Source organism: Dasypus novemcinctus, chromosome 4, assembly GCF_030445035.2.
Source record: "Dasypus novemcinctus isolate mDasNov1 chromosome 4, mDasNov1.1.hap2, whole genome shotgun sequence".
Taxonomy (NCBI): Eukaryota; Metazoa; Chordata; class Mammalia; order Cingulata; family Dasypodidae; genus Dasypus; species Dasypus novemcinctus.
The window spans coordinates 164,612,260-164,738,156 of record NC_080676.1 but is presented as its reverse complement, the minus strand read 5'-3'; the positions used below and the strand labels follow the sequence as shown (position 1 = coordinate 164,738,156).

General features: G+C 51.5%; 1 protein-coding gene across 2 annotated transcripts; it reads right to left on the bottom strand.

The window, feature by feature from the left end:
- Window positions 1-34,326: 34,326 nt before the first annotated feature.
- Window positions 34,327-115,397, bottom strand: PKNOX1 (PBX/knotted 1 homeobox 1). Of its 2 annotated transcripts, XM_058296293.2 has the most exons (11): window positions 115,204-115,397; window positions 80,640-80,749; window positions 75,356-75,483; window positions 68,346-68,517; window positions 64,007-64,177; window positions 62,680-62,779; window positions 53,780-53,877; window positions 48,126-48,254; window positions 45,086-45,162; window positions 41,969-42,141; window positions 34,327-37,496 (listed from the first exon to the last, which is right to left on the bottom strand). In XM_058296293.2, the coding sequence occupies exons 2-11, from the start codon at window positions 80,688-80,690 to the stop codon at window positions 37,285-37,287; spliced, it is 1,311 nt and encodes a 436-aa protein (XP_058152276.1). In that variant the 5' UTR covers window positions 80,691-80,749; window positions 115,204-115,397; the 3' UTR covers window positions 34,327-37,284. The 2 variants fall into 2 exon arrangements, with proteins under 2 accessions (XP_058152276.1, XP_058152277.1); XM_058296294.2 differs by lacking the exon at window positions 80,640-80,749 and having other exon boundaries at window positions 115,204-115,318.
- Window positions 115,398-125,897: the final 10,500 nt, after the last annotated feature.

The following is a 125,897-nucleotide window of genomic DNA, read 5'->3' as shown; positions in this document are numbered from 1 at the left end:
GTCCGCAGCCTGGACCAGGCTGGGGGCATCCAGGAAGTGGGGGGCCCTCTGGACCCAGGCTCTGCGGTCAAGGAAAGATGATGAAATAAATCCAGCAGGGGCCGCCTGACCTCCCACAGCAGCTCCTTACGTGAAGTTTAGGGCACGGCCGAGTCGCCCCTGTTCGCTCCTGCTGGTGGGCACAACCCCCCAAAAGCCATGTTCCTTCCCCTTGCAGGTCCTCGCTCCTTCCCAGCGTCCCCTCCCCCCTGTGCCCGTCTGCGCTCCCCGAGAAGGAACTGGGGGCAACGGGAATCTGTCAAGGCGTGGCACGAGTCAGTGGGGGGGCTCAGGCTGGGGCTGCTCCTGGGGCCTCCAGGCGCTTGGAGGGGTCCCCCTCGGGAGGGGCACCCCTGTGCGGAGAGGCGCTGCAGCTGCTAAGCCCGGGAAGCCCCCGCCCCGCAGCCCCGGGTGGAGTGGGTTGAGGTGACGGGGAGCGGCGGCTGACCACAACGGGCCAGACCGGCCCCCTCCGGGAGGGCTTCTCTGGAGGGAACTTCCGGAGCTGCCCCCACCTGCCCCCGGGGCAGCTCTGCTGGGGACGGTGTGTGCCTACTGGAAGCTTCTGGGCTTTCCACACACCCGCGCCCCGAGGCTGGGACCCTGGAGGCAGAGGGTCCCCAGGGGAAAGGCTGGGTCAGGGAGCGAGGAAGGCGGGGAGGTAGGGGGCTGCGCTTCCATCAACCACCACGTGGAGCCCAGGGGCAAACGCTCAAGAACCAGCGGGGGAAGTGGACTTGGCCCAGTGGTTAGGGCGTCCGTCTACCACATGGGAGGTCCACGGTTCAAACCCCGGGCCTCCTTGACCCATGTGGAGCTGGCCCACGTGCAGTGCTGATGTGCACAAGGAGTGCCCTGCCACGCAGGGGTGTCCCCCGCGTAGGGGAGCCCCACGCGCAAGGAGTGCGCCCCGTAAGGAGAGCCGCCCAGCGCAAAAGAAAGAGCAGCCTGCCCAGGAATGGCGCCGCCCACACGGAGAGCTGACACAGCAAGATGATGCAACAAAAAGAAACAGATTCCTGTGCTGCTGACAACAACAGAAGCAAATAAAGAAGACACAGCAAATAGACACAGAGAACAGACAACTGGGGCTGGGGGGTAGGGTAAGAGAAATAAATAATAAATCTTTAAAAAAACCAAAACAAACTCCAGCGGGTCGCCGCCCAGGACACTGGGAAGCCGCATCCTGCCTCTCCTTCCTCCAGCTCCTCATAAGGACTCACCTGCATGCTGCTGCCCCTCACCCACCTGCCCACTCACGCCTGGTGCTCCCATGACTCCCACACACCCAGCGCCGTCTTGGGGAACCCTGGAAGGTCTGCACTGACCACAGCTGGCCCCTGACTCAGCTTCCAAAACAGGCCCCCGCCTGCCTCTCCCCCGCAGCAACCCGGGCTCCACGCCGGGCACGGCTCTCGCCGGGCGCGACAGCCGCCTGCTGGGAGGGCTGTTCACAAGCAGAATCTGTCCACAGAAGGGCGTCCAGGAGCACCAAGCTCCCGGAAACCTGGCCAGGACGCGGAGCCTAGAGAGGACGGGGCTGTGAACGCTGCCACCGGACATCCGATGGGGAAGCAGATCATTCCAGAAGCCGGGGCTGGAGAGCACAGGGTGGCTCAGGGACCGCAGCGGCCCCTGGTCAAGGCGATGGAACGCCATGTGAGAGTGGACACGGGCTTTCCAAAGCCGTCAGATGCAAGTAACAGAAAACCCGCTCGAGTTAGATTAGACCATGGAAGGGGATTCTTCGGCTTGTGAGACCGTTTGCCCATGGCCTTCGGGTTCAGTCCAGGCGGTCCTCTAGCTCCAGCTGCGTGATTCTCCCTGGTTTGTCCCCTGCATGTGTCTCAGTCATCCTCTGCTGTGTAACAAATGATCCCAACTGCAGTGCCTTGAAACAATACCCACCCTTTTTCTGCTTGTTTGTCTTTCCCTTGATCTGGGCTGGGCAGGAGGGGCCTGTCCCCGCTCTGGGTGACATTAGAAGGGCTCTCCGATGCCGCACTTTCAGGTGGTACTGAGCTTGTCAGCGTGGCGCTCGCTCCCAGGAGAGCCAAAGCAGAAGCTGCTGGCCCTTCAGGGCTGCCGCGGCGGCCTTCCTCCACCTTCTGTTAGCCAGTGCACGTCCAAGGCCAGCCCGGACACAGGGGCTGGGGGCTTGGGGAAGGCCTCCCCCTCTGCGCTGGGGAGCCCCCCAGCATGCAGGTAGAGGGGGCGCTGGCGGCCATCCCCGGGAACATCAGTGAGCACCGTGCAGCCTCACGCCCTCAGAATGGCTGCCTGCAACCACCAGGCCAACGTTGGAACTGGAACCGGAACTGGACGTGGGTCCCTCTCTAGCTGCTGCACTGTGAGAATGAGTGTCCCAGAGGGAAGCAACAAACCCGGGTGCAGGGCGGGTAGGAGGGGAAGTGGGTGCTGGTAGCGATTGAGCGGGAGCTGGGCAATCGCCGCTCAGGGTGTGGGGACTCCCACCTTTGGGGGGTTGCCCTGTAGAGGCCGCAGCCCCCTGGCACCCACCCGCGTCACCTGCAGACCACCGCGCCTGGTGAGGGGCCAGCAGAGACCGCTGGGGGCGCTGGCTTTCCACCACGCTCTGTCTCATCCGACGCAGAAACGTTTCTATCGGTATGGGAGCAGGCAGGAGAGGCACGAGGCTGCGGGCAGCGAGGGCCAGGCACGCGCTCGGGGGGACGGTGGCCCTGGCCGTGGCGGTGCTGGGACACGTGACTGCTAAGGTTGGGGTGAGGAAGCTCCAGGGCCGGACAGCAGGCAGGTGGCCTTCGCGTGCTGCGGGCGCGGCTCCGAGGGACGGTGCTCCGCTGCCCAGTGTCCCCGCGCTCAGCGCGCTGCCCGCCAAGGGGCTCCCTCCCGCCCGCTGGCAGTTACCTCTCACAAGGCTGTTAGGACAGTGGAGGGTGGAGTGGGTGGGCTGAGGAGTGCGAGGAGCCAATCAGTGAACGGGGCTCGGTCAAAGCCAGTCGTGGGAAGTGGACTTGGCCCAGTGGTTAGGGCGTCCGTCTACCACATGGGAGGTCTGCGGTTCAAACCCTGGGCCTCCTTGACCCGTGTGGAGCTGGCCCATGCGCAGTGCTGATGCGCGCAAGGAGTGCCGTGCCACGCAGGGGTGTCCCCCGCGTAGCGGAGCCCCACGCACAAGGAGTGCGCCCCGTAAGGAGAGCCACCCAGTGCGAAAGAAAGTGCAGCCTGCCCAGGAATGGTGCTGCACACACAGAGAGCTGACACAGCAAGATGACTTAGCAAAAAAAGAAACACAGATTCCCGTGCCACTGACGACAACAGAAGCGGACAAAGAAGAACACACAGCAAATAGACACAGAGAACAGACAACTGAGGTGGGGGGGAAGGGGAGAGAAATAAATAAATAAATAAAAATCTTTTTTTAAAAAAACCAATCGTGGCTCTGATTAAACCAAATGTGACGACAGAGGTTTCCTTCTGAAATGCCACTAAAATGCTAGGAAAGGCTTTTTTAATGCCGTAAATCCACAAGGACAAAGACAAAAGGAGAAGCGGTAACAGCACAGGTATCTTAGAAGCAGGGAAACAGATGAACAGTGAGTAATTTTTTAGTATAAGTATGTCCCATGCACGATTTGGAACATACTTATACTAAAAAGTGTATTTGTTGTTTATCTGAAATTCAAAGTTCACTGGGAAGCCTGTATTTTTATCTGGCAATGCCACCGAGAGGGACTCTGTCCTCTGAGACATGACCTCTGAGACATGACCTCTGACCTCTGAGACCCCACGACCCTGACAAAGGAGCACCATAGAGCAAAGGTGGGGATTGACCTCATGTCTACCCTAACACCCCCAGAGGAACCCTCTCCCGGGAAATTCTCCTACCGAGAAAATAGACCTGCCTGGAATGAGACCGTGGGGATTCCCCGGAAACGGCCCTCCAGGCCAGCCTCCGCTGACGTCACACGACAGCCACACCACACCGACGCGGCATCCAGTCAGCTTGCTGCATCACTGCCGCCTCCTGGAAAAGGTCTGGGGACCCCGGGCACTGGAGCACATTCTGTCGTGTGAGAGACCAAGGGCAAAACAAAGAAAAAGACAGTAGTAGCCCTAGTCCATGCAGGGAGCAGATTGGAAACTAAGGAAAAAGAAACTGGAATTGGCATTCTCAAAAAGTAAGATTTCACATCCAAGAGGGAAGCAAACAAAAACGCTGTTTCCTTCTAAAAGCAGCATACTTAGAATGCAAAAGAGGTGTTAGAAATAAAGAATTATTGTAGCCGATGTTGGGGACGGAAATGTATCCGCCATTTAGATGTGTTAGAATCCTCAACCCTGGTTCTATGGGTGTGGACTCGTTTATAAACAGGACCTGTTTGAGTTTGCTAGGCTGCGCAAAGCAGATACCATGAAGTGGGTTGGCTTTTTTTTTTATATTTATTTTTAAAAGATACGTAGATCACAAAAAATGTTACACTAAAAAAAATATAGGGGGGGAAGCAGATTTGGCTCAACAGATAGAGCATCCGCCTACCACATGGGAGGTCCAGGGTTTAAACCCCAGGCCTTCTGATCTGTGTGGTGAGCTGGCCCATGCGCAGTACTAATGCGCACAAGGAGTGCCGTGCCATACGGGGGTGCCCCCCATGTAGGCCCCACGCGCAAGGAGTGCACCCCGTAAGGAGCGCCGCCCCATGCGAAAAAAGTGCAGCCTGCCCAGGAGTGGCCCCGCACACACGGAGAGCTGACTCAGCAAGATGACACAACAGAAAGAGACGCAGATTCCAGTGCCACTGACAAGAATACAAGCAGACACAGAAGAACACACAGCAAATGGACACAGAGAGCAGGCAACGGGGTAGGCTGGGGGGGAGGGGGAGAGTAATAAATAAAAAATAAAGCTTTAAAAAATATATATATATATAGGGGATTCCCATACGCCCCACTCACCACACCCCCCACTCCTCCCGCATCAACCACCTCTTTCATCAGTGTGGCACATTCTTTGCACTTGATGAATACATTCTGGAGCACTGCTGCACCGCATGGATTGTAGTTTACACTGTAGTTTACACTTTCTCCCAGGCCTTTTGGTAGGTTATGGCAGGATATATAATGTCCTGTATCTGTCTTGCAACATCATTCAGGACAACTCCAAGTCCTGAAAATTCCCCCATATCACACCTCCTTTTCCCTCTCCCTGCCTTCAGCAACTCTCGTGGCCACTGTCTCCACATCAATGATATAATTCCTTCCATTGCAAGAATCACAATATTTCTGTAGTAGAATACCTAGAGTAAGCCCACTCTAGTCCATATTTTATGAGCCTTCTGGGACGGTGATGCTCATCCCACCTCTTAATTGAGGAGGCAGTGTTGACTTTTAACAACGGGAATTCACTTGCTTACAGTTTGAGGCCATGAGAATGTTCAAATCAAAGCGTCAGAGGTGATGCTTTCTCCCTGAAGACTGGCTGCTGGCGATCCTGGGCGCCTCCGTCACACGGCCAGGCACATGGCGGCCCCTGCTGGGTTCTCCCTTCTCTTCCAGGTTTTGTTGCTTTTAGCTTCTTGCTTCTGTGGCTTTCTCTATCTTTGTCTGAATTTCACTCTCTGATAAAGGACTGCAGTAAGAGAATTAAGACCCACCCTGGGGCAGATGTGATCTTTGTCCACAAGCCTCTCCTGTTACTTTTACAGGAACTGTAGTTGGTGCTAGGGTTTAGTGTATACCCAGGGGACCTGAATCTCTGGACTGTCCATGTGACAGCCAGGCCCTCAGCCTCAGCAGACTTCAGCTCCTACACTCTGGTTTTTTGGACTTACCCCACTCAGCTAACATGGAGGTGAAGAAGGTCAACCACCACACCATGGAGCCAAGAGTGCCTACAACTGAAAGCAGGAGAATTGCATCCAGCATCCATGTGGAATCTAAGCCCCCTCTTGATATAGATGTGGAGTGGACACAACCATTCTAAGGTCCACAGGATGGAGGAATAGAGTATGGATTAGAGTGGACTTACTGATATTCTACATGAACTATTGTGATTAGTAATCGAAGAAAATGTGGCATTGGTGTGGAGAAAGTGGCCATGGTGGCTGCTGGGGGTAGGGAGTGGGAGGAAGAGATGCGATGTGGGGGCGTTTTCGGGGGTTGGAGTTGTCCTGGGTGGTGCTGCAGGGACAGTTACTGGACATTGTATGCCCTCCCATGGCCCACTGGGTGGAACATGGTAGAGTGTGGGCTATGGTGTGGACCATTGACCATGAGGTGCAGCAGTGCTCAGAGATGCATTCACCAAGTGCAATGAATGTCTCATGATGATGGAGGAGGTTGTTGTTATGGGGGGAGGAGTGGGGTGAGGGGGGTGGGGGGTATATGGGGACCTCATAGTTTTTTAATGTAACATTAAAAAAATAAATACAGACAGAAAGAAAGAAAGACGGAGAGGAGAGGAGGGGAGAGAAGGGGAGGGGAGGGGAGGGGAAGACCCACCCCGGGCCGCGTCTTAACTGGAGTAGCCTAATCGAAAGGCTCTGCTTAACGGTAGTTCACACCCACAGGAATGGATTAGCTTTCAGGATGATTCTTTTTCTGGGGTGCATACAGTTTCAAACCACCCAGGGTGTTATTAGTTAAGGTGCGGGGTCATTTGTCAATGGGATCTTTGAAGACCCTATTTGGGTGAGACCAAATGGGATCCAGGTGGGCCTGAATCCATGTGCCTGGAGTCCTCACGAGGCAGAGGAGATTTGGATGCAGTTTTCATTTAGGAGATGCCAGAGGAGGACAAAGAGATCGCCTTGCGATGGGGCAGAAATGTATCTACAAGCCAAAGGATCCCGAGAATCGTGGCGAGCCAGCGCAGAATGCCGTGGACTCTGGGAGACATCGCGGCTTGTCCAGACCTTGACCTTGGACTTCTGGCCTCCAAACTGTGAGCCAGTAAATCCCTGTGGCTTTGGCCAACCAGTGGGTAATATTTGTCCTGGCAGCCTTTGGAAACTAAGACAGGAGGCATGAAAAAGCCCATAGTTGGAAGACAAAATTGAGCAAATATTTCAGGAAATAGAACAATAAATGAAGATATGAATACAAAGAAAAGAAAAAAAATTAGTGAGTCTAGCCTTTAAAATTTGACTCCAAGAGCTCTGGAGAGAAGAGAGGAAATAGAGGGAGGGGATTTCAGGGATATAATTTAAAAACTGAACCAGATATTAATTCCAGGTGAATGGATTTTTCTTTTCTTACCTTAAAGACGTGGCTCCCTTGTCTTCTGACTGGCATTGTTTCTGATGAGGAAACAGCTGCCACCTCATCTTTATTCCTCTTTATATAATGCCTTTAGTCTCTGGCTGCTTAAAGATATTCTCTGACATTGGCTCAACATATCTAGTTATGACAAATCTTGATATAACTTTCTTCATATTTCTTGTGCTTAGAATTCTTTGAGTTTCTTAGGTTGCGACATTTCATTAGTAAGAGTTACAGAGAGCAAATAGAAAACAAAGGGAAGGAAATAATCAAAGAAATAACTCAAGAAACTCCCCCAGAGCTGAAAGACATAGTTTTGTAATTTAGTGCACTGAGGGTGGATGGGAAAAGATGATTACTAGGGGACATGATCATGAAATTGTAGATTGCTTGTGACAAGAAGATCCTAAAAACTCCCAGGTGGGGTGGGGGAAACCAGTTCACATTGAAAGGATCAGGGATGAGAAAGAGACTGGACTTCTCAACCTCTAACAGGTGTGGGAACTGGAAGACAAGGTAGCAAGGCCTAAAAAAATCTGAGAAATTCTATATCCGAGAGCACTCTTGCTAACAGCAGGGTGGAATACAGGCATTCCCAACAAGGCAAGGCTGCTCTCTTGCTCAAGAAAGCACTGGGGGATGCCGTGGCAGTTTGATATTGTTTATGAATTCCAAAAATAAATATTGGACTATGCTTTTAAACTGGTCTGTCCCTCCAGGCCTTTTAGATTATATTGGATGCAGAGGTTTCACTTTCATTTGATTAAATAATGATTAAGGCTTTGATTGAGCCATATCGGTAGGACATTGCACCCCTGCCCCCTTGGTGGGTGGAGACTCACAGACAAACCACACCACAGTGAAGGGAGGTTGGAGTTTTTGTGCTGGAGCCTGGAAAGTAAGCACACAGGAGAAGAACACGGAGGAGTAGAGACTGCTCCTTAGACAGGGCAGAGGCCCTGGGAAGAGAGACGAGCCACTCACCTGATAGTTCACAGCTGGCCTTGTAGAGGGAGCCAAGCAGTTGAGCCCAGAGAGCACTGAACCCAGGAGAGAGAGCCTAGAGAATCTCATGGTCTACAGCTGACCCTGCAGAGAAAACAGAGCAATTGAGCCTGGAGAGAAGTGAGCCCCAGGAAAGAGATGGGACTTGTCCCGGCCTACAGCTGATATTGGAAGAAGCTGGGACCATGGAGCCTTAGGAGGAAGGGGAAGGCTGGACCTTGCAGACATCGGCAGCCATCGTGCTCCAACACGTGGCAACAGACTCTGGTGAGGAAAGTAACTTATGCTTTATGGCCTGGTAACTGTAAGCTTCTACCTCAAATAAATATCCTTTATAAAAGCCAACAGATTTCTGGCATTTTGCATCAGCGCCCCTTTGGCTGACTAATACAGATACACATTGTCAAAACAAGGTGTAAAACAAGGAAGAGGGAATGGGCTCCAGCACTGGCTGGATAGGAAGGCCCCACCCTGGATACTGGAGTGGGGGGGTGTCCAAGGACAACAGCCTACAGTCACAGACTGCTACAGAAGGACAGAAGGCTCCAGGAGTGATGCCTGAAGGAGGCAGGAAGGACAAAGTGACAGAGGGAATCAGAGGTCTCTGAACATATGGAGAGGTTCACACACCTGGTGGACAATGGGGGTGGGGTGGTGAACTGGTACCTAGAAAACAACACGAACAAAAAACAGAGACACAACTTGGAGTAATATTTTAAAAGGCAATGCAAGGTGGGAGAGATAAATCCTCATCTTCCATAGAGGGTGTTTTTTGTTTTTAAGATTTATTTTTATTTATTTCTCTCCCCTCTCCCCCCTCGTTGTGTGCTCTCGTGTCCATTCTCTGTGTGTTTTTCTGTGTCCACTTGCATTCTCATCAGGTGGCATGTGAATCTGTGTCTTTTTTTTTGTTGGGTCATCTTGCTGCGTCAGCTCTCCATGTGTGCGGCGCCACTCCTGAGTGGGCTGCGCTTTCCACGCAGGGTGGCTCTCCTTGCGGGGCACATTCCTTGCATGTGGGGTTCCCCAATGTGGGGGATACCCCTGCGTGGCACAGCACTCCTTGCGCACATCAGCACTGTGTGTGGGCCAGCTCACCACATGGGTCAGGAGGCCCGGGGTTTGAACCCTGGACCTCCCATGTGGTAGGTGGATGCTCTGTCAATTTAGCCACATCTGCTTCCCAGAAGGGTGTTAACAGAAATATCTAAACCTGAAAAAAGAAAGGAAGAACAGGAGGGAGGGAGAAAGGAAGGAAGAGAATGGAGGGGGGGAGGGGAGAGAGAGAGAGAAGGAAGGAAAGGAATTATAGCACAAGCAAGTTTTCGGAAATTCAGCTACAATTACCAAAAATTGGCTGAAAGAATTGAGAGCAGTTGCCTCTGGGGAAGCAAAATCCAGGGTGTGCAGAGGCGGGACAGGGTCTGCTTATTGTCATTTTAAGTCATATAGAACCTATATATGGGTATAACCTGTATAAAATCAATATGTTTAAATGCAATTGGGACAGCCAAAGTAGATACAACTCTAGGTACTGGTGCTCCTGAGGGCTACAGAGACCCACAGGTTCTACGGTCATGGCAGATGGCTCTGGAGTTCAGGGCCATGTCAGCTGGCCCTCTTTGGAGTTTGTGTTCCTGAGTGTGATAGAGTTGGACTCAGATGTGACCTCTCTACACACACCTCTTCTGTCACTTTTACTGAACCTGTGGGTGGCACTAGGGTTGGTGTATGCCCGGGAGACTTGAATCTCTGGACTGTCCATGTGCCAGCTGGGCCCTGAGCCTCAGCAGAGTTGCAACACCTACTTTCCAGTTCATTGGACATACCCAGGTCAGCTAACAGGGAGGTGAAGATGGTCAACCACCACACCAGGGAACCAAGAGAGTCTACAACTGCAAGCAGGAGACTCCCATCCACCAGCCATGTGGGATCTAAGCCCCCTCTTGATAAAGAGGTGGAGTGGACATCACCATCCCAGGGTCCACAGGATGGAGGAATAAAATATGGATTAGAGTGGACTTACTGGTATTCTACTATAGAATTAGTAATGGAAGAAATTGCATCATTGATGTGGAGACAGTGACCACGGGAGTTGCTGAGGGCAGGGAGAGGGAAGAAGAGGTATGATACGGGGCATTTTCAGGACTTGAAGTTGTCCTGAATGATATTGCAGGGACAGAGGCAGGGCATTATATATCCTACCATAACCCACTGAATGGACTGGGGGAGAGTGTAAACTACGATGTAAACTATTATCCATGTGGTGCAGCAGTGCTCCAAAAAGTATTCACCAAATGCAGTGAATGTGTCACACTGATGAAAGAGGTTGTTGATGAGGAAGGAGTGGGGTGTGGGAGGATGGGGGGTATTTGGGAACCTCTTACATTTTTTGAAAGTAATATTTTTTGCGATCTATGTATCTTCAAAAAAATGCAATTAAAATTGATGGAGGTGGGGGAGTGGGGAGCAGGGTATATGGGAACCTCTTATGTTTTTCTCTTTTTTTCTTAAGATTTTTTTTTTAATTTCTTGCCCCACCCCCGCCCACAGTTGTCTGCTCTCTGTGTCCATTCACTGTGTGTTCTGTGTCCGCTTGTATTCTTGTCAGTGGCACTGGAATCTTTGTCTCTTTTTGTTGCGTCATCTTGCTGTGTCAGCTCTCCATGTGTGCAGCGCCATTCCTGGGCAGTCTGCACTTTCTTTCACACTGGGCGGCTCTCCTTGCGGGGCACACTCCTTGCGCATGGGGCTCCCCTGGCAGGGGACACCCCTGTGTGGCACAGCACTGCTTGCGCGCATGAGCACTGCGCATGGGCCAGCTCCACACGGGTCAGGAGGCCCGGGGTTTGAACTGCGGACCTCCCATGTGGTAGGCGGGTGCTCTATCCATTGATCCAAATCTGCTTCCCTCTTATATTTTCCAATGTAACATTTTGTGTGATCTATTAACTTTAAAAAAAGATAAGTAGAATTATAAATCAAAAATACACTCGACTGTCATGTATATTTACCCCTGTAATTACCGCCAGTGGAGAGGTTTGTTTCTTCATGCGGCTCCACTCTGTTGTCTCGTGTCCTTCCTTTTCACCCTGCAGAACTCTCTTCAGCATCTCTTGTAAGGCTGGTCTAGTGGTGATGAATTCCCTTCACTTTTGCTTATTTGAGGATGTCTACATCTCCCTTCATTTTTTAAAAAAGATTTATTTTATTTATTTATACCCCCACCTTGCCACTTGCTTGCTGTCTGCTCTCTGTGTCCATTTGCTGCATGTTCTTCTGTGTCTGCTTCTCTGCCTTTGTTGCATCATCTGGCTGCACCAACTCTCCTGGGCAGGGGCCATCAGCTCTCCACAGGCACAGGCCAGCCTGCCTTCACAGGAGGCCCCGGGAAGTTAGCCCAGGGCCTCCCACATGGTAGACGGGAGCCCAATCAGTTCAGCCACATCCACTTCCCCTCCCTTCATTTTTGAAAGACAGTTTGGCAAAATAAAGAATAGTGGTTGGCAGTATTTTTTTTCCCTGACTGTGTCATCATCTTCGGTACGTCGCTTCACTGCGCAGGGGCCTGCACCTCTCCACACTACGGCGGCCTGCGCCTCAATGAACAGGTCTGGGACGCCTTTTTTCTTTTTTTACCAGAAGATTCTGGGGATCAAACCTGGGTCCTCCATATGGTAAAGGGGAGCTCAATTGCTTGAGCACAGTCGCTTCCCAATTGGCAGTTTTTTGACATTTAAATATGTCATCTGTGCTTTCTGATGAGAAGTCAGCACTTAATTTTATTGAGGCTCCCTTGTCCATGATGTTGATTCTATCCTGTGGCTTTCAAAATTCTCTTTTTATCTTGGGCATTTAACACTTTGATTATAATATGTTGCAGTGTGGGTCGGTTTGGGTTTATCTTCTTTGGAGTCTGTTGAGCATCTTGGTTGTGCATATTCATGTCTTCCATTAAATTTGGGATGTTTCCACCCTATTTCTTGGAATATTCTCTTTTTCTTCTCCATCTAGGATTCCTACAGTGTGTTTACGGGCATGCTTGATGGTGCCCCACAGTTTCCTCAGGCTCTGTCCACTCTCCTTCATTCTTCCTTCTTTCTGCTCCTCAGACTGGATGATTTCAGTGATCATATCTTCCAGTTCTCTGATTCTTTCGACAGCTCCAAACAGCTGTTTAACCCATCTAGGGAACTTTTAATTTCTCTTACTATGGTCTTCAGTTCTATTCAGTTCCTTTACCTAATTTCCACCTCTCTATTGATATTCTCTTTGCACTCATCTATTCGTTTTCCTGATTTCCTTTAGTTCTTTGTCCATGTTTTCCTTTCGCTCTTTGAGCATATTTAGGGACATTCCGCCCCACCTCAAGATGGCTCCCTCATCTGTCTGCTTGTTTTCTGCTCGTTGTCAGTGTGTTGTCTCTGTTCATTGTCTGTTCATTGTGTCCACTTGTTGTCTGCTTATCTTTTTTAGGAGGCATTGGGAGCTGAACCCAGGACCTCCCAAGTGAGAGGCAAGCACCCAGCTGCTTGAGCCACAGCTGTTCCCCAGGAACATTTTTTTTTTAAGATTTATTTTTATTTATTTCTCTCCCCTTCCCTCCTATTGTCTGCTCTCTGTGTCCATTCTCTGCATTCTTCTGTGTCTGCTTGTGTTGTCAGGTGGCACCGGGAAACTGTCTCTTTCTTGTTGCGTCGTCTTGCTGCGTCTGCTCTCCGTGTGTGCCGCACCACTCCTGCGTGGGCTGCGCTTTTTTTTTTCATGCGGGGTGGCTCTCCTTGTGGGGCACTCTCCTTGTGCGTGGGGCTCCCCTATGCAGGGACACCCCTGTTGTGGCACAGCACTCCTTGTGCACAGCAGCACTGCGCGTGGGCCAGCTCATCACACGGGTCAGGAGGCCCTGGGTGTTGAACCCTGGACCCTCCACATGGCAGGCAGACGCTCTATCAAGTGAACCATGTCTGCTTCCCCAGGAACATTCTTTAAAGTTTTGTCTGGTGTGTCCCAGGTCTGGTCCTCTCTGGTGATGGTTTCCAATACTTAAATCTTCTCCTTTGCCTGGGTCACTGCTTCCTGTGTCTTTATATATTTTGCAATATTTTTGCTGAAACCTGGACATTTTGATATTTTAAAGTGTTACTGACATGCAAAGGACAAATATTGTATGATCTTACTGTCATGAAATAATTAGAATAAGCAAATTCACAGAGAAAGAAAGTAGAATACCAGGGGCCAGGGTAGGGGTGGAGAATGGGGAGTTAATGCTTAAATTGCTCAGCGTTTCTATTTGAGGTGATGGAAAAATTTTGATAATGAATGGTGGTGATAGTAGCATAACATTGTGAATGTAATTAATACCACTGAATTATATATTTGAATGTGGTTAAAGGGAAATTTTAGGTTGCATATAAATTACTAGAATAAAAATTAAAAAACAAAAACAAAAACCATAGGTCTGTACAACACAATTACAACACAAACAGGAAACCCTAAGGGAAATCATGGAGTATAGTTAGCACAATTATAATATTCATTCATCAATTGTAACAAAGGGACCTGACTAATGCAAAGTGTGAATATTCGGCAGAACTGCCTATGTGGGAGCATATAGGAACTTTATATTTTCTGCATGAATTGTCTGTAAACCTACAACTTCTCTAACTAAAAACAAGTGTTATTGAAGGCATTTAGACTCGAAGTATCTGTTCGTTAGGCTTTTATCCAGACAGTGTTATGAGAGAGGTTTCCTTGGAAGCCAGGAATAATTAAAAAAAAGAAAACACGTTACCCAGGCTTTGCAGATTGGTCTGTGCAAGTGCTCTCCTTCAGGGCTCATCCATACAATGAGCTTAAGGGCTAGCCTGAGGTCAAAGCGCAGGGCCTCTGTGATCCTTCTGAACAGGTGCCTTGTCTTGGGCATGCGCCTGCGGCCCTAGGAATTCCCCTTCCCAGCCGATGTGAAGGTCGGTCTCCCCTAGGAACCAGTTCCCCGTGGCCCCAGGCACTGCCCTCTGTTCTACAGACAGCACGGACTGCTCGCTCAGCCGTCTGCAGGAGAGCTCTGTGAACCGTCTCCGCTACTGGGGCAAGTTCTGAGTGGCAGGTCCCTCAGGCCACCACAGACATTGAGCCAGACGTGCACGACATGTCCACGTCTGCTCTCTCCAGGACGGGACGGGGGTCTGCAGTGGGAGTCAGGGGCGGCGCTGCGCCGAGCCAGTCAGGGCCAGCCAGGAGATCCTATGCCTTCAAGCAGAACTTTTCTCGATTTGGTGCTCACGATGCTACCACAATCCTTGGACTGTTTCTAAAGCTTTGAAGAAGAAGTTGCTGCCAGTTCTTGCAGGTTCTAAGAGGACAGAGACCTGAAGCACCCTGCTCTGCCACCTTGAACCCACTGCAAGGCTTTGTGTGCAAACGGCTAGAATGGCAATGGCTGGAAATGGAGTTCCCTTGGAGCAGGGAGAGCCCAGTGATTGAGCGCCTGCTGATTGCTGACAAGGATTTCTGATATCACAGTTTCATCGCATGGCCCCTGGGTGCCCCTTAGCACACAGTGTGACAGCGATGAAGTCACTCTCCGAGGTTGGAGATGTGGGCATTCTGGAGTCCTGGAGCTGGGATGTGGCATAGCGCTTTGTACCCCACCTCCACCTGTCCCCCTCCCAGGACCCCACCTTCTTAGGGACCCACCTGCCCCCAAGCAAAACAAACCCATGACCTGATCCGACTGCCAGCACTGGTTGCAGAATAAGCCAAAGGGCCCAAAGAGCTCTGTCCTTTTTAGTCCATGTCATCCATGTCTCCTCCAAGGTCACTCTGTCCTTGGGGACAGGGGCTATGATCTGACTCTTCTCTGGTAGCCAGAGCTGGAAAATTGCCTTGGGAGTGGACTCAACACCATCTTATTTTATTTGCTTTTCTAAATTCTCCAGTTTCCGGCTGGGTTCAACAGAGTTTGAGGAGTCGGTGCCCTGGGGCCACCAATTGCTTTGAATGGCTTTCTTGGGATATTCTCCTTGGGATGCTGCTTCGTGAGAGCAACAGGCCCTCTGGGGGAAGTCTCTTATTGAAACCTACCAGCTTCCTCCTGTTCTTAGTGGCATCCCAGCCAGGTAGAGCACCCTGGCCATGGTGAAATGTTTCTTTTGCAAACAATGGGCTCCTTAGTCATCTCTTAACCGTACTTCTGTAAGTGAGAAGACTTTACCACGTGTCCTGGCACAGGCTGCTGTCCACCAAGGAGGGTGCCATCTTGGTTGTTGGAAATACAGTCCTCAGTGCCTTTGAATCTAATCGGATTAGAGAATCAATTCCAAAAACCTCAGAACCGATTCGGAAATCTCATCCTTAAGACTGTTTCTCAAGAACAACTCCTGTTACCACAGTCTGTATTAGTCAGGGTTCTCTGGGGAAACAGAATTAACAGACGACATATATGTAAATATCATAAAATTTATTATGGGAATTGGCTCATCCAACCAATGGATTGGCAAGTCCAAATTCCATATGGCAGGCCTCAAGTTGGGATTTCCAGTGAAGGTCTTGATGAATTCCCTGGGAGAAGCTGGCTGGCTGAAATAGAGATGGAAATTTTCTCTTCTGACTGCTGAAATCATCACTTTTTCTTTTAAAGCCTTCAACTGATTAGATGAGATGTCTCTCATTGTCGAAGGTCATCTCCTCAGTTGATAGTTGACGCTACCTGCCAGAGATGCAATCAACTAACTCATAAAAATACACAAAATGTCCTCCCAGAAGCAACTGGACTGGTGCTTGCTTGACCAAACAACTGGACACTATCACCTGGCCAGCTGTCACAAGGACTTAATCATTCCTGGCAGCCTCAGGAAGCTAATCAATTTCACGGAAGTGGAATCATCAGTACTATATTTGACATTTTTCGCTCAACATATTGATGTCTTATTGAAATATTTTGGACACATAAAAAGGTGTAGGGAATGATATATGTAACCACCGTTTAAGAAATAAAAGCTCACAAAGGCCGCTGGGGCCTGTGCGTGGCTCTCTGCGAAGCCACTCACCTGGATTCGTGGCGTCCATCTCTTCCTTTCCCTTCACCTGTATCTGTCCCTCAACATGCACTGCTGTTTTGCTGTAACGAGTGTTGGATCACACATCTTTTTCTCGGGGTAACACACATCTAACAAAATTTATCCTTTGAACCATTTTTAAGTGTACAATTGAATGGCATTAATTACTTATCAATGTTGTGCTACCATCACCACCTTCCGTTTATTAAAACGTTCATTCCCCGAAATAGAAGCTCTCCACCTCCTAAGCCGTAACTCCCCATCTCCCTCCCCCGCCCCCGGAACCTCTAATCTGCTGTCTCTACAACTTTGCTTAGCCTAATTCGTTTAAGTGTAATTACACAATATTTGTCCTTTTGTGTCCGGCTTCTTCCACTCGGCCTAGTGTTTTCAAGTTTCCTCCATACTGCAGCATGCTCCAGGACTTCGCTTCTTTTCACGGCTGGATAATAGCCCATGCTCGGGATAGTCCACCTTGCTTTGCGCCATTCGTCGGTTAGTAGACACTTGGGCTGCTCCCACCTTTTGGCCGTAGTGAGTTGGGCTACTATGAGCATTGCTGGACAAGCCGCTTTGAGACCCTGGCTTCAGTTATTTGGGATATACACCTAGGAGAATTTCTGGGTGATATAATAAATTCTTTATTTAACTTTGAGGAACCGTTGAACTGTTCCCACAGCCCCCGCCCCAGGGCCCTTGCACTAGCTGCTCTAAGTCCTTCCTGCGGATGTGTCAGCACAGCTTTCTCTCTTCACTGCCCCAGTTCTCTGCTTTAGTGTCTCCTTATGAGAGAGGCTGATCATGAGTTTCCATCTAATAATCGTAAATACATATGAATGCACATTATATATAAATATATGTAATCGCCTGCTTGTTTTCTATTTCTGTCTACCAGAGTACAAGTACATGGAGGCGGACTTTGCTTTTGGTTCACTGCTCTATTCCCAGTTCCTAGAATACACATTTGGTACTTAATAAATATTTGTTAAATGAATCAATGAATAAAAATTATCATGGCCATTAAAATTCTCTGGTCAGGGCGCGTGAGTCCCCCGCGCCCTGGCCGGGGCCCCAGCTCTGGGTGTGGGAAGAGCTGGAGGACGGGGCAGGAGGGGGGCCTGGCCCGCCAGCAGCTCTCCCGCGCGCTCTTGCCTTCGTCACCGCGCCCGCTGGCAGGTGTCGGTCCTCCCGGCGACGCGGCGGCTCTGGACCCAGGTCAACCCAGATTCAAATCTGGATCCTGCCGCTTCTCGGCAGGCTGCGCAGGGCAAGCTGCCTCCCTTCCATGCTATGAAGGGGCGTGTCACAGCCGCCCTCACAGATGTTTAGTGTCGGAAGAGCTAGATCGGATGCAACCAAGGCAGGTCTCAGGAACCGGTATCTTTGTTATCACACTTCTCCCCCTCTGCCTGCGCCCTCCCGGCAGGCACCGTTCGCGTCTTCTGGAAGTTTTCAGAGTTAAATAGGGTAGAGCACATGCATGCACACGTGCAAACACACACACACACGTGCACACACGTGCACACACACGCAAGGCTGCTTGCTCCCTGGGACCTCCACCCTTGGACTTGTATCACACTGCTTCTGCAATTGGGCTAAACCCCGCTCCTGGGGGGAGCAGTTCCAAAAGCTCGTTCCTTGAGGAGAGATTCTTTTGAGAAACTGGGGAGCCCTGGAGACCACTGAGAGCGCAGTCAGCCAGGGCGGGGCAGGGGGCAGGGAAAGCAGTGCCCGAGGAGCGGGAAGCTGGTGCGGGCGCCGCAGCGATACGGCGGTGATTAACCCCCGAGTGGCCTGCTGGGGAGGGGCTGGGGGGGGACGTTCATGCTGCACATACGTCCCCACAATTAAAAAAGAGAGCAACTAAAGAGACAGCGACAAAAAAATGCAACACCTGATGCTGGATGGGCTCAAGGAGGGGAGGAGAAAAGGCTCCAAGGGACATTATCGGGACATAAGAAAAACCGGGACTATGGACTGTAACTTCACATCAGTGTTCAAGTTCTTGAACTTGATCGCTGCCCTTAGGGTGGCCACGTGGGGAAGTTCCTTGCTCTGAGGAAATGTCCATGGAGCACGTGTACCGCCTACTCACAAGGGTCCAGAAAATGGGCCGATGGGGAAGCGGACTTTGGCCCAGTGGTTAGGGCGTCCGCCTACCACATGGGAGGTCCGCGGTTCAAACCCCGGGCCTCCTTGACCCGTGTGGAGCTGGCCCATGCGCAGTGCTGATGCGCGCAAGGAGTGCCCTGCCACGCAGGGGTGTCCCCCGTGTAGGGGAGCCCCACGCGCAAGGAGTGCGCCCCGTAAGGAGAGCTGCCCAGCGTGAAAGAAAGAGCAGCCTGCCCAGGAATGGCGCCGCCCACACTTCCCGTGCCGCTGACGACAACAGAAGCGGACAAAGAAACAAGACGCAGCAAAAAGACACAGAGAACAGACAACCGGGGGAGGGGGGTAATTAAATAAATAAATAAATCTTTAAAAAAAAAAAAAGAAAAAGAAAAGGGGCCGATAGGCAGCTCGATCGCTGGACACGCAGAGAGGTGGATAGTTGGGATAGATGATAAATGGAGTTTCTGGGGGTGGGTGGGCAACGTGTGCTCTGGACAGGGTTTGTTTTATTTTTGTAACTGTCCTGTCAGTTTGAAAGTATCTCAAAATAAGTCAAAAATTTTTTGAGAAACATGAAAAAACAAAGAGATTTCACAGTATCTGTCCCCAAGACTGCTTAATGTGTTTGTCTCTCCCCCTCATTAAGAAATGGGAACCCAGGAGCCCAGAATGTCCCAACCCAGGCATTCCAGATTAAGTTCTTTGGAAAATCTGCTTTGAAATGGAGTAATTACGAACAGGAACAATCTCCCCTTGTGTGGAGCTGCCTGCGCCCTCCCAACAAGGCCGCCCGTGGGGAAACAGCTGCTGGCAGGAGGAATTCTTCAGCCGATTCGGCTCGGCAGCACTGGGTGAAGCCAGGTTAATGCGTTTCTTCTCACAGGGCTTCGCGGGGTCTTCCACGCGATAACGAGCGCCCGACGCTCCGGATCAGTTCTAATTTCATTCTGTTGCAAGTGACATAAAACCCTAGATGACAACTTGACACTAGAGAGGCTGTAGCAGTTTGATACGGTTATGAATTCCAAAAATAAATTTTGGATTATGTTTGCAAACTGGTCTGTACTTAGGTGTGATTAAGTGATGATCAGGGCTTTGCTTGGGTCATGTTGGTAGGGTGCTGAGTGCCCACCCCTTGGTGGGTGGGATTCACAGATAAAGGACAGAGGTGGAGTTTTGATGTTGGAGACTTGGTGCTGGAGTTTTGAGCTGGAGCCCGGGAAGGAAGCACGCAGAGGAGTAGAGCAGCTGAGCCCGGAGAGAATTGGCCCGGGAGAGAGACAGAGCTGGTTGCCTGAGAGTCTACAGCTGGCCTTGTGGGGAAAGAAGAGGGGCTGAGCCAGGAGAGAACCGAGCCCTGGGAAGAGAGGAACCCAGGAAGCCTGAGCCCTCGCAAACGTTGGCAGCCATCTTGCTCCAAATAGACTTTGGGGAGGGAAGTAACTTATGCTTCATGGCCTGGTATCTGTAAGCTCCTACCCCAAATAAATACCTTAATAAAAACCAACTGATTTCTGGTATTTTGCTCCAGCACTCCTTTGGCTAATACAGAGGCTTATATGTCTTTCTGGGTCACAGTCCAGAGGTCAACAGGCCAAAACCAATATGGCAGTTCCATCACCCTCAGGGACCCAGGACCTTTCCACCTTGCTGCTCCTCCATCCTCATGACCTAAGATGGCTGCTTGAGCACCAGCCATTATGTCGACATTCCAGCCAGCAGGAAGAAAAGGGAGTAAAGAGTGTGCATCCTCTCGTGACGGACGCTTCCTGAAGTCGCACACAATATTTTCATTTATGCCCTATTGGTTGAGCTGGCGGGCAGCACACAGGTTGCTTTTGGGTGAATTTGGAAAAGGCAACTCCTCTGGCAGATGCAGCCCTGAGGGGGTGTGGCTTCCCCAGGCAGAGGCAGGACGCAGCCCCAGCGGGGACACGTGTGGGCTTGGGGCTAAGACCCCTCTCTGCTCTGCGCCAGCACGGCGGCCGCCAGCGCCTGCTCTTAGCGCCGTGGCCTCACCCGGCTGCGAGGGCAGCAGGACAGCAGCCTCGGTCGGGCAGCCACGCCAGCGGAACGTGGGGAGGGGGCTCCGACCTGGCGCAGAGGAGACAGCTGGGGGTCGAGACCAGGTGCGGGGACAGTCCAGGGTGCCCCCACGTCTCCCCAGACACGCCAGAAATCTTCCCAGGAGACGAGCCTCGCTCGTGCTCGCGGTCGGGTTTTTTGGTTGTTGTTTTTTGACTTTTACAAGGATTTATCAGCTTAAAAGCTTGCGGTTCCAAGGCTGAGCAAAGTGTCCACGTCAAGGTACCACCAGGCGACGCTCTGTGCCCGGAGCCCTGCTGCTGACGTCAGCCCCGTGGCCCAGCCCCCCGCCGCCCGCCAGGCAGGGGTCTCCTTCTCCCCCCCCAGGGGGCCCTTGTCAAGTTGGGCGAGGCCCCCCCCGGGACAGGGGGTGGCATGTGGAAGGCGGCGGCGGCCGTGGAGGGCGGGGTGCCAGCCCTGGGTCACGGGGCCTTCACCCGCACGGAGGGAGTCGGCGCAGCTCTTGGGAAGGCGGCGGGCCCCAGCACCTCGTCCATTCAAGGACGCGTCTCAAGCCCCTGTCGCCAGGCCTGGGACTGCGGCCGTGAGAGGCACGCGCCCGCCCGCTGCTGGGCCAGCACCCCAAGGGGAGGCACTGCCCCCCGTCCTGGAGGCCAGGAGGCCAAGCCAAGGCTCCCTCCCGCCCTCGTGGCTGGGCCGTGGCTCCGTGGCGGGTGGTGGCCTCCGCCACGTGGCCCCCTGGCTGTCCCCGACCAGCGGGGCCCACTCTCCCTCCCTCCTCGGAGGTCCCACGGGGCCCACCCACTCCAGCTTGGCCGCATCTCGGCTGCTCACTCCCCCAAAGGCCCCCTCTCCTGGGAGGCCACAACACCCACGACACCCGGCTCAGGGCTCGGTTCGACCCAAGCCGAGCGAGCAGTTGTGGAGGACTCAAGGGTGGGAAGTGGCACCAAGGAGAGGCAGACAGGGGTGGTGAGGGCCGGAGGGGACGACGAGGGACTGGGGGGGAAGCGCTGCCCGGCGGGTGCCACGGGGGGCGGGCAGAGCAGCGCAAAGTCCCCGAGGCACGAGTGCACCGGGTATGTCGAGGACCGGAGGGGAGCGCCGGGGGGCACGTGTGCAGCAAAGCCGGGCGGTGGGGGCCAGCAGGGCCCGGGGGCCGGGTCGGGACCGCAGCGGAGGCGGGCGGGGGCGCTGAGGGAGCAGGGCGGATCTGATGCGCGAAGCGCTGCTCGGGGCTGCTGTGCGCGCAGGTTGAGGGGAGGGAGCTGGCAGGAGCCCTGCGGTGCCAGGAAGGACGCGGGGCCGAGGGCCTCTGCACGTGACGTCCGCGGGGCTGACCCGGGCAGGCCGGGGACGTGGAGGCTGGAGGGAAGCTGAGACACGTGGGCGCACACCGTGGGGACTGGCGGGCACGGTGACCTGGAGTTGCGCAGTCTGCAGCCCGCACGTCCGTCCATGGCAGCCCTGACTCCAGGGAGGGGCGAGTGGGGGCACAGGACAGGCTGTCCCCCCCAACCTCTGCCATTGCTGACGGAGCACCTCCGGTCGTAGCTTATTGGGGAGCAGTCCCGCCCCGCCTCGAAGGACGCAGGCGCCCCAGCGAGCCTTGGAATGGAGCCACGACGGGTGCGGGCAGGTGAGCCTTTCCCACACGCCCGCGCGTGGCCAGCTCTGGGCCCTGGGCAGCTCGGGCGCTGCGGAAGCTGCACCCTGGCGGCGGCTGCGCCTGCGAGGGGCAGGCCCTGCTTCCCGTGAGGACAAGCGGGGGGTTTCTCTGCGGGCTGGGGCGGGGCCGCGGCGCAGGGCTCCCCCGGCACCCAGGCTCCCCGTTGCTGCGAGGACTCAGGCGCCGCTGCGCCTCCCGCGCTGCCCTGGGCAGGCAGCGGCGGGTGTCCTCAGCCCGGAAAGGTGGGGTGCAGGCAGGGGCGGGACAGAGGGGCCGGGCTCCCCGCATACCCAGGCCCTGGGCCCGGCAGCGCCGGCGTCAGCGCAGGAGGGCGCGGGTGGCGGAGAGGCCCCCAGCAGCAAGGGGCGCTCCTCGAGGGGGACCTGGAGCCGCCCCCGCCCCCCGCGCCCGGTGCTCCCCGCCACATCCGCCAGGAGTGACCCGCGCGGCCGGTGGTGGCAGCTCGGCACGGTGGCCCCCAGCCACCCCGGGGCCCTGGAGAGGGCACAGTGACGACCCGAGGCTCGGGGAGCTGGAATCGAGGCAGCGGTGCGCGCGCCCCCGGGCCCAGCATCCCCGCGTGGAAATCGCCCCGCGGCAAAGGGGCTCTGCAGGCGGCCCCTGGGGAACCCGGAACCCGTGTGCCCCCAGGAGCGGGCGGTCCCTGGTTGGGAGGGGCGGGGCCATGGGGGACCGCTCTCCAGGGGCGCCAGGGGCCGCATTTGGTTGTTTTCCGCTCGGGCGCGCACGGGCCGGGACACGTGCTGCCGTCGGGGCTGTCCCCCGCAGCCCGCTTGGGCCACCTCCCTCGGGGCCACGAGCCCACGGCCGCCCCTCCGCCGCCCTCGCCCTGCGCTGACTCAGGTGCGCGGTTTTGTGCTGCGCGCTCGGCCTGGGGTCCCGCGCCGTGGGCGCTGTGGCTGTGGGGGGCTGCTGAGTGCCGGGGCCGAGGCCGGCGCGAGGGCGAAGGCCCCAGGAGGCAGCTGTGGGCTCGGGCCTGGCTGCGCCGGCCACCAAGGCGGTCCCTCGAAAGGTGCCTGGCCTGAGAGCAAGCTAGGAAGCTACAATGTCTGAGCGCCTTCTGTTAGCATTTCCCAAGCTCTCAGTCCTGATTACAAGCAATAGGAGGGAAACGGACTTGGCCCAGTGGTTAGGGCGTCCGTCTACCACATGGGAGGTCCGCAGTTCAAACCCCAGGCCTCCTTGACCCGTGTGGAGCTGGCCCATGCGCAGTGCTGATGCACGCAAGGAGTGCCCTGCCACGCAGGGGTGTCCCCTGCGTAGGGGAGCCCCACGCGCAAGGAGTGCGCCCCGTAAGGAGAGCCGCCCTGTGCGATAAAAGCGCAGCCTACCCAGGAGTGTCGCAGCACACACGGAAAAAATGACTCAGTGAGATGACACAACAAAAAAGAGACTTAGTTTCCTAGTGCCACCAAGGGTGCAAGCGGCACAGAAGAACACACAGTGAATGGACACAGAGGGCAGACAATGGTGCGGGGGTGGGGAGAGATAAATAAAAATAAAATCTTTTTTTAAAAAAAAGAAAGCAATAGGAAAGTGAGTTTTTTAAATAAAAGGGCACTGGAGGAAACAGCCCCGTAAACCGGGCCGAGCTGGAACTCTCCCGTCAGCTCCGGGGCGGCGCCTGGGCTGCGCTGGGGCCGTGGCGAGGGCCTGCAGGGCACGGCCCGGGGCGTCCCCTCAGGGCTGGGCCCTGCGGCGCCCCCCGCCCGGCGCCCGCATGCAGCCCCGGCGCCCTGTGCACGCTGCGGCTGAATGCAAGCGCGGCGGGGCGGCCAAGGGGGCAGGTCCCAGCAACCGGGGTGGGCGCGGCGCGGGGAGCCCCCGGGAGGGCACGTCGCCCTTGCAGGGGCCGAGGAGGCCGCAGGGGATGCGGACCAGGAGGGAAGGCGGGAGCCGGGGCAGGGTCACAGTCGGCCAGCAGGGCGGGGGGCAGGAGAGTCCCGGGGTCCCGTCACCCCTGGGGGTCCCCACCCATGCTCAGCGCAGAGGAGCACGGGCGGCCCAGCGCCAGCGCCGCGGGCTCTCGGGGGGCACACCTGGGGTGGCGATTCCACCTGCTGACAGCCCCTGCCCAAGCCCCCCAAGGTAGCTTCAAAAGCGACTCCAAATGGCAGTGGCTCCGCCCCACCCCGGGAGCTGGTCGCCCTCCCCGAGGAGCTCGGAACCTGCGCTCGTCACACAGCACCTGCCCTCCGGGCCGCCCGCCTCCCGGGGCGTTCCATGGCTCTGCCTGCCACACGCCGAGGGTCTCCTGCCCTGGGAGTGGCCCAGGGCCCAGGTTTCCTGCAGGGGTGCAGGGAGCATCCGGGGTCTCTGTTCCCGACACACTTGGCGGGCACTGAGGAACGTTCCAGAAAGAGTGAGATCAACACGGCGAGTTGGGCCGTTAGATGCCACGTGGACACCTGCTGAGTAGCCACGCTCATCAGCGACACAGACGAGGCCGCGCCTTCCGTGGCCCGTGGGGCGCGAGGCTCTCTGCCCGGGCGCCACTGGCCTCGCGGGTTGGCCAGCCCTGCACGTTGGTGGGTCGAGGCCCGCGGCTCTCATGCTCGGTGCGCGCTGGCCGCGTCCCGGCGGCTGTCCCCAGGGTGCACTGACCATGCGTAGACGCCGCAGAGCCCCGGGGAGGGCGCTCCGGGCCAGGGCCCCGCAGGGCACGTGGGGTGGCGGGGGCGGCAAGAGGGGCAGGAGCGGGCGGCGGCGGCTGGGGCAGCGAGGGCAGCGCGCCCGGTGTCTGGGTGCGGGGAGAGCCTGCGGGCGACGGCGCCACAGCCGGGAAGGGCATCGTCGTCTTCTCGTGGTGACACATGCGCTTTCACCAGCTTACGGCCAAGCCCGTGGCGCTAAGCAACACACTGGGCCACCGTCAACCTCCAGGACGGCGCGTTCTCGTCGCCCCCGCTCCGAGCCCTGCCGTGGCGGGACAGGCGCACCCGGGGGGTGGGACCAACATGGCGGGAGCCCGGGCAGGACCCTTTTCCAGGAGGAACAGTCCAGAGCCCTGCGGAGAGCGGAAGCAGGCGCCCAAGGGTTGAGGCTGGGGTCGCAGACGGATGGCCCCCGGAGAGAGGTGGCCGCGGCCGGCCATCGCCAGCCGCCCGAGGGGAGCTCCACCAAGCGCAGGGCGCACAGGAAGCTCCTCGGGCCAAACCCAGCTCCACACTTGTGCTGTTTAAGGGGTGGGGGGGGGGCTTGCCTGGTCAGTTCTGGCAAGGATGGTAGCTTGGGAGCTGTCCGGCCACCCGGGGGGCCGGTGGCATGGGGCCTCGCGCTGCCCGCCGGGCGCGCTGCTGGCCGAGCTGGCGCCACTGGTCCAGGGCTGCTGCGTCCAGTCCCGAGGCCTCCGCTCCCAGCCCTGGCATGCGGGGGTCTGCTTCCGGGGTGCGGGGCCAGCTGGCCCGCATGGGCTCCAGGGCTCAGGCTCGGTGCCCACCCGGCTTCCGGGCTTTGACTGACCACGGCCCCTCTGCCCAGCTCAGGGCGCCCTGCGGCAGGTGGCTGGTGGTGGCCGCCTTCCCGTATCCGGTGGGGAGGCCCGCGGCAGGCCAGACCGGTGCGGGCCAGACCAGTGCAGACACAAGCTGCCCGCCTGGCCCTGGCAGCTCCCAAGTGGGGGGGTGCTGCGGCCCCTGGAAGCAGCCGGTCCCCCCACGGGCCACCCTCTCTGCAGGGAGTGGACCCGGGGAGCATGGAGGGGAGGGGCCGCAGCGGAGGGGAGGGAGTGGGCGGGCAGCCCCGGATCCACCCACGTCCCTGCCACCTGGTGGCGCCCCCAAGACTGCTCTGGGTGCCGCCGGGCACCCCCTCAGGGTGGGCTGCGGGGAAGAGGAGGGTCTGCGAGTGTCCCCCCCGCCCTGGAGTAGGTGCAGCCGCCAAGGGGCTGGGCAGAGGCTGTGGGGAGTGCGGGCTGCACCGCGGGGACCGACGAGCCTCCGCCCCATGCTGTTGGGGGTAGGTGGGGGTGGCCCCAGAGGCCAGCTACTACCCATCGGACGTGGGCCAAACCCCACTGGAGGCGCCTAAGTGTTTTCTTCTGAACCCGTAATTGAGGCACAGAGCTGCCCTGAACTAACTTCCAAAGATTTCTATCGAGATTTTGCTTGAATGGATTTGGCCTAATAAGCTGTACTTTTTCTTTTTTAAGGATTTATTTATTTCTCTCCCTTTCCCCCCTACCCCATTGTCTGCTCTCTGTGCCCATTCGCTGTGTGTTCTGTGTCTGCTTGCACCCTCGGAGACACCGGGAATCTGTGTCTCTTTTTTGTGTGTCATCTTGCTGCGTCAGCTCTCCGTGTGTGCGGCGCCATTCCTGGGCAGGCTGCTCCCTCCTTCGCGCTGGGCGGCTCTCCTTACGGGGCGCACTCCTTGCGCGTGGGGCTCCCCTACGCCGGGGACACCCCTGCATGGCACAGCACTCCTTGCGTGCATCAGCACTGCGCTCGGGCCAGCTCCACACGGGTCAAGGAGGCCCGGGGTTTGAACCCTGGACCTCTCATGTGGTAGACGGATGCTCTATCCATTGAGTCAAATCCGCTTCCCTAAACTGTACTATTTAAAACTGCAAAGAGGTATTGATTTTTCCTCCAATTTCATTAACAATCGAGGGTTGTACGTTTGCCCCAGAAGAGCTCACGGGAAAGGTGCGGGGGTGCTGGAGGGGGAGAGCCAACTGCAAGACCCAGAAAGCTGGGTGGAGGCCGCGCCCCCCTCCCAAGATGCCCTGAGGCCGACAGCCCCTGCGCAGCGCCCGGCAGCAGGGTGACCCGGGAACCCTCGCCCGTCCCCGAGGAGCCGCGCTCTCCGCCCCGCTCCACCTGCTGCGAGGAGAGGGCACGCTCCGCCCACCTGCGCAGGTGTCTGCTGGGGCAGCTGCTGCCCTGGCGGCACGGCCCCTCTGCCTCCCCCTCCACCTGGGCGCAGCCCCGGCCAGGCAGACGGGGTGACGCCAGCCGCTGGGGTGCACGCCGGGGCCGAAGCAGGCCCGCGAGCCCAATGCGCATCCAGGACACCGGACGTGTCTGCTCCCAGTGCTCAGCTCCGAGGGCGGCTCGACAGCTTGTGCCCGCCCCGCTGGTGGCCAGAGCAGTGCAGCGCTGGGGCTCAGTGTGCCTGGAAGCCCGCCCATGCGCACACCTGGCAGGTGATGCTGGCCACTGCTGGAACCACGGCCAGCTAGGGCCCGGGGCAGCCGTCGCCTCCCAACTTTGCCCTCACGCCACCACGTCCCCCCACCACAAGCTGTTTGTCAAGTTGCCACGGGGTCTCACCGGTTTCAAAAGAAGGGGACCCCCTCGCCAAGTTCTAGGAGGGCTCCTGAGACTGGACACGCCGCTGTCGGAGCTCGCACGCTGCCGGAGAGGGTAGATATGTGCGCACGAGCACCCGCACGGCTTCGGCTTCCCCGCGGGCGCGGAGGGGACAGTGCTGTGTCCCCTCCAGTCCTGGGGAGGGTCCCCCCAGTGGAGTCCTGTGGCCGCTGGGCCTGTAAGGGCAGTTGGGGCCCTGGGCGCAAGGCTTCAGGCTGCTGCCCTCGCTGTCTCCTCTGGAAGGTCCTAAGGTGACCTCAGCAGTGGGAGCGGCCAGGAGGAGGGCGTGCAGCTCCTGCGCCGAGGCCCCTGTGCGGATGCTGGGCACTGGGACGAGGGACGAGGAGGGCGCGGGGCAGGCGCAGACGCGGGCCGAGACATCTCCGAGAGCGCATGTGGGCAGGGCGTGGGGACAGGCCGGGCCTCCGCGGCTTTGCAGTGGGCGATGCCACCCAGCCGAGCTTGCATGACCTGGAGGCGAGGAGCAGAGGACCCGGCCGAGGGGTTTCAGGACGGCCTGGCGAGGAGGCAGCGGAGAAGGGCCGTGGGCCGCCTCCTGGGCCGACCATCTGGGAGCGGGCGGCCACAACCCTGGGCCCAGAGTAGGGATGGAGCTTGGCCGGCCCCGTGGCCCCTGGGGGCCTGCGCGGCGGCTGGCCGGGGGCTCTCCCGTGGCCACGTGGGCTCCTCCATCCCCTTCCGCCGTGGCTCGGGCGTCCAGAGACCACAGTGGGGGGCCCGGCCTGTCGCGGCCCCTCGGGCGCCGGCGTCCCTCTGACGCGCTCCCTGCCCACGCTGCCACAGACCGCAGCCCCCGGCCTGGGCCCCGCGCTCCCCGCCGCGTGGGACGCTGCCCCGGATGTGGCCAGCAGGGCCTCTCTGCAGGACATGGCGCTTCCCGCGTGCTGCCAGCGCTCCCGCCCCGCGGGGGGCTCTGAGTGCGTGGGGTGCTCTGGGCGCCCCTCGTTTCCCACATGGGCGGGCCCGCCTCGGGCCCTGTTTCTCCCCCACGGGAACCCGCTGCACGGCTTTGGTCGGCTTCTGCTCAGGACGCGGATGGCACAAGGTCACCAAGTGCCCTGCTCCCGGGCTCAGCAGAGCCGAGGCTGCGAGGTGACCGGCGCGCTGGGTGCAGAGGGCCGAGCCCTGCTGGGGCTTCCGCCTTGGGCAGAGCAAGGGGCCGGGCAGCTGCCCTGCCGCGGCGAGGAGCGGGCACCTGGCGTGCCCACGCGCCCTTGGCTCCCGGGGTGGCCGTGCAGTCGACGGGGAGCCTGGATGCGGGGGGCAGGGCCCCCGCTGGGAGCCGGCGAGGAAGGTGCACAGGCCCTGGTGGGGCGACGGCCCTGGCCGGAGAGCAGGGAGGGCTCCACGCCCGGGGAGGGCACAGCAGACATCATCTGGCCCTGGGGAGGGGGGGGACCTTCTGGCCGCAGGACCCTGCGCCAAGATCACGCCCGTGCCCCCTCGAGGCCTTCCACCGATAAAAGGCCGAGTCTGGCGGCGGCTGCAGGGAGTCGGGGCTGCCGAGGGCTGAGGGATGCGACCAGGAACCAGCCGCCGCTGCCGCTGCCTACTGCAGGACAGGAGGACACGCTCCAGCCCACGGCCGGCCGGGCGAGGTGGGGCCAGGGCAGCGACAGGCCTGAAGCCAGTGTCCACTGCGCACACGGCTTGGGGCAGAACCACGGGCTTGGAACATACAACGGCCAGTCTCCCCAGGGACAGCCGCGTTAAGGTCCTACACATGGCTCTTCTGGCCTTTCACGAGAGCCTGTAGCCAGCACTGTGCCTGTTCACTGTGGGTCCCAGAGACCTCACTCTCCGGCAGGTTCATGTGCCGGGTGACCTGAACCCCAGCAGGGCAGCGGCACCTGCTCTCCAGTCCATCACTCGCCCAGGACAGCTAACAGGCAGGTGAGGCCCCCACCACCCAAAGGACAGGCAGCACCTACGCCTGCCAGCACGGCCGTGCCTTCCACCCGCCCCAGGGATCCACGCCCCGCTCAGTCCCAGGCAGAGCGGGCATCGCCACCCCCAAATCCTCCAGCGGGGAATGCAGCCAAGGACAGAGGAAACTTACACCATCATAGTAACAGAAGAACAAATGACATGGTTCTAAAGACAGTGGCCGCCAGAGGGGCGGAGGGGCGGAGGGGAGGAGGTGGAACAGGGGGCATTTTCAGGGCTTTGGAGCTAAGTGTAAGCCACAATGTACACGAGGCCTTGGTCAGGGTGTTCATCAGCTGTCACAAATGTAGCACACAATTGTAAGACGTGATTAACAGGGGAAGACGTGGGGGACGGGGGAGGGAGTATACAGGAATCCCTTATACGTTTCTTTTCCCTTTATCTTTTTTTTCTACTATATTTTTTAATTATATTAAAAAATACTTAGGTTACAGAAGATGTTACATCAGTGTCTTGTCAGTGGGCCCTACTTTGGAATTTGTGCTCCTGAGTGTGATGGAGTTGGCCTCAGATGTGTATTTTCTACACAGGCCTCTTCTGTCACTTTTACTCAACCTGTGGTTGGTGCTGGGGTTGGTGTATGCTCAGGAGACTTGAATCTCTGGGCTGTCCATGTGCCAGCTGGGCCCTGAGCCTCAGCAGAGTTGCAATACCTATTCTCTGGTTCGCTGGACTTCCCTGGGCCAGCTAACAGGGAGGTGAGGATGGTCAACCACCACACCAGGGAACTGAGAGAGTCTACAACTGCAAGCAGGAAAATCACATCCATCAGCCATGTGGGATCAAAGCCCCCTCTAGATTCAGAGGTGGAGTGGACATCGCTATCCCAGGGTCCTCAGGATGGAGGAATAAAATATGGATTAGAGTGGACTTACTGGTATTCTACTATAGAACTGATGTGACTCTAGCAATGGAAGAAGTTGTATCATTGATGTGGAGACAGTGGCCACGGGAGTCGCTGACGGCAGGGAGAGGTGCGATACTGGTGACGTTTTTGGGACTTGGAGTTGTCCTGCAGGATAGATATTGCAGGGACAGAGGCAGGACGTTATATATCCTACCATATCCCACTGAATGGACTGGGGGAGAGTGTAAACTACAAAGTAAACTATAAGTGCTGTGTACCAGTGCCCCAAAACATATTCATCAAATGCAGTGAATGTGCCACACTGATGAAAGAGGTTGTTGATGTGGGAGGAGTGGGGGTATATGGGAACCCCTTATGTTTTTTAATGTAACCTTTTTTGTGATCTATTTATCTTAAAAAAAAAAAGACAATCATAGAAAAGAGAATAAAAAATATAAAGAATTCCCATATGCTCCGCTCGCCATACCTCCCACCCTTCCCCACATTAACAACAACTTTCATTCGTGAGGTATGTTCATTGCAGTTGATGCATTTTAGAGCACGGTCACTAAGCATGGATTATAGTTTACATTGTAGTTTACACTCTCTCCCACTCAATTCTGTGGGTTATGGCAGGATATATAATGGCCTGTATCTGTTGTTGTAATGCCTTATACGTTCAATGTAACTTCTCTGTACTCTAAAATCTCTTTAAAAATAAAGATCATATTTTAAAAAAGTAAAAGGACTATATAAAACACTGTTAATAACAGAGTGGTAGATGGGAAAAAATACACCTAGTGAAAACTATGGATGTTAATAGAACTATTTTAATAATATTTCATCAATTGTAACAAAGGTAAATATTGTTAAAAAATAGTGCAATTACAAAAAAAAAAAATTCTATCATCAATTGTAACAAATGTCCCACACCAAAGCAAGGTATCTGTGGTGGGGTGATGAATGGGAATCCTGTATTTTATGCATGATTGTTCTGTAAACCCAAAACTTCTCTAATTAAAAAAAAAATTTTTTTTTTAATGTATGGGACACAGCAAAGCAGTACTCAGAGGGAAATATCTAACTGCGCATGGCTCTATTAGTAAAAGATCCCAGAAAAATGGGGAGAAAAAACCCTTCTGGACCCATTTCTGGGCATAAACACTATTTACCTTAGTCTCTACTGTTCCTCTACAAACGATATCTGGCATTCAACCAAAAACTACAAGACACGCTACAAAGAAAAACCCATTCACGAAGTGAGGCGCCCGCCGCATTTCCATGCTTAGGCTCCTTCGCGAGGCCCTGCCTGGCTCCACCAGCAGGCTGCAAGGAGCAGCTCTGTGCGGGGCCCCCCCGGACCTGCGGGAGATTTTAGGGCCACACGGTGGGTGCGCACTTGGCTTTTCCGCGTTCTGGTAGACATGCTCCAGGACGGCCGCGCCAGCTACAAGCCCTCCAGCGGCCCTCCTCCCTGGCCTGAGAGGCAGGTGGCCTCTCGCTGCGGCGCTCATCTCCATGCCTCTGATGAGAGAGAGGCTGGGCACCTCTCGCCATGCCTGTTGATCCCGGGCTTTTCCTTTTAGTGAGCTGCCTATAATCCTGGGATTCCCGTCTTTTTCTTGCTGACTTGCAGGGATCCTCCCTTACTCCTTTTAGACATCTGATAACAAACCTAACCGTTAACAGTCCACAGCTGTCCTGTGCGGAACCTGTGATTTGGTCAAGTCCACCAATCTGTCCTGATTTGTGCTCTGAGGTCTTAGGAGGCTCTCCTTGCCCCAAGGCAACAGAGAAGGGCTCCTGCATCACCTCCACCAGCTCCACACTGTCGCGTGACACCTGGCTTCTGCCCTTCCTGCTCTGACACTGCTCTTATCGAGGCGCCAGTTCCCCACTGGGTGCCCAGTCTGCCACCCCCTCATTTGACCCTTCCGCAGCAACCCACTGTTCTTGTTGCTCCAGGCTGCTGGGAGCAGCCTGCCAGAAGCAGGTTGGCTCGTACACGGGAGCTCACCGGTTAGCAGCTTAGAGCCCAGAGGCACCGAGGCGGAGTCACGGATGCGCTCCAAGCCCGGCTGTGGGCCCCCGGGCACACGGATCGGCGCCCCCTCTCCTCCGGCCTCCTCTCTGCGCCTCCCGGGGCCCCCGTGTCCGCGGGGTCCAGTCTCCAGCCTCGGGGGCCTCTCTCGGCCTCTAGGCCTTCTCCACCTCGGCCTCCCTCTCTCCTCTCAGTCCTCCGTTTATAAAGGTCTCCAGCGAGGGGCCTGACCCGCCCTGGGTCCCGCCTCCTTGAGGCCATCTGCTCAAAGGCCCCAGCTGGAGCCAATCAAAGGGCCCCACGCCCACAGGAATGGATTAGCTCCCTTTTCTGGGGTCCACAACAAGTTTCAAAGTGTCACACCCCACACCCAACTCTCCCCTTTTCCTAGGAACTTGTCCTTGGCTTCTCAGTGCGACTCGGCTGAGCGCCTCCTCCCCTCACTGCTGGTCTCCGCGCGCAGAGCTCTAAAGCTCCTAGGAGCGCAGACCCGAGCGCGGCCGGCTCTTCCCCCCGCAATCTCGCCCGCGCCCCGGATTCCATTGTGCGGGTCGTTCTCGCAGCATTTCCGGCCTGCCTCTCTTTCCTGGGAAGTCTCACCATTCAACACCTGCTGGACTTCTCCACTCGGAGGTCTCAGCTCTAGCCTGCTCAAAAGATCCTCTTACTTTTTTCCTTCCAAACCTGCTCCCCACCCAAGCCTCTCCCCAGTCACCCCACATCTGCTCATGACATGCGACCCATGCCATGGTCACGCCAGAGCCTGGGGACATCCTTGAGCCCACACTTCCCCATGTCCAATCAATCAGGAAGTCCTGACCATCCAACTAGAGTTATTTTATTAAAACACTTCACATTTACCTTTTAATCTAAAGTGATAATTCCACTTGCAAAATATGAAAGCAGAAGTACTAAGGACTACTATCTCAATACCGCCAAGCTAAAACCGCGTCCTTAAAACGCAGCCCTCTTAAAAGGTGGGTTAGGTGGGTTTCCAGCACGAGGACTAATGTTTATGGAACTGCCGCCTTGCTGACAAAGCAGATGAAACTCTCTTTGGAAACAGAACAAGCAGTGCGGGACTGTGACCCCAGGGGAAGGGGACGGCTCCAGGGCTTGGCTCGCCGCCTAGGGCGCCTCCAGGCTGCAGAGGGAGCCCGCTTGGCTCACTGAGCTGAGGGGAGAGAGAGCGGCATTCCAGAAGCCTGGCCGGCCTACGATGGGGCTCTGGGGAGCTCGAGGAGGGAGATGGACGGAGCACGCTCGGGCGCTCTGCAGAGGTGCCCAGTGCTCATCCGTGCAAGCAGCGCAAACTCCCCGGGGTTGGGCAGAAGCACCAGAAAGCAGGAGGCCAAGCAGTGCGCAGAGCTCCCCCAGGGCTGGGGACAGCTCAGTCTCGGGAAGCGGCTGCACAATTTCAGTGCCTTTTAAAAAAAGACTTTAGTCTGGGAGCAACAGCTCAGTGGGTATGAGGTCTGGCTATGCGGTGGAGGAGGAGTTAGGGGATTCCACGTCCATCCTTAAAAAGCCCTGAGGTGTGCTAGCCGAGTGCAGCCTGCGAGCTGCGGTGCCACGGGCCTCTCCACGCGCCCCGCAAGCGCCGGGCAGGCACCGCCACGAGGAGACGGGAACGGCAGCACGTCGCCTACTGGTGAACCGAGCTCTTCGCGGGACTCCCCAGAGACTTAGATTTATGGAAGACTACAACGAAAAGCAAAAAACCAGTTTCCAACTTTTTCTTGAAAACCAATGAAGTGAAGCAAGCAATTTAAACTAAGAAATGATTCTTGAAAACACCGATGGATCTGAGTCTTCTAATGCCAGGGCACTCCTGATTTTTAAAGCATACAGGACAAAGCCACCATGCCGCCAGCAAACAAGTCAGCAGTCTGAATGTTCTACTTACAATGGAAAAGAAGGAAGTGCTTTCAGTGACAGGAGTTCTATGAAAGAAAACATCCATAAAGCATGTTTCTGTTTTTAATTTTTTTGCTTCGATAAATCAATTGCTTCACAAAAATCCCTTTTAAAGACAACAATCCAAGAAAACATATTGTTACAGTATTCACATTTTAAAGATTGTCAGTTTCATAGACCAAACATAACTAAAAGGAAGGAAGATTGTTGAATTTTTTCTGTCACTAACTGCCAGAGATGGGCCTTTGACAACTTGGGTAAATACCTCCTGGGTACATCTGAGTTTGTTAAAGAAAAAACCGCTGTGCATTCCCCCACAAGCAAGACACGGAGCGCTTAAAAGATTAGGCAAAAGGCCCCGCAGGGCCCTCAGGGGTACTGATTTTTAGCAACACTGCTCCGTAGCCATGAGCTCCCGGCTGCCACTACTTTAACTGCTTACTGGGTAACTACTTCTTTTTCTACCTGGAATTTAAAGAATTTAAAAGCTGAGTTAGCCGGTCAGCTGGCGCTGGTCTGGGGTAGCGAGGCGGCTAGCGTTCGCGCAACAGTCAGACGGGAATAACCACCACGAGCTCAATTCGGGTCTCCAAACACATTCAACAGGGTCCTTCATGAGGAAAGAATTTAACAAGAACCAAGTTGGATTTAATTTGATCGTTGAAAAATGAAAGCTCAATGCAAATGTGCTTTCAGATCCTCTTGACTGGAAAAGAAATGTTTTAAAGGCGCAAACCTGACAACAAACAGGCTGGGAGGTGGTTTGGCGACTCAGAACGGCTTGCCCTGGAAAGCTTGGGGCAAAGTTCCTTAGTCTTTCCTGGGGAGCGGTGACAGGGACCTCAAGCTCTGCCCCACGTGTCCCCTTTCTAAATGACCTTTCTCCTGTCCCTGTGAATGTGGGACGTTAGAATCGGGGGCTGAGAAACCGCTTGCGGCTGTCCAGCGGGCGCCCACACCCCCAGCGTGCCCAGGGCTTGGCTGCGGCTGGCACGGCCCGGGCAGCCTCGGCCTGGCATGGTTGCTGGGGGGTGGGGGCAGAACCTACACACGCGCGCCCTCTTCTCACACGCCCGCAGAGCTAAACCAAAGGGGGCAGGCAGGACAAGGGCACGGGGGAGGACGGAAGGAGAGGAGGAGGAAGGGCTGGCTATCAGTCCTAGTTTTAACGAGTCCAACAAAGCTGGAATCTAAGTAAAGATAAAATGAAAAATGATCTTTTAGACTCTTGTAAACCTGACTCAAAACATTAAAAACTGTTTATAAATAAGGAATGCAATAGTTGCTTAAAAATGTTATTCTCTTGCCAAGAGTTAATAGCCAGGAACTTCTTTTCAAATTCCTGCAATATTTTAAAACAAATTTAAATTTATTTTTTGCTGCCTTCTAAGTTATCTATGAAGTACTGCCCTATCATGAACTTTAATTAACATGTTGGGGACAGAAGGGATCAGTTCCAGGAAAAAAATCGGCACTCGTTCAAAGTGTTCCTCGAGGAAGCCTTGGTCCAGGAGCAGTTGCTGCCGTTGAATCTCACACCTGATGACCCTCCCAGGCAGCACTGCCACGGAGCAACAAGATGTCGTTGGGCATTCTGTTCAAGTTTACAGAAAGAAATTCTCAATGAAATAAGGTGGTCTGTTTGTTCTCTCTTGAGCAAAAGCCCCACTCTCAAGTGAACAAATCAAAACAAATCAAAACCAAAGAAAACAAAACCCAATATATTCTTTTGGTTTGCCCTGTCCCTGTGATCGAGTCAGAGGGGGCTCTGGAAATCCTAGAGGGGGCTGTACGACCCCAGGACCCTCCATGAGAGTGGGGGCCACCATGGGAGAAAGCCTGCCCCCACCCCCCGGCGGCACAGATGGAGCCACCGCCTCATCCCTGCACAGAGAGCAGCTACCACAGCAGAGCTGAAGGCTGGCCACTGCCCTACCTGGGCCTGTGGGACGCAGGACACTGCATGTTAGTTTATCACACACATTCTACGCACAACACAGGGTCAATTAAAAAACTCTAAAACAAGACACAGCTAAGGCGGTAGAGAGAACCATTCAACTGCAGTCAAATTTAAATTAGACTGAAGGAAAACAGTAAGGGCTTTTAACTGATCGCTGGCTGCCACTGTCACTCACTGCCCTGAAGTCCTACTTAGTAAATGCCTTCAGAGAGGTGTTTAGATCGAGTGTAAAATGCAGTCTGAGCATTACATAGAAACAGAAATTTGAAGATACCAAAATTGCAATAGATATTTCTTTTCTGTAGTAATAAAACTAGCCTGGGAGGGTGGAGAACCATGGGTTGCTAGCTAACTTGGGGCAGGCTTATTAAATTTGGTCAATTCAGAACATTCCAAATTGAAATGCTAAGCATGTATTTTTTCTTCTCTAGAAATTTTATCCTCAATACAGTCATAATCCAATTAATAATGAATTTATAAAAATAGCTTTTTATCCAGTAATTCCAGCAAGGTAAAAATAGGAGTTTCTTTTATATATAGCAAATGAAACAGGCTCACTGGATACGAGAGAACGTAAAGGTACTTTAAATCGCCATACATTCACTACTAGCCACACCTGGCTTATTTCTGTGTGCTGTTGTCCAGCTCACACTGGCAGTTTAAGGTGCAGAAGCTTCTTTCAAATACATGGGGCTGTGCACATGAACCAGCCCACCGAGAAGGGCCTGGAACCACAGAGCTACATGAAAACTGCATCATCTTTTAGAGAACGGCAGCACTGCTCCTTAACCTAAGCAGGGACTCAGGGGTGTCTGTCATTCATCACATCTCTAGAGTTAAACCTTTAAAGAACTGTCTTAAAAACCCACACACACACATTTGAAAGAAGTCGCTGCACCGGCAAAGACGTTCTTTAAGCTTACTATGAAATACAAAAAGTGCACTCTTCTATATCTACATATAAAACATACTAGGAATAAAACGCGTGTAAAACGTTTGCTGTGCAAACTATAAAAAGTCAGGCGAGGCCGTCCCCTGTCCTCTCTCCCTACTGCAGGGAGTCGCTGTTCTCCAGGACCAGCCCGCCGATGTGGGTGGTGGGGAGCTCGGCCCCCTCGTCCTCCGTGCTGTCCACGGACTCGTCCTCGCTCTGCCCCGCCATCATGACCTGCTGCACGGCCAGCGTGGCCCCGTCTGACGACAGCGACTGCAGGCTGTCCACGCTCACGTTGACGGGCGCGCTGATGGTGACGACGGCCCCTGCGGAGAAGAGGCTGGCATCACTCTACAGGCCCTCCCCAGGGGGCGCGTCTGCTCCCGACGGAGCGTTCCGGCCCACGTGTGCCCACGTGTGCCCACGTGTGCCCACGGCAGCACTGAAGGGCCTGAGGGCCTCGACTAAACGAGGTCTCAGTGGGGGGCAGGAAGAGAGAGCGCAGCTCCCCAGGACGAACGGCAGTCGAGGCCAAGGGAGCCAGGGGAGCCCGCGGGCGCGGGAGGAGAGAGCCGGAACCTCCCCGCAAGCCGGGCGAGCGCCCTGCCCTGGCCGTGCAAACGCAGACCTGCCGGCTGCTCAGCCTGGCGGAAGGCCGTGTGCCCCCTGCCCCCGACGGCTGGGGCCTCGGGAATCCCTGATCCTCCCTCGTCTGAGCATCTGGCTCCAAAAATCTCAGCCACACTAACATGCAGGTGCGAGGGCGCGGTCAGGCGAGGCCCCAGTCCTCGGTGGAGAGGACCTACCCGGGGCTGCCATTCTGCAGAAAAGACGAGGGCTGGGGCAAGGCAGGGAGAGGTAAGAGGCCAGGCTTCCAGGGTGGACAGGCGTCGAGACAGAAGGCTGCCATGGCCGTTTTCAGGAAGAACCTCCCGCACAAATCCAACACCTCCACTTGGAAGAGGGGTGGGGGGACCCCAGCCTCTGATCCAGGCCCTTCAGGGCAAGCAGACAGATACCAACCGCACGCCCTGATAAACCGCTGTGCAGAACGAGCGAAGAGCGCCCGCCAGGAGACCAGAGGCGGGAAGAGAAAGCCCGCCCGCCCTGCCCCAGCCAGCGGAGGCGGCGTAGGGGGTGGAGGCCCCGATGTGGCCTCAGCAGAGGACTGAGGGCCTGGATAGGAGAGTGGAGGCCACAGAGACTTCAGAGGGATGTGGGGAGACCCGGCACCAGCGGGTCCTGGGAAGGGCCTTACCAAGACAAAAGCATAGGGAGAAACAGCCGGGGGCGGGGGGGGGGGGGGGGGTAGAAGGCATAGAAGGCATTCTCCACCCGTCACTACGACACCTGTGTGAGCTTCAGCCCTCCAGCGAACTCAGCGACCCCAAGACAGGGGTTAACAGAAGTTGTTATGCAAAAACACACTCCAAAATAAATGATGAATTAATTAAAATAAAAATGAACAAAACAGATATTTTAGAAAGATAAACAAAAATCTTATACCAGGAAATGCTAGCATATAGAAAGCAGGTGAGAAATAGAAATATCAGTCAAAACAGAGTTGAAGATGAAAAGCATTGTGGCAGTTTGAGATTATTTATGAATTCCAAAAAGAGAGATCATGTTTGTAAACTACTTGATTCCACTGAGCGTGATCCCTTTTATTGTATTAGATTCCGCTGAGATGCCTCTGGTTAAATTATGTTGCGATTAGGGCTTTGATTCCAACACATCATTAGGGCAACTCAGAGTTGAGTGCCCGCCCCCTTGGTGGGCTGCAGAAACAGATGCTCAATCAAGGAGACAGAAGCAGATACATGAGAAAAGAGACAGAGTTCGACAGACACGGAAGAGGATCCTGTGGCCCCAGGAAGACAGACGAGCCATTCAGCTGATAGTCTACTGCTGACTATCTGAGCCCAGGAAGAAACGAGCCCTGGGAAGAGGGCCGAGCCCTGGGAAGAGGGCCGAGCCCTGGGAAGAGGGCCGAGCCCTGGGAAGAGGGCCGAGCCCTGGGAAGAGGGCCGAGCCCTGTGCCAGCCCACAGCGAGATGAGAAGAAGCTGGCCCCTGGAACCCGAAAAGCCAAGAGGAAGGCTGAACCCCGCAGACATCGCCCGCCATCTGCGGCAAGAGACTTTGGTGAGAGAGTACCTGTTACGGTACCCTGAGTTGGACCTTTAGGGCCTGGTGACTGCAAGCCTCTACCCCCATAAGTGCTCTTCGTAAAAGCCCACGGGCTTCTGGTGCTCGGCATCGGCCCCCTTGGGCTGACTAACACCAGCATGAAAAGGAGCAAGCATGGAAACTATGCCAATAAAATCGCAAAGCTTCATGTACTTTACAATAAAGCTTCCAAATTATTTACAGAGCAAAAACGAGGAAACAAATACAGGTGCAGTTATGATGGGGAGTGTGGGCATATTTCACAGTGATAGATCAAGTAAGGAAGAAACAGGGATTTGGTGGGGCCCACTTTGATATACACCACCAGACTCAATATATGATCTTCTAAATATACGCGAAGCTGTCACAAGAATGCCCTGGCTGTTAAGTCACCAAATGTAAGCAGATTCTAAAACACAGGAATCACACAGGCCACAATGCAGTAAAAACAGAAATGAAAAGTAAAAACTAGTGTTTAAGTAAAAACAGAAACAAAAGCAACCAACTACCCTCCAAAAAGCCCAGCCCTGCCTGGACACGTTTTAATGGTGTTCAAGACTGATGACAGAGAGAACATTCCAGAGGTGAGGTCTAGAAACAGCCTCAGTACCCACAAACGGCACAGACTGCGTCCACTTAGCAATGGACCGTGAGGCTGCGCAGCTACCGAGCTCAGCAGCACACACCTTCATCAACTCTTCTGCAAAAGTCTTCGAGCCACAATAAAGCAAGAGGAGACAGAATTATAGCAACATGTTACTATTTGGATTGAGTTTTACCAGCGACCTTCATTCATGCCTATTCACAGAATACCCTGGAAGCACATACAGGAAACTGGCACTAATCTGGGGGAAAAGATGGGAGGTCAGGATGGAAGAAGGATTTCCTGTCTGATCTTTCTCCAGCAGACAGGTACTGCCTGACTGAAAGAAAGAAGAATGCTCTTCTGAATCATTCTTGGATTAGGAGAGAAAACACGCACTGAAAATATCCATCATTTCAGTATGGACACAAGACCACAACTTGGGAAAACTTACGTTTTAATACATCAGCATATATAATACCACCCAAGATGGCTTAAATGGAAATGGCCAGTGGGGTAACAACCCACCGAGGGGGAAGCCCGTCCTGCCTCTGGGCTGGCTGCCGAGCAGGGCAGAGGGCTACCTGGAGGCGTGGCGGGAGCAGTGGCGGGAGCAGCGGCGGGAGCGCACCTGTCAGCCTGGAGCGCACGTCACCTCGGGCCTGTAGAGCGTGCGCCAAGGCCTTCTCCTCAGTCGCACCGGCTCAAAGAGTCACAGAAGCAAGGCCCCTTCCGACTGACCGCGCCTCAGAACAAAGTTCAAGAAGATTCAGAGGAATACAGAAGCGCCCGGTACCCAACAGGGGAGGGCCCGGGGCCCGGCACCCAGGCAAAGGTTACAGGAGGCGACTACGGAGGCGCAACCACAATAAGACTAACCCGGCAGCCGAGACCACAGGGCGCAGCAGAGGAAGTCCTTAGCCGGGTCGCTGCAACTGCACTGGATGTTTAAAAGCTTATAGAGGCTCTGAAAGACATGGGGAAAAAGGCCCACATCGAACTTCTAGAGATGAAAAGTATCATTTCTGAGGTGAAGCGCAGAGTGTTTGGGATCGAGAGAAGATGAAATACCGAAGGAGAATGGTCTGAAGACCCCAAACCGAAGCAGCGTCTGGGAACTGTGCAGAGGCAGGACGTGGCCTGCAGAGAGGCACCTGGTCCCGAGGCAGGGAGGGCTGGAAAACATACTTGAAGACGTAATGGCCCCAAACTTCCCCAGCTGAGTACAGGTACAGGGCAGGGGGAAAGCAAGCAGGGCGCAGCCCGAGGAGCGCCGCATCTCTAAACACTTCAGATGCTCGCACACGAGACGACCTGAATGTGGAAGGACACAAGCGAAGTGAAAGGCGCTCATAGAATGCAGTGGATGGGCCCAGCGAGGGAGGAGTGGAAGGGAGTCCGCGAGGGGGGCTGCGCGGGCCGGCAAGGACGCATGCCACCGCGGGAACACTGCCCGCCCCTCCTCTGCCCCCACGTCTGGAGGGGGACGGAAAGCAAAATCAGGGAACAAAGGACAAACAGGATGGAATACAGAGAAACAGGAACGATTCCGTACATATTACACACACACATTTCAGAGAGAGAGGGCTCACACGCACTCCGCCCTCGCCAGGGCAGTTCCGGAGTCCCCTAAGGTGCACCCAGGAGGCGCCGCCCCACGTGGGGCCTTCCTCGCGCTCCAGATGCAAACACGGAGAAGTGCACGCGCCCATCCACAGCGCGACCGGGGCCTCAGGGGAGCACCGGCTGCTCTCGCTCGTCTCCCCCACTGCGTGGCCTGAAGCGTGCCCCTGAGCCGTGCGGTCTGCCTTCGCGCGTCCTGCCCTGAGCCGTGCGGTCTGCCTTCGCGCGTCCTGCCCTGAGCTGTGCGGTCTGCCTTCACGCATCCTGCCCTGAGCTGTGCGGTCTGGCTTCACGCGTCCTGCCCTGAGCCATGCGGTCTGCCTTCGCGTGTCCTGCCGAGCCGTGCGGTCTGGCTTTGTGCATCCTGCCCCTGCCCCTGCCCCTGCCCCACGTGGTCTGGCTTCGCGCATCCTTCCGGCTGTACCTTCCGACATGTTGAGCTCATTTGCGGGTGGTGGTGCAATGCCTGATGCAATCGAGTCGGGCCAAAACCTCTGAACTGGTCTGTTCTGAGCAGTTTTTTTCTTTGTTTTTGGAGTTTCTGTACAGCTGGAATCGAGCATCGGCTGAAGAATTCGCCGTCTCGCATTGATGAACCTAAGCATTGACAAAGGAAAAACTTATATTAAAACGGCTTTTTTTTCCCCCAAAGATTTATTTTATTTCTCTCTCTCCCCTTCTCCCCTGCATTGTCTGCTGTGTCCACTCGCTGTGTGTTCTTCTGTGTCCACTTGTACCCTCGGTGGCACTGGGAAACTGCATTTATAAAGACCTCCTGGCAGGATCCACAAGCTTCTTACGACACTGTACTAAAAAAAATAATTCAAATTCTCTCTCATAAGAAATATTTGAGAGCAATGACAAGCATATAATTTGAATGTCCAGAAATGCAGGGCAATGCTGTTTTTAAAGAATTAATTTTGAAAAGGACCAACAATTCTGTGCTGACTTTTTTCCACCACCTCAACTGAGTCATTCCATGTTTATGAATTGCTCTGATCTTCTAAGGGAGAAAAACACTTAAGCAGCAAAACTAAATAGACAGCTAGACATACAGACAGGGAGATGATGGGTGATCTCCTATAGTCTAATCATGCTTGAGACATACAGGTCATCTGCGTTTAGCTGGAAACCAGCAGCACAGCTCTGCGCAGGTGTGACGGGAACAGGTGAGGGCCAGCTCCCCTCTGAGCTCGCCCCACAGCCTGTACCTGAGTTACAGGTTTCGCCTGTAAGGAGACTGTTCCAGTGAGGAGCTGCAGCTTAGCCACCGAAACCCCAAGTCTTCAACTGTGCCGGGCGCAGAGCTAGCACGACGCCTGGGTCCTCAGCGCCGCGCCCGACCACCTTGCTGCTCGTGAAGACTCAGAGCCCACTGCGTGATACAGCCCCACAGAAAAAGAAAACCGCGCAAGAGTGCCGCTGGTGAGCTAGGCTGCACACGGTCTCACGGAGCTAATATGAAGAATAACTGTCGAATACGTGGAGAGAAAAGACGACTTTCTTCCCTCCCCACGCCTCGCAGGGCCCCAGCTTTTGTCTTCGAATGTGGGCAGGAGGGCAAGGGGAAACGCGGGAAGGGAGGCCTGGCGGGTTCCACCTCCTGCCGCCAGGGCGCTGACCAAGCCCTGGGTGCGTGCCCTCGCTGCACCTGCCCACACACCCCTCCGCTACAGGAAGGAACCATGATGGGGGGCCGAGCAGCAGGCACCCCACAAAAGCTCCGTCACACCTGAAGCCGGTGCAGAATCACACCTGTCCCCAACCCAAAGCAGCGAGAGTGACGCCAACCCCCTCGTGAGCTCTTCCTGCCTTCTGCTCTCGGCAGTGGGAGTGGTGAGCTAGCTGGCCTCCTGCTGGGTTCACGCACGGTAAAGGAGGAGAGCCGGCCCTCGGTGGGTCGCGAGCAGCCCCAGTCACGGTGGGATGGACACACCAGCATTGCTTTTAGAGTCAGATTCTCCTCCCGGTTTTATCACTAACAACTTTTCTCACCACTGATGCCCTCATCTGCAAAACAGAATTAGAACTGGATCTACTCTGAGAAGTTGTTCAACTTTAAAATGGTAAGAGTCAAGAACCTCTAAAATTTTGTTCGGACACATTCTCATTATATAAATGAGCTAGACTCATACCACTATGCTTCATTTCAGTAAATTTTTGATCTCTGGAACACAAGCATGACCTAGAAAACAGGACTCTGAGCCTAGAAGAAATCACGACAGCGCTGTATACCTGGGAAGGATGGTCCCACTGCTATTTTTCTATATTTGGATTTTGATCCCCCAGAGGCCCTGCCATTCAGAACTGCTACTAGGCAGAGGCACAAGCTAATATGGGTGAGTTTAATCCCATTCCAAGATATAATTTCTGTAAATATAAAAAGAAAGCCACAAAAAGTAAAGGTACCTGAAAATGTTAATGAGAATATTTTATGATTTTAGAACTTAGAAAAGGAATGTTATTCCACTGTTATTAGTTTTAAAAAGTCAGAATTAAACTTTCTAGATAAGACAATTCTCCTAACACCATAGAGTAGCAAGGAAGTCAAAAGTGAAGGAAAGCCAGGAGAGCCTTGCGATGCCAAGTCACTCTGCACCAAGAGTCAGAGCCGAAGAGTCCCGTCGCCACCGGGACTGAGTGGAGCGTGGGTGTCACCCCAAGACCACACGAGGACATGCGAGAGCACCCCAAGACCACACGAAGGCCTCCGAGAGCACGCTCGCGAACAAACGGCACGGCAACCAAGCTCCCGAAACCCTGCCCCAACGCCGACCAAACAAAAAGTCCTGGCTCCAGGGCAAGAAGACAGGACCGTCCGGACGACTCCTCCGAGCGCAGCGGCAGAAGAGGCAGAACTGACCCCTGAGGCTGGGGCCCACCTCACCTTCAAGTCCACGTTTTAATGTAATTAAAATAAGGAAGAACGCGTCGAGGTGGCCGAAGCCTGCCCTCTGCTGTGAGAGGCGACCTCGCCAAGCTGAGGCGCTTTCCACATCTGAATAAGGGAATAAAAACCAGGCAGCCGATCCACGAGCAAAGCGCGCCTCCGCCTCTAGCCCGTCGCTTCATTTATCACCCTTGTGAGCGCGCGTGCGGAAAAACAGGGGTCGTGCTCCAAGCGTCCCGGCACCTGGGGCTCTGGCAGGAATGGGACGTCTGCTCACGCGTGCTGGGCCCGGCACCCCTGGAGGACTCCGAGCCCTGCCGGGGGGGCGGGGACCCTGCACCGGGCCTTGAGAGGGGGGTGAGCAGCAGGGAGTCCCCCGAGGCCAGGGCACAGTCCCACTGCAGAAGCCCCTTCCACGTCGTCAGACACCTCGGGTGCCACTGCAGAGCCATGGTGAGGACGCAGTGCAAGGCTGGAGGTGGACGTGCGGTACCTTGAGCGCTCTGCCAACACCTCGGGCCTCTGTCCACAGAGTACTGCGGCTCAAAGAACTCGTTTGTTGTCAACCATGTTTCACTATTACTTAGTGCTAGCATCTCCCACTGCTCTCCTAGAGCAAGAGGCACGATTTCAGAAAGTGCTACATCTCACCAGTTGTTAACTTGGAGTAGTGTCAGATTTGTCTGAGCAGCAATCTGTTTTTTCTCATCCTCTGTTGGGTAGGGATGCTAAAAATAAAAAGAAATTCGGTTTTTAAAAAGGATATAAAAATTTCCACACAGAAGTACACAATCAACAGTAAAAACCTGATACATATCAATTGGATTTATAACCAAAACCTAGTTTTAATCTTATAAATAGACTGTCACTGCTGTTTTTTGGAAAGGCCTAAAACGGAATGGAGTTTTTCTCCCAGCGCCCAGACGCGTGCTAGTGCTGTCGACACGGCGCCTGCTTCCGGGAGCTGCGATTCATCTCAAGGTTCAAGGCCAACGAGCACTGCCACCACCTGCTGGGGGCAGCAGCAGCCAGCCTGGCTGCGCCTTGAGACCATCTGCAGTGTGTGCCAACCTCGCTGCAGCCTAACTTACTAGCAATAACCTGCACCCGGTGGCGGTGCGCCCATAGCCGAGTCCTGGCCCGTGAAGCTGCTGTCGCAGGCAAGACGGCCCGTCTCTACCCCCAGGCAGGCGACAGGAAGTCACCCACTCCTCACCTGCAGGCATGTGTGGCAGACACTGCCACGCCTTCATTTTACAGAGGAGGAAACTGAGGCATAGGGTTTACACACAGGGGGCTGCGGGGGTGAAGGCGGGAAACGCAGGCAGCTGCTCTGGCGCCCAGCCCCCTCGGGTGGCAGCGGCTACGTGGGCGCGGCAGCCACCAGCCTGACGGTGCTGGCATGGCCAGGGCTCTCTCAGGGCCAGTCCCCGGTCAGCGCTGAGGCTGGGGGCAGGCGTGCTGGTCGTTTCACATGTGATTAAAACATTTCACTTAAAAAACAGAATTAAACCGGAAGTGAATATCAAAAGTCACAGAAGTACCACAGGAAAATCATTTGTCTGCGGTGACCAGCAGTCTTAGAGACCGTTCTGTCCGCACGTGGAAACTGACGAGACACTTCCCGTAAAAGCCCACGCACAGCGAAGATGCTTGCTCGGGACTCATGGGTGCCTGACGGGCACCCGGCGGGTGACACCAGCCGGGGGCGGGGGGGGGGCGCTAGCTTGTTCTGACTTCACACGGCCCCGCGACGGGGCGAGGCTGAGCCCCTGCGGTCCCCGCGGGCCACCTGGAGGAGCGCCGCACTTGGCTGTTTTTTCTCTTCAAAGCACGGAGTTAATTGTAATAGCGCCATCTGACTTGCTGTTAAGCACTGGCTCCAAGTCGGGGGCTGGCACAAGGTAAACACGGTTCCTGCCCTCTAACAACCCAGTCCTAGAAGATCAAGAAAATCAGAGTGGGGGGCGTTCCTTCAGGGACATGAGGTAAGAAAAACATGGCATTGTTAGCTGAACTTCATAAATAGGGTTTATTATTTTAGAAACTATCAAAATGTGTTAACAGAAACTTAACATGAAATACATTTGCCCAATTCCAACATGTATCTGTGTTGTATTCCTTTTTATTTTTTCCGGAGATACTGAGGATTGAACCCGGACCTTGCCTGTGTGACGCAGGCACCCAGCCACTGAACTACACCTGCTCCTCTGTATTGTATTCTAATCATTGTGTCACAGATAGATTTGTTGGCTGTAATGATCTTAATACATTTAAAAGTATGTATGTTCTATCTTTTCACTTATTATAATTTACCTTAAGTTTCCTAGTGCTCGTAGCTTTCATTAACTATTTAATTATGCAACATTTCACAAAACTGACATGCTCCCATTTATACATGAATTGATTTTCCACCACCGTAACGCCCGTGCTGCTGGAGAAGCGGTGGGCTTAGGGAAAGGCCGCGCGTGAGGTGCAGGCTCCCAACACCGCCTGCACAAGCGCTCTTCCATGCTGGTCAGAGGTCACCCTGTCCTCGCCCTGGCCGGGCCCTGCGGAAGGCCTTGCACCCAGGGGAACAGGCAGAAGAGAACCCAAGACCGAGGAGGGGAGCAGAGAGAAGCTGAGGGGGCCGCACACTGGGCGGAGGCGCAGGGGTCCTCTCCCGCTCCCGGGGCTGTGCTGCGTCCCCTGCCAGTGCACAGCCCACGTGGCAGCTGCCATCTCCAGACACTCCAGCAGTGGGGAGGGAGGACTGCCCAGAGGGATGGGACGAGCCCGGCGGCCTGGGAGCTGCCCCCAGGCAGTGGGGTACAGGGAAACGATCAGACCTGGACAGCGAGGGCCAGAAGGGCTGGGAGATCGCAGCCGCCCAGGAGGCCTGGCAGGGAGGCTGGACCATAGGCGCCCGGCAGCCCGCAGGGGCGGTCCGGCACCCCGCGCCCCTCTGCTCCAGCCGCCGTCGTTCTGACCCTGCCCCCTGACCACCGCTGAAAGCACCACGGCATCAGGGGGCTGGGTGCCATGCGGCCCCCCTCCCAGGCCCCACGCACCCTGTGCACGCCCCCACCCTCGCTCCTCCCCCACGTGGCGGCTGCCTGCTCACGAGCGAGGCTCCCGGCAGCCCCGACGCCAGCCCCTCTGACCTTTGGAGGTGTCTTGGCAAGAGGAGGTAGGGCTCCTACTCGGTGGCCGTGTCCAGTCCTGCTAAGGGCACAAGGGGCACCGGCACGGCCACTGGGCCAGGCTCACTGTTCCGGTACGCAGCCCACAGGCTGACCCTCTGCCCACACGCGCCATGCCACCGCGGCACCTTTCCCTCGTCGCGCCTTCCTCTCAGATCTGCTATCTAAGACCTTCACCCACTTTCGAGGCTTCGTGCAAGGCTGCTCCCCTACGCCTGCTTCTCTGACTGGCCGACACCCGCGCACCCTGACCCCGGGGCACACGGCCCCCGCGTGCCTCTGCACAGTTCCTGCAAGCGCCCCCTTCCCGTTCAGCCAGGGGCCCCTTGTCGCACCTTCAGGCTGTGAAGCGAGGTCCTCCCCCCTGGTGCCCCCCCGCTCACCCAGGTGGGCACCCTGGCACCCGAGGGCCTGCTGGCCCAGCTGACAACGGTCCCCATGAAACACAGGCCAGGGAGAAGGCACCTGGGTGGAGCCTGCTGACTGCAACCCACTCGTGCTCTTACCCCTATGTGCTGGAAGAGCCAAGACCGCATCACGTTTGTGGCATGCTTCGGCAGAACGCCCCTTTTATTCTTAGATGAGCCATCATCTTGATGCAAGATGCTGAGATCTTGGTTTAACTGTAACTGAAGCTTTTAAACAATTGAAAAAGAACGTTAGAAAGCAATAGCACAATACGACATACCCAAGTAGCTTACGACTTCAGCTGGAGAAAATAACCCAGCTCTTGGGCGGAGTGACTTAACACAGTGGGCACACAGAGTGGACGCTGTGGGCTCGCTCCTCGAGGTCACGGCTCCCTGGCACTGGGAGTTCTTACCGTGGTCTCAGCTCTGGCAAGGCGGGTGGCACGATGGAGCCGAGGAAGGTGGCGGAGTCACACGGGCGGGTGCCCCTCCCCAGTCCCCCAGTCTGCACAGGGGCAGCCCCACGGTCCTTCCGTGCCGCTCTCGAGTGCGTTCCTTCAGTGATACAAGCGATAACGCCCGATTTCCCAGCCGGAAACAACGGTCAAGGGACAAACAAGCATGGGCAGGGAAGCTCCAAGTGTCACGGGCCAGGGCAGGACGGGCCAGCTGAGCAGAGAGGAAAGAAGCCCACAGCGGAGAGGCGGACAGACAGGGCTTGCGAAGGGAAGGCACCGAGGCCAGGCTCTGTGGCATCCTCAGGGCCCAGGGACGCTGCCCGCACGCCAGTCCCCGAGAGCAGGACACATTACATCCTGCCGATTCTGTCTTAAGAGGAAAGGATGAGCAAAACACCTTTCAGATAAATGTATTATCACCAGAACGCAGAGACCTGCAGCCCCAAAGGCCTGGCCTCGGCCCGCGGCGCGTCCTCCCTGCCGGGGCCCCCGCGCGGGCAGCAGAGCCCCCGGGCGTGGCAGCCTCTCGTAACGCTATCCACAGCTAGTAGTAGGACTTACACACAAGTCTAACCTTATAAGTAAAAGCACTCAAAATTCTACAGGCCAACTTCATATACTGTAAATGTGGCTGAAAGGGCTTGGAAATTTACTTTGGAGAGACTCCTACTACACTATCTTGTCTGTATTTACACCTTTTTGAAATATTCTTCAAAGCTCTGCACCAGTGTGCAAGCACCCAGAGACTGGCCTGCTGGACCCTGAGGAGCTGAAGGCCGCTGCCACGCCAGGGTGCCAATGCCTGCAGCCTCCACGGCCTCAGCTGCTCGTGAGGAACCGAGGGCAAACGCTCCTGTGTGAAGAGCTGCTGTGCGTGCAAGCTAGCCTGTACAGGGCAGCAATGGAAAGGAACTTGGAAAACCAGTTCTGAAGAATCAGGGCCGAATTCAGCTCGTTTGCCCGATCTGCCCAAGGTCAACGTAAGATGCTCTTAACCAACTGGGGCCGTCCTCAGTGATGACTTTTTTGTGCAGCTTAAAGCAGACATGGAGAGTGACAGCGACTACACACACAGCAGCAGCCGAGAAGGGGGCGGGAGGGGTCACCGAGCTGAAGGGGGAGGCAGGAATGGACACTGAGCTGAAGGGGGTGACAGGGGGGTGGTGACTGGGCTGGGGTGGGGGGAGCAGTCACTGAGTTGAAGGGGGGGCGGAGTGGACACTGGGCGGAGAGGGACGGGGTGGGGGGGTCACTGGACTGGGGGGTGGGAACAGGTACTGAGTTGAAGGGGGGGCAGAGCGGACACTGGGCCGAGAGGGACGGGGCGGGGGGGTCACTGGCCTGGCGGGCAGGAGCAGGTGCTGAGTGGGGGCTGACGGGAGGGTTCAGGGTCCAGAGGGAAAAGAGCCTGACAGGTGGGCAGAAGACTGGCCCATCTGCCCGGCTGACCCCCAGGAAAGCCCGGGAATGAGAAGAGGCAGGGGTTAAAGCAGCAGAAGGGTGTCAAAGTCCACTGAAGAGGAAGGCGCAGCAGGAGTTCCCTCCCCTTAAATTCTCTGCAGCTGGACAACTGACCTGCCTCCTCGCCTGCAGGGGGTTATGGGGTTATTTCCCCCCAGCTGGAACCAGAGAGAGCGGACTCGGGGCAGGTACACAGCACAGCGAGCAGGTGGGCATGTGGGGCAGGGCTGAAGGGTGGGCTACGCCTTCATGTGCAACGGGGGACCCCAGCAGACCCCCCAGCTGCAGCCAGGCTCATGCCTGGAGCAGCCACCAGGGAGTCAGGACTGGAGGGAGCGCGAAGGACGAGGCCGCCGCAGCTGGCGCCTGGAGCCGCAAAGGACCGCTGGCCAGCATGGCCCTGCCTCGCGGCGCCCGCTGTTGGGGCTCACATCCACACACGACAGGACAGCCAGGGCCCCAACACTTGGCAGCCCCGTCGCCAAGAGCACAGCCCAAGGCAGATGCACTCTGGGTGCAGAGGAGCCAGGAGGTAAGAAGAGGCAGATACTGAAAAACAGGAACAAAATGGGCTCCTGGAGATTAAGAACATACCTGAAGTTTAAAAACTCAGGGCATGGACTGGAAAGTAAAAGGAAATCTCTAAGAAAATAGAGAAAAAGTAGATGTGGGAAAACAAAAATCAGGAGGATCAGTTCAGGAAGTCTAGGGTTCTATTAAAAAGCGCCCCAGAAAGACGGTGTTGGGGGTGGGGGGTGGGGGTGGTCTCACAGAACTAATATGGGAACATTTCTCAGAACTGAAGAAGAAAATCCAGATCAGAGGGCCTGGAGCAACCAGCGCACATGAAGACGCCTCAAAACCCCAGATCACCTGAGAAGAAGAAGGCTCTCAAAGAGGGCGTCAAAAGATGGGGAAGGAGCAGCTCTGGTTCTCAAAAGCAACTCCAGGACTAGAAAACAAGGAGTGGCTGCCCTCCCAGCTCTGGAATTCTGCACTTAAACAGACCAAAATAAGACATTTCTAGGTTTGCAGCATCTCAAAAAATTTTTGTTGCCATAAGTATTTTCTCAGGAAGTTTTCAAAGATGTGTTCCACCCAAACGAGGGGGTAGAGCCAAGAAAGTGGAGGACACGGGTTCCACCTCAGAAGGAGAGAGAAGGGACGTCAGAGGAAAGCCGAGGGCGTCGGCGTGCCCTGAGGGGGGCAGCACCCAGGGAGGACAGGCTTGGCACTGGGAGGGTGTCCAGCAGCTGGACCACAGGGAAGACTGTCGAGAGGCTGGGGAGGACACGGAGGACTTTGCCATCCAGTCCACGAGAACTTAAGAATGGAAATAAGACACACTCACTCACTCCAGCGGAAACCAGCACTCGAACCAGAGGAGCCCGTGCTGGTGGCTCTGCAGCCCGTCGGCTCTGCACTGACCACGGCCGACAGCCACGGCGAGGCTGACGCGCTGGGCTGCTGTAACCAGCCGTGACAAGCAACTGGGGCTCAGCGACAGGGGTGGTGTTTGGAACCAGGGCTAAACGGACTGGCCGAAGGCCTGACGGAGGCGGGGTGGGGGTGCGGCGGGCCGAGGACAGTTCTGAGGGTCACAAGCCCTCCAGCACTGTGGGGCATGTACCAACTGGACCAAAAAACCAAAAGGAGTAACTGTAAAGACTAAAACAGAGGCAGAAACCTTGTGTCAAAAACCTCGACTACACGAGTGGCAGCGGTACAAACACACTGGGCGAAGGGAGGGCAGGGGAAGAGGGAGAGGGATCGATGAAATTCCACCCTTGCTTATTACTCATTTCCTCAAAAGAATTTTTGATGGGTTTATACTAGAAGTAATAGCCAAAGACTTTTCTGTAAAGAAGCTTTAGAAAGCGCCCAAATCCCACCTCTGACACCCCAGCCGCCACCTCGCCCAGGTGTGGACGCTCAGCTAGCCCACCCCAGGCGTGCCACAGCCAGGCCGACAGGCCTCCACCTGGCGGGGGAGAACAGCAGGGCAGGGCACAGGGACTCGAGTGGGACTGCCGCCCGCGCCCGCCGCCCCCACTCATAAAACCCACCCCTGGCTTAAAGGTGATGCCAGAGAGTGACCACGCGACATGGTGGGGATCAACGGTCTTCCTGATAAAACTCACGCAGGCTCAAACACGTGGCACTCTCTCACTGCTGAGTCGCTCACCTTCATTACCTGAAACAGCAAGAACACCAACTACGGCCAAAAGAGGAGGAGCAGGGGGCCAGGGCAGCCTAAAACTCTAACGAAAGCACACAGGAAACCTCACTTTCATTCAAAGGCAACCGAGGCCCTCCGAGAAATGGTGCGGCTGGCCTGCCTCCCAGGTCCGCCGCGCTGGACGCCGAGGCACCTGGGGGGGACGACGAGCAGCCCTGGGACCGACAACGGCCCCTCGCGGCCGGCAAGCAGGGGTGCTGTGTGCGCCAGACTCTAGCTGCGGGGTGGAGTGGGGGTCGTGACAGTAATGTTCTGGAAGTGTTTCCTTTATAAAGCACCCAGTGCTCAGGCCTGCTATTTAACGAGGTGACCTTCCTTGGCCTGGAGCAGGGATCTCCCCCTCGAGAGGGGACGGCGCGCGCTTCACCAGCCCCTTGCGCCCGCCTCTGACGCCCAGGACTCTTCTGCACAGCCGGACCCTGCCTCAGCCCCAGGACGTCGTGGCTGGCCACAACAGGAAAACCAAGGCAGGCCTGGCCCAGCGCGTCCCTCCCCGCCCCCGCGCCCAGGCCCGCGTGTGCCCAGGCCCGCGTGTGCTCAGGCCCGCGCGTGTGCCCAGGCCCGCGTGTGCTCAGGCCCGCGTGCGCTCAGGCCCGCGTGTGCTCAGGCCCGCGTTGTGGGGACATCTGGGGGGAGCCGGCCCGCCCTCCCCGCCCCCTTGGAGGCCCCCACCCCCCCAGCCCTACCCTGGGTAAAGGCAGGGCCGGCGGCTCGCAGGCGCCCACACATCTGCTCTGGAGGAGAGTGCCAGCATTCCCAAACCAAGGCCTGCACAGCTGTCAGGGAGCAGGCGGAAACTGCCCGTGAGGTCAAAGGCAAAGAGTTAAGGTGGGAATTAGAAGAAGAACTGATATTTAGACGCTGCCTCTAAGCCCAGAGATTAAGGGAGGCGGGAGGTTGGCAAATTCAATCTTAAGGCACGACAAAGGCACAGCGAGCAGGCAGCACCATCCCAGGCCCGGGCATCTCCCGCCACTGCTCTCCTCTGCTGCTCGGGAGGCTGCCTCCCCTGCCCGCGGAGGAGACTGGCCACAGCCGCCGTGGAGCCAGCCCCACGCTGCCCATGCGCGAGCAGGGCGCGCCGCTCTGACCTCCTGCGCAGGGATGAGCTCTGCGTGGACACCCAGGACCAGTCTCCTGCCCTGCTCCGCTCTGGACCCAGCCGGCCCACTCTGGAGGAAGAGGAGGCAGGACCCCGCAGGCCGGGCGAGGCTGCCAGCAGGTGCACACGGCCAGAGGCCCCACTCGACACGGAACCGCGCACAGTTCAAAAACGAACGCTGCCTAACAGGAGCTGCTTCTGGACAGTGGGATTACGGGTGGTTTCCCCTGCTTCTTTACACTTCTCTGAACTTTGCAAACGTTCTACAGTGAGAGTGATGAAGAAGGAAAATGAAATCAAATATTACCATTCAGACACACCGGAGCAGCTAGTCTGAGATAAATGAGGACATGGGGGAGACGGCGCGACCAGGCGTGCACACCTGCAGACGCGCGCGCACACACCTCCGTAAACTCCTCCGTAAACATGCACGTGCACACACACCCGCGCCCACGCCCTCTGGACCTTCCCGGGGCCACGGAAGCTGCACCTGTGAGTTCTGGATCCTGATGGTCCCGGGTGACAGTGCCTGGGTCACGACTTGGCCTTGCGGAGTGACCACCGTCACGGGCTGATACACGGTGCCGCCTCAAAGGAAATCAGGAAAAATTAAGATTACGCCTGGGTTACGGACTTGGTGATTTATACTCCATCCGTCTCAAAGGACCACTGGAGCCAGAACCTCCCCAGCTTGACGAGCTCTGTGAGCCCTTCCAGGTGCTCACCGCGCTGCCAGGTGCCTCGTCCCCCGCCCCAAGACTCCCCACGAGGGGCGAGACCCCACAAGAGACCCCAGCGCCAGCACCCTCCCTTCCTTTGGCTTGTGCCTCCTTTCTACTTTTCCCTACAATTACTACATGGTAAAGGGTCTGCAAAAGGGATTGGATGATAAATATTTATATTCTCGAGATTCTTTTTTTAAAATCAATTTTATTGATACATATTAATAAAGCATAAATCCAGAGTTGTACATTCATCACATCAATCATTTTTAGAGCATTTTCATTATTCCAATAATGATAAAAAAACAAAACTTTCAACTTTCAATCACTCTGTGCTACCTGTGCCGTACATAACTGCTATCCTGTTTCCTCCTCTCTAGTGTATTTGTATTTATATTTTGTAGAAACAATCTCATACAGTATCATCTATACCTGTATTTTACATGAGGTTTCACTATGTTATATAATGCCATGTTACATTTTTTAGCTTTCCTTCTAGTAATACAAATGACTTTAGACTTACCCTTTCAACCACTGTCATACCCAAATAACAGCTCTGCTAGTTACACACACTGTCTTTCACCATTTCTATTCATTTCCAAAGATTTCCAAACAATCTTTCTTTTTTTTTTTAACCAATTCTGCACAAATTAACCCACAGCTTTCCATTCTCTAGCCTCATTCTATTTTCTGGTGACCTATATTCTAATTATTAATTCCATGGGCTTATACAATATATTTAGTTCGTAAGAGCACAATCACAGAGCATTTGTCCCTTTGTGCCTGGCTTGCTTCGCTCGACATGATGTCCTCCAGGTTCATCCATGTTGTCACGTGCTTCACGACTTTATTTCTTCTTACTGCTGCATTAATATAGCATCATGTGTAAACACCACATTTTTTTTAATCCATTCATCTGCTGATGGACACCTGGGTTGTTTCCAACTTTTGGCAACAGCGAATTACACCACTGCGAACATCGGCGTGCAGGTGTCTGCTCGTGTCTCTGCTCTCAGTTCTTCTGGGTGTATACATAGTAGTGGTGTTGCAGGGTCACATGGCCAGTCTATATTCAGCTCCCTTAGGAGCTGCCAAACAGCCCTCCACAGTGGCTGTAGCATTCTACAGTCCCACCTACAGGGAATAAGCATTCCTCTCTCTCCACATCCTCGCCAACATTCACCGTTTTCTGACTTTTTAATAGTGGCCATCAAATAGTTGTGAAATGCTATCTCACTGTACTTTTAATTTGTATTTCCCTAATCTTTAGTGATGTTGAACATTTTTTAATGTATTTCTTTACCATTTGAATTTCTTCTTTGGACAACAGTCTTCCCAAGCCTTTTGCCCATTTTTTAATTGGCTAGTTTGGTCTTTTTATTGTTGAGTTGTATGATATCTTTATACATCATGGATATTAAACTCTTACCGGTTACGTGATTGTCAAATATTTTCTCCCATTGAATCAGTTGCCTTTTCACCCTTTTGACAAAATCCTTTGAGGTGTAAAAGTTTTCAAGTTTGAAGAGGTCCAATTTATATTTTCATTTGTTGTTTGTGCTTTGGGTATAACTACCGCCTACCACAAGATCTTAAAGATGTTTTCCTACATTTTCTTCTAGGAGATTTATGGGTGTTACTTTTATTTTTAAGTCCTTGATCTATTTCGAGTTCATTTTTATATGTGGTGTGAGATGAGGTCCTCTTTCTTTCTTTTGGATATGGATATCCAGTTCTCCCAGCACTGTTTGTTAAACAGACTGTTCTAGCGCAGCTGGAAGGGCTTAACGGCCTTGTCAAAAATCATGTGACCATAGATGCAGGGGTCTGAGTTCTTGATTTGGTTTCCCTGGTCGATCTGTCTTTATGCCAGTACCATGCTCTTTTTTACCACTATAGCTAAATAATATGCTTTAAAGTCAGGAAGTAAGAGTTCTCCAGCTTCATTCTTCCTTTTAAAGACATTGGTGGCTATTTGGGGCCCTTTATCCTTCCAAATAAATTAGATAATTGGCTTTTCCATTTCTGCAGAAAAGGCTGTTGGGATTTTTATTGGAATTACATTAAATCTGTAAATCAGTTTGGGCAGAGTCGACATCTTAATGATATTTAGTCTTCCAGTCCATGACACGGAAGGTCCTTCCATTTACTTAAGTCTTCTTCAGAGTCTTTTGGCAATGTTTAATAGTTTTCTGAATACAGGTCCTTTATGTCCTTGGTTAAAGTTTACTCCTAAATATTTGATTCTTTAGTCACTATTATAAATGGGACTTTTTTTCTGATTTCCTCCTCAGATTGTTCATCAGTAGTGAATAGAAACGTTATTGATTTTTATGTATTAATCTTATATACCACCAGTTTGCTGAACTCTCTTAGTTCTAACAGCTTTGTTGTGAAATTTTCAGGATTTTCTAGATTTAGGATCATATCATCAGTGAATAGTGCAAGTTTTATTCTTCCTTTCCTATCTGGATGCCTTTTATTTCTTTATCTAGGCTAATTGCTCTAGCTAGAATTTCTAGCACAATATTGAATAACATTAGTGACAGGGTACATCCTCGTCGTGTTCCTGATGTCAACAGGAAAGCTTTTAGTTTTTTACTAAAACTAAAATGCTAAACTAAACTAACTAAAAATGCTAGCTGTAGGTTTTTCATATATGCACTTTACCATATGGAGAAAGCTTCCTTCTATTCCTTTCTTCTGGAGTATTTTTATCAAGAAAGGATGGTGTATTTTGTCAAGTGCCTTTTCTACATCAATTGAGAAAATAATGTGATTTTTCTTCTTCAATTTATCAGTGTGGTTTAATACACTAATTTATTTTCTTGTGTTAAACTACCTTTGCATACCTGGGGTAAAACCCACTTGATCATGATGTACAATTTTTTTAATGTGCATTTGGATTTGGTTTGCAAGTATTTTGTTGGGGGTTTTTGCATCTATATGCAGGAAAGATACTGGTCTGTAATTTTTTTCTCATAGAATCATTGTCTGGTTTTGATATTAGGGTGATGTGGCTTCATAGAATGAGTTTGGTAGCATTCTTTCCTTTTCAGTTTTGTGGAAGAGCTTGAGCAAGATTGGTACTAGATCTCCTTTGAATGACCGGTAGAACTCACCTGTGAAGCTACCAGGTCCCGGGCTTTTCATCTTGGGGAGTTTTTGATGACTATGTCAATCGCTTCACTTGTGATTGGTTTGTTGAGGTCTTCTATCTCTTCTAGGGTCGGTGTAGATGTTTTGCATGTTTCTAGGAATTTGTCCATCTCGTCTACAATGTCTAGTTTTTGGCATACAGTTGTTCACAGTATATTCTTATGATCTCTCATATTTCTGCACGGTCAGTGGTAATGTCCCCCTCTCATTTCTACTTTTATTTATTTGCCTCTTCTCTCTTTTTTTTGCTGTCAGTTAGCTAAAGGTTTGTCAATTTTGTTGATCTTCTCAAAGAACCAACTTTTGCTTTTGTTAATTCTATGGTTTTTCTGTTCATTTATTCCTGCTCTGATCCTTACTATTACTTTCCTTTGGTTTGGTGTGGAATTAGTTTGCTGTTCTTTTTCTAGTTCCTCCAAGTGTGTATTTGTAGTTTTCGATTTTAGCTCTTTCTTCTTTTTTAATGTAAACATTTGAGGGGTATAAATTTCCCTCTGCATTGCCTTTGTGGTTCGCCATAGGTTTTGATATGTTGTTCTCATTTTCATTCATCTCAAGGTATTTGCTGAATTCTCTTGCAATTTCTTCTTTGACCCACTGATTAAGAGTGTGTAGTTTAATTTTCATATCTTTATGAATTTTCTTTTTTTTCTGTCCATTATTGATTTCCAGTTTCATTCCACTATGATCAGAGAAAGTGTAGTGTACAATTTCGATCTTCTTAAGTTCAATTGAGTTTTGTTTTGTGACCCAACATATAGTCTATCCTGGAGAAGGATCCATGAGTGCTTGGGAAAAAAATGTATATCCTGCTGTTTTGGGGTACAATGCCCTATAGATGTCTGCTAGGTCTTGTTCATTTATATTAGGAATGTAGTTTCAGAATATAAATTTTAAATCATTATAAATAGGCTCAAATACGTCTTTATTAATCAAAATAGGAACCATTACAATCAACACATTTTTGCCAAGGAGAAATAAGTTTGTTGGTTCCTGTAGAGTAAAAATCCATGTTTCAGGATTCAATGAACTCTTGAAAAGCATTTTCTGCATCCTGCTGGTTGTGGAAGCATTTTTCCTGCAAAAAGTTGTTGAGATGCTTGAAGAAGTGATAGTCAGCTGGTGAGAAGTCAGGTGAATATGGCGGATGAGGCGAAACTTCGTAGCCCAACTCGTTTAACTTTTGAAGCATAGGGAGTTGTGTGATGTGTGGTCAGGCATTGTCAGGGTGAAGAAGTGGGCCCTTTCTATTGACCAATGCTGGCTGAAGGCGCTGCAGTTTTTGGTGCATCTCATCTACTTGCTGAGCATACTTCTCAGATGTAATGGTTTCGCCGGGATTCAGAAAGCTGCAGTGGATCAGACCAGCAGCAGACCACCAAACAGGGACCAGGACCATTTTTGGTGCAAGTTTGGCTTTGGAAGTGCTTTGGAGCTTCTTTTTGGTCCATCCACTGAGCTGGTCATCGCTGGTTGTCATATAAAAACCACTTTTTCTTGCACATCACAATCCGATCGAGGAATGGTCCACTGTTGTTGTGTAGAATAAGAGAAGACAACACTTCAAAACAACGATTTTTAAAATTTTCAGTCAGCTCAAGAAGCACCCACTTATAAAGCTTTTTCACCTTTCCAATTTGCTTCAAATGCTGAATGACCGTAGAATGGTTGACACTGAGTTCTTCGGCAACTTCTCATGTAGTTTAAAAGGATCAGGTTTGACAACTGCTCTCAAGTGGTCATTGTCAACTTCCGATGGCCGGCCACTACGCTCATCTTCAAGGCTCTCGTCTCCTTTGCAAAACCTCATGCACCACCACTGCACTGTACGTTCTTAGCAGTTCCTGGGCCAAATACATTGCTGATATTGCAAGTTGTCGCCACTGCTTTATGAACCATTTTGAACTCAAATAAGAAAATCGCTCACATTTGCTTTTTGTCTAACATCATTTCCATAGTCTAAAATAAATATAAAATAAACAGCAAGTAATAAGTCATTAGCAAAAAAACATAAAGCGAGAAATGCACATTAAAATGATGTATAACAACCACATTTAAGAATGTATGCCAATATCAAACAGCAAATTCAACAATGCAAAACCGCAAATACTTTTGCATCAACCTAATATTATTCAAGCTGTGTTTCGCTCTTTGTCCTCTGTCCAGATGTTCTATCCAGTACTGAGAGTAGTGTACTGAAGTATCCAACTCTTACAGTAGAGACATCTATTTCTCCCTTCAGTTTTGCTAGTGTGTCTAATGTTATCTCGTGGCAGTTAGGTTAGGTGCATAAATATTTAATATAGTTATTTATTCTTGGTGAATTGCCTTTTTATTAATATATAATGACCTTCTTCATCCCTTATAACTGCTTTGCATTTTAAAATCTATTTCGTCTTAGTATTGCTACTCCAGTTCTTTTTTGGTTACTACTTTCATACAATGTCTTTTTCCAACCTTTCACTTTCAGCGTGGTTGCATCCTTATGTCTGAGGTGAGTCTCCTGCAGACAGCATACAGATGGGTCATATTTTTTTATCCATTCTATCAATCTATGTCTTTTGATTGGGGAGTTCAAGTCATTAACATTCAGTGTTATTACTGTAAAAGCATTACTTACTTCATCCCTTTTGTCCTTTGGCTTTCAGTTGTCAATCTTACTATTGTTTGTCTTTTTACCCTTTAATATACCCTTCTGAATAATCTTCATTTTTACATACTTCTCCAAGTCTCTCACCCTTGTCTTTTCATTTCAGGCTTCAGTATTCTCTTTAGTAATCTCTTATAATTCTGGTTTTTTGGTAACATAGTCTATCAGGTTTTTGTTTGATTTAGGAGGTACTGGGAATCAAACCCAGGACCTCATACATGGAAAGCAGGAGCTCAACCACTGAGCTACATCTGTTTCCTTCCTTATGTTATGAGGGTAGTCTGTGTGCTTGAAATTTCAACTAGGCCTAGAGCAGCAAGGTGCCTAAGAGTTACCCCCGAGAGCCTCCATGTTGCTCAAATGTGGCCACTCTCTAAGCCAAGCTCAGCACGTAAATGCATTACCTCCCCCCAGTGTGAGAGATGAGCCTCCCTGGTGCCAAGGGATTACTGCCATCACCAGCTGGTGATGCAATTAGAAAAAGGCTTGAGTAAAAGGGGGAAATGGTAAAGACAAATGAGTTTATATGACTAAGAGACTTCAAAATGTGTCGGGAGGTCATCAGAGGGGTCTCGCTTACTCACGTCTCTGCAGGATCTGAGAGATAGCCAAAGTAGATACAACCCCATGCTGGTGCTCCTGAGGGCTACAGAGACACACAGGTTCTATGGTCATGACAGATGGCTCTGGAATTATCTTGCCAGTGGGCCATAATTTGGAAACTGTGCTCCTGGGTGTGATGGAGTTGGACTCAGATGTGACTTCTCTACACATGCCTCTTCTGTCACTTTTACTGAACTTGTAATGGGTGCTGGGGTTGGTGTACGCTCAGGAGACTTAAATCTCTGGACTGTCCATGTGCCCAGCTGGGCCCTGAACCTCAGCAGAGTTGCAACACCTACTCTCCGGTTTGTTGGACGTACCTAAGTCAGCTGATGGGGAGGTGAGGATAGTCAACCACCACACAAGGGAACCGAGAGCTTCTACAGCTGCAAGCAGGAGACTTGCATCCATCAGTGATGTGGGTTCTAAGGTCCCTCTCCATTTAGAGGTGGAGTGGACATCGCCATCCCAGGGTCCACAGGGTGAAGGAATATAATATGGATTGGAGTGGACTTGCTAGTATTCTACTATAGAACTGTTATGACTCTAGCAATGGAAGAAATTGTATCATTGATGTGGAGATGGTGGCCATAGGAGTGGCTGAGGGCAGGGAGAGGGAAGAGGTGTGATATGGGGCATTTTTGGGACTTTTGGAGTTGTCCTGAATGATTGCAGGGACAGATGCAGGACATTGTTTAACCTGCCACAACCCACTGGATGGCTGGGGGAGAGTGGGAACTACAATGTAAACTATGGCCCATGTGGTGTGGTAGTGTCCATGGTGTGTTCACGAAATGCAATGAATGTGCCTCACTGATGAAAGAGGATGTTGATGTGGGTAGAATGGGGTATATGGGAAGTTAGGTTTTTTAATGTAACTTTTTTAATGTAACTTTTTGTGTGATTTATTTATCTTTTTTTAAAAAAGACAATAAAAATGATTATGTTAAAAAAAAATGAGACTTCTAAAAGCAGTTTTTCTCTGTGCAATTTCCATACAGACCAGCAGATGGTGCTCATTGGCGCACATTTTCATGGAGGTGTTTCTTTTGATCTCTGCTTTCCTGTCTTTTGGTCTGGCCAGAGCCGAGATTCAAAGTGGGCTCTGCTGGCCAAATTCACTGAAGAGAAGCCCCCCCAAACTCCCCTTCCCTTTTCCCCAGCAACAGCTGACAGGGAGGAAATCTCAGTCGGCTGTAGTGAGCCAGGGGTTTTACCCTCACTTACTATCTTGGGGGTAGGGGAGGGGAACCCTTCCCAGACCCCGTGGAACTTTGGTAACTCAAGTTTGTTTTTGTTTGTTTTTATTATAATATAAGACAATTATATGATAATAGAATTTTTTATATTATAGTTTTTATTATTGTTTTATTATATATATTGTTTTTATTATAAAACAATTATAATTGTCTTATTTATAAGGTACATAGATCACAAAAAATGTTACATTGAAAAATATAAGAGGTTCCCACATACCCCACCCCTCCCACACCAATGACCTCTTTCATCACTGTGGCATTGTTTCAGGTTCTTCGTGTCTCTGTGCCTCGCCCTCCTGGGAGTTGTGTAGCACTGTCCTGGTCTGCTGACCCCCAAAGCAGGTCCCTCAGACAGTTTTTGGGCCTTTTGCACTGTTTTTGTGAGACAATTGAGCACTGCCTGCCTACTCTGGTGCCATTTTCCTGGAACTCCCTGGCACTATTCTTTTTGATCAACTGAGCTTCCACCCTCCTGTGTGAGTTTTCCTTTGTGCTATTACATCTTTTTATCATTTTAGTATAAATTGCTACCCCCTTCTCCGCTCCCCAAACCCACGTTCATGATGGTTTCATGTCTGCAGTGTTCTGGATGCACCAGCAAACTGTGGACTCGGTCTCCTTCCTGTAGATTTATTTTGTCATACAAGTAACATTAAGACTGCATTTTTATCTGTCAATGATAAAGATTTTCCAGATGCTACTAGCAGCACCATTAAACACTGTTATTTAAAACTTAATAATTGATTTTTGTTACATATTTTCAACTCCGGTATAAAACTTTTTTTCTTTCCAATATTTTTTTAGTAGGGAAACACAACTTGAAAAAACATTTGTCACTGAGAATTAACAAAGAAAAGCCACTCTTTACCTGCTTTGCCAGGAATGGACAATAAAGTATCAATTAAAACTCATATATATATATTTATACACACATCGCATAAAGGACTTTTTTTCCTGCAAAAGCTCAAGGAGAAAATATCCACGTCTTGGTCCATACCTGCTACTGTTGCCATCGCGACGTTTCCCTGCTGCAACGCGGACGCGGGCACCACGATCCCCTGGGGGCTGAGCGTGCCTGTGATGGCACTCTGAATTTGCTGTGAGTCATAACAGACAAATGCAAGAAGTCATTTGAAAAAAGAAAACCCTCATTTAAAACGTCAAAATAAGTGGTATGCTGACATCATTTATAGGGAAGCATGCTCAAGGCAAAGCGTTTGCCAGGTGGAAAGCCTTTTCAACAGCCTACTTTGCACATCTGAAAACCGAGAGGTAACTTTGACACGCGTTCAATATGATGCCAACACTGAAAAACTAGTTTGCAACGTGGCTTCACCTCATCCCCTGTGAAAAATGCTGAAAAGTCCCAGGCACATGGTTATGAAGACGGCTTTCTGACCAAAACTGCCCCACCTGATCACACACCTTTTTCACTGGACATGCTCAAACAGATCCTGAGTTTTTTTCCAAAAACCCTATATTCCTGACAGGATAAAGCTACGTTGCTGAGTATACTGGAAGTCTGCATCCGGGCTGGGGAGGCAGCACCAACGACCTGCCAGCCCAACGCCCGCACATCCTCGGAGCAGGTCCTGCCCCGCGGCAAGGGCAGGTCAAGGGCAAACGCAACATCCCGGAGCCACACGGGCTAATGGCTCCCTCACTGCTGGTCAGGGGCCATCGGGGGGCGGTTGTCTCTGCACTCCACATCTCACACAGGGCCCGCATGGTGCAGGCATGCAGGCATCTCAGTGGTAAAATGCTGGGTGCGGCCGGGCAGTTATGGGACTGTACAGGTTTTGGTAGGGAGGTCAAAATAAAAGTTAAGGCATCCAAACCAATCATCTAAGCTCCCAGCTCAAGAACGTAGAAAAAGAAGAGCAAGATAAACTCAAAGGAAGCAAAAAGAAGGAAATCATAAAGATAAGAGCAGAAATCAATGAAATAGAAAAGAGAAAACAGCAGAGAAAAATCAACAGAGAGCTGGTTCTTTGAAAAGATGAATTAAAATCGACAAACCTCTAACAAGACAGAAAAAGAGAAGAAACAAATTACCAATATCAGGAATGAAACAGGATATCATTACAGAATCTGCAGACATCAAAAGGACATGAAGGCGGAAGCAGATGTGGCTCAAGCAGTTGGGCGCCTGCCTACCACACGGGAGGTCCTGGGTTTGGTTCCCAGTGTCTCCGAAAGAAGAAGAGCAAGACAGCGAGCTGATGTGAGCAGCTGGAGCAGCGAGCTGACACAATGAGATGATGCAATAAGGAGACACAACGAGGAGACGCTGCGAGGGGTGGGGCAGGGCCCAGCCTGAATACCTGGGGCTGCACAGGGGAGTACGGGCTTCCAGGCTCTCCACTCAGCAGGGTTTCGCTGTTCATTTTCGTTTTCAGACAAGCAATATATCGACTGCAGAAATCCTTGCAGAGTTCATTAACCTTTTCTAGCTCCAGAAGATGAATACGCAAAACCTGGATTGCCTTTACCATCTAGAAGCAGAGAAAATGAAGATGTTCAGACAAGGAAAAGGCAGCGCTGTCGTGAGTGCTAAGCAGCACCGGCAACTACTCTCAGCTACTGGCCTGAGCGCCACGCCGTCATCGGCATCTCTGCGCCAGTGAGAAGGAGCCACCTGTCTCTGCCCCACGGCCCCCTCCTTTCTTTGATGGTTCAAACCTTTATATGCCTTGTTTAGAGCTAAACAAATTCAGCCCCTTATTTGAGATGAAACCAGTCGAAGTTCCTTCAAGGAAATAAAGCATAATTTGTTGGGACACCCTAATTGCCACCCTAGACCTCTAGAGTGTCACTGCCAGCCACTGGACGCCAGCCAGAGGACGCCCCTCTTCCTGATGCGCCCTGCTGAAAGGGCAGAGCACTCAGCATCGACTGAAGACTGTGCTGTGACCCTCCTTCGCTGAAGCCCTCTCTAATGGGTTACCTGCTGGCGGCATTCCCTTACTGCTCCCCTCCCAAAGTCTCCTTCCTAGCCCCGACCTTAACCCTGCTACTTTACTTCCTGCTGTTTCTGACCAAGCTCCGCGTGGCTGCACTGCTCTAACTGACCAAGTGTTAACCCCTCCAGGAGATGTATAGGAAACCCCACCTGATCAGCAGATGCTACCGGCAGCCAGAGAACTCGGAATCCAGCCCGCGGGCTTGCTATCACCCCAGACCCGGAACAGCCGAGGCAACCGCCCTCCCTTACGCTGCCGCAGCCCAGCAAGCTCCGTCTCGCCCTCGCGAGAACCTGTGTGCTCGCAGAAGGCAAAAGAGCAAGTGTGTCCCCTGGGAGTCAGTGTGCCTCTGGGGCTGTTCATGATTTGGGGATGTCGTGGAAACAAAGGTTTTTTAAACTCCAATGGAGGAAAAAGTTTGAAAAACAGCTCTCGTGCTCAGGAATTGCTAGATGCTATACTGTTACCAAAGGTTTTGGCCATCATTAAAACTCCTGGTCATTCTAGAGCAGATACGGAGGAGACCCCCGGCAGCCACGTGGCAGCGATAAATTCTAATCCTACTCCTAGTTCCATAACGACTTCGAACCAAATAACTATTGTAAACACAGAAACATTACTTGGTGACTTTTTTTTTTAATGGGGGGGGGGGCGCCAGCTGCTTTTATAAGCCTTTAATTAAATCATGATTTGGCCCTAATGGTAAACCAGTCCTATTTGCTACTAGGAAACAGTTTTGGACATTATACCCAATATGAGTCACTGGAATAGTGATACACTGGTAGACTGGGAAAAGCAATATTTCTGGAAACCATCCCCTAAAATAGCTATGAAAAATAGATGACAATTGTTTAATCTGTCCCAAGCATAATCCAGGAAAACCTTTCCATAGCTCTCAAGGACATTTTCCCTTACCTTCTGAACCTTTAGAAACTGGGCAATTGGACTTTATTCAATTACCCCCATCTCAAGCCAATAAACGTGCCTCACTAATGATCTGTATATACTTCCACTGGGCTGGAGCCTTTCCCTGTAGACAAGCTGCTGCTGTTACCATTGCAAAGGAATCACTAGGAGAAATATGCCCAAATTTTGGCATTCCCTTGAAACTTCACAAAAGACCAAGGAACCAAGGAACCCACTTTCCTGGACAAATTATATAAATAATATGCAAAATATGGCCTATTTGGCAACACTTTCATTGTGCCTGTCATCCCCAATCCTCAGCTTTTTTTTTTTTTTAAAGATTTATTTATTTATTTAATCCCCCCCCTCCCCCGGTTGTCTGTTCTCTGTGTCTATTTGCTGCGTCTTGTTTCTTTGTCCGCTTCTGTTGTCGTCAGCGGCACGGGAAGTGTGGGCGGCGCCATTCCTGGGCAGGCTGCACTTTCTTTCGCGCTGGGCGCCTCTCCTTACGGGTGCACTCCTTGCGCGTGGGGCTCTCCTATGCGGGGGACACCCCTGCGTGGCACGGCACTCCTTGCGCGCATCAGCACTGCGCGTGGGCCAGCTCCACACGGGTCAAGGAGGCCCGGGGTTTGAACCGCGGACCTCCCGTGTGGTAGACGGACGCCCTAACCACTGGGCCAAGTCCGCTTCCCCCTCAGCTTTAATAGGAAGGAAAAAATGGTATAATTAAAGCGCGATTAGCTAAATTCATGGACTCCTTCAATCTACCACGACCAAAATCTAAGCTCCAACCCTTCTGGAAAAAATAAGTTACCCCTATTTGAAATTCTAATAGTGAGACCTATGAAAGTAAGCTCTGAAATACATGAGCCTTGCCTCATAAAAGGAAATATCTTAATTTATTATCAGGAACTAATGAAAATCTTAGGGAAAAGTGACACCTTGGTAGACGAACCCCCTTACAGCGCACGCCCAAGAGGTGAAGGCATTTGGAACCCCAGTCTTCAGCCTGGTGACTCTGCATACTGGAAAAGACACCTCCACCGAGATGCGTCCAACCCAGCTGGAAAGGGCCCTATCAGGTGAGTTTAACTTACCCCCGCGCAGCCAATTTAGGAGGTGTTGATTCTTGGACTCACAGTTTTCACTTAAAGAAAATGCGCAGTCCTGCCTGGAAGTCCATTCCTCCTGGGGACCTAAAGCTCAGTGTCACCAAGGACCAGAAGCAGACAGCACCTGACGTGGACAGCTATTCAGACGGGACCAGGCCCGGGTAATCAACACTTAGTGGTGATCTTAGGCTTAACTCCCCCAGAAGGTGACGGCAGGCGAGGCGGGTGGCTCCCCAGCACGAGCGCCAGGCGTGACTGTGGGCAGGGGGAAACGGCCCAGCCTTGCCGCTGTACTCCTCGCGACTGCCCTAGCAGCTCTTCCTGGCGTTTGTGTCTCTCCCTCACCCCTGCTTCGTACCCCAGCCCAGCTGTTTCCAGCCCTTCTAAACTCGGTTCTCGACCACAGCCTCTCCTCCTGGTCCCTTGACATTCATCATCCTCTGCCCCAGCCACACAAAAAGCTGCTGACCCGGGCAGCCTACCAAATCACTGGGTCTGTGCTAACATGGACTCCACGGCATTCAAACCTGGGTAACCATTAGAGGCGTCGAAGAGAAAATCCAAGTATTACATCAACTAGGGAACTCGGAAGCTTGAGGCTTAACACTAAATCTTCAATCTTGGGAAGACAGGACCTCTGCCCAAGCCATGGGGCCACCACGCCAGCAGCCTGGCCTCACTGGGAGCGTGTGGGAAATGCAAACTTTGGGGCCAGGGCACAGCCACAACCCCCGGCCCCGCCCCCAGTGAATCAGAAAGCAGGTGATTCTGAGGCAGCTGAAGTTCAAGGACGGCAGCAAAGCAGAGGCCTTGGCTCAGTTGCCCACCGGAATGGGCCGGTGTGGCCAAGGGCCCCTCAGCGGCTGAGCGCACATCAACGCCTCACCCGGAGGGCACTGCCTTTCCACTCAAAGATGAGAAACAGGCTGAGAACAAGACAACCGCTTACAACTCCATCAGGGCACGGGAAGAGAATACGTAGAGAGGAAATAAGGAAGCTAAGGCTCCTGTGATTTATTCAGAAGCAGGACACCTTCCAAAGATCGTTTTCTGGGGTAAGGACCCTAAGACGGGGGTTGGGGACCTGAGTGGTCCTGGGGCTGTTTGAGAGAAAGACCGTGTCTGTAAACTGCTCTATGGCTCTGGGTGTGATACCCCTTGACTGCCTTAGAGTCAGCAGAGGTGCCCTTGCTGAAAGTACCTGCTAAGATGAGGGCTTTCACTGAGGGGAGGCTGCAGGGAGCAACACTGCTGCCCACACTGGCCGCAGCCCTTGGGTTACCCCACCCCCCACACCGGGCCTTCAGGACAGCTTCGTCCAGCACCACAGGTCAGCGTGGGCTTAAGACAAGAGGAAGTCGAGAGTTGCTGGTGGAAGCTGAGCGTGGCACTGACGTCAGCACTCCACGCCCAGTACACTTTAGAAGTATCGAGGACAGAACTGAGCCTGCACAGCCCGCGTGGGACGAAGCCTCCACTCACTCACCTGCGGCTTCCAGGGCGGGCGACCTGCGAAGGCTGGCGGTCACTCAGAGCCAGGTGAACTGCTCTGCGAGTGCCACCTTGCTCCTCCAGCACCACTACAGAGAGCCTCGAGTTCCAACCAGAAGCCTGGAATTTCCTCAACAGATTTTAAATGTAGAAGAAACAAAAGGTAAAAGCACATTCATTGTACTTACTAGATTGTCAGTTTCTGGATCTTCACAGAAAAAGGGCTTCCCTTCCTTCTCTTGCTTCCTCACAAAATTTTCAATGTCCACATCAAAGCTGGCAGAGGTGGTGCCTTCAGAGCCCTGGGTAGACTGCTCGCATTTTTCAAACAACAGTGCTAGCAACGGAAACAGCGGATGCCTGAAGGGCAAAGGACAGAGGTGGCAGGTTCCTGGAAGGGCATGTTGGCGTGCACAAACGCATGATGCCCTATTTCACGGGACAGCTCTGCTGAGCTGTAACTCACGTGCCACACAAATGGTCCTTTAAACTGAGCATTCCCAGGTGTGCAACCATCCCCCTATACTTCCAGAACATTCCATCATCCCAGAAAGGAGCCCCACACCCATGAGCAGTTACTTCCCACTCTGCCCTCCCTCTAGCCCCTGGCAATTCTGTCCCTGTGGATTTAGGTATTCTGGACATTTCACATAATTGGAATCTTGGTGCTTTCGTGCCTGGCTTCGCTGCTTGGCGTGTTTCCCACATTCATCCATGTTACGGCAGCTTATCAGAACTTCATGACTTCTTATGGCCAACTGACAATGCCCCACACGGACATGCCATCCTTTGCTTATCCATTCATCCTTTGATGGGCACTGGGGTTGTTTCAACTTTTTGGACATTATGAATAACACAGTGTTTTAGTTTGCTAAAAGCTGCTGGGAGCAATATATCAGAAATGGGTTGGCTTTTGCTAGGGGAATATATTAGGATAAAAGCTTACAGTTCTGAGTCTGTGAAAATGTCCCAAATCAGGGCATCATCAGAGATGCTGTCTCACCGAAGGTCAGCTGCAGGGGATCCTGGACTCCTGCCATGTGGCGAGGCCGAGGGGCAGCGGTCTCTGTCTTCTCCTCCAGGCTCTCTTTCTCCCCGAGCTCAGCGGCGGGCAATCAGGAACCTGCCTTGTCTCTCCTTGCTCCTCCAGCTAACAGGGCTTTCTCTCTGCCTCCGTGTGCCGCTGATTCCAGCTTCTGGGTTCTTTTCTGTCTCTGTCACTTCTTTGTGTGTCTCTGCTTTCAGTCCTCCGTTTATAAAGGATCCATCCAGCAAGGGGACCGAGACCCACCCTGGGCCCCGCCTCCCTGAAGCCAGCCAAAGGCTCCTGAATCCCATCCAAGCCAAGGACCCCACACCCAGGAATGGGTTAACTCCCAGAACATAACCTTTTCTGGGATTTACAAAAAGCTTCAAACTCTCACATGCAGCATGAACGTTTGTGTTCAAGGTTTTTGTGGGCATGTGTTTTCCATTCTCCTGGGTACATGCCTAGAAGCAGAGTTGCTGGTCACACGATGACTCCATGCTTTGCGCTTTCAGGAAGCGCCAGGCTGTTTCCAAGGTGGATGCGCCACTTTACATCCCCACCAGCAAGGTACGAGGGTCCGTTTCTCCACATCCTCGCCAACACTATCGTCTGTCTTTTCCACTGTGGCCATCTTAAGGCAGTGACGTGGCATTTCTGGTAGTTAGTTACACAACAAATAAAAGAAAATAACCCTCTTCCAAAAACTTCAGCCCATACAGATGGAGGAAACACCCTCCGGGATATCACACTGCACCCCTCCACGCCCAGGCTGCCACTGTTCAGTTAGTGGGTGTCCTCTCCCCAGCATGCTGTGCGCTCACACGGTTCTGTAGCTTGTTTTGCTCCTCAAAGCACGCCACACAAGCAGGGCCGTCTCCGTGGGCCTAAGGCCAGGCAGCCTCAGGGGTCTCGTGCTTGGTTTAGTGCTCAGCAACCACCACCTTAAAATGCTTAATACTCTGTGAACAGCTGCCTAGAGCCGTGTCCACATCAGCACACAGGCCCCCGTCCTCCACACGCAAGCACAGCAGAGCGGCCGCCGCCCCACTGCTGGCTGCCAGGCTGTCCGCAGCGGAGTGACGCTCACATGCACGCGCACAGCAAGTCCCCGGGGGAGCCTCAGTAAACTCAAGCCACAATCCGCTGGGGAATGCCCAGACACAGGATGTGCCCACACCGTGAGAGCTGAGAGGCGCCAGGCCGTTCCCCAAAGGGAAGTGACAGCCACAACCGCTGCAACCAAGACTTTCTATTTTGGCCAATCAGATGGGCAGAGAAAGCATGTCACATTGAAGGTTTCTTCATATTTGGCCATCTACTGTGCTCTTTGGGGACTTGTCCAAAGGCCTTTGTCCATTTTTATTTTAATCTGTTTATCTTTTGCTTATTTATCATTTTAAAATTTTTAAGGTATTAAAATTTTGTCTCTAATTATGTCACATAATTTTCTTCCCAATCACTTGCATTTTAACCTATTTATGGTACTTACATCATAAAAAATGTTTTATTTTTGTCTTACAGCTTTTTAAGGTATTGAAAAATATCAGTCTTTTGTTTTTGAGTTTATGCCTCATATAAGAAGGCCTCTTCAACTTAAGATTATATATATTTCCTTTGCATTTCTTATAAACTTTTAAATTTTATAAATATTTAGATCTTTAACTGGAATTTATTTTTGAGAGCAAAGTAAGGTAAGATACTTATTTATTTTTATTTTTTTAGATTGATTTTTTATTTCTCTCCCCTTCTCACCCCCCCCCCCCCCCCGCCATTATCTGCTCTCTGTGTCCATTTGCTGTGTGCTCTTCTGTGTCTGCTTGGATTCTTGTCAGTGGCTGGGAATCTTTTTGATGCTCTTTCTGTTGCATCATTTTGCTGCGTCAGCTCTCCGTGTGTGCGGGGCCACTCCTGGGCAGGGCGCAGGACGGCTCTCCTTTACGTGGTGCACTCCCTGTGCACGGGGCTCCCCTACATGGGGGACACCCTTGCATGGCACAGCACTCCTTGCGTGCATCAGCATTGTGTGTGGGCCAGCTCACCACACAGGTCAGGAGGCCCGGGGTTTGAACCCTGGACCTCCCATGTGGTAGGTGGACACTCATCAGTTGAGCCAAATCCACTTCCCTTATTTTTTCCCAAATAGCCAACAGTTCTTACAATATATATTAATTCATTTGTTTTCTACCTATTGGTTTGAAACACCTCATTTACCATATAGTCTTTTCACACACATGGCTCTGTCTTAATTCTTGAATTCAAGAATCTTGACTCTACATATTCCTGTGTATTGCTGTACTCATCTATGTACTGCTGCACTCATTTACATATTCCCATGTATTGCTGTACTCCTCTATGTGTTCCCATGTAGTGCTGTGCTCACCTCTGTATGTCATGTATTGCTTTACTCCTTCATGTATGCCCGTGTATTGCTGTACTCACCTATGTATTGCTATCATACTAATTAAATGACTATAGTTAAGCAGATTTTAAAAATCAAATAGTGAGTTAATCCACACTGTTCTTTTCTCCAAAATTTCTTGGCTATTCCTGTGCATTTTTCTCTTCCAGATAAATTTTAGAATGAATTATCGGTATGTTCTTTTGAAATATTTTTAATCCTGCTGTGCTTTTGACTACAATCCATTAAATTTATAACTTGGTTCAAGAAGTAAAACCTCTACACCACTAAGTGTCCTCATCTAGGGACGTGAAACACAGCCTGATGATTCAGGCTTTTGTCCACGGGCTTCATTAAAGTTGTTCAGAGTTGTCTTTAGTTCTTGCATACTTCTTGTTAAAAGTTCGTTACAATTATGCATAGCTTTTTGTAGCTTTTATGAGTGGAATTGTTCTTTGAAATTTTTAAAATTGGATTACTGTTGGGGTATATGAAATCCATTGATTTTTTTAAAATTCTACTTTATTACCTTTATTTTTAAATTATCCAGCTGTACAACTGATTGTTTTTGGTGTACAGATGTAAGAATTTTAACATGTATAGATTCACAGAAGCAACACTAAAACCAGGACAGAGAGCAACCCCAGCACCCCAAATCAGGCCTCTGCGTGTGCACTTTGTCATCACAACTCACCTGGCCCCGCTGCCCTGCTCCCCAGGACCGACATGGACCTGGGGACTGGCTGCGACCGCTCTGCAGAATGCAGACGACGCTCATGCACGCTGTCATACCTGCCAGTATTCTGTTCTTTCTACGATACAGATACACCACCATTTGCCTATCCATCCACCCTGCGAATAAACATTTCTGTGGCCCCAGTTTCTGACATTTATGAGCCAAGCCGACATGAACATTAGTGTACCGGATTCAGAGTGAACAGAAACACTCCTTTCTCTAGGATAAATACTCAGGAGCACCAGGGATTGCTGGTCATAGAATAAATGTGCATTTAACTTTATAAGAAACTGACAAATGGTCCGCATTGCCACTAACAATGTACGAAAGCACCAGCTGCTCGGCATCCATGTCTACACTTGCTAGTCTCTTCTGTTCTTTAGCCATTTGAATAGGTGTGCAATGGTACCTTGCTGCAGCTTTAATTTGCAGTCCCCTAAAGGCTGATGACAAACATCTTTTCAAGGGCTTTACTGCAATCTTATAACCTCTTTGGTGAAGTATCCATTTAAGTCCTTTACCCATTTCTTATGGGACTGCTTATCTTATTTTTGACTTTTGAAAGGTTTTTCTGTATTTTAGTCACAAGTCCTTTGTCGAACATAGGATTTACAAGTACTTTTTCCCATATAGCTTATCTTTTCAACTCTCTTAATGTTTTTGGTAGAGCAGACATTTTAAATTTGGATAAGGTCCATTTCATCAACTTTCCCTTTTATGAATCTTGCTTTTTGATTCCTGCCAAACAATTCTTTGCCCAAGTCAAGGTCACAGAGACTTTCTCCTAGGTTTTCATCTAAACGCTTTAGTTTAAGTTTTACACTTAGACCTAAAGCAAGTTTGAATAAATTTTTTTTTAATTAAAATTATTTATTTTTACGAATTACATTCAAAAAACACGAGGTCCCAATCAACCCCACCGCCCCCACCCCCCACTGCCCCAACAGCAACACTCTCTCCCATCATTGTGAGACATCCATTGCACCCAGTAAGTACATCTCTGAACATCACTGTACCCCGTAGTCAATGGTCCACATCATAGCCCACACTCTCCCCCGTTCCATCCAGTGGGCCCTGGGGGGGTCTACAATGTCCTGTAATTGTCCGTGAAGCACCACCCAGGACAACTCCATGTCCCGAAAACGCCTCCACATCTCATCTCTTCCTCCCATTCCCCAAACCCAGCAGCCACCATGGCTACCCTTCCCACACCCATTCCACATTTTTTCTGTGGACATTGGATTGGTTGTGTCCATTGCACATCTATGTCAAGTGGGGGCTTAGATTCCACATGGATACTGGATGCACTCCTCCTGCTTTCAGTTGTAGACACTCTAGGCTCCATGGTGTGGTGGTTGACCTTCTTCAACTCCATGTTAGCTGAGTGGGGTCAGTCCAATAAATCAAAGTGTAGGAGCTGAAGTTGAATAAATTTTTATGTACAATGAGAGGTTCTGGAAGAGGACATTTTTCTTTGCACAGGTGGGTCCCTTTGTTCCAAGACCATTTCTTGACAATCTATGCTTCCTCCCCTGAACTGCTTTTGTACTGTTGTCAAAGATCAAATGAATGTATGTATGTAGTTCTGTGCCACTGATCTGTGTCTAACCCTAACCTACACCAAAAGGGTATGAGGACTGTGACTTCACAGTAAATCTTGAAATCAAGTAGTGTCATTCCTCCAGTTGTGTTTTTTTTTCCCAAAATTGTTTTAGCTGTTCTATTTCCTTTGCCTGCCATATAAAATTTCGGATCAGCATCTAAATCAACCAAAACTCCTGCTGAGACTTTTAACTGCAATTGTGTTAAACTTCTAGATCAATTTATAGAGAATTACTATCTTTAGAGTGTGCTGAGGATCCCAATCCATGCACATGGAATGATTCTCTATTAGGTTTACTTTGATTGCTTTTATCACCCTTTTAATATTGCAGTTTTCAGACTTTGTACATGTTTTATTTATAACTAAAAATTTTTTGGCAGGGAAACCCTAGTAAATGGTACTGTCTTTTTCTAAATTTCAATTTCTGATCATACATTCCTGATGCAGAAATAGGTCTGGCTTCTGTGTGTTTTCCTTGTACACTGCGACCTTACTAAACTCACATATTAAATTCTAGAGGCTTTTGGTAGACCCCTTGAGATTTTCTACGTAAACAGCCCTGTTGACTGTGCTGAGGGCTGATTCCATTTCTCCCCCTCTGATCTGACGTGGCTTTCTTTTTCTTGCCTTCCTGCCCTGCATGAACAGGTGTCATGCGGGTGGACAGCTCTGCCTGTGCTCCTGGCCTCGGGAAGGCCTTTGGTCTTTCACAAGGATGAAGCTCAGGGAGGTGTTTTTGTAGCTGCCCTTTATCATGTTAGGGAAGTTCTCTTCCACCTTTACTTTGCTGACCATTTCCAAACATAGCTGGATGTCCAACTCTGTTAAGTGCTTCTCTGAAACCACTGATAATACTCATGTGGTAGAGCTCATGGACTGCATTCCGAATATTGAACCAGCCTTACATTCCTGGGAAAAACTCTATTTGGTCACAATATATTATTCTTCTTATATATTGCTGCATTCAATTTGTTAATGTCTTATTGAGAACTCTGATATCTACATCTGAGGTATATTGGTCTGTACTTGTTCTTGTTGGGTGTTTTGGGGAGTAAGTACTGTTTTTGTCTGGTTTTTGTATCAGAGAGATGCTAGATTCATAAAATGAGTAAGAAATATTTCCTCTTCTATTTCCTGGGAGAGATTGCATAGAATTGTTGTTGGTTTTTTCTTCTTTACATATTTGATAAAATTCACTGAAACCTCTGGGCCTGACGATTTTTTTCTATAAGGTTACCTGAAATGCAGATTTACATTCCAAAACTTTCTCTCCCTTATCAAGATTAGGAATAACATCTTAACTTGAGACAAGGTTCACTGCGGTGCAGTTGTCACATCCTAAGGGTGCCTGACCAGTCTGCCCAGCTGATCACTGGGTTCCCGTTCTGCTCTCCTCGTAAGGCCCCACGTGCCGCCCACCTCGAGAGCTACCTGTAGATGGCCTGCTTGTCAGCGTCCATGGGCGTCTGCGACTCCACGGGGGCGGGACTCACTCCTCCTGCATCAGGGTCACAGCAGTTGGGATCTTGTTCCGTTTTTAACTCTGTTACTACTTGCATCTGTAAGAGGGGGAGGATAATTTTGTTATCAAACCCAAAATAAATGCTGCTTAGCATTCTATTTCCAACCAAGAATACAACAGCAACAGTAAACTACCAGACAGTTACATGACTGGAGATAATGTAAGACTAAACTTCTTGGAATTCAGTTTGCTTTGAAAATAGAGAAAGCAAATGTCAAATTTTAGAACCATTTAAGAACCAAGGTAACCAACAGCTCTGACAAGCTTATGATTTTCAAAATTATGGTAAGTACACACTATCTTATCCCAGGGAGCTATGCGTGTGCGCTCTGGCTCCACTGCCTCTCTCTTCCTGCGATGCCTCTTCTCCTTTCCTAATGCTGCAATACCAGAAAGATAAACAGACAGTCCCAGTTCTTCCTGCTGCAAAAACAATTCAAACCCAAGATGCCACCTATTTGTGACAGGGCTCAAATTCTCACTCATCTACTATCAGGTTTCAGGACTCCGTAAGCAGTAAAGAATTCTTTATGTTTCTGCACTCAGAGAGTCAAGGCCAGCTGCACCTCAAGAAACAGCACCAAGGAGTGACAGGGTCCACAAAAACATCACAGGAAGATTCCACGGTATCATTTAAACAAGCTGTATGTTTGTCACGTGGATAAAATTTTTTACCAAAATAATGCTGCAAGGAAGCTCTCCTCATCCAGGAGAGACTCCCTGCCACCCGGCCACTGGGAGGCCGACAGGACGGTGGACCCCGCCCCGACAGGAGGACAGGACGCCTCGCTGCGGCCACGGGCTGCGGGCGGGGCGGTCCTGCAGGCCCAGGCTCCCGCCCGTTTGTTCTGTCCTCTCCAACAGTCTAGAATGACCCAAGGAAACTTCTCTTCTGTGACAGAAAAGGTACTGCTTTTTGACAGTACCATGTACTTGGGAAATTGTCTCTCTCTCTCTTCAAAAACAAAACAAAAACTAAAGCAACTAAAGCCCTATCAAGCACAATCTTTTTGGAGAGCAATCTAACAAATACATAAAGTTCTTTCCATATTTTTTTAAATGATTGTGAAAAAACAGAAACCTTAATGTCCAAACTCAGAGAAATGGGTAAGACAATTATGATACATCTATATTCTGCTATATTTAATAGCATTTAAAATTTAATAAAAATAAATAGCATTTAAATGCTATATTTAAACAGCATTTAAAATAATATTCACACAAAGTGATCCCTGTCCTGAGAGAACAATGAACTATTAACAGAGAAGCACCTCTGCGTGCCCCTCGCGTGGAGCCCACCGCGTGGAGGTGGCGGGTGGAGCCCACCGCGTGGAGGTGGCGGGTGGAGCCCACCGCGTGGAGGTGGCGGGTGGAGCCCATCGCGTGGAGCCCACCGCGTGGAGGTGGCGGGTAGAGCCCATCGCGTGGAGCCCACCGCGTGGAGGTGGCGGGTGGAGCCCATCGCGTGGAGCCCACCGTGTGGAGGTGGCAGGTGGAGCCCACCGTGTGGAGGTGGCAGGTGGAGCCCACCGCGTGGAGGTGGTGGGTGGAGCCCATCGCGTGGAGCCCACCGCGTGGAGGTGGTGGGTGGAGCCCATCGCGTGGAGCCCACCGCGTGGAGGTGGCGGGTGGAGCCCACCGCGTGGAGGTGGCAGGTGGAGCCCACCGCGTGGAGGTGGTGGGTGGAGCCCATCGCGTGGAGCCCACAGCGTGGAGGTGGCGGGTGGAGCCCATCGCGTGGAGCCCACCGTGTGGAGGTGGCGGGTGGAGCCCACCGCGTGGAGCCCGCCGCGTGGAGGTGGCGGGTGGAGCCCATCGCGTGGAGCCCACCGCGTGGAGGTGGCGGGTGGACACTGGAGGCAGAGGGGCCAGTCATGGCACCAGCTACGTCAGAAGGTGGGTGATGCCACAGGAAGGAGCCGGAGATAGGGTGGGCTGCGGGTGGCGATACACAACAGGGTGGGCGGGGGGCTGCGCACAGAGGTGGGGCTGCTGCTGGCCCGCTGGGCAGGCAGAGAGGCAGCCCTTCTGAGTGGGGGCCACGACGTGGGGGGAGGCCCTGCAGGGAGGAACGAGCCAGAGCTCCGCTGGAAGTGCAGGTGTGCTGGGCGCCCTGGCCCTCCTCGCCGCAGTCCTCCAGGCCGGGAGGAACCCCCTGGGCTGCCTGCCTCCTACCCAGGTCCTGAGGCCCCAGGCAGCAGGAAGGCAAAGGGCAGGCTGACCCTCCTCCCAGGAGCGACCTGGCCAGGGCTCCACGCGGGTGGGGTGGGGGCTTGAGCCAAATCCGAATCCGAGAGCCCCTCCGGCCCGCCCCAGGAAGGGAACGAGCCCTGCCAGGGGAAAGAGGCTGACTTGGCGCACGGGAAAACACTCAGCAGCCTCTCGGGCGTTCCTGGAGACAGCGGTGCCCAGCTGAGCTGCTCCTCCTGCCTCCCTGTGCCCCCCGCTCCTCCAGAGGCAGAGCCCAGGACACCCGGGCTTTCAACCTCCCCCGGAAACAAAGGCCATCTACAGTGGAAGGCAGTCAAAGGCCACCCACCGAAAGAGCCGCCAGGCTGGCGTGATGCCAGCACGGCGCTGAACGGCACGAGCACTCTGCACTGCACACTTGGAAGTGGTTCAAGTGGGAAATGCTGTGTTATACATATGTGACCACAGAAGTTAAAAAAAACCACCCCCATAGCATCAAAGAAAGAAGACTCTCTAGGCACAGCCGCCCAGCATGGGCGAGGTACAAGACACAGCAATGCAACGATGCTCAGCACGATCCCGGGGCAGGGCGGAGGAGGGAATACAGCTGGCAAAAGACCAAAGGCAGGAACAAAATCAAGACACCCCACACAGGAGAAACCAGGCACGAACGAGCAAAAGAAAAGCCACAGCTAGTGCATGCTATCGCTACTCAATTTAGGTTGATAAAAGAAATGACAGAGATTAAAAAGGGATGAAAAACGAGGGATCTGTTTCCTGACCTAAGGAACAAATGAGGCCCAAATATCATTATAGACCAGACCACACACACACAAAGCCAAACTGAATAGACACTACTAACCAAGAGTCAGGGGGAAAGTCTGAGACATTTGCAGCATATGCGGATGGGAAAGTCGAAGAATCACGGCAACTGAAGAAAAGGTGATGATGTGGAAGGCAGACCCAGCAATCCAACCTAAGGGTAAGCATGTGTGTGAGGCAGACAGCACAAGGAACACAACGAGGGGCACACTGCTGTCTGCAGAGCTGCAGCACAGGCGCAGTTTCCTGAAATGGAGAGAGAGCTCAAGCCACAGCTCAAAGGTCTGCCACACTCCAGCACAACCCGACAGAGAATGTAAAAGGCAAGGCACATGCCAGTCCCACGCTAGTCAAGGTTTAAAGAAAAATTCCTCAGATATTCATTCAGGCAAAACAGATCCCCTACAAGAGGGACAAACCAGTTTGGCCTCGAAATTTCCCGTGGCAGCCTGGCCTTCTTGCTGGAGGAAGAGGGGTGGGTGAGCATGCTACTCCCACCCACGACGTCACCCGAGTGTAAACGCAGTAGGAAGGCATTCTCAGACGTGGAAGCGCTCTCTAAAGAGGCCCCCCAGCTGCCGCCGCCGGCCGCCCCCACCCAGAGGCGAGCGGGCAGGGGAGCCGCGGGTCTGGCGCGAGGCCCACTCCGGGGCCGCAGCCCAGGACACCTTCACACAGCCTCCCGCCTGCGTAGGCCGAGGGCACCTCAGGGGGACAATCCATGAAGGAAGTGAACTACCACTAAACCAACGAGAGCAAACAACACGGGGGAATTCCTCTATCTTCTGTTGCTTACAGTCAAGTCTTATTTTCCCTTAAACAGAGCAAAAACCAGCAGCCAGACTGTGCGAGATGCCCAGCACACCACAGCTCGTGATCCTAGTCAGTTCATGGGAAGATTTTCCTTTATTGGAACAAACTCAGTTTTCTAGCTGTGGTCAGAAAACAGGATAAAGAGATTACTTTTCCAGTGACGCTGTGTTTATCTGTACAACAGGGGTCTCGGATGGCTTGGTCTGTTCAGTGGCCGGCGGCTGACTGGTCAAGCCTACAGTGCCAGACTCGCCCGGCCCGCCTGCAGCCCAACGCCCGCCAGCGGCTGCACCCACGGCGCCGCCCCCGCTCCAGCCCTGACGAGGCTGAGGGCCTTCCGACAACTCTCCACGGCTCTGCAGCTCCTCCGTGGGACAGAAACGCACGTGCAACGAGCCACACAGAGTGCCAAGTACAGTTCCTGTGCCCAAAGGAAAACGGGAGGCAATCTGCCTCAGGAACGAAACAAATGGTAGACTGCATCATTGCTGTAAAGGCAGTGGCCACCAGAAGTTCTGATGGAGGGAGAGGGAAGAATAGGTGTGACATGGGGCATTTGGGGGACATTGGGATTGTCCTGTTTGACACTGCAATGACAGATACAGGTCATTACACATTTTGTCAAAACCTATAAAACTGTGCGGTGCAAAGTGTAAACTATAATGTAGACTACAGACCATGGGTGGTAGCAATGCTTCAATCTGTGTTCAACAATTGTAAAAAAGAAATGTACCACAATAGTGCAAGTTGTTGTTAATGGGGATGGGGGGAGGGGGATCAGGTGTATGGGGATATGGGAATCTCATATTTTTATGTAACATTTATGTAATCTTAAAGTTTCTTTAAAAATAAAAATATATATATTTTTTTAAAAAATAAAAAAACAAATGGTAGATCTTATATTAAACTAGTGAAAAAAAAACAAGTCAAACTCCTCTATGCTAGAATTCCAGGCAGGTTCCATGGAGACCACCCGTCCAGGGCCTGCTCCTGCCCCGCCCCCGGGGCCCCACCCACAGGTGGATCCTGTGGGATCAGCACCAGCACGTCTGGAATCAGCCGGCCCTCGCAGCCTTCCCTTCAAAGCCGCAGGACTTGTTAACACTGGCATTATGTTAACATTGACATTAAGAAGGCACGTTCCCAAAAAACTCTCACGGGATTCAGGGGAGGCACAATCAGTGGTAATCTTGGCCCCACTGAAGACAGCAACTTGAATAATCCCACAGCTTATCTTTCTGAATGCCAACATATAAGAAATGCATAATAAACTTTAAAAATTGAACCTGCAAGCTCAAGGAAACTGCATTATAACTGCACAGTGTATCTGTAACTGCAGTTTAGGAGAAATAAGGTCGAAGTGCTCACTTGCTGCCCATCTTGATAGCTGTCAACACTCAGTCTCTGTGTAGCCATCATGGTTAACAAGAGCTTTATTCTAAGACATCAAATCATCTTGAGTCAAAAGCAAATGTTGTCTGGGAAAACAAAAGCAGGAAAACACCAGTTAATAGCTGTAGAGCAGTTTTTGTCCCTTCTTCCACAGCATCCACATAATTTTTAAAACATCTTCTTCTAGCTGTATCAACCACCCTCAGAGCTGCTTCATAAACCCAGCCCTCACAGGAAGCACTTTGCCCACTTAGTGGCCATTTTTGGGTCCCTGTCCCAGGCCCTGAATTGTCATCGCATCAGTTAGCCCTTTAGTTATCTGTTCACTCACCAGCAAGTATTTAGTGACTGACTACCACATGCAAGCAGTCGCTCTGGGCGCGGGACACAGAGGCAAACAAGACAGGTGAGAGACCCTGCCTCCAGGAGAGAGCGAGGCGACAACCAGAGCACATCAGGCAGGTCCCACGCAGAGCTGGCCCGGCACCTCGCGACACAGGCGCACAGGGGGCCGCCCCGGCTGCCGGCTCACCAGCCTCTCTGGGAAAGTGGCGTTTAGGCCGAGGCTGGTGCTTGGAAAGGGGACGGCAACCCCAAGACCTACTCGGGGCCAGAACTGGTGTGCCAAGGGGCCGGGCTGGGCCCACTCCTGACAGTCGCAAACGGTACAAAAACAGGAGCAGCGGCTCGTCTGTGAAACGTGGCTGTGAGGCGCCTGACCGCTGGGCGGAAGCCGGGAGCAGGGCCCAGGGCACGGAGCTGCGGCAGGCGCCGAGGAGGCAGGGCGCGGAGGGGGCCAGGGGTGCTGCAACCAGGGCGGGCTGGCGAGGGGGCAGTGGGGCGCTGGGGGGACCTGAAGGAGGTGGGAGGGCGTGCGGCTGGGGCAGCGAAGCAGAGAAGAGACGGAGGCCGGGGAGACAGGACCGAGAGTCGCAGACTCGCAGGGCCCTAGTGAAGACGGGAGCGCTCCAAGGGGCGGGCAGCCCCAGCGGCTGAGCAGAGAGGTGGGGTGACTCCAGGAGGTGCCCTCCAGCCAGCTGTGTGCAGAACACACTGTGTGACCGGCAGGGGGCGACTGTGACAGGAGAGGTGGGACAGTTTGAACCTTGTGAATCCCAGAAAAAGACAATGTTCTTAGACTAATCCATGCCTGGGAGTGTAGGGCCACGTGACTGCGTTAAATTCAGTCAAGGGGCCTTTAGGCTACTTGGTAAGACTGCTTTAGGGCTTTTGACTGGACTGCGTCAGTGAGCCCCAGCCAGCTTGGGTCTCCGCCCTCTTGCTGGGTCTGACATAAACGGAGACACAGAGAGACACACAGACCACAAAGAAAGCCGCCATCTCTCACCTGCCATGGGAGAGAGGACTCGGGGCTCGCTAGCAGCCAAAGCTTAAGCACCAAGCCCCCAAGAGGCCGGGCCCGCGGAGGAGCTCAAGGCTGAGAGACGAGCCACACGCCCGAGAGCCCAGAGCCAGACTCACCCGAGAACAAGAGGAGGCCGGGAAAGAGACAAGCGCTGGCCCTGGCGGCCACAGCTGGGCTCTGGAAGATGGGAGCCTCTGCCGGGGAAGGCAGGGCCCTTGTGACCAGCACCCATCTTGCTTTGCCATGTGTCAGGACACCAGGATCAATGGTAACTGATGGGGAGGAAAAAACCTCTGCTGCTGCCTTGAGCTGGATATTTTACAGCCTCAGAACTGCAAGCTTTTACCCTCAATAGAACTCCCAGTATTTCTGGCACTCTGCACAGGCACCCCTGTGGCATACTGAGAGGGGAGGCAAGGCACTGGGTGCAGGTGCAGTCAACAGGGCGTGCAGGTGGGACACAGGTGGGGCGGAGAAGGTAGGGGCTCCAAGGGCCCCTCCGAGAGACAGGAAGAGCAGCACTGTACCTCCCAAAACGGAGCCGGCTGCACAAGAGAAAAGCAGTTGGGAAAATTTACGTCTGACCTGTGCTCAGAATCACATCAGCCTTGAGCTGGTCGTCTCGACCAGAGGCTAAACGCTGAAGAAGAGTGCCAGCCAATGCAGAGCCAATGTGCAAAGACTGTGGAAGATGTTTTTTGCTTTGGCTTTTTGTTTTTCTTAGTTATTGGCACTTAAGGAAATCTCTGTGAAATCACAAGCTAGATAAAATATTAAGAAATAATTTAGCAACTAAATCCCAGGGTTAACACTTTAAAATACTGAAATGTAAGGTGTACAACAAAACAATACAAGAAAATGAAATGAAAAGAGGTACCATCTAAAGGAAAACGATGAAAACACAAGAGACGATTATCAATTAAGAGAAACAGACTTTGGAAACAATGAACAGAGGCTCTAAAATAAAATTTTAAAAAGTCCTCTATATGTTCAATGAGATAAAGGAAAATCACTGAGAAAAAACTAAAGGCTATCAGGAAAATAATTACTGAACAATACGAGAATCTCAATAAAGAGAGAGAAATTTTTGAAAGAAACCAAACAGAAATATTGAAATTGATGACCACAATAATTGAAGTGAAAAATTCCCTAGAGGGTTTTAACAGCATTTTGGAGCTGGCAAAAGAAAGAAGAAGAAAAAAAAATCAGTAAGCTTGATGGCAATACAACTGAAATTATTGATGTCGAGGAGAAGAAAAAACAATTTTAAGAAGTGAACAGTTTGGTGATGCATGGGAAAAAAACAATGAATGTAACTTATGGACTATAATTAACAGCAATACTGCAGTATTCGTACATCAATGTAAAGGAAGGTGCTAACGATCAATACTAACGGTCAATAATAGGGGGCATGGGATTTTTTCCTTTGACTCAGGAAAACATTAAAAATTTATCGAGGCAATGACTGCACAACTCTGTGATGGAAGTGAGAGCCATGAGCATACACCCTGGGTGAATAACACGAGACGGGGATTGTACAGTACAGTGAACCATGTGGTGGAGGATGGACTGTGGTTAACAGTACAAGTGAGAGTGTTCTCTCACGAACGATAAAAAACATACAGTACTAATACATGGTGTTAATAATAGGGGGTATATGGAAAAAACATACCAAACGTAAGTTATGGACCATAGTTCGTGGTAACAGTCTGATGATATTCTTTTGTAATCTGTAATAAATATTCCACAATAATGCAAGATGTTGGTGGAGGGGTGATGTATGGGATTTTGCACGTTATGCATGATTGTTTCATAAGCTCACAACTTCACTAATAAAAAAAAATTTTTTTTTAAGTGAGCAGAGACATGTGGGAAACCACCAATCATACTGATATATGCCAATATGGGAGTCCCAGAAGGAGAAGAAAGAGAGAAAGGGGCAGAAGGAATATTCAAAGAAATAATAGCAGAAAACTTCCAAAATGTAACAAAAGACATGAACATATACCTTCAAGGAGCCCAATGAACCCCAAACAGGATAAATTCAAAGAGAACCACACCCAGACACAGAGTAATCAAACTGTTCAATGCCAGGGAAAAGGAGAGAGTTCGGAAAGCTGCAAGAAAAATCAATGTATTATATGCAAGGAGTCTCAATGATATTAAGAGCCAATTTCTTATCAAAAATGATGGAGGCAAAAAAGTAGTGTGATAAAACATTTAAAGTGCTGAAAGCAAACAATTGCCAAAGAAGAAATTTATATTCAGTGAGACTATCTTTCAAATATGAGGGAGATAAAGACATTCGCAGATAAACAAAGCCTGAGGTAGTTCATCACCGCAAGACCTGCCCTACAAGCAACACTACAGGGAGTTCTTCAGATGAAAAGGAAAGGCCAGTAGACAATGGCGCAAAGCGGCATAAAGGAATAAAGATCTCCAGTAAAGGTAACTGTATTAGTGTATTCCAGGGAAACAGAATCAACAGGATACATACACACACACATATACTTATTCTGTAAATATTATAAGATTACAGAAATTAGCTCACATGACTCTAGGGATACCTGAGTCTGAATTCTGAGGGGTAGAATTCCCTAGGAAAAGCTGCCTGGCTGAGGTAGAGACAGAAATTCCCTTTTTCTGATGGCTGAAATCATCAGCTTTCTCTTTAAGACCTCCAACTGATTGAATGAGACTTGTCTCATTGCTGAAGGCAAATCTTCTCAATTGATTGTACGTGTAATTAGCCATAGATTCAATCAACTTACTGATTATTTAAGTCCACAAAAGGGAAGCACGGATTTGGCTCAAGTACAGAGCGTCCACCTACCATATAGGAGGTCCAGGGTTCGGTACCCAGGGCCTCCTGGCCCGTGTGGCGATGTGGCCCACATGCAGTGCTGCCGCACGCAAGCAGTGCCATGCCACGCACAAGGAGTGCCGTGCCAGACAGGGGTACCCATCATGTAGGGGTGCCCCACGCACAAGGAGTGCACCCCACAAGGAGAGCTGCCCCGCACGAAAAATGGAGCCTGCCCAGGAGTGGAGCCGCACACACAGAGAGCTGATGCAGCAAAATGACACAACAAAAAGAGACACAGATTCCTGGTGCCACCTGACAACAATGCAAGCGATGCAGAAGAACACACTACAATGGACACGAGAGCAAACAATGGGGAGGGGGGGAAAGGGAGAGAAATAAATAAATCTTTCAGGGAAAAAAAAGTCCATGAAATGTCCTCACAGTAACAATCAGGCCAGTGCTTGCTTGACCAAATAATGGGGGCACCATAACCTAGCCAAGTTGACACATGAACGACCAAAGTCCACCCCTCGTCAACCTGGCAACGGTACACATCTCCTTAAACTATATTTAATCTCTAAATAAAAACAATAACAGTCCTATTTTTACCTAACAACACTCAACTGTCCTGCATCAACCAGATAGGCACTAACACTTTCCCTAGAAGAGGGTAAAATCTTTGAGTAATAGTCACACTTAAACTTGATGTCCTATAAATTAAATACTATGACATAAGGTTAACAAAACCTATGCTATATGATAAGGGGATAAAAGGGGGAAAAAACAAGGATACTTGCTTTATGTATATGTACACATATATTTATAACCAAACAATGAATAAATATTCATAACATCATTTCTGTAATTGGTAATGTAGTTATAGCTTGTGTTTATCACTACCTTCTTCCACTACCCATTCCATATTCCCTTTACCCTCAGCAAGCACCTTAGTGGGACATGGTCCTTTCCTGAAGTTTCTGGGCCATTAGTAGCCCTGCCTGGATTGGGTTGTGGCAATTTTCCACTGACTTTAATCACAAGGCATGGCAGTACTAAGATGTCCTAGAAGATCTCCTATATTCCAGACAAACTCTTCTTTACCCCCATTGTGCAGGAGTAGTACCATTTTCCCTTGATAATCAGGATCAATCACCACAGCCAGTACAATAATTCCCTTCTTTGCCTGTTGATTCAGAGGCATGAGGTGCCCAAAGTGGCCAGGTAGCAGTCTCAACTTCCAGTTCACTGAAATCATTGCTGTGTATTCTGGTGGAAGTCCTCCTACCAGCAGAGTTTACGCTTGCAGGGAAGGAAAGCAAGAATTTTCCTGGTGGATCACGAGGAGTAACAGTGAGTGATGCCACTCCATTTCCACCCCTTGATTCCTGGACCCGTGAATCCTGGCTATAGAAGAACCACCACCATAGAGTGGATGCTGATTTAGAGCATACACAGCCTCCCAGAGAACACTGCCCCAGCCCTGCAAGGTACTGCCACCCAACTGGCACTGTAATTGAGTCTTCAAAAGGCCATTCCACTGTTCTATCAATCCAGTTGCTTTTAGATGATAAGAAAAATGGTAAGACCAAAGAATTCCAAGAGCATGTGCTCATTCCTGCACATCCCTTGTGATGAAGCGGGTTCCTTGACCAGAAGCAATGTTGTGTGGGATACCATGATATTGAGTAAAACAGTCTGTAAATCCATGAATGGCAGTTTTGGCAGAAGTATTGCACGCAGGGAAGGTAACCTTGCATCCGGAGTATGTGTCTATTCTTGTTGAAAGAAATAGCTGCCCCTTCCATGATGGAAGTGGTCCAATGTAATCAACTGTCAGCAGATAGCAGGTGATCACCTCAGGGAATGGTGCCATATTGGGAACTAAGTGTGGGTCTCTGCTGCTCGCAGATTGGACACTCAGCAGTGGCTGTAGTTAGGCTGGCCTTGGTAAGAGGAAGTGCATGTTGCTGAGCCCATGCATAACCATCCCTACCACCACGGCCACTTTGTTCATGAGTCCATTGGGCAATGGCAGGAGTGACTATCCACAGTACAAGTCATCTTACCCACTTGATTAATAAAATCTTCTGCTGAAGCTTTCCCTCTCATGAGCATTCACACACAACATAAATATCTTCATGTTTTTTACCCACTCAGAAAGATCTATCCACATCCCTCTATCCCAGACTTCTTTGTCACCAATTTTCCAGTGATATTCTTTCCAAGTCCCCAACCATCCAGCTAAACCATCACCCACCGCCCATGAATCAGCATACAAATGCACCTCCAGCCATCTTTCCTTCCAAATACTGCTTGAAGTTCTGCCCAGCAGGAGGATTTCCCTTCACCACTGTCCTTCAGATGTCCCAGAAAGAGGCTTCAGTGCTGCAGCTGTCCACTTTCAAGTAGCACTTGCATATTGTGCAGAACCATCTGTAAACCAGGTACGAGTTTTCTCTTCTTCAGTCAATTGACTATAAGAAACTCCCCAGGAGGACACAGCTCTGGGCTAGGAAAGAGAAGGTAATGTGGCAGAAGTGGGAACCATGGGCATTTGGGCCACTTCCTCTTGTAATTTACTTGTACCTTCAGGGATGTTCAAGACCTCTCGTATATACCACTTCCATTTTATGATGGAGTGCAGCTCTGCATGCCCAACTTTAAATGCCTTGGGTTGTCAGATGACACCCAGTTCATGATGGACAATTTGGACCTCCTGGTAATTTGGTGGCTCATGGTTAAGCATTCAGTCTGTACCAAGGCTCAGTAGCAGGTCAAAGCTGTTTCTCAAAAGGAGAGTAGCCATCTGAAGATGGCAGGACTTTGCTCAAAACCCTATGGTCTGTGTTGTTATTCTCCTACAGGGGCCTGCCAAATGCTCCAGAAGGCATCTCTTTTTGCCACTGATACTTCCAGCACTATTGGATCTGATGGATCATGTGGCCCAAGTAGCAGAGCAGCAATCCCCATTCATATTAGAAGCTTTCCTTGTCACCCAGTAAGTGGGCTGGAGTAGCAAGCCCAAATGAGGAATATGATGTCTCCAATATCCAAACAGGTCAACTAGGCATTGGGCCTCTTTTTTTGGTTGTAGGAGAGGCCAAATATAACAGCTTATCCCTTAGAAGGGACATCTTGACATGCCTCACACAACTGGACACTTAAAAATTTCACTGAGGTGGAAGGACCCTGAATTTTTATTGGACTTATCTCACACCTGCTGACATGTAAATGTTATACCAATAAGTTTAGAGTAGTTGCTACTTTTTGCTCACTAAGTCCAATCAGCATGTCATCAATATAATGGACCAGCTTGAGGCCTTGTGGAAGGGAAAGACAGCCAAGGTTCCAGCACTGGATTATGACATAGGGCTGGCGAGTTGATACATTCCTGTGATAGGACAGTAAAGGTGTACCCATTGACCTTGCCAGCTGAAGGCAAACTTCCTGGCAGTCTTTCCTAACAGACATTGAGAAGAAAGCATTTGCCTGATCAATAGCTGCATATTAGGCACCAGGGGATGCGTTGATTTGCTCATGCAATGATACCATATGTGGAATAACAGACGCAATTGGAGTCACCACCTGGTTATGTTTATGAAAATCCACGGTCATCCTTCAAGATCCAACTGCTTATTGCACGAGCCAAATAGTAGCGCTGAATGGGGATGTGGGGGGAATCACCACTCCTGCACCCTTCAAGTCCTTGACGGTGGCGCTAATCACTGCAATCCCTCCAGGAATCCAGTATTGCTTTTGGTTTACTATTTTGCTAGGGAGGGGCTGTTAGTGGCTTCCACTTGGCCTTTCCTATCATAATAGCCTTCATTCCAATGTGGAGATTCTACAAATTGTTGAAAATGTCTGTTCCAATTACGCACTCTGGGACTGGGCAATAACCACAGAACAGGTTCAAGGGACCCCCTGGGCCTACTGTGAGATGGCCATCACCTAAAACTCCCTTGATCACCTCCCCTCCACAAGCCCTTACTCTGACTGGAGGGCCACAGTGCCATTTTGGGTCTCCTGAAATTAATGTCAGTTTAGAGCCAGTGTCTAATAATCCCCAAAAGGTTTGATTATTTCTTTTTTCACAAGGCCTGGTAAAAGGTCATAGATCCTTTGGGGAAGGCTGGGAACAAGATTAAAAGTATAAAATTTTGGCAGTGTAGCAGAGTTCTTCTGGAACCAAGAGGACCCGTCCTTCCTTTCATTTAAGGGGCTCTGGGTCTGTAAACTGTCTCAAGTCTAGGAATTGATTGAGGGGCCATGACTCTGTTTTTGTGATTCAAGTTAAACTTTTATTCACTTGATCTAGATCTCCTTTGCTTACTTGATCTTTATCAAGTAACAATTTAGTAGACTACCCATCTATTTTACTTCTAGGTATCCCATGATCTACTAGCCAATGCCACAGGTCTCTATGACTCAGACTATTCTGCTTCTAGTCTTTGAGTCTGCTGTCCATGGTTGTAGCCATGTCCACATTGTCTTTGATACCTAGGTGCTCTACTTTAGCTTCTGTCAATCCAGGATTCAATCATCCCCACTGTGTTTAAGGATCCAAGTTCAGTTTTGGTCTCTGATTTTCCTTAACTGCTTTTAATTTTCTTAGCTGTTTTATTGCTGTTCTATGTTATTTTAGTCTCTTCATATTTTAACTTCTCTTTTTCAAAAATCAGTGTTGCCAAAACTCATGATTTGAATGTTTTCTATTTTTATGATTAAAAGTCTAGACATACACTTTAAAAAAAAAAAAAAAGGATCCAAGTTCAGTGGCAGCAGTTCCCACGTAATATCTGACCTATAGAGAAGAGTAACCACTGAACCCTTCAGGGATGGAGCTGCCCTGACAAATTTATTCCTTACAGTCCTGCAGAAAGGGGTGTCCTCTGGACATTCCTGGGTTGGGTGAGCAGGTCTTACCTGATAAAGCCGCTCCAACATTTCAGCCCTCCAAGCCTTCCAATCCCTTCATGTACACTTTAACAGACCACTTCTGGCATTGCAACTTCAGGCAATGCAGGCCACATTTTGGTCCATGCCTCAGTCGACCACCAGGAAGAACCCTTTCTAACTCTTCAAGCCCTTTCAGCTACAACACTGAATCCAGAATCTCTGCTTGGTGGGCCTGTATCAATAAATTCAGCCTGATTCAACTTTATATTCCTTCCACCTTTATTTCCCACCCTCAATATCCATTCCAACATGTATTCCCGATTTCTGTCTACATAAATTGGAAAACTCATGCAGTTGTTTTGGAGTATAGTGCACCTCCTTACGGCTCACACTTTGTATCTCACCTTTTGGGGCCTATTTTGATTTCAGTCTAGTTATAGGTCTGCAAGAAAAGAGGGGTAGTGGGGTGGGTCATGAAAAGAATTTTAAGTGTCTTGCAAACCAACCACCTCAGGGCATTCCATTTCAGTTAAATCTGATGAAAAAGAATGAACCTTTTCAGCCTTCAGACAAAGGTTGCTTCCTCAGGGGAGGGGGTTCCAAGTAGATCAGCATACCAGAGGGTTACTCTCTTCAGGTGAGGTGGGGTGACTGATCCTCAGGGTAGACCAGTACAGCTTATCTGGAGAAGAAGACTCAGCAGAATCTAGGGTGTCAATGTCTCCACCATCCTCATTATCAATCCTTATGTCCCATTCCAATATTCAGGATCCCATTCCTTTCCAATCAATGCACTCACTGTAGCAGCAGACAAGATGCAAGATTGGGAATTTAATTTTCATTGTATAATTCAGCAGTTCACACAGTGAGACGCGGTCTGGTTTTCAGAAGTATCAAATCTGCAGTTGCATGAAATAAGAGTTGTTTTTTTCAAGGCGCTCATAGAAAGGCCCATGACCTTCACGTGGCGCTCAAGCTGGGGGTTTGAAGCCTTGCACTCATCCTTTTTTTAACAACTGTATCCAGCGTATCAGGAACACCAGCCAACACGTTCACGCTTTCTCATCCCACAGCACCCTGCTACGGAGCCGAGGGCCCTGTTACCCGGGGCCTTGCCTTTGAGGAGCACTGACCTATGATGCCCGTGCCGTTCTGCATCTCTCCATTGCCAGTCCATGCCACGGAATGTCAGTTTCATCTTGATCTTTGGAAAGAGTCATTAGTGCCTCTGAATCTAATCAGATTAGGGAAGCAAGTCCAAGAACCCCAGAACCAACTCAGGAATCTCATCCTTAAGATTTTGTTTCTAAAGAACTATTATTCCTGGTACCAAATTTGTATTAGTCAGGATTCTGCAGGGAAACAGAGCTGACAGAAAATATATATATAATGTAAATACTATGAGATTCATTATAGGAATTGGTTCACATTGTTGTAGAAGTTGAGAGAGGTTCAATTATTTGCGTATAGAGGCCAGGACTCAAGAATGATTTTGAGAAGGAGAAATGATTTATTGACGGCAGCTGGACTCTGGAGCTTTCTGTTTTAAAAACCCAAGCCCTGAACAAGATTTTCAAGTTCCTTTTATATAGGGTGGGGAGTCAAATGGTGCTTTTATGAAAGAAAACGACTTTCTTTGTTAGTTAAGTCTCTGCCTGAGTACCAGGTAGGTTTTGAATTAACATATCGCCCACACCTCAGGTGAGCTTGAATTAGCACCTTGCCCACATTCCGTCCGGATGCAACCTTGAACACACATTCAGTCTTACATCCTTTCTGAACATTCAAAGCCCATAGGGCCTATATCACTTAACTGGATTTCTAGAGACTAGGCACACTTGGATACAGAATTACATGATTTTGAATTTATGCACAGGCTATATTATATTTCCCATTCAAGGCCAAGTTCAATTTCCCTTAAGTTTTGGCATCACCACCATCAGTTTCCCTGGACTGACTGCTATGTTTATAGAGTTTGCATTGCTAAATGGACTCCTGGGACTGGAGTTGTTGCCATGGTCACCAAGGGCAGGACGGCAGCCTCTTACCGTTCCACACCCACAAGTCAGGACAGACAGCTTAGGTTATCTCCCAAGAGACCAAGAGCCTCCCACCCATAGCTCACATCAGCGTGACCAGCGGACCTGTGTGACCAGCGGAACGGCAAGTCTGAACTCCACAGGGCCGGCTGCAAGCTGGGAACTCCAAGGAGGTCTTCACTGAATTCCCCAGGACAAGCGGCTGGTTGAAGTAGAGATGGAAGTAATTTTTCTTGATGGCTGAAATAATCAGTTTTCTCTGTAAGGCCTCGAATTGATTGGATCAGGCTTCTCTCATTGCTGAAGGCAATCTCCTTTATTGATTATTGATGTAATCAGCCATAGAAGCAGTCAGCTGACTGATCATTTAAATTCATGAACTATTCTCACAATCACAGGCTTGCTTGGCCATCATGTGGCTAAGGTGCCCATGAATTTAACCACAGCAGTAACCACATGGGTGATTACAAATGCTAGTACCATTGTGGTGGTATTTTTTGGTATGTAACTCTTCTTACAGGTTCTAAAAGGCGAATGCATAAAGAGTATGATAAATCTATGGTTTCTGACATACAGTGTATAAGGATATAATTTGTGACAAGTACAACAATGGGGATGGAGGGATACAGGAACGGTGTTTATGTATGCTATGGAAGTTAAGCTGGCATCAAATCAAATGTGATTATCATTGGTATGTTAAATTTAAGCCCATGGTAACCATAAAGAAAATAATAGATTAAAAATATATACAGAAAAAAAGGAGAAGGGACTCAAGAAAGGGCAATACAAAATATCAAAAAAAAAAAAAGTAGAATCAACTGATGGATTGAGGGACTTGGAGTTGTCCTGAATGATATTGCAAGGACAGATGCAGGACATTACATATCCTGCCAGAACCCACTGAATGTACTGGGAGAGAGTGTAAACTACAAGGTAAATTACAATCCATGCTGTGTAGCAGTGCTCCAAAATGTATTCATCAAATGCAGTGAATGTGCCACACTGATGAAAGAGGTTGTTGATGTGGGAGGGGTGGGGGGTGAGGGGTGGGGAAGGAGGTATGGGAACCTCATATATTTTTTTAAAGATTTGTTTATTTATTTATTTTATGCCCCCCTCCCCTTTTATTCCCCCCCTGCCCTGCTGTTTCTGCTGTCTGTATCTATTCACTATGTGATTTTCGGTATCTAGTCCTCTTTTTGGTCTTGTCTTCTCATTTTTTTCCTCTCTTCTAGGATTCACTGGGATTCGATCCTGGCGACCTCTGATGTGGAGAGAGGTTCCCTGTCAGCTGCACCACCTCAGTTCCTGGTCTCTGCTGCACTTCACCTTGACTCTCCCCTCTGTCTCTCTTTTGTTGCATCATCATCTTGCTGCATGACTCACTTGCTCCAGCACTGGCTCACCGCGCAGGGACCAGCTCACCACGCGGGCACTGGCTTGCCACACAGGCACTGGCTCAGCATATGGGCACTGGCTCACCACACAGGCACGCTTTCTCTTCTTCTTCTTTTTCAACCAGGAGGCCCCAGGGATTGAACCCAGGTCCTCCCTTATGGTAGGCGGAAGCCCTATCACTTGAGCCACATCCGCTTCCCTTATATTTTTTAATTGGACATTTTGTGTGATCTACATATCTTAAAAAAATAATTTTTTTAAAAAAGAATAAATCCAAATAGACCTACTCCAGACACATACTAATCAGAATGTCAAATGTCAAAGATAAGAGAAAATACTGAGAGCCGCAAGGGAGAAATAACCATCCCATACAAGGGACACCCAGTTACACTCAGCATGGATTACACTTCAGAAACAAGGAGGTGAGAAGACAGGGGTATGATACAACTAGAAAACTGAAAGAGAAAAACTGCCAGCCGAGAAATCTTTATCCAGCAAAATTATTCTTCAAATATGAAGGTGAGTATAAAATATTCACAAACAGAAACTAAGAGAGTTTGCAAGAAAGACTCCTCCTTTGCAGGAAATATTAAAGCCTTAGAACCTAAATAAAAAGACAGGAGAGGGAGGCCTGAAAGAGAGTATAGAAAAAAGAATGGACAAAGGATAATCAAAAGAGTAAAAAGACAGATAAATATATGAAATGACATATGAAAACCAAAGAATAAAATGGTGGAAGGAAATAATGCATTTAGAGTAATATCATTGAATGTGAATAAAAACATAAGCCATCCATATGCTGCTTACAAGAAATTCACCTTAGACCCAGGGATACAAACTGGCTAAAAGTGAAAGGTTGGAAAAACATACTCCATGCAAATAGTAGCCAAAAAAGAGGAGTAGCTATACTAATATCAGACAAAACAGGCTTTAAATGGAAAAAAGTTATAAGAGATACAGAAGGGACACTCTACCAGGAAGATTTAACAGTCATAAATATCTATGCAACAAACCAGGTGACCCAAAATATATGAGTCAAACTCTGGCAAAACTGAAGGGAGCAATAGACATCTCTAGAATAATCATTGGAGACTTCAACACCCGACTCACATCCTTTCATAGAACGAATAGACAGAAGATCAACAAGGAAACAGAAAACTTGAACAATATGATAAATGAGCTAGACCTAAGGGACACATACAGAAGGCTACATCCAAACTCAGCGGGTTATACTTGTGAAGACAAGTGCCCATGGATCTTTCTCCACGATAGACCACATGTTAGGGCACAATGCAGCTCTCAGTAAGTACAAAATGACTGAAATTGTACAAAGCACCTTCTCAGATCATAACGGAATGAAACTGGAAATCAATAATAGACAGGAAAAAAATAAACTCACAAACATGTAGAGACTGAACAACCACTCCTAAATAATCAGTGGATCAAAGAAGAAATTGCAAGTAAAATCAGTAAATATATTGAGACAAAACAAAAACACAACATATCAAAACACAAGGGATACAGCAAAGGCAGTCTTAATAGGAAAACTTATAGCCCTAAATGCCTATATTAAAAAAGAAGAGCTAAACTCAAAGATTTAGCTGAACAACCAGAGAAACTAGAAAAAGAACAACAAACCAACTCTAAAGCAAGCAGAAAGTAATAAAGATTTTTCAGAAATAAATGAAATTAAGAAAAAAACAATAGAGAAAACAAAGAAAGCCAAAAGCTGTTTCTTTGAGCAGATTAATAAAATTAACACACCCTTAGCTAGACTAACAAAGAGAAAAAGAAGATGCAAATAAATACAATAAAAAATGAAAGGGGGCGGCAGACTTGGCCCAGTGGTTAGGGCATCCGTCTACCACATGGAAGGTCTGCGGTTCAAACCCCGGGCCTCCTTGACCCACGTGGAGCTGGCCCATGCGCGGTGCTGCTGTGCGCAAGGAGTGCCCTGCCACGCAGAGGTGTCCCACGCAGGGGAGCCCCAGGTGCAAGGAGTGCGCCCCGTAAGGAGAGCCACCCAGCGCGAAAGAAAGTGCAGCCTGCCCAGGAATGGTGCCACACACACGGAGAGCTGACACAGCAAGATGATGCAACAAAAGAAACACAGATTCCCGTGCCAATGACCACAACAGAATCACACAAAGATGACGCAGCAAATAGACACAGAGAACAGACAACCGGGGTGGGGGTGGAGGGGAAGGAGAGAGAAATAAATAAAATAAAATTTTAAAAAAATGAAAAGGGGGAAGTTACGATTGACCCCACAGAAATAAAAAGGATAAGAGGATATATATTTTTTTAAAGATTTATTTATTTCTCTCCCCTTCTCCCCCCCACCCCAGTTGTCTGTTCTCTGTGTCTATTTGCTGCGTGTTCTTTGTCCACTTCTGTTGTCAGTAGCACAGGAATCTGTGTTTCTTTTTGTTGCGTCATCCTGTTGTGTCAGCTCTCCGTGTGTGCGGCACCATTCTTGGGCAGGCTGAACTTTCTTTCATGCTGGGCGGCTCTCCTTATGGGGCGCACTCCTTGTGCGCGGGGCTCCCCTGCATGGGGACACCCCTGTGTGGCACGGCACTCCTTGCACGCATCAGCACCGCGCGTGGGCCAGCTCCACACGGGTCAAGGAGGCCCGGGGTTTGAACCACGGATCTCCCATGTGGTAGACAGACGCCCCAACCACCGGGCCAAGTCCGCTTCCCGATAAGAGGATATTATGAGAAACTGTATGCCAACAAACTAGACAACCTGGATGAAATGGACAAATTCCTAGAAATGCACAAAAAACCTACACTGACGTTACAAGACAAAGAATAACTTAACAAACCAATCACATTAAGAGATCGAATCCATCAACAAAAATCTCCCAGCAAAGATAAGTCCAGGACCAGATAGCTTCACAGGTGAATTCTACCAAGCATTGAGAAAAGAATTAACACCAATCTTGTTTAAACTCTTACAAAAAATTGAAGAGGAGGGAAAATCACCCAACACATTTTATGAAGCCAACATCACTCTAATACCAAAGCCAGATAAAGATACTACAAGAAGGGATGTGGATGTGGCTCAAGGGATTGGGCTTCTGCCAACCACATGGGAGGTCCCGGGTTCAGTTCCCAGTGCCTCCTGGAGAAGGCAAGGTGGCGCAGTGGGCAGGTGTGGCAAGTTGACCCAAAAAAAGAGACACAAAGAGGAAAGACAACGAGAGACACACAAACCAGGGAGCTGGGATGGCTCAGGGGATTGAGCCCCTTCTTCCACGTGGGAGGTACCAGGCTTGGTTCCAGGTTCCTCCTAAAGAGAAGATGAGCAGATGAAGAGAGCACAGAGCAAATGGACACAGAGAGCAGACAGTGATCACAAACAACAAGGGGGGGTAAATAAAATAAGTCTTAAAAAAAAGATACCGTATTAGTCAGCCAAAGTGGTGCTGATGCAAAATACCAGAAATCTGCTGGATGTTATAGAGGGTATTTATTTGGGGTAGGAGCTTACAGATACCAGGCCATAAAGCATCAGTTACTTCCCTCACCAAAGTCTGTTTTCACGTGTTGGAGCAAGATGGCTGCTGACGTCTGCGAGGATTCAGGCTTCCTGGGTTCCTCTAGGCTCAGCTCCTCTGGTTCCTCCACAAGGTCAGCTGTAGACTATCAAGTGAACAGCTCTTTCCCCAGGGCTCCAGCCTAAGACTTCAGCATCAAACTCCAACATCAGAAACCCTATTTGTGAGTCCCCACCCACCAAGGGGCGGGGACTCAACGCCCTAATCATAACTCAGTCATGCCCAGGTACAGATTAGATTACAAGCATAATCCAATATTTCTTTTTGGAATTCATCAATTATATCAAACTGCTACAGATACTATAAGAAAATTACAAACCGATTTCTCTAATGAACATAGATGCAAAAATTCTGAAAAAAATACTTGCAAATCAAATCCAACAGCATATCAAAAGACTTACATATCACAACCAAGTGGAATTGATTCCTGGTATGCAAGAATGGTTCAACATAAGAAAATCAATCAATGTAAACACACCACATTAACAAATTGAAGGGGGAAAAAACCATATGATCATCTCAATCAACACAGAAAAGGCATTTGACAAATTCCAGCATCCTTTTTGATAGGAACACTTCAAAAGACAGGAACAAAAGGAAAATTCCTCAATCTGATAAAAGTCTGCAAGAAAAACCCATAGCCAACATCGTACTCAATGGGGAAAAGTTGAAAGCTTTCCCTCTAAGATCCGAAACAAGACAAGGATGTTGAATATTAAATAACAATGGTTCACTGTCACCACTGTTACTCAATATTGTACTAGAAATTCTAGGAAGGGCAATTAGACAAGAAAAAAAATTAAAGGCATCCAAATAGGAAAAGAAGAAGTAAAATTTTCACTGTTTGCAGATGATATGATACTGTATTTAGAAAATTCTGAAGTATCCACAACAAAGCTACTTGAGCTAATAAATAAATGAGTTCAGTAAAGTGGCAGGATACAAGATCAACATGCAAAAATCAGTAATGTTTTTTGTATACTAGTACTGATCGATCTGAGGAGGAAATCAGGGGAAAATTCCACTTACAATAGCCACAAAAAGACTCAAATACCTAGGAATTAATTTAATCCAAGTGTTACAGGACCTATATGCAGAAAACTACAAAACAATGCTAAAAGAAATTTTTAAAAGACCTAAACAAATGGAAAGACATTCCATGTTCATGGAATGGAAGAATAAATATGATAAAGGAGTTCATCTTCTCCAAACTGATTTATAGATTCAATGCAATACCAATAAAAATTCCAACAGTGAAAAAAACAACAAACAAAAGAACCAACAAAAATCCCAACAGTGGACTTTACAGCATGGTACTGGCATAAAGACAGACACATTGACAAATGGAACAGAACTGAGAGTCCAGAAATAAACCCTCACCTATACAGTCATTTTGTTTTGTTTTGTTTTGTTTTTTTAAGGATTTATTTTTTATTTATTTCTCCCCCCTTTGCTGCACCCTCCCCCCACCACCACCAGTTCTCTCCTCTCTGTGTCCACTCGCAGTGTGTTCTTCTGTGTCTGCTTGTATTCTTGTCAGTGGCACTGGCAATCTGTGTTTCTTTTTGTTGCGTCATCTTGCGGTGCCACTCCTGGGCAGGCTGCACTTTTTTCACACAGGGTGACTCTCCTTACAGGGTGCACTTCTTGTGCGTGAGGCTCCCTTATGCAGGGGACACCCCTGTATGGCACGGCACTCCTTGCGCACATCAGCACTGTGTGTGGGCCAGCTTCACTACAAAGATGAGGAGGCCCTGGGTTTGAACCCTGGACCTCCCATGTGGTAGGCAGATGCTCTATCCATTGAGCCAAATCCACTTCCCTCAACTGGTTTTTGACAAACTTACCAAGATCATGTTAATAGGACAAAATAATTTCTTCAACACTTGGTGCTGGGAGAACTGGATATCCATAACCAAAAGAATGAAAGAGGACTCTTATCTCACTCCCTATACAAGAATCAACTCAAAATGGATCAAAGACCTAAATATACAAGCCAGGACTATAAAACTACTAGAAGAAAATATAGGGAAACATCTTCAAGACCTTGCAGCAGGTGGTGGTTTCTTGGACCTTACACTTAAAGCATGTGCAACAAAAGAAAAAAACAGATAAATGGGACCTCTTCAAAATTAAATACTTTTGCACCTCCCAGGACTTTGTCAAAGGATGAAAAGGCAGCCCCACTCAATGGGAGAAGATATTTGGAAATCACATGTCCAGTAAGGGTTTAATATCCAGGATAAAGAGATGTTACAACTCAACAACAAAAAGACAAACAACCCAATTTAAAAATGGGCAAAAGACTTGAATAGATATTTGTCCAAAGAAGAAATAGAAATAGCAAAAAAAAACACATTAAAAAATGCTCAACATCACTAATGATTAGGGAAACTCAGATCAAAACTATGAGATATCATTTCACACCTATCAGAATGGCCACTATTAAAAAGACAGAGAACTACAAGTGTTGGAGAGGATGTGAAGAGACAGGAACACTTATCCACTGTTGGTGGGAATGCAGAATGGTACAGCCACTGTGGAGCACTGTTTGGAAGTTCCTAAAGAAGCTGTATACAAACTTGCCAAACGACCTTTCAATACCACTGGTGGGTATATACCCAGAAGTGAGAGCAAGTGACACGAACAGACATCTGCACACAGATGTTCATAGCAGCATTGTTTACGACTGCCAAAAGGTGGAAACAATGCGAGTATCCATCAACTAATGAATGGATAAACAAACTGGTGTAGTCACACGATGGAATATTATGCAGCTGTAAGAAGAAATGAAGTTGTAAATCATGTGACAAGATGGATGAACCTGGAGGACATTATGTTGAGTGAAGCAAGCCAGACACAAAGGACAAATACTGTATTGACTGCATTACTATGAACCAAATATAATTTGTAACATATTGTAGGATTCAAAAAAAATTTTTGTATGTATCCAGCATATTTGAGAAAAGTATGTATTTATTGAACTGTTTATTTTTTAATTGTTTATATTTTCAACTATTAAATGTATAAAATAAAGTTTAAAAAAATGGGACCTCCTCAGTATTAAACACTTTTGCACCTCAAAGGACTCTGTCAAAAGAAGAAAAGGCAGCAGACTCAATGGTAGAAAATATTTAACAATCATATATCTAATAAGGGTTTAATATCTATGACATGTAAAGAGATGATACAACTCAACAATAAAAAGATAAACTACTTGATTAAAAAATGGGCAAAAGACTTGAAAAGACAATTGTCCAAAGAAGAACTACAAATATCAAAGAAACACATGAAAAAATGTTCAAAATCACTAGTGATTAGGGAAATGCACATCAAAACTATAATGAGACATCATTTCACACCTATTAGACCAGCTGTGATTAAAAAGTCAGAAAACTGTAAATGTTGGCGAGGATGTGGAGAGACAGGAATGCTTATTCCCTGTTGGTGGGAATGTGGAATGGTACAGCCACTGTGGAGGACTGTTTGGCCGCTCCTAAGGAAGTGGAATATAGACGTGCAGTGTGCCCTGGGAATACCATTACTAGTTATGTACACAGAAGAACTGAGAGCAAGGACACAGACAGACATCTGTGCACCAAAATTCATACAGCCATTATTCACGATTGTCAAAATTTGTAAACAACCCAAGTGCCCATCAACTAATGAATAGACAAGCAAATTGTGATTGTATATACATGATGGAATATTGTGCAGTGGTAAGAAATAAAGTCGTGAACCATATGAAAACATGGATGGACCTGGTGGACACTACGTTGAGTGAAGCAAGCCAGGCACCAAAGGAAAAATACTATAAGAATGCATTATTATGAACTAAATATATTTTGTAAACTTATGGAGTTAATAATTAGAATATAGGTCACCAGAAAATAGAAAGAGGCTAGAGAATGGAAAGCTGAGGGTTAATGTGTGCAGAATTGGTAAAAAGTTGTTTGTAAATCTTTGGAAATGAACAGAAATGGTGAGAGCACATCATGGTGTTTGTAATTAACAGAGCTATTATATGTGTATGCAAGTGGTGGGAAGGGAAAGTCTAAGGCATGTGTGCCACTAGAAAGTTAAAATTGTAACATGGAGCTGTATAAGAGAGTGAAACCTCACATAAAACACAAATATGGGTGATATTGTACATATAAGACTGTTTTTATAAAATATAAATACAAACATTCTAGAGAGAAGGAAAAAGAATAACAACTATGTATGGCAGGGGAAGCATTGAGAGATTGAGAGGTGATGATTTTTTGTTTATTATAATTAATGGAATAATGAATGTGCTCTAAGAATGATTAAAGTGATGAATGTATAACTTTTGATTATACAAAATACCATTGATTGTACACTTTGCTTTATTAATATGTACCAATAAAATGAATGTTTTTAAAAAAATGTATATGGAAGAATAAAGGTCTGTAAACAGCTAAATTACTTTTTTTTTAAGATTTATTTTATTTCTCTCCATCCCTTCATTATTCTGCATTTGCTCTGTTGTATGGTCTTTTTTTTTTTAAGGAGGCACCAGGAACTGATCCTGGGACCCCCCATGTGGGAGGGAGGTGCCTAATCGTTTGAGTCACCTCTATTCCCTGCTTTGTTGTGTCTCTCATTATGTTTTCCTCTGTGTCTCTTGTTGTGTCACCTTGTCATTGCTGCGCCAGTCCACCGCATCAGCCCACTGTCTTGATCGTCTTCTTTAGGAGGCACTGGGAATTGAACCCGGACCTCTCCTGTGGTAGGCAGGAGCTCAATCACTTGAGCCACATCAGCTTCGGCTAAATTACCCTGAACAGTCAAGAAATACCCCACTTCAAAATCTACTAGAAGGATGCATCAGATGTATGGGCTCGAAGCCCCCCTCGATTAATGGTGGGTGGGCATCACCATCCCAGAGTCCTCAGGATTGGGAAATGAACTACAGACTAAAATAAACATACTAGTTTTCTGCTATAGACTCATTGTGATTCTAGCAATGGAAGAAATGCCATTGTTGTGGGGACATGACGCATGGATATTTTGGGGTTAAGGAGAGGGAAAAACAGGTATAATAGGGGGGCATTTTCAGGACTTGGGAATCATCCTGAATGACATTTAAATGACAAGTAGAGGCCATTATATATCCAGCTATAACCCACAGAGCCAAATGGGAGAGAGTGTAAACTACAATGTAAACAATAATCCATGCTTAGTGGCATGTGTTTATCAGTTGCAATGAACCTATCACACTGATGAAAGATGAAAATGTGGGAGGTGTGGGGAGCGGGGCATGTGGGAATCCCTTATATATTCTCTGTAACATTTACGTAACCAAAGTATCTTTTAAAAACTAAAAAATAAGTGAAAAAAAAATAGACTACAAGGCCCAGGCACAATACAGTGGGCCCCAGGGCAGGGCCGGCGCGCAGGCTGCCGCCTGGAAGAAGCCAGATGCCGGGCCTGCAGGTGCGCACAGGCCAGGCTCGCGGCCTCCGGGGCTCCCGGGCCCCAGGCCTGCAGTCGGGGCCGGCCGCAGCAGGGGCCGGTGTCGCTGGTGTCATGCTGCTGCTGCTCTGCAGGCGCCTGGGAAGGGCGGTCGGTCAGGCTGGTGTTTTCTGCTGCTTCCCGTGGACAGACTCCTCGTGGGGCGCTGGGCGCGGCAGGCCCCCGGGGCGCCGTCGTGCAGAGGGGCCCCGAGCTACGGCAGGGAAGGCGCGGGCAAGGTCTCTTCCGCGTCTCCTGAGGCGAGAGCCTCTGAAGGCGGCACACGAACCCTCGGCACGCTTTCCCCGGAGAGTTGGGGGCTCTGTCCCCCTGCTGAGCCTGGGGAGCAGCGCGGGCGTCACCGCGCGGGTCCTGAGGGGACGCAGCTGCGCCTGGCGCGGGGGCACCACTGCCTGGAGGCCGCGGGCCTGGGAAGAAGCCCGAGGAGCCCGAAGCCTCAGCCCTGGGGGAGCCTGGGGCCCGCCGGCCCGCAGAGGTCCCGTCCACGGCCCGGCTGGCGGCCAGCAGCCCCTGCCAGAGAGGAGGAAACGCCTCCCAGCATTCGGGGGCCTGGGCCTTGCCGCCCCGTCCCGACCCTCCCGGCTGGGGACCCCAGTGGCGCTGGGCCGCAGCGTGTGGCAGCGTGGGGGCTGCAGGGCGCGTGGCTTCTCCCAGGAGGGACCAGCGCCCACTCAGGCGCCCCGTAACGCCAAGGAGGAAGCGGCGCCCGCAGGTGAAACCGCAGCCAGGCCCCGCGTGCTGGCCCCAAGCCCTGCCGCTTCTTCCCCAGAACCTCTCTGAGAATAAAGTGGCTTTCTTCTTACGGTGACTGTAGAACTCAGAAAGAAATCAGGAGAGCATCTGCCAAGTTTTGCAATTCTGGTGCCGACAAGTGTTGATTTAGCTGAGTCGACCCACAGATGACGGTGTTCAAAACGGGGAGCACCGCTTCAGACCCGAGGAGGGGGGACTCCGCAGGAACCCCAGGGCCGCTTCCACTCCGGACAGCCGGGGGCCAGGGGGACTGCGCTCTGTGGCCCTGAGGTTCAGGAGGCAGGCCTTCTGAAGCACCACGACACGAATCACCGAGGAGGGAAGACGCTGCTCCTCGGCGCCCCGCAAACTCCTACTGCCGGACGGCTGAGCACGCGCGACGCGGGCCAGGAGCACACGAGGGTGAATGCCTAACAGCAAGGACACTGGCGCAGGCCTGTTGGTCTAGATTTCCCTTGGGCAGGAGTCATCTAGCTTTCCATCAACGCCTCGCTGCAACGCGGGCGAAGCCCTCACCCTCTGCGGATCCTCCAGCGGCGGCTTCCCAGCCTTCCCAGCCTCCCCAAGCACCCCACCACAAGGCCACCTCCACAGCGCAGCCCCAGGGGTCTCTTCAAGCTGGCTTCTTTCCATTTACCAGATTTCAGAACAACGGGCCGGCTCCTAGAGTTCTCCGACAGTGACCATTTTCAGCTCATGGATGGGAACATGTTTTTCACAAGCCCAGATGGCTGGGTGGGTGGATGGAGATAAACAGGTAAGCAGTGAGTATAGTCAGCACAAACCCCGTTGGCTAGCTCCTATATCTTTTTTTTTTCAGATGAGTATTTAATTTGTAAATATTGCACAAATTTTAAAAGCTTCTATTGTATACACGGCCAAATAAAAACCTGCGTCAGCGACTGGAGGGGCTGGTGCCAGGCTCCTTCTCCTCGCGAGGCTACGCCCAGAGGGGCCTGCCGCCTCCAGGGGGCTTTCTGCACGGCCGGCGCGGCCCTTGTGAAGACAGGCCCAGGCTACACATGGAGACACTGAGCTCCAGCGGTCCAGCTCCTCACCCTAAGTCAGACTCGGGGGAGCCAGGATCTCAATCTTGTCCTAGCCAGGGTGATGGGGAGGCCCGGTGGGAGGAGGCACAGGAGAGGACTGAGGTCTTTGGTCCCTGAGACTCCAAGGAAGGCGCAAGTGTTAAGGCTAGTTGGGATGGGGTGGGGTGGGGTGGCAGGGGCAAAAGCCAGCACCTTCCTGCCCGCAAACTCCCTGCCCAACCGTGACGCCCGGTTACAGGCTGAGGAGGCACTCTGCCGGGGTCCATGGAGCTCCCAAGCGCTCCCTTGTGGTCAGGTCAACCCAAAGCCAATCACTGAGTTCCTGGTGCTTCAGTTTTCAAGGTCTTGGAAAGCCAGCCAGGCCCAATTTTGTTCTGCCAAGGAACAGGGACCCCAGCTAGGCCTTTTACCTCTCCACCAGGTAGAAAGACCCCAGACCCAAGAGAGGCACCGGGTGTTCCCGTGCCCAGTCTTGCTGAGAACCGCAGGACACAGGCCTGAGTCTTCTCTTACAGCTTCCAACAAGCCAGCTCGGGCCTAGAAGAGGGGCTCTGGACGGTGGGCAGCAGTGAGCTCGGGAGGGCCAGGGGGCCAAGGAAGAGAGGGGCCCAAAGGTTCACCCTGTGCCAACTCCCCTACACTGGGCTGGGCTACTGCTTCCGCCAGAGGGGCAGTTGCCACCCCCAGAATTTGAACAGCTGAGTCCAAGGCACCCCAGGGAAGGGAAAATAAAAGCAGGGAGCAGTAGCTAACGCTCCCCACTAGCTCAGCTATGCACGGTGGTCTCCAACGTAGCTCTCCCCCAGCGCTGACAGCTGAGCAGAGTCCCATTCCTCCCTTAGGCAGACCCGGCCTGACTCCGAGGCCCTCTACTCCTTACCAAGCACTGTCCAAGCCCTTAGCCCCAGGCTCTCCACACCCTCTGTCCCTTGGCCCCACCCAACACCCTCCCGCAAGGTCTCCAGACCTGGGGGTGCGGTCATATAGCTGCTCAGTGCAGCCTCAGAAGCCTTCTCAGGAGCCGAGCTTGGAGCTGCTGGTCAGCACAGCCCTGACCCGCAGGGTACCTGTCACCTCACTGACCTGGGCTCAGAAAACCCTCCACCTCCCTCTGCAGGGCCCAGATGTCCGACCCCCCCCCCCACCTTCCAGATCACAGCCACCTGGTGGCTGCCACGTGTGAGTCCCTGGAGGCAAGGAAGGCCGTGCATCCGAGGGCACCACACGGAACAGGGCAGGCTGGGTGGAGAGCTGTGGGGGGGGTGCCGGCCACTGGGATGGGAGGCTGGTCATGCTTCGGGGGCTTTGGAATGCTGGTGGGGGAAAAGGTGTTCACGCAGACTCCTCCAGGCCGCGGGCATCGGAAGGCCCTGCTGGTGGTCACTTCTCCAGCCCCACAGCACAGCCCAGAACTCAGGCACTGCCATCCTGACCTGCCCCAAGCCCTATGCCCTTTGTGTGTATCTTAATAAAATCAATTTTACAACCCATCATCTGAGTTCAATAGCAGCTTTTAGTATACTCACAGAAGCATTAACACAACCCTAGTAATTCCTCATAGCTTTCTCACTTAATATTTCAAGATTGTTTTAATTTCCTGCCCCAAACCTGGAATTTGCCATTTATCTGAAGGTCTCTGATTCTTTTTAAAGATCCCAATCGACAAGCTATGTGTGCTCATGGCTATGGATGGGCACTGTTTCTAGGACTTTTTAATGAACAGAAGAAATACTGCCTCATAAAAACTTTTAAAAGGAAGTTAACACTGCACTAAGTTCAAAGTTAGCATTACAGGGCATTACTTAACTGCTTTGGTGTTTGCCTGCCTTTTCTTACCCTGAAAATCTCTTAAAGACATAACATAGAGTTCTCTGACTTACCCTACTGTGATGGTCAGGCTCATGTGTCACCTCGGCCAGGTAATGGTGCCCAGTTGTTGGCCAAGGAAGCCCTGGGCTAACTGTAATTCAAGGGCATTCACCGAATTTAGTCACCATTGACTTTACTGCAGCGGTAAATCAGAGATAGCTGGTTACCATTACATCAATCAGGGAGACTGCCATCAGCAGTGAGTGATGCTTAACCCAATCAATTGAATGCCTTAAAAGGGGAAGTGATTCCAGCATTGGGAGAGAATTTCCCAGCTCTTTGGACCTGCCTGCAGGACCTGGACTTGTGCCTCCCCACGGCTGCGTGAGCGACTCTTACAGAATCACATACTATTGAGAGACGTCTCCTGTTGATTCTGTTTCCCTAGAGAGCCCTAATACATTTACCACATGTGGCAATGCAAACACTATTAACAACATGAGCACTAAAAACGGTTTAGGGTATCTACGCAGTTCCTTTGTTTTTAAGATTTATCACATGGATTGTCAATCTATTTAAAGTCACTTGAAATAATCCCTCTGTGTAGGGGAGCCACCAAATTCCTAGTTAGGTTCTTTGTTTTACCTTACTTTCAACTTTTAGGAACTGTTTTCCCATGTCCCAACCCCACCCCCAATTTTTTTTTTTTTTTAGCTTAGAGCTTTTTTTAAAAAAAATTATTCTTTTTTCTGTTTTTTGTTGTTATTGTAAATACAGTTACTTTCATTTATTTATTTTTGTTTGTTTATTTTTGTTGTTGGTGGTGGTGGTACCAGAGATCAAACCCCGGACCTCATACATGGGCAGCGGGCACTCAACCACTCGAGCTACATCTGCTCCCCCCACCCCCATTGTGATTTAACTTTTTAGTCATAAAACGTTCACATGGTTCCGTGATCAAAATTATACAAGGTACAGTAATAAACCAGCTTATAACCCTGTCCTCTCCTTCAACCAGAGAGAACCATTTTCACATGATTTGGGTTTAGCCTTCCTTTTTCACATAAGCAAATATTCATACAACTGTCTCAGAAAAAAGTAGCATACTTTACCACAGTTCCAAACCTTCTTTATTTCACTTACCACCCTGGAGAAGGCCCCAGCAGGGGAGGGGTCCACTAGGATCCTGCTTGAAGCTGCAGGCAGAATCCAGCTTACTCAGCCGTCCCCGACTGACAAAGGGCTTTCCAAGTCTTCCAGGTGACCTGGAAATCTACAGGTGACCTGACACACCGTTTTCAACCCTGCGGGGGCTTCCAGTTGATTTTTAAGTTGGCGTGAACCTTGGGCATGACTGGCCCGCACCTTCTCCTCCTGGCCCCCCACCGCTGGCCCTTCGGGTTCCACTGGCACTCCCCACGCACCTGGCGTGGTCCCCTTACGCCGCATGCCCCCGACCACTCGTGCTCCCCGCCAGCGCACACCAGTCACCCCACATTCAGGGGCAAGGCAGGCCTTCCTGGGCCTGCTGGGGCTGGGGGCTTACAGCCCCGCAGGCCTCTAATGAACTCCCCAGCAGGCAGAGACCCTACGGAGGTGCCCCAGCTGTTTTTGTTCGCCCTGTATTCTCAGCAGCTACCACATGCTTGGTACACAACAGGTACTCAATAATCATTCAATTAATTGCTAATACACTTTATAAAACACAGGAATTACCTGTTCTGTGAAAGTCTGTCCTCACTCACCCACCTATGCCTATTGCTTATTTACGACAAATCTTGGGCTATTTTCTCAACTTGATCAATACCAATTTTCTAAGTCAAAGACCAACTTTGGTCATCTATACCTTCTTCATAAACTACCTACAGCTTTTCAAATTTATTGCCATCAAGTTGTACATGGTGTGTTATATTTAAAATCCTCATTATGTGCAGTTAACATCCATCCATTTTTGAGAATATTGTGTTCTCATTTCTTACCAGACTTGCCAAAAACAAAAATAGATTTGCTTCAATTTTCTTTGGGTTAGTTTTATTTTTCTGGTTTCTTAAGCAGAAGTCGGATTCGTTTATTTCTCGTTGTCGGATAAATGCACTCACAGCTGTACACTTTCTTCTCAGCACCATCTCTGCCTCCTCTCTCACTGCCACTCATTTCATGCAGAGCCTAAAAATAGTTTCTGATCTGCTCTTTAATCCAAGAGGTGCGTGTCAATTTACACTCACTATACTCCCTTCCTTGAATCCAAGCTCGAGTGGTGGGGGCTGGGACTTACTTGTCTTTTATTCTCAGTGTAGGCAGTGAGTGCACAACTATCTGGGAAGGTACTTCAGAAACATTTCGTACACCCTTAAAACTTTGCACACACACTTAAGACGCCACACCCATCAGTATGGCATCACGATGCCTCCCTTTAATGGGAGCCACGTCAATTTGGCAAAGTGTCTTGCATACAGATATTATTTTTGATCATCTCAGTATTTAGACTAGATAAGAATCCAGATAATTTTAATGATACACTATCTGGAACACAGTTTAAAAAATATTTAAAAGTTCTATTTGTATTATGGTCACTTTCAATACTATTTAATATTATATGAAAAAAATACATTAGAAAAAATATTTTTAAGTTTTGAAGGTAGAGAAACTAGAACTATTCTGTAGTATGTATTCCACTACATAAAAATTTACTTATTGAAATAAATTCAATATCTGAATTCTACACTTGGAATATTATTCAGATTAAAAAAAATTTTTAAGGAAAAAAATAACATAAAAACAAAGAAATTTCTCAAAATGTAAAATAGTTACTGGTGATGTTCTTAAGATATACTGACTGCCCTTAAGATCCGGGCAAGAACAAACCTTTGAGCACGCAGCACGCCTGCTGCCTCCTTAGGCACCACTGCAGTCAGAGGCCGTGAGGGCAGCACTGGGCCAGGAGGGCCCGGGGAGCTGGGATGCCCTTCACAGAGGAAAGGCTGAACCCAGGGCCAGGAAAAAGGAGAGGGGAGATGCTGGGAGGAACAAAGAAGCCCTGCCAGCCATGCAAAGACGGGCCAGGGCCAGGGCCACCCCCGGGCGGGCCTTCCCAGGGCCCCGCCGGCCCCCTCCGCCGGCCGCCAGCGGGGGAAGGCAGCAGCACTCCTGGCCGCACACACCTGGCTCGGGGCTGTCCAGAAGCAGAGCTGCTGGGCCAGGCGGCCTAGCCCTCAGGGAGAAGTCGCTCAACTTGACATGCTGACTTCAGCAGCAAAGCAGGGCCTCCGGGATTTTGTCCCAAGCCAAAGAACTGCACAAAAGGGCCGCGAGGCAAAGGAAAGGTTCCCGGCAGCGCAGGCTTTGGGCCTCCTGCCAGCATTCGCGGCGTGTATCCTTCAGGCTCCGATGGTGCTCCGCAGGGGCCTGAGCGGGCTCTGCCGCACCCCAGTCTACACTCGGCACAGCAGGGCTGGGAACGCTGACCGGAAACGGCTTCCGTAGTCTCCGTTTGTTACTCCTGTCTTTTTCCTAAGCTGTGCTGTTTGATTCCTTCAGGGGCCAGCTACTTCAATTTGTTTCAGTTCAGAACCGAGCAGGGGTCGGCAAACTGTCTCCATACAGGGTCAGAAAGGAAACGCTGCCGGCTTTGGGGGCCACGTACTCTCTACTGCCTATTTCTTTCTTTATAACCCTGTAGAAATATATAAGCCCCTCTTAGCTTTAGGGCCGTACAAAAACAGGCCACAGTGGGATATGGCCCAGAGTTTGCCAACCCCTGGCCTGAAATGCAGCGGTTTAAAGTCATGTCATACTTTAATAGTATAACTAAACTTTTTAAAATTCACTTAAAATGTGCTCTCTCAGTTTTGGTGCTATCAAGTCTTCTGCATTTTTATTTTATTAAATACTCCCTTGCCTGATCCGGAAGTAGTTCCCCCAAACTCTCAAGCTATCATACCTAGTGAAAGGTTTATTCTTCCCAGCAGAGCAACTTCCTGGTTGCTATCAAAAGCTGCTTTAACTAATGAACATGACAATCCCACTAATGAAAAAACGCAGGAAATTCTAGGGTAATTTCAGTTTTAGTATTTGCAGAGAACAAAAAGCAGCATTAAGAGACATAGTTAAGAAGCCAGAAAAAGGACTGGAGGCAAAACAAGACGACTCAGGAGACTTTGCAAACTATATCTCTCGTCCCACCCAAGCCCAACCCTCCACCCCATTACTCAGCTTTCAAAAAAGCAAACATTTAATTGAAAGTCCTTTCCCAAACTAAACCTGTTGATTAATAAACCCAAGAAAGCTGCAAAAGTATCCCAGAAAACTGTCAAGACTCTAAATTCAGAAAATGCCTTCTCCAAGAGGCCCTGCGGGACACTAAGTACACACCACAGCTCAAGGGGCTCTTCCTCTGTGTGTGAGATGTCCCACGGCAGCTGCTGCCCGCAGCACCAAGCCCTCCCCACCCGCTCCTCTCCTGGGCTGCACATCCCCGGTCCCGGAAGAGGTGCAGTCAAGAAATCATTCTGAGGAAAACATGTGCCAAGAAATCGCTTTATTTTTGAAACAAGGTTGGGGGAGGCATGCCACTTGTTTAATATTTCAAAGAAAATCACAGATATTAAAACCTGTTAAAATATCTACAAAAAAATTTTTTGCCAAGGTCTACCTATGTCCACTAAAGACAGAGCAAAATTCTAATGAAATGTGTGATGGTCAGGCTCATGTGTAACCTCGGCCAGGTAATGGTACCCAGATGTTGGTCAAGCAAGCACTGGGCTAACTGTAATTCAAGGGCATTTACCGACTTTAGTCACCATTGACTTTACTGCAGTGGTAAATCATAGCTAGCTGGTTACAATTACATCCATCAGGGAGACTGCCATCAGCAAGAGTGATGCTTTAGCCAATCAGTTGAATGCCTTAAAAGGGGAAGTGATTTCAGCATTGAGAGAATTTCCCAGCTCGTCTTTGGACAGCCAGCATCTCCCAGAACTCGTCAAGAACCTTCACTGGACTTCAGCTGGAGCCCCTGGCTGCAGCCTGCCTGCGGAACCCGGACTTGTGCATCCCCACAGCTGCGTGAGAGACTCATAGAACTGCATACCATTGACAGACGTCTCTTGTTGATTCTGTATCTCTAAAGAACCCTGACTAATACAACATGTTAATGCTGTAGAATTCCTTTTAACAGACTCTGAGCTGAGGGGTCCATGGGAGCTGGTCAAATTTAAATCCACATACAAACTTTTCAAGACCGGACTGTCACGGGCATCATTAAAAACTGACCTTCAAAACTTTCACTGTGTACGTGTTAGGAAGGGCCAAAGGCTCTGGTTTATGACGACAGGAAGCCCAGGCCTTTAAGACAGGGCCCCTCTGCACAGGCAGCATCTGCGCTCAGGAACAGAGTCCCACAGAGGTGGACACCAGCGCGCCCCCCTGCACTGGCAGCTGACACCTTCCTCCCCGAAGCCCCTGACCCAGGAGCTGCCACCAAGCCGGGCAGGCCAGAGAAAACCAGCCTTCAGATGTAAACTGAACAGAAAAAAAAATTTGTTTTGAGCCAGTGCTCAAAAGGCTCCCCACATCTGGCATAGCCAGAAAGCACCACGCCAAGGGCAGAGTCACCAAATGTGAGAGAGGAGGTCTTAGACATAAACCTTAAATGACAAACGGGTGGATTACACAAACACACGAAAACACACACAACAGTAACTCAAAAGAGCAACAAGGAGCTTAACTGATTATGTAAAAACTTACGTATAAACACAACTAAGCTTGGAGGAATGTTAACATGATTTAATGCTGATTACATTCCTTCTTCCCTCCCCCCCCACCAAAGTCCTCTTTTTTTAAAGTGTAAAACTTGATAAAATGCACCAAACATCCTCTGAGGGCTGACCACGCCCTGACAGAGGCTCTCTGGGTGAAGGCCTGTGGGCCACTGAGGCCCGGCAACCCTGAGGGGAGGGCAGGGGAGACCCCTGAGCCAGCGCCTGTGGGCAGGGCCTCGATGGGCGTGGAGGGGCCCACTCAGGCCTCTCCCTCTCCCAGGCTGGGAAAGGCACCCTGGGGAGACCTGGGGCTGAGAGGGCTGTGGGGGCCTCCTGTGCCAAAAGGGGGAGACCTGGGAGAGCAATGGGCTCCGCGGAGGACGCAGGCAGGGAACCGGGCCCTTTCAGAGCCCACCCACCGTGCAGCCTGGCCAGCAACGACCACGCCGCTCCTTTCTTCCTGCGCCATCCCAGACCCCAGTGCCGGGAGAAAGCCTGCTCCCTGCCACCCCGACCCTGGTGAAGGGCCCCGGGTCCTGTGGGGTCCCGCACAGCCAGCCTCTGGGAGTCTCCCTGATGGTGGGCTCGGCTGCCCACCGGTCCCTGAGCAGGAGTCGCACACTGAGGGGCTCCAGCCAGCCCTTCCAGGAGACGAGCCTGGGGGAGGGGGGGACAGAGAGCCTGGACGTGGCCCCATCCGAGTCCTCCTTTTAGAGAAAGTCACGACCACGCAAATCTAAACCTTGACTAACTCAATCTCTCAACCTTAAATCACGGGTCTTTGAGCTTTTGAAAAACCTGCAGAACCTCTTCCCAAAGGACTCTTACGTGGACCACCCCCTCCACGTAAAACAGATAAAATGAACAGTTCCTGTCCCCTGCCTAAGTCCCGGAGGCACAAGGGCTTCAGAGAAACAGAAATTTGAAGCCACCGTGTCAGATGCTACATTCGCTGTAATCTTGTGCTGCCTTTCACCTGTGGGTTTTCTAGAAACCATCACTCTGAACCCCAGAAACAAGGGGCTACTGTTAGCTGAGGGCAGGCAGCGGCTAGGTGCTGGCCCAGCAGGACAACCCGGTTTCACTGAACAGATGAGAAAACCAAGGCCCTGCCCGGCTCCCAGGCCTGCTGGCTGCTTCAGAGGCCTCTGCCTCCCCGCCTGCTTTTCTAGCATCTCTTAGCCAACGCAGGTTCTTCCTCAGACACCCCCCCCCCACGTGCCTAGTGCTGCTCCGCAGCGCCGTAACCCCGCACTGCGCAGCCCATGGCCTGGCGGCCTGGTCACCTGTGCGAGGGGATCATCCCCTGAGAAAGGGAAAAGAGAAGGGCACATACATGTGCTGAGTGAGCAAGTGGACTTCTCCAGCAGGGCTCTTGACTTGGCACCTGAACCGGAATGAAATGCCCACTGTCCTGTGCAGTAACCTCCAGCTGGAAGGCAGCATCCTCCTATCAGGAACGTAGAGAGCACACTGGGCGCTTTAGGCACAAGACCCCTTCCCCAACAGACCACTGGCATTTTCACAAAACATTACGTTGTCAAAGAAACCTCATAATATCAGTTATGTTCATCCAACTCCAGAAGGCCAGTAACCATTACAGATGCTGCTGGATCTTGTCACTTAGTGAGTTAATAAAGAGCACTTTACAGCACCTAGTCACCAATTTATTTCCCAACACTTTGATAACTATTTTTTGGTCTAAGTGGTTTTCCTCTTGATCCTTTTCATCTTATAGTGTTTCCATGAGGAGACCAGCATGGAGGGGAGGGGCACAGGTTTGCCCCATTTTAGCAGTTTCAGGCCTTTTCTTCACATTGTTTCAAGTCGTTAAAGTTTTGCAACAAAAGTGAATGGTGTAAGTAGAAAAGTTACTATTTATATGTAAGGCAATTCTAAAGAGTTACAATATACAGCCTCAGAGAGGTGAAAACCAGAAGACAGGAATCCCAACAAAATCGTTTTGCCCTGGTGTCATTAACCAGTAGCCAGGTTAGATCATTAGCATAAAATGCAAGTCATCTCCCACCAACCACGATTCCTTGGTTCCCAAACCCTGGAAGCGGGAAGCTCCTTCCAAAGCCATCAGCAGAAAGCACAGCGTGGGCTGGCACCGTCCTTTTAGCTGGCGCCGTCCTTTCAGTGGCCTCTACAGGGGTGCACTGTGGACTCAATGAAGTAGGTGACCACGACCACTCCCCAGGCTGAGCAAATTAAGGAAAAGAAGGAGACAGAGTGCAGCAGCCTGCGCCTTCCGGGTCACCCCACCTACACCGAGATTCGGGGCGTCCCCGAGGTCTACCAGGGCAGTCCACATTTCTCCTCAACTCTTGCCTGAACGTTTAGCAAAAGCCCTTTTTCCAGTATCCTGGGAAAAATCATAAAATTACACTTAACTAAAACCTTCCATTCACCCTAAAGTGGAAAATAAACACTTCCTAAAGAAACTCGGCCACTTTTATTAACAAAAATCAAATTCTTACAACTATTCCGGTTTGCTGCAAGTCTGGCGTCAAATTCGCCAAGTCCACATCTCCCTACGCCCAGGCCCCCGCCCCGCACCCCCAGGGGCTGACTCGGCCGAGGCTCTCGACTTGGGTTCCAGCCGCGCAGTCTGCCGTGTATTTCGGGCGTCAAACTTGGAAAGGGAGGCCGCAGGGCCACCATCCAAAAAGGGCATCTGCGGGGGGACGCGGAGCAGACCGCACCCTGGCTCTTCCGAGGACTCCCCACTTCCCCAAAGGCGACCCCGCACTCGCCCGCTTCGCGGGAGCCAGCGCCCCCTCGCGCTCCTGCTGCCGGGCAACGCGCGGCCCTCGCGCCTGCGGGAGCCCCGCGCCCCGAACACGCCCGCACCGGCGGCCGCCGCAGGCGTCGTGCGGGACGCTTCCCCGGGCGCAGGCCAGGGGGGCGGCGGGGAGACGGGGGGCGAAGGAGAGGGCACCAACGGGGGAGGCGGCGAGGGGGGCCAGCGGCGGGGGTCGGCGGCGGAGAGGGCCAGCGGCGAGGACAGCTGCGAGGGGGCGGCGGGGGCCGGTGAGGAGGGGGCCGGCGAGGGGCCGCGGCGCGGAAGGGGCGCGGCGGGGCGCGGCCCGCCCCGGCCCGGCGGCCGCCATCTTCCCGCTCCCCGCCCCTGCGCGCCCCCGCGCCCCCCGCGCGCCCCCGCGCGTCGCGCCGCGCCCCACGCCCGGCCCCGCGCGCGCCCCCGCCCGCCCCTGGCCCCCGCGCGCCCCCGCCCGCCCCCGCAGGGGCGCGCGCCGCGCTCCGAAGGGGACGGTTGGGAGCGCGCGCCTCGCGGCGGGCCCGGCGTGGCGGCGCCTTCCAGAAATTTCCGCCCACTTCAGCCCACCCTGAAAAAGCAACTCGGCGCGACGCCGCGCGGGTTCCGGCGGGGCCAACGCCCCCTCCCCCGCGGCCGCCCGCGCCCCTCCCCCCCGCGCCCCCTCGCCCCTGCCCCGGGCGGCGGGGCCGGTGCGGGGCCTGCGGGGCGCCCGGGCCGCGAGAGCGGGGCGGCGGCGGGGCGGCGGCGGCCGGGGTGATTGATAGGGACGGCGGCGGCGGCGAGCGGCGGCGGCGGCGGAGCGGTTGAGTGACAGCTTACCTGGGTGCCAATCTTCATCACACTGACAAGCGGCTGCAGCAATCGGGACCCGCAGTGCCGCGCCCGCGTCCAACCGTCACGCCGACGCCAGGCCACGCGACACAGCCTCGCTCAATGGGAGGAGGGCGACGCCGACGCGCGCCGCATCAATATTCAGGCAAGGGGCGGGGCCTGCCGGCGGCGCGCCCCGCCCCGCGCCCAGCCGGGCGGCCGGTGGGGCGGGGCCTGCGGCGAAGGGGCGGAGAGCGCGCCGGGGGCCGGGCTGGCGCCGGCCCCGCCCCCCTCGCGCCTGCGAGCCGGGGGCCCGCCCCGAAGGCGGAGCCAGCGGCTCATGACTATGCAGAGAGGGCGTGGCCTCGGGCGCGCGCCGCGCCCCAGGGCCGACCGCGGCCGCCGCGTCCCAGCGGCCTGGCCTGCGCAGTCGGGGAGGGCCCGGGCCACGCGGGACGGCCGGTCGCCGCTCCGGGCCCGTCCCCGGAGCCTCGGCTGAGGCCGTTCCCGGGCTCTGCAGCGGCCCGCTCCCCGGACTTGGCACGGCGGGGTGAGCACGTGCGCGCTCCCCACGGGACCTGGAGCCCGCGGCGGGGGGCGTGCTCGGAGCCTGCAGTCGCCGCCCGGGGTCGTGCCGGGCAGCGTCGGCCGACGCAGGCTCGCGGGGCGCGAGGACTCCGGCCCGAGCTGGGGACCCGGGGACGACAGCTGCCTCCGCAGCCTCCTTGCGGGCCTCCCTCCGCGGTCCCTCCCTCCCCAGGGCCCAGGCGGGGCGCGTCTCGAGTGAAATCGGCCCTCCACTGGCAGGAGACCACAGGGCCCCTGTAACCCAAAGGGTCCTTACAGACGAGGGCCCCGGGCTTAGTCCACGTTCTCAAGGAGAGGGCAGCGGTCCCCCGCGCAGGCCTCTACTTCTCGAGGGACGTTCATCTGTGGAATGGCCACCGGTGGACCAGAGCACTGGGCACAAACACAGCCGGGAAGAAGGGCGGCTCGGCTGCACCCACCTCCCCAGGGCCCCAAGAAATGTAATCCCAGTCCAGACCCAGAACAGGAGAGGAATGCCTGCCGGAGGCGATTGGGGGGACCGTGCAGACCCGCACCCCAAAGTTTGGCTGCAGAGCTTCCTCGGAAATCTGTCGCAGGGTGGGCACCACGCCTCCAGCACCTCACCCCGGGGCTGCCCTGGTCCGTAGCCTTGACTGGGCTCTCACCCAGGCTGGCAGGCAGGGGTTGGGAAGGAGAACCGGGCCGGGCTGCCACCAAGGCTGGAGGTGCCGTGCCGGGGTCTGTCACCACCCCTCTGCCCGAGGCACGCAGGTATCGCCTGCCTCCAGCCCTCCTTGGCTCCCATGATCTCTTCCCCGCCATGGTCTGCCTTTTCACCAGGCTGTCTCAAGGGAAGAAGGGGACAGGGAACCGGTCACTGTCCCCTCCTCGGGGGATGCCCCCAGGTTGTGTGGGCCCTGAGGCTTATACATTTGTGGGGGTGGGGAAGCAGAGGCTTATTAAGAAAATAACGCGAAATCAAGTATGAGGCCTTGGGGAAGGGCAGCCAAAGCTTAAACCTTTTTCCCAGGGACCCGCCATTTGTCCACCCACACCTGAGAGGCCGGGTGGGCTGCCAGGTTCACCTCCAAAAACAAGCCAAACGCACCCACACACCTGCACGTTTTAATTCCAATAGCCAGCCCGTCTGTCTGCTCTCTTTACTGTCTTTTTTGCCAAGGTTGTCACTTTTTCCCCAAGGACAGCGTTTAGGTATTTGAAATAAACGAGCCAAGTACAATTATTGCTAGAAATCCACTATTAGATTTCCTGCTGGCTGGCTGTTGTACAGGGTTAAGGCGGCAAAGCACTTTTACCAGTCACAAAGCACAGGGAAGGGAACTTACTTAGAGGTGAGAATCACACCCTTACTCTCCTTACCCAACCTTTTCCTGGCCCGTGGTCCTCATTACCACGAGAGGCTCCTGAGCCGGGCGCCCTGCTCTGTAGGTGAAACAGAAGGCGATGAAGCGCTAGGGCAGGAGCCAGCTGTGGCGATGGCGCGCCCACTCCGTGCCCTGCCTCTCTCAGATGCTGGGGTGTAAAGGAAAGGGAAGGGTCCCACCCAGCCTGGCAGACCTCACCACCCAGGGCACGAGGCATGCAGCACCCCAGACCTGCGTGGCAAGCTGAAGTGTGAGGAGAAGGTTTGAGGGGCTGGGAGAAGGCAGGGTTTGGATTGTCCTCAAAGGGTGGGTAGGCTCTGGAGAGGCCAGGTGAGAAAAATGAGCAAGACAGCCACTTAAAAGTCAAGGGTGTGGTCTCCTGGTTTTCCAGGCGGCCTGGCTGGCTGAGGTCTGAGCTGCTGCATTCGCCGAGGTGGACGCGGCCAGGAAGTCACCAGTGAGTGGGGAGTGGGGCGGATCCTTGTAAAGATATGAGTTAACCAGAGAGCAACCCAGACAATCTTGCGAATGGCCGAAAGCTTAAATTAGACTTGCCAACTTTGTATCTTGTCATGGGACCCTTGACAGCAAAATCTATTTCCATGTAGAAATTCCTGAAAAATTAATAACATAGATGTTAGATCATGTTGCAGCTCGCACACAGTCCTTACAGGGGCCCACGAGGCCCTCCCCAGCCTTCCTTCGCCGCTCTGCTCCACCACTGCCAGCCTCCTTGCTGCGCCTCAATCACAGCAGGCCTCCTTGGGCTGCTGGCCCTTCCCTCTGCCTGAAATACTTCCCCAAGAGACCGGTGTGGCTCGCTCCCTCCCTCCTCAAAGCCTTTGCTCAAATATCACTTTCTCAGAAGATGCTTGTTTTAGTTTCCTAGGCTGCTAGAGCAAATACCAGGAAATCGATCAGATTTAAACACTGGGAATTTGTTTGCTTAAGGTTTGGAGGTTAAAAGAAAGTCCAAATCAAGGCACCATGAAGGCGATGCTTTCCCCAAAAAGCCAGGGGCCCTGGGCTCCTCTGCCACTCGGCGGGGCACATGGCAGAACCTGCTGCCCTCTCACTTCTCTTCCAGGATCCATTGCTTTTGGCTTCTGGTTTCCGTGGGGTTTTCTCTCTCCCTCCCTTCCTCCCTCTCTCTCTCTCCTCTCTCTCTCCCCCCCCCCCCACCCCCTTTCTTCATCCAGTTTATAAAGGACTCCAGTAATAAGATTAAGGCCCCTTCTGAATGAGCTGGGCCACACCTTACCTGAAGTCAGCTCATCCGAAGGCTCTGCCTACAATGGGTTCACACCCACAGGAGTGGGCTGAGTTTAAGAACATGTTTTTCAGGGAAGTGGACTTGGCCCAGTGGTTAGGGCGTCCGTCTACCACATGGGAGGTCCAAATCCCGGGCCTCCTTGACCCGTGTGGAGCTGGCCCATGCGCAGTGCTGATGTGCACAAAGAGTGCCCTGCCACGCAGGGGTGTCCCCGGCATAGGGGAGCCCCACACATAAGGAGTGCACCCCGTAAGGAGAGCTGCCCAGCGCGAAAGTGCAGCCTGCCCAGGAATGGCGCCGCCCACACTTCCCGTGCCACTGACGACAACAGAAGCGGACAAAGAAACAAGACGCAGCAAAAAGACACAGAGAACAACCAGGGGGTGGGGGGTGGGGATTAAATAAATAAGTAAATCTTTAAAAAAAAAAGAACATGTTTTTCTGGCACACACACAGTTTCAAGCCATCACCATGTGTAAAACTACAAATTTCCAACACGCTTCCCCTCCCTCCCCCCCTTCTTTCTTCCCCTCGGTACTTGCACGGGTGCTTCCATCTTACCATGTGGCTACCTGAGTAAATAACTTCTTGTGTCACATGTGTCCTTGAGCATTATAAGTGACCCTCCCTAAGAGCAGGAAACTCACTCGATTCTCACTGGTGTAGGCCGGGCACCTGGCCTCATGAGAGGAAGTAACTATTTTTTGAATGAATGAATGAATGAGTGTTTCTAGGACATGGTGTATATAAACTAGTAAACTACATGCAGCGTAACACTGTGTAACAAATGACCACAAATATAGAGGCTTAGAACAACACATGTTGACTATCTCACAGCTTCCTTGGGCCAGGGCCCCGGGCATGGCTTAGCTGGACCCTCTGCTCAGGTGCTCACGAGGCTGCAGTCAGGCTGTCGGCCAGGGCTGGGGTCTCATGTGAATGCTTGACTGGGGAAGGGTCCATTTCTAGGCTCACACATCAGCAGGCTTTTTCCTGAGGGCCATTGGACCGAGGCCTTGTCATGGCCATTGGCTGGTGGTCACCCTGGGGTCCCCACTGCATGGGCTCTCCATGGGGTTGCTTGTAGCATGGCAGCTCAGCTCATGGTGTGGCAGCCTGGCTCAACGTGGCAGCTCAGCTCACAGCGTGGCAACTCGGCTCAATGTGGCAGCTCAGCTCAACGTGGCAGCTCAGCTCACAGCATGGCACCTCGGCTCACGGCATGGCAGCTCAGCTCACAGCATGCAGCTCAGCTCACAGCATGGCACCTCGGCTCACGGCATGGCAGCTCAGCTCACAGCATGACAGCTCAGCTCACAGCGTGGCAGCTCAGCTCAACATGGCAGCTCAGCTCACAGCATGGCAGCTCAGCTCACAGCATGGCAGCTCAGCTTAACATGGCATCTCGGCTCACAGCGTGGCAGCTCGGCTCACAGCGTGGCAGCTCGGCTCACAGCGTGGCAGCTCAGCTCAACATGGCAGCTCAGCTCACAGCGTGGCACCTCAGTTCACAGCGTGGCAGCTCAGCTCAACATGGCAGCTCAGCTCACAGCGTGGCAGCTCAGCTCACAGCATGGCACCTCGGCTCACGGCATGGCAGCTCAGCTCACAGCATGACAGCTCAGCTCACAGCATGGCAGCTCAGTTCAACATGGCAGCTCGGCTCACAGCGTGGCAGCTCAGGTCACAGCATGGCAGCTCAGCTCAACATGGCAGCTCAGCTCACAGCGTGGCAGCTCAGCTCACAGCATGGCACCTCGTCTCACGGCATGGCAGCTCAGCTCACAGCATGACAGCTCAGCTCACAGCATGGCAGCTCAGCTCAACATGGCAGCTCGGCTCACAGCGTGGCAGCTCAGGTCACAGCGTGGCAGTTCGGCTCACAATGTGGCAGCTCGGCTCACAGCGTGGCAGCTCGGCTCACAGCATGGCAGCTCAGCTCAACATGGCAGCTCAGCTCACAGCGTGGCAGCTCAGCTCAACATGGCACCTCGGCTCACGGCATGGCAGCTCAGATCACAGCGTGGCAGTTCGGCTCACAGCGTGGCAGCTCGGCTCACAGCGTGGCAGCTCAGCTCAACGTGGCAGCTCGGCTCACAGCGTGGCAGCTCAGGTCACAGCGTGGCAGTTCGGCTCACAATGTGGCAGCTCGGCTCACAGTGTGGCAGCTCAGCTCACAGCGTGGCAGCTCGGCTCACAGCGTGGCAGCTCAGCTCAACATGGCAGCTCAGCTCACAGCGTGGCAGCTCAGCTCAACATGGCACCTCGGCTCACGGCATGGCAGCTCAGATCACAGCGTGGCAGTTCGGCTCACAGCGTGGCAGCTCGGCTCACAGCGTGGCAGCTCAGCTCAACGTGGCAGCTCGGCTCACAGCGTGGCAGCTCAGGTCACAGCGTGGCAGTTCGGCTCACAGCGTGGCAGCTCGGCTCACAGCGTGGCAGCTCGGCTCACAGCGTGGCAGCTCAGCTCAACATGGCAGCTCAGCTCACAGCGTGGCACCTCAGTTCACAGCGTGGCAGCTCAGCTCAACATGGCAGCTCAGCTCACAGCGTGGCAGCTCAGCTCACAGCATGGCACCTCGGCTCACGGCATGGCAGCTCAGCTCACAGCATGACAGCTCAGCTCACAGCATGGCAGCTCAGTTCAACATGGCAGCTCGGCTCACAGCGTGGCAGCTCAGGTCACAGCATGGCAGCTCAGCTCAACATGGCAGCTCAGCTCACAGCGTGGCAGCTCAGCTCACAGCATGGCACCTCGTCTCACGGCATGGCAGCTCAGCTCACAGCATGACAGCTCAGCTCACAGCATGGCAGCTCAGCTCAACATGGCAGCTCGGCTCACAGCGTGGCAGCTCAGGTCACAGCGTGGCAGTTCGGCTCACAATGTGGCAGCTCGGCTCACAGTGTGGCAGCTCGGCTCACAGCGTGGCAGCTCGGCTCACAGCATGGCAGCTCAGCTCAACATGGCAGCTCAGCTCACAGCGTGGCAGCTCAGCTCAACATGGCACCTCGGCTCACGGCATGGCAGCTCAGATCACAGCGTGGCAGTTCGGCTCACAGCGTGGCAGCTCGGCTCACAGCGTGGCAGCTCAGCTCAACGTGGCAGCTCGGCTCACAGCGTGGCAGCTCAGGTCACAGCGTGGCAGTTCAGCTCACAGCGTGGCAGCTCGGCTCACAGCGTGGCAGCTCGGCTCACAGAGTGGCAGCTCGGCTCACAGAGTGGCAGCTTGGCTCAACGTGGCAGCTTGGCTCAGTATGGTAGCTCGGCTCACAATGTTGCAGCTTGGCTCCCTGTGGCAGCTGGCTTTGTCAAAGTCACAAGGAAGGGAGTTGACTGCAGGACAGGAGGTACAACTTCACATAATTGTGGAAGTGACACCCTTTTACGAGGGTTAGAGGCGAGCCCCAGGTCCTGCCCACGCTCGGGAAGGATTGCCCAGGAAGAGAGGACCCGTGGGGTCATCTCAGACCCTGCCCTCCACATGGCGTTTTTATCCTGTTCTGGAAAAGAGGCACTTGGGTGGACTCAGATGAGCCCTGGCTTGCAGTCCAAAGTCCTGGGTGTGGGAGTGGAGGTGGCCCAAGCATTGGAGCACCTGCTTCCCACAGGGGAGGTCCTGGGCTCCGTTCCCTGTGACTCCTAAAAACCACGACAGGCAAACGAATGAAAAATCCAGCTCAGAGGAGGCGACGTGGCTCGGTAGTTGAGTGCCAGGTTCAATCCCTGATGGCCATGTAGAACCTTAAAAAAAATGTCCTGGATGTAAGGAAAGCCTGGCTTCCCGCTTCCTCCATCTCCAAGTGGGAATGATAGGGCATCTCGCATAGGATTGCACAGAGAAGGAAATGAGATGGCAGGTGGAAGCACCCAGCGCCCAGGAGGCCCGCAAGGTAAAGGGAACCGAAGCCACCAACTCCGCTTCCCCAGGATCCCAGCAAAACACGCAGGGACATGGCAGCCACAGCCAGACTTGAGGTTAAGTACTCATGTTAAAAGTCAGTTGAAGAAAACAAATCCTGACGCTCAGTTAACACAAGCGCAAAGCGAGTATGTTAATGCGGGAGCCTGTGGGACGTTAGAGCCGGCGCACAGGAGAAGGCGCAGACCAGTCACGTTCATGGACCGGGATGAACGAGCAGATGGTGCAAGGCTGGCTTGGGGTGGGAGGTCTGGGGAGGCTGCCCGCCGCCTTCAGGGCCCATCTACGTGTCCACAGGCCAAGGCCATTTGCCTCGTCGCCCCTCCCTCCAGCAGGTAGGTTGTAAAACAGCTCAAAGCCACGGCAAGGCTGCGGCTGCGAGCAGAGACCCCCGAAGGGAGCGCTCAAGACTGTGTGGGGGAGGGAAGGTTTGGGGACTGGAGAGTGGGGATAGCGGCCCAAGGCTATGAACAGCACTAACAGCACTGAACTGTCCACTTGGAAGTGGTTAAAACAGGAAACATTACATTACGTATATGTTACCACAATAAACAACTCTTTAAAAGAAGCAGCATGCGTGCTTTCCCATTGGAAACACTCCGTAGTCTTTCAAGCATGCTCTAAATTGCCTTGAAACGGAAAGTGGGGGCTGGTGGTTGAGGAAATCCCACCGCAGCCGCACAGCTGGCCAGCAGGGCTGGGGGCGCAGGCCTGAGCGCTGGCCAACGCGTCGGGCACAGGGTACCCAAGGGCTAAGAATGACCATAACAACAATGATGATTAAGCCATTACGTAGATGCCTATATATTATAAAATAGCAAAAGGTTAATACCTGAAATTATCGAACCCCTCTTTATGGCTACTCCAGAGTAGGGGTTCTTAACTTTTTTGTTTCACAAACCCCTTTGCCAGTCAGGGGAAACCACGGCCTCCTTACTAAGTCCACACTATAATGTGTATTATTTAATAAATACATCACACCCACACCCACACATCCCCACAAGAACTATATATTTTTGAATTTTGATTCAAGCTCATGGACCCCTTGTTAAGAACCCCTGCTCTAGACTTAAGTTCACCCTTGTGTCTGCTTTCTGTTGGGGCGGTCACTCTAGATCGACGCACCCTTGTGTCTCTTACTGTTGGGGCGGTCACTCTAGATCGACGCACCCCTGTGTCTCTTACTGTTGGGGCGGTCACTCTAGATCGACGCACCCCTGTGTCTGCTTTCTGTTGGGGCGGTCACTCTAGATCGACGCTCCCTTGTGTCTCTTACTGTTGGGGCGGTCACTCTAGATCGACGCACCCTTGTGTCTCTTACTGTTGGGGCGGTCACCCTAGATCGACGCACCCTTGTGTCTGCTTTCTGTTGGGGCGGTCACTCTAGATCGACGCACCCTTGTGTCTGCTTTCTGTTGGGGCGGTCACTCTAGATCGACGCACCCTTGTGTCTCTTACTGTTGGGGCGGTCACCCTAGATCGACGCACCCTTGTGTCTCTTACTGTTGGGGCGGTCACTCTAGATCAACGCACCCTTGTGTCTCTTACTGTTGGGGCGGTCACTCTAGATCACGCACCCTTGTGTCTCTTACTGTTGGGGCGGTCACTCTAGATCGACGCACCCCTGTGTCTGCTTTCTGTTGGGGCGGTCACTCTAGATCGACGCACCCCTGTGTCTCTTACTGTTGGGGCGGTCACTCTAGATCGACGCACCCCTGTGTCTCTTACTGTTGGGGCGGTCACTCTAGATCGACGCACCCCTGTGTCTCTTTCTGTTGGGGCGGTCACTCTAGATCGACGCACCCCTGTGTCTCTTTCTGTTGGGGCGGTCACTCTAGATCGACGCACCCCTGTGTCTCTTTCTGTTGGGGCGGTCACTCTAGATCGACGCACCCCTGTGTCTCTTACTGTTGGGGCGGTCACTCTAGGCGGCGCTCACCTGGTGCGCACTTACTGCTGGGGCGGTCACCGCTCCACCCACTGCTGTTCAGTATCCACAAGGAAAACCTGTACCTGGCCTTGCCCTGTGTACCCCACCCCATCCTGTTCAGCCTCTTGGTTAATGAAGGAACCGGCCTTCATCTCGACCCCAATTATTCATTGGCACCCCAATATTATACAATATTAGAATTTCTGCAGATCAGGGAGGCAGTCTGGGGCCACAAGGCCACTGTGCTCCATTACTTGCACAACCTAAGAAACTCTCTTCGAAACCCCAGTGTCTCAGGAATTGGCTTTAAAGAAGGAACCCGCTTTTGCTTGGTGTCCCAGGTCCTTGCTCAGTGAGCATTGTCATGGGTTCCGTCCCTACCCGAGGATGCAGCTGGTCCCGTGGTCCATTTCAGAGCTCAGCCTCATGGCTGGTCATCACAGGCCCACACCTGTCCATGCCAGGGGACTTGGAGCCAGTGGTCTAGAACCTGACGCCAGAATGATATGGCTTACTAGGGGTGTCTGGCAGCCATTAACTTACACTGTTTGCCCAGTGTTTATGGGGGTCCACCCTGGAGAGACACCCTGGTGGGCCCCTGGCCTCCCATGCTTGCCTGCTGACGAGGCGTGCGTTCTCTGAAGTTAGAGCCGACAGTTCAGATCACCACCACGGAAAAAAAAAATGACTGGGCTAGGCTTTGCATAACTTTCCTGGTAAAAAAAATCTGACCCCACCACGTCCCCAGGACAGCTGTCTCCTGCTACACTGCAGTTGCCTCTTTGTGGTCCCAGCCACCAAGTCCCACCCACAGCTGACCGCTACCTAAACCTCAGACGACAGGCTCCTAAAACAGGGGTCTGTGCAGAGCAGGGGATTTTTATCTTGCAGACCAGACCAGAGAAGGTGTCCCCAGCTGTGGTGGCTGCAAATGGCAGAGCAACCACACAACCTTCTTCAAGCAGCAACTTTTCCAAAGAAGCTGTTAGCGGAACGCTCTTGGTTTCTAGGTTCTTGGCCACGCGGCATAGAGTAGGCAAGGGAGTAAAGTTTGCTAAGAAGCAAGGAAAGAGGGAAGCCCACAACCCGATACACGGGCGGCAGGCGTGCTGCTGGGAGAGCTGTGCGTCTCTGGTGCCCGGTTAGGCCTTTTAGACCTCCTCCCCTCCCCCTTCCTACTGTTGGGGGACCAGAGCTGTTGGCTGTTCTGATTGGTTGCCTTATGATCCCTGCCTGGTAGCTCTCAAGGGGCCAAAGGGGCTTCCCCTTGACCCCAGAAAGAGTTCCAAACGGAACCTCGTGGCAGGATCTCAGTGGGGTCTGGCCAGCTTTATTTTTAGTAGCAGCTTTCCCCTTGGGGCTTCTGGGCGGGGCCTCATGGCCCTGTTCTCTGCCAGGTCCCAGCTGTGACCCGTCTTCCCTTTTCCCTACACTGACCTGCCTCAGAGCTGCCGTCTCTCCTCTGATTTAAGGCTGGCCCAGCTTCTACGTGATGTTCAGTCAAGGGACGTTGTCTGTGATGTCGTTTTTGTAAACGTCTATTTCCTGTCTAAGTTGTCTGTTGTTTAAGCCTCCCCCGCTCCGTGGTGCTCTGTTATTACACTAATACAAGGAACAATCGGGTTTAAACATTATGGAAGACACCC

Coding starts and splice junctions, on each gene's coding strand:
- PKNOX1 (XM_058296293.2), bottom strand. CDS start 80,690: ATGATGGCTACACAGAGACTGAGTGTTGACAGCTATCAAGATGGGCAG. Junction 42,142..45,085: donor CTACTCCAAGTTAACAACTG/GTGAGATGTAGC, acceptor GTCAATGCTTAG/GTTCATCAATGCGAGACGGC. Junction 37,497..41,968: donor TGAGCTCAACATGTCGGAAG/GTACAGCCGGAA, acceptor TCTTCTCCGCAG/GGGCCGTCGTCACCATCAGC.